Source organism: Blennius ocellaris (assembly GCF_963422515.1).
Source record: "Blennius ocellaris genome assembly, chromosome: 5".
Lineage (NCBI taxonomy): Eukaryota > Metazoa > Chordata > Actinopteri > Blenniiformes > Blenniidae > Blennius > Blennius ocellaris.
The window spans coordinates 2,789,425-2,933,603 of record NC_137654.1 but is presented as its reverse complement, the minus strand read 5'-3'; the positions used below and the strand labels follow the sequence as shown (position 1 = coordinate 2,933,603).

General features: G+C 47.0%; 2 protein-coding genes across 2 annotated transcripts; one reads left to right on the top strand and one right to left on the bottom strand.

The window, feature by feature from the left end:
* Positions 1-26,822: 26,822 nt before the first annotated feature.
* LOC308130437 (voltage-gated potassium channel subunit beta-2-like) lies at positions 26,823-94,253 on the bottom strand (the record flags this gene model as incomplete). Its single annotated transcript, XM_080496838.1, has 15 exons — positions 26,823-26,912; positions 44,369-44,457; positions 44,558-44,678; positions 52,186-52,280; positions 53,106-53,226; positions 55,121-55,206; positions 58,114-58,200; positions 60,190-60,233; positions 60,790-60,834; positions 75,270-75,314; positions 79,384-79,463; positions 91,084-91,121; positions 92,775-92,818; positions 92,993-93,330; positions 94,203-94,253. 15 exons carry the CDS (start codon positions 94,251-94,253, stop codon positions 26,823-26,825), a joined length of 1,374 nt encoding a protein of 457 aa, XP_080352964.1.
* Positions 94,254-103,452: 9,199 nt separating this feature from the next.
* LOC308129867 (solute carrier family 2, facilitated glucose transporter member 1-like) lies at positions 103,453-141,789 on the top strand (the record flags this gene model as incomplete). Its single annotated transcript, XM_080495976.1, has 9 exons — positions 103,453-103,548; positions 130,620-130,780; positions 130,864-131,104; positions 131,654-131,816; positions 134,542-134,729; positions 134,827-134,931; positions 135,439-135,540; positions 135,638-135,841; positions 141,589-141,789. Exons 1-9 carry the CDS (start codon positions 103,471-103,473, stop codon positions 141,787-141,789), a joined length of 1,443 nt encoding a protein of 480 aa, XP_080352102.1. The 5' UTR covers positions 103,453-103,470.
* Positions 141,790-144,179: the final 2,390 nt, after the last annotated feature.

Here is a 144,179-nt window from a genome sequence, read left to right as displayed (position 1 = left end):
TACCGCTCCAAACCACTCCATACCACTCCATACCACTGCGTACCACTCCATACCGCTCCAAACCACTCCATACCACTGCGTACCACTCCTTACCGCTCCATACCACTCCATACCACGGCGTACCACTGCGTACCGCTCCATACTACTCCATACCGCTCCATACCACTCCGTACCACTGCGTTCCGCTGCGTAGCGCTCCATACCTCTCCATACCGCTGCGTACCGCTCCGTACCGCTCCGTACCGCTCCATACCACTCCATACCACTGCGTACCACTCCATACCGCTCCATACCACTGCGTACCACTCCATACCACTGCGTACCACTCAATACCACTCCATACCACTGCGTACCACTCCATACCAATCCATACCACTCCATACCACGCCGTACCACTGCGTACCGCTGCGTACCACTCCATACCGCTCCGTACCACTCCATACCACTGCGTACCGCTGCGTACCGCTCCATACCGCTCCGTACCACTCCATACCACTGCGTACCGCTGCGTACCGCTCCATACCGCTCCATACCACTCCATACCAGTCCATACCGCTCCAAACCACTCCATACCACTGCGTACAACTCCATACCACTCCAAACCACTCCATACCACTCCATACCATTGCGTACCACTCCATACCGCTCCAAACCACTCCATACCACTGCGTACAACTCCATACCGCTCCAAACCACTCCATACCTATCCATACCACTGCGTACCACTCCATACCGCTCCAAACCACTCCATACCACTGCTTACCACTTCATACCGCTCCAAACCACTACATACCGCTCCAAACCACTACATACCACTCCGTACCACTGCGTACCGCTGCGTACCGCTCCATACTACTCCATACCGCTCCATACCACTCCGTACCACTGCGTACAACTCCATACCACTCCATACTGCTCCAAACCACTCCATGCGACTGCGTACAACTCCATACCGCTCCAAACCACTCCATACCACTCCATACCACTCCATACCACTGCGTACCACTCCATACCGCTCCAAACCACTCCATACCACTGCGTACCGCTCCATACCACTGCGTACCGCTCCATACCACTGCGTACCACTCCATACCACTCCAAACCACTCCATACCACTGCGTACCACTCCTTACCGCTCCATACCACTCCATCCCACGGTGTTCCGCTGTGTGCCACTGCGTAGCGCTCCATACCTCTCCACACCGCTGCGTACCACTGCGTACCGCTCCGTACCGCTCCATACCACTCCATACCACGCCGTACCACTCCGTACTACTGCGTACCCCTCTTCCTCTGGTTGTTACCTCCTGTTGTGAAACAGGCTGGAGTTACCCCTCTTCCTCTGGTTGTTACCTCCTGTTGTGAAACAGGCTGGAGTTACCCCTCTTCCTCTGGTTGTTACCTCCTGTTCTGAAACAGGCTGGAGTTACCCCTCTTCCTCTGGTTGTTACCTCCTGTTGTGAAACAGGCTGGAGTTACCCCTCTTCCTCTGGTTGGAGTTACCTCCTGTTGTGAAACAGACTGGAGTTACCCCTCTTCCTCTGGTTGTTACCTCCTGTTGTGAAACAGGCTGGAGTTACCCCTCTTCCTCTGGTTGTTACCTCCTGTTGTGAAACAGGTTGGAGTTACCCCTCTTCCTCTGGTTGTTACCTCCTGTTGTGAAACAGGCTGGAGTTACCCCTCTTCCTCTGGTTGTTACCTCCTGTTGTGAAACAGGCTGGAGTTACCCCTCTTCCTCTGGTTGTTACCTCCCGTTGTGAAACAGGCTGGAGTTACCCCTCTTCCTCTGGTTGTTACCTCCTGTTGTGAAACAGGCTGGAGTTGCCCCTCTTCCTCTGGTTGTTACCTCCTGTTGTGAAACAGGCTGGAGTTACCCCTCTTCCTCTGGTTTTTACCTCCTGTTGTGAAACAGGCTGGAGTTACCCCTCTTCCTCTGGTTGGAGTTACCTCCTGTTGTGAAACAGGCTGGAGTTACCCCTCTTCCTCTGGTTGGAGTTACCTCCTGTTGTGAAACAGACTGGAGTTACCCCTCTTCATCTGGTTGTTACCTCCTGTTGTGAAACAGGTTGGAGTTACCCCTCTTCCTCTGGTTGGAGATACCTCCTGTTGTGAAACAGGTTGGAGTTACCCCTCTTCCTCTGGTTGTTACCTCCTGTTGTGAAACAGGCTGGAGTTACCCCTCTTCCTCTGGTTGTTACCTCCTGTTGTGAAACAGGCTGGAGTTACCCCTCTTCATCTGGTTGTTACCTCCTGTTGTGAAACAGGCTGGAGTTACCCCTCTTCCTCTGGTTGGAGTTACCTCCTGTTGTGAAACAGGCTGGAGTTACCCCTCTTCCTCTGGTTGGAGATACCTCCTGTTGTGAAACAGGTTGGAGTTACCCCTCTTCCTCTGGTTGTTACCTCCTGTTGTGAAACAGGCTGGAGTTACCCCTCTTCCTCTGGTTGTTACCTCCTGTTGTGAAACAGACTGGAGTTACCCCTCTTCCTCTGGTTGTTACCTCCTGTTGTGAAACAGACTGGAGTTACCCCTCTTCCTCTGGTTGTTACCTCCTGTTGTGAAACAGGCTGGAGTTACCCCTCTTCCTCTGGTGGTTACCTCCTGTTGTGAAACAGGCTGGAGTTACCCCTCTTCCTCTGGTTGGAGTTACCTCCCGTTATGAAACAGGCTGGAGTTACCCCTCTTCCTCTGGTTTTTACCTCCTGTTGTGAAACAGGCTGGAGTTACCCCTCTTCCTCTGGTTGTTACCTCCTGTTGTGAAACAGGTTGGAGTTACCCCTCTTCCTCTGGTTGGAGTTACCTCCTGTTGTGAAACAGGCTGGAGTTACCCCTCTTCCTCTGGTTGTTACCTCCTGTTGTGAAACAGACTGGAGTTACCCCTATCCTCTGGTTGTTACCTCCTGTTGTGAAACAGGCTGGAGTTACCCCTCTTCCTCTGGTTGGAGTTACCTCCTGTTGTGAAACAGGCTGGAGTTACCCCTCTTCCTCTGGTTGGATATACCTCCTGTTGTGAAACAGACTGGAGTTACCCCTCTTCCTCTGGTTGTTATCTCCTGTTGTGAAACAGACTGGAGTTACCCCTCTTCCTCTGGTTGTTACCTCCTGTTGTGAAACAGGCTGGAGTTACCCCTCTTCCTCTGGTTGGAGTTACCTCCTGTTGTGAAACAGGCTGGAGTTACCCCTCTTCCTCTGGTTGGATATACCTCCTGTTGTGAAACAGGCTGGAGTTACCCCTCTTCCTCTGGTTGTTATCTCCTGTTGTGAAACAGACTGGAGTTACCCCTCTTCCTCTGGTTGTTACCTCCTGTTGTGAAACAGGCTGGAGTTACCCCTCTTCCTCTGGTTGTTATCTCCTGTTGTGAAACAGGGTGGAGTTACCCCTCTTCCTCTGGTTGTTACCTCCTGTTGTGAAACAGGTTGGAGTTACCCCTCTTCCTCTGGTTGGAGTTACCTCCTGTTGTGAAACAGGGTGGAGATACCCCTCTTCCTCTGGTTGGAGATACCTCCTGTTGTGAAACAGGGTGGAGTTACCCCTCTTCCTCTGGTTGGAGTTACCTCCTGTTGTGAAACAGGGTGGAGATACCCCTCTTCCTCTGGTTGGAGTTAACTCCTGTTGTGAAACAGGGTGGAGTTACCCCTCTTCCTCTGGTTGTTACCTCCTGTTGTGAAACAGGCTGGAGTTACCCCTCTTCCTCTGGTTGGACTTACCTCCTGTTGTGAAACAGACTGGAGTTACCCCTCTTCCTCTGGTTGTTACCTCCTGTTGTGAAACAGACTGGAGTTACCCCTCTTCCTCTGGTTGTTACCTCCTGTTGTGAAACAGGTTGGAGTTACCCCTCTTCCTCTGGTTGTTACCTCCTGTTGTGAAACAGGTTGGAGTTACCCCTCTTCCTCTGGTTGTTACCTCCTGTTGTGAAACAGACTGGAGTTACCCCTCTTCCTCTGGTTGTTACCTCCTGTTGTGAAACAGGTTGGAGTTACCCCTCTTCCTCTGGTTGGAGTTATCTCCTGTTGTGAAACAGGTTGGAGTTACCCCTCTTCCTCTGGTTGTTACCTCCTGTTGTGAAACAGACTGGAGTTACCCCTCTTCCTCTGGTTGTTACCTCCTGTTGTGAAACAGGCTGGAGTTACCCCTCTTCCTCTGGTTGTTACCTCCTGTTGTGAAACAGACTGGAGTTACCCCTCTTCCTCTGGTTGTTACCTCCTGTTGTGAAACAGGTTGGAGTTACCCCTCTTCGTCTGGTTGGAGTTACCTCCTGTTGTGAAACAGGTTGGAGTTACCCCTCTTCCTCTGGTTGTTACCTCCTGTTGTGAAACAGACTGGAGTTACCCCTCTTCCTCTGGCTGTTACCTCCTGTTGTGAAACAGACTGGAGTTACCCCTCTTCCTCTGGTTGTTACCTCCTGTTGTGAAACAGACTGGAGTTACACCTCTTCCTCTGGTTGTTGCCTCCTGTTGTGAAACAGGTTGGAGTTACCCCTCTTCCTCTGGTTGTTACCTCCTGTTGTGAAACAGGCTGGAGTTACCCCTCTTCCTCTGGTTGTTACCTCCTGTTGTGAAACAGGTTGGAGTTACCCCTCTTCCTCTGGTTGTTACCTCCTGTTGTGAAAAAGACTGGAGATACCCCTCTTCCTCTGGTTGTTGCCTCCTGTTGTGAAACAGGGTGGAGTTTCCCCTCTTCCTCTGGTTGTTACCTCCTGTTGTGAAACAGGTTGGAGTTACCCCTCTTCCTCTGGTTGTTACCTCCTGTTGTGAAACAGGCTGGAGTTACCCCTCTTCCTCTGGTTGTTACCTCCTGTTGTGAAACAGGTTGGAGTTACCCCTCTTCCTCTGGTTGTTACCTCCTGTTGTGAAAAAGACTGGAGATACCCCTCTTCCTCTGGTTGTTGCCTCCTGTTGTGAAACAGGGTGGAGTTACCCCTCTTCCTCTGGTTGTTACCTCCTGTTGTGAAACAGGTTGGAGTTACCCCTCTTCCTCTGGTTGTTACCTCCTGTTGTGAAACAGGCTGGAGTTACCCCTCTTACTCTGGTTGTTACCTCCTGTTGTGAAACAGGCTGGAGTTACCCCTCTTCCTCTGGTTGTTACCTCCCGTTGTGAAACAGGCTGGAGTTACCCCTCTTCCTCTGGTTGTTACCTCCTGTTGTGAAACAGGCTGGAGTTGCCCCTCTTCCTCTGGTTGTTACCTCCTGTTGTGAAACAGGCTGGAGTTACCCCTCTTCCTCTGGTTTTTACCTCCTGTTGTGAAACAGGCTGGAGTTACCCCTCTTCCTCTGGTTGGAGTTACCTCCTGTTGTGAAACAGGCTGGAGTTACCCCTCTTCCTCTGGTTGGAGTTACCTCCTGTTGTGAAACAGACTGGAGTTACCCCTCTTCATCTGTTTGTTACCTCCTGTTGTGAAACAGGTTGGAGTTACCCCTCTTCCTCTGGTTGGAGATACCTCCTGTTGTGAAACAGGTTGGAGTTACCCCTCTTCCTCTGGTTGTTACCTCCTGTTGTGAAACAGGCTGGAGTTACCCCTCTTCATCTGGTTGTTACCTCCTGTTGTGAAACAGGCTGGAGTTACCCCTCTTCCTCTGGTTGGAGTTACCTCCTGTTGTGAAACAGGCTGGAGTTACCCCTCTTCCTCTGGTTGGAGATACCTCCTGTTGTGAAACAGGTTGGAGTTACCCCTCTTCCTCTGGTTGTTACCTCCTGTTGTGAAACAGGCTGGAGTTACCCCTCTTCCTCTGGTTGTTACCTCCTGTTGTGAAACAGACTGGAGTTACCCCTCTTCCTCTGGTTGTTACCTCCTGTTGTGAAACAGACTGGAGTTACCCCTCTTCCTCTGGTTGTTACCTCCTGTTGTGAAACAGGCTGGAGTTACCCCTCTTCCTCTGGTGGTTACCTCCTGTTGTGAAACAGGCTGGAGTTACCCCTCTTCCTCTGGTTGGAGTTACCTCCCGTTATGAAACAGGCTGGAGTTACCCCTCTTCCTCTGGTTGGAGTTACCTCCTGTTGTGAAACAGGCTGGAGTTACCCCTCTTCCTCTGGTTTTTACCTCCTGTTGTGAAACAGGCTGGAGTTACCCCTCTTCCTCTGGTTGTTACCTCCTGTTGTGAAACAGGTTGGAGTTACCCCTCTTCCTCTGGTTGGAGTTACCTCCTGTTGTGAAACAGGCTGGAGTTACCCCTCTTCCTCTGGTTGTTACCTCCTGTTGTGAAACAGACTGGAGTTACCCCTATCCTCTGGTTGTTACCTCCTGTTGTGAAACAGGCTGGAGTTACCCCTCTTCCTCTGGTTGGAGTTACCTCCTGTTGTGAAACAGGCTGGAGTTACCCCTCTTCCTCTGGTTGGATATACCTCCTGTTGTGAAACAGACTGGAGTTACCCCTCTTCCTCTGGTTGTTATCTCCTGTTGTGAAACAGACTGGAGTTACCCCTCTTCCTCTGGTTGTTACCTCCTGTTGTGAAACAGGCTGGAGTTACCCCTCTTCCTCTGGTTGTTATCTCCTGTTGTGAAACAGGGTGGAGTTACCCCTCTTCCTCTGGTTGTTACCTCCTGTTGTGAAACAGGTTGGAGTTACCCCTCTTCCTCTGGTTGGAGTTACCTCCTGTTGTGAAACAGGGTGGAGATACCCCTCTTCCTCTGGTTGGAGATACCTCCTGTTGTGAAACAGGGTGGAGTTACCCCTCTTCCTCTGGTTGGAGTTACCTCCTGTTGTGAAACAGGGTGGAGATACCCCTCTTCCTCTGGTTGGAGTTAACTCCTGTTGTGAAACAGGGTGGAGTTACCCCTCTTCCTCTGGTTGTTACCTCCTGTTGTTAAACAGGCTGGAGTTACCCCTCTTCCTCTGGTTGTTACCTCCTGTTGTGAAACAGGCTGGAGTTACCCCTCTTCCTCTGGTTGTTACCTCCTGTTGTGAAACAGGCTGGAGTTACCCCTCTTCCTCTGGTTGTTACCTCCTGTTGTGAAACAGGCTGGAGTTACCCCTCTTACTCTGGTTGTTACCTCCTGTTGTGAAACAGGCTGGAGTTACCCCTCTTCCTCTGGTTGGACTTACCTCCTGTTGTGAAACAGACTGGAGTTACCCCTCTTCCTCTGGTTGTTACCTCCTGTTGTGAAACAGGTTGGAGTTACCCCTCTTCCTCTGGTTGTTACCTCCTGTTGTGAAACAGGTTGGAGTTACCCCTCTTCCTCTGGTTGTTACCTCCTGTTGTGAAACAGACTGGAGTTACCCCTCTTCCTCTGGTTGTTACCTCCTGTTGTGAAACAGGTTGGAGTTACCCCTCTTCCTCTGGTTGGAGTTATCTCCTGTTGTGAAACAGGTTGGAGTTACCCCTCTTCCTCTGGTTGTTACCTCCTGTTGTGAAACAGACTGGAGTTACCCCTCTTCCTCTGGTTGTTACCTCCTGTTGTGAAACAGGCTGGAGTTACCCCTCTTCCTCTGGTTGTTACCTCCTGTTGTGAAACAGACTGGAGTTACCCCTCTTCCTCTGGTTGTTACCTCCTGTTGTGAAACAGGTTGGAGTTACCCCTCTTCGTCTGGTTGGAGTTACCTCCTGTTGTGAAACAGGTTGGAGTTACCCCTCTTCCTCTGGTTGTTACCTCCTGTTGTGAAACAGACTGGAGTTACCCCTCTTCCTCTGGCTGTTACCTCCTGTTGTGAAACAGACTGGAGTTACCCCTCTTCCTCTGGTTGTTACCTCCTGTTGTGAAACAGACTGGAGTTACACCTCTTCCTCTGGTTGTTGCCTCCTGTTGTGAAACAGGTTGGAGTTACCCCTCTTCCTCTGGTTGTTACCTCCTGTTGTGAAAAAGACTGGAGATACCCCTCTTCCTCTGGTTGTTGCCTCCTGTTGTGAAACAGGGTGGAGTTACCCCTCTTCCTCTGGTTGTTACCTCCTGTTGTGAAACAGGTTGGAGTTACCCCTCTTCCTCTGGTTGTTACCTCCTGTTGTGAAACAGACTGGAGTTACCCCTCTTCCTCTGGTTGGAGTTACCTCCTGTTGTGAAACAGGTTGGAGTTACCCCTCTTCCTCTGGCTGTTGCCTCCTGTTGTGAAACAGGCTGGAGTTACCTCCTGTTGTGAAACAGGCTGGAGTTACCTCCTGTTGTGAAACAGGTTGGAGTTACCCCTCTTCCTCTGGTTGTTAACTCCTGTTGTGAAACAGGTTGGAGTTACCCCTCTTCCTCTGGTTGTTACCTCCTGTTGTGAAACAGGCTGGAGTTACCCCTCTTCCTCTGGTTGTTACCTCCTGTTGTGAAACAGGTTGGAGTTACCCCTCTTCCTCTGGTTGTTACCTCCTGTTGTGAAACAGGCTGGAGTTACCCCTCTTCCTCTGGTTGTTACCTCCTGTTGTGAAACAGGTTGGAGTTACCCCTCTTCCTCTGGTTGTTACCTCCTGTTGTGAAACAGACTGGAGTTACCCCTCTTCCTCTGGTTGTTACCTCCTGTTGTGAAACAGACTGGAGTTACCCCTCTTCCTCTGGTTGTTACCTCCTGTTGTGAAACAGGTTGGAGTTACCCCTCTTCCTCTGGTTGTTACCTCCTGTTGTGAAACAGGCTGGAGTTACCCCTCTTCCTCTGGTTGGAGTTACCTCCCATTGTGAAACAGGCTGGAGTTACCCCTCTTCCTCTGGTTGGAGTTACCTCCCGTTGTGAAACAGGCTGGAGTTACCCCTCTTCCTCTGGTTGTTACCTCCTGTTGTGAAACAGGCTGGAGTTACCCCTCTTCCTCTGGTTGTTACCTCCTGTTGTGAAACAGACTGGAGTTACCCCTCTTCCTCTGGTTGTTACCTCCTGTTGTGAAACAGGCTGGAGTTACCCCTCTTCCTCTGGTTGTTACCTCCTGTTGTGAAACAGGCTGGAGTTACCCCTCTTCCTCTGGTTGTTACCTCCTGTTGTGAAACAGACTGGAGTTACCCCTCTTCCTCTGGTTGTTACCTCCTGTTGTGAAACAGGCTGGAGTTACCCCTCTTCCTCTGGTTGGAGTTACCTCCTGTTGTGAAACAGGCTGGAGTTACCCCTCTTCCTCATGTTGGAGTTACCTCCTGTTGTGAAACAGGCTGGAGTTACCCCTCTTCCTCTGGTTGTTACCTCCTGTTGTGAAACAGGTTGGAGTTACCCCTCTTCCTCTGGTTGTTACCTCCCGTTGTGAAACAGGCTGGAGTTACCCCTCTTCCTCTGGTTGTTACCTCCTGTTGTGAAACAGGTTGGAGTTACCCCTCTTCCTCTGGTTGGAATTACCTCCTGTTGTGAAACAGGCTGGAGTTACCCCTCTTCCTCTGGTTGGAGTTACCTCCCGTTGTGAAACAGGCTGGAGTTACCCCTCTTCCTCTGGTTGGAGTTACCTCCCGTTGTGAAACAGGCTGGAGTTACCCCTCTTCCTCTGGTTGTTACCTCCTGTTGTGAAACAGGCTGGAGTTACCCCTCTTCCTCTGGTTGGAGTTACCTCCCGTTGTGAAACAGACTGGAGTTACCCCTCTTCCTCTGGTTGTTACCTCCTGTTGTGAAACAGACTGGAGTTACCCCTATCCTCTGGTTGTTACCTCCTGTTGTGAAACAGACTGGAGTTACCCCTCTTCCTCTGGTTGTTACCTCCTGTTGTGAAACAGGTTGGAGTTACCCCTCTTCCTCTGGTTGGATATACCTCCTGTTGTGAAACAGGCTGGAGTTACCCCTCTTCCTCTGGTTGTTACCTCCCGTTGTGAAACAGGCTGGAGTTACCCCTCTTCCTCTGGTTGTTACCTCCTGTTGTGAAACAGGTTGGAGTTACCCCTCTTCCTCTGGTTGGAGTTACCTCCTGTTGTGAAACAGGCTGGAGTTACCCCTCTTCCTCTGGTTGGAGTTACCTCCCGTTGTGAAACAGGCTGGAGTTACCCCTCTTCCTCTGGTTGGAATTACCTCCTGTTGTGAAACAGGCTGGAGTTACCCCTCTTCCTCTGGTTGGAGTTACCTCCTGTTGTGAAACAGGCTGGAGTTACCCCTCTTCCTCTGGTTGGAGTTACCTCCCGTTGTGAAACAGGCTGGAGTTACCCCTCTTCCTCTGGTTGTTACCTCCTGTTGTGAAACAGGCTGGAGTTACCCCTCTTCCTCTGGTTGTTACCTCCTGTTGTGAAACAGACTGGAGTTACCCCTATCCTCTGGTTGTTACCTCCTGTTGTGAAACAGACTGGAGTTACCCCTATCCTCTGGTTGTTATCTCCTGTTGTGAAACAGACTGGAGTTACCCCTCTTCCTCTGGTTGTTACCTCCTGTTGTGAAACAGGCTGGAGTTACCCCTATCCTCTGGTTGTTATCTCCTGTTGTGAAACAGACTGGAGTTACCCCTCTTCCTCTGGTTGTTACCTCCTGTTGTGAAACAGGCTGGAGTTACCCCTCTTCCTCTGGTTGTTATCTCCTGTTGTGAAACAGACTGGAGTTACCCCTCTTCCTCTGGTTGGATATACCTCCTGTTGTGAAACAGACTGGAGTTACCCCTCTTCCTCTGGTTGTTACCTCCTGTTGTGAAACAGGTTGGAGTTACCCCTCTTCCTCTGGTTGGAATTACCTCCTGTTGTGAAACAGGCTGGAGTTACCCCTCTTCCTCTGGTTGGAGTTACCTCCCGTTGTGAAACAGGCTGGAGTTACCCCTCTTCCTCTGGTTGGAGTTACCTCCCGTTGTGAAACAGGCTGGAGTTACCCCTCTTCCTCTGGTTGTTACCTCCTGTTGTGAAACAGGCTGGAGTTACCCCTCTTCCTCTGGTTGGAGTTACCTCCCGTTGTGAAACAGACTGGAGTTACCCCTCTTCCTCTGGTTGTTACCTCCTGTTGTGAAACAGACTGGAGTTACCCCTATCCTCTGGTTGTTACCTCCTGTTGTGAAACAGACTGGAGTTACCCCTCTTCCTCTGGTTGGAGTTACCTCCTGTTGTGAAACAGGCTGGAGTTACCCCTCTTCCTCTGGTTGGATATACCTCCTGTTGTGAAACAGACTGGAGTTACCCCTCTTCCTCTGGTTGTTATCTCCTGTTGTGAAACAGACTGGAGTTACCCCTCTTCCTCTGGTTGTTACCTCCTGTTGTGAAACAGACTGGAGTTACCCCTCTTCCTCTGGTTGTTACCTCCTGTTGTGAAACAGGCTGGAGTTACCCCTCTTCCTCTGGTTGTTACCTCCTGTTGTGAAACAGGCTGGAGTTACCCCTCTTCCTCTGGTTGTTACCTCCTGTTGTGAAACAGACTGGAGTTACCCCTCTTCCTCTGGTTGTTACCTCCTGTTGTGAAACAGACTGGAGTTACCCCTCTTCCTCTGGTTGGATATACCTCCTGTTGTGAAACAGGCTGGAGTTACCCCTCTTCCTCTGGTTGTTACCTCCCGTTGTGAAACAGGCTGGAGTTACCCCTCTTCCTCTGGTTGTTACCTCCTGTTGTGAAACAGGTTGGAGTTACCCCTCTTCCTCTGGTTGGAATTACCTCCTGTTGTGAAACAGGCTGGAGTTACCCCTCTTCCTCTGGTTGGAGTTACCTCCTGTTGTGAAACAGGCTGGAGTTACCCCTCTTCCTCTGGTTGGAGTTACCTCCCGTTGTGAAACAGGCTGGAGTTACCCCTCTTCCTCTGGTTGTTACCTCCTGTTGTGAAACAGGCTGGAGTTACCCCTCTTCCTCTGGTTGTTACCTCCTGTTGTGAAACAGACTGGAGTTACCCCTATCCTCTGGTTGTTACCTCCTGTTGTGAAACAGACTGGAGTTACCCCTCTTCCTCTGGTTGGAGTTACCTCCTGTTGTGAAACAGACTGGAGTTACCCCTCTTCCTCTGGTTGTTATCTCCTGTTGTGAAACAGACTGGAGTTACCCCTCTTCCTCTGGTTGTTACCTCCTGTTGTGAAACAGGCTGGAGTTACCCCTATCCTCTGGTTGTTATCTCCTGTTGTGAAACAGACTGGAGTTACCCCTCTTCCTCTGGTTGTTACCTCCTGTTGTGAAACAGGCTGGAGTTACCCCTCTTCCTCTGGTTGTTATCTCCTGTTGTGAAACAGACTGGAGTTACCCCTCTTCCTCTGGTTGGATATACCTCCTGTTGTGAAACAGACTGGAGTTACCCCTCTTCCTCTGGTTGTTACCTCCTGTTGTGAAACAGGCTGGAGTTACCCCTCTTCCTCTGGTTGTTACCTCCTGTTGTGAAACAGACTGGAGTTACCCCTCTTCCTCTGGTTGTTACCTCCTGTTGTGAAACAGGCTGGAGTTACCCCTCTTCCTCTGGTTGTTACCTCCTGTTGTGAAACAGGCTGGAGTTGCCCCTCTTCCTCTGGTTGTTACCTCCTGTTGTGAAACTGGCTGGAGTTACCCCTCTTCCTCTGGTTGTTACCTCCTGTTGTGAAACAGGTTGGAGTTACCCCTCTTCCTCTGGTTGTTACCTCCTGTTGTGAAACAGACTGGAGTTACCCCTCTTCCTCTGGTTGTTACCTCCTGTTGTGAAACAGACTGGAGTTACCCCTCTTCCTCTGGTTGTTACCTCCTGTTGTGAAACAGGTTGGAGTTACCCCTCTTCCTCTGGTTGTTACCTCCTGTTGTGAAACAGACTGGAGTTACCCCTCTTACTCTGGTTGTTACCTCCTGTTGTGAAACAGGCTGGAGTTACCCCTCTTCCTCTGGTTGTTACCTCCTGTTGTGAAACAGGCTGGAGTTACCCCTCTTCCTCTGGTTGTTACCTCCTGTTGTGAAACAGGTTGGAGTTACCCCTCTTCCTCTGGTTGGAGTTACCTCCCATTGTGAAACAGGCTGGAGTTACCCCTCTTCCTCTGGTTGGAGTTACCTCCCGTTGTGAAACAGGCTGGAGTTACCCCTCTTCCTCTGGTTGTTACCTCCTGTTGTGAAACAGGCTGGAGTTACCCCTCTTCCTCTGGTTGTTACCTCCTGTTGTGAAACAGACTGGAGTTACCCCTCTTCCTCTGGTTGTTACCTCCTGTTGTGAAACAGGCTGGAGTTACCCCTCTTCCTCTGGTTGTTACCTCCTGTTGTGAAACAGGCTGGAGTTACCCCTCTTCCTCTGGTTGTTACCTCCTGTTGTGAAACAGGCTGGAGTTACCCCTCTTCCTCTGGTTGTTACCTCCTGTTGTGAAACAGACTGGAGTTACCCCTCTTCCTCTGGTTGTTACCTCCTGTTGTGAAACAGGCTGGAGTTACCCCTCTTCCTCTGGTTGGAGTTACCTCCTGTTGTGAAACAGGCTGGAGTTACCCCTCTTCCTCATGTTGGAGTTACCTCCTGTTGTGAAACAGGCTGGAGTTACCCCTCTTCCTCTGGTTGTTACCTCCTGTTGTGAAACAGACTGGAGTTACCCCTCTTCCTCTGGTTGTTTCCTCCTGTTGTGAAACAGACTGGAGTTACCCCTATCCTCTGGTTGTTATCTCCTGTTGTGAAACAGACTGGAGTTACCCCTCTTCCTCTGGTTGTTACCTCCTGTTGTGAAACAGGCTGGAGTTACCCCTATCCTCTGGTTGTTATCTCCTGTTGTGAAACAGACTGGAGTTACCCCTCTTCCTCTGGTTGTTACCTCCTGTTGTGAAACAGGCTGGAGTTACCCCTCTTCCTCTGGTTGTTATCTCCTGTTGTGAAACAGACTGGAGTTACCCCTCTTCCTCTGGTTGGATATACCTCCTGTTGTGAAACAGACTGGAGTTACCCCTCTTCCTCTGGTTGTTACCTCCTGTTGTGAAACAGACTGGAGTTACCCCTCTTCCTCTGGTTGTTACCTCCTGTTGTGAAACAGGTTGGAGTTACCCCTCTTCCTCTGGTTGGAATTACCTCCTGTTGTGAAACAGGCTGGAGTTACCCCTCTTCCTCTGGTTGGAGTTACCTCCCGTTGTGAAACAGGCTGGAGTTACCCCTCTTCCTCTGGTTGGAGTTACCTCCCGTTGTGAAACAGGCTGGAGTTACCCCTCTTCCTCTGGTTGTTACCTCCTGTTGTGAAACAGGCTGGAGTTACCCCTCTTCCTCTGGTTGGAGTTACCTCCCGTTGTGAAACAGACTGGAGTTACCCCTCTTCCTCTGGTTGTTACCTCCTGTTGTGAAACAGACTGGAGTTACCCCTATCCTCTGGTTGTTACCTCCTGTTGTGAAACAGACTGGAGTTACCCCTCTTCCTCTGGTTGGAGTTACCTCCTGTTGTGAAACAGGCTGGAGTTACCCCTCTTCCTCTGGTTGGATATACCTCCTGTTGTGAAACAGACTGGAGTTACCCCTCTTCCTCTGGTTGTTATCTCCTGTTGTGAAACAGACTGGAGTTACCCCTCTTCCTCTGGTTGTTACCTCCTGTTGTGAAACAGACTGGAGTTACCCCTCTTCCTCTGGTTGTTACCTCCTGTTGTGAAACAGGCTGGAGTTACCCCTCTTCCTCTGGTTGTTACCTCCTGTTGTGAAACAGGCTGGAGTTACCCCTCTTCCTCTGGTTGTTACCTCCTGTTGTGAAACAGACTGGAGTTACCCCTCTTCCTCTGGTTGTTACCTCCTGTTGTGAAACAGACTGGAGTTACCCCTCTTCCTCTGGTTGGATATACCTCCTGTTGTGAAACAGGCTGGAGTTACCCCTCTTCCTCTGGTTGTTACCTCCCGTTGTGAAACAGGCTGGAGTTACCCCTCTTCCTCTGGTTGTTACCTCCTGTTGTGAAACAGGTTGGAGTTACCCCTCTTCCTCTGGTTGGAATTACCTCCTGTTGTGAAACAGGCTGGAGTTACCCCTCTTCCTCTGGTTGGAGTTACCTCCTGTTGTGAAACAGGCTGGAGTTACCCCTCTTCCTCTGGTTGGAGTTACCTCCCGTTGTGAAACAGGCTGGAGTTACCCCTCTTCCTCTGGTTGTTACCTCCTGTTGTGAAACAGGCTGGAGTTACCCCTCTTCCTCTGGTTGTTACCTCCTGTTGTGAAACAGACTGGAGTTACCCCTATCCTCTGGTTGTTACCTCCTGTTGTGAAACAGACTGGAGTTACCCCTCTTCCTCTGGTTGGAGTTACCTCCTGTTGTGAAACAGGCTGGAGTTACCCCTATCCTCTGGTTGTTATCTCCTGTTGTGAAACAGACTCGAGTTACCCCTCTTCCTCTGGTTGTTACCTCCTGTTGTGAAACAGGCTGGAGTTACCCCTCTTCCTCTGGTTGTTATCTCCTGTTGTGAAACAGACTGGAGTTACCCCTCTTCCTCTGGTTGGATATACCTCCTGTTGTGAAACAGACTGGAGTTACCCCTCTTCCTCTGGTTGTTACCTCCTGTTGTGAAACAGGCTGGAGTTACCCCTCTTCCTCTGGTTGTTACCTCCTGTTGTGAAACAGACTGGAGTTACCCCTCTTCCTCTGGTTGTTACCTCCTGTTGTGAAACAGGCTGGAGTTACCCCTCTTCCTCTGGTTGTTACCTCCTGTTGTGAAACAGGCTGGAGTTGCCCCTCTTCCTCTGGTTGTTACCTCCTGTTGTGAAACTGGCTGGAGTTACCCCTCTTCCTCTGGTTGTTACCTCCTGTTGTGAAACAGGTTGGAGTTACCCCTCTTCCTCTGGTTGTTACCTCCTGTTGTGAAACAGACTGGAGTTACCCCTCTTCCTCTGGTTGTTACCTCCTGTTGTGAAACAGACTGGAGTTACCCCTCTTCCTCTGGTTGTTACCTCCTGTTGTGAAACAGGTTGGAGTTACCCCTCTTCCTCTGGTTGTTACCTCCTGTTGTGAAACAGACTGGAGTTACCCCTCTTACTCTGGTTGTTACCTCCTGTTGTGAAACAGGCTGGAGTTACCCCTCTTCCTCTGGTTGTTACCTCCTGTTGTGAAACAGGCTGGAGTTACCCCTCTTCCTCTGGTTGTTACCTCCTGTTGTGAAACAGGTTGGAGTTACCCCTCTTCCTCTGGTTGGAGTTACCTCCCATTGTGAAACAGGCTGGAGTTACCCCTCTTCCTCTGGTTGGAGTTACCTCCCGTTGTGAAACAGGCTGGAGTTACCCCTCTTCCTCTGGTTGTTACCTCCTGTTGTGAAACAGGCTGGAGTTACCCCTCTTCCTCTGGTTGTTACCTCCTGTTGTGAAACAGACTGGAGTTACCCCTCTTCCTCTGGTTGTTACCTCCTGTTGTGAAACAGGCTGGAGTTACCCCTCTTCCTCTGGTTGTTACCTCCTGTTGTGAAACAGGCTGGAGTTACCCCTCTTCCTCTGGTTGTTACCTCCTGTTGTGAAACAGGCTGGAGTTACCCCTCTTCCTCTGGTTGTTACCTCCTGTTGTGAAACAGACTGGAGTTACCCCTCTTCCTCTGGTTGTTACCTCCTGTTGTGAAACAGGCTGGAGTTACCCCTCTTCCTCTGGTTGGAGTTACCTCCTGTTGTGAAACAGGCTGGAGTTACCCCTCTTCCTCATGTTGGAGTTACCTCCTGTTGTGAAACAGGCTGGAGTTACCCCTCTTCCTCTGGTTGTTACCTCCTGTTGTGAAACAGACTGGAGTTACCCCTCTTCCTCTGGTTGTTACCTCCCGTTGTGAAACAGACTGGAGTTACCCCTCTTCCTCTGGTTGTTACCTCCTGTTGTGAAACAGACTGGAGTTACCCCTATCCTCTGGTTGTTACCTCCTGTTGTGAAACAGACTGGAGTTACCCCTCTTCCTCTGGTTGGATATACCTCCTGTTGTGAAACAGACTGGAGTTACCCCTCTTCCTCTGGTTGTTATCTCCTGTTGTGAAACAGACTGGAGTTACCCCTCTTCCTCTGGTTGTTACCTCCTGTTGTGAAACAGACTGGAGTTACCCCTCTTCCTCTGGTTGTTACCTCCTGTTGTGAAACAGGCTGGAGTTACCCCTCTTCCTCTGGTTGTTACCTCCTGTTGTGAAACAGGCTGGAGTTACCCCTCTTCCTCTGGTTGTTACCTCCTGTTGTGAAACAGACTGGAGTTACCCCTCTTCCTCTGGTTGTTACCTCCTGTTGTGAAACAGACTGGAGTTACCCCTCTTCCTCTGGTTGGATATACCTCCTGTTGTGAAACAGGCTGGAGTTACCCCTCTTCCTCTGGTTGTTACCTCCCGTTGTGAAACAGGCTGGAGTTACCCCTCTTCCTCTGGTTGTTACCTCCTGTTGTGAAACAGGTTGGAGTTACCCCTCTTCCTCTGGTTGGAATTACCTCCTGTTGTGAAACAGGCTGGAGTTACCCCTCTTCCTCTGGTTGGAGTTACCTCCTGTTGTGAAACAGGCTGGAGTTACCCCTCTTCCTCTGGTTGGAGTTACCTCCCGTTGTGACACAGGCTGGAGTTACCCCTCTTCCTCTGGTTGTTACCTCCTGTTGTGAAACAGGCTGGAGTTACCCCTCTTCCTCTGGTTGTTACCTCCTGTTGTGAAACAGACTGGAGTTACCCCTATCCTCTGGTTGTTACCTCCTGTTGTGAAACAGACTGGAGTTACCCCTCTTCCTCTGGTTGGAGTTACCTCCTGTTGTGAAACAGACTGGAGTTACCCCTCTTCCTCTGGTTGTTATCTCCTGTTGTGAAACAGACTGGAGTTACCCCTCTTCCTCTGGTTGTTACCTCCTGTTGTGAAACAGGCTGGAGTTACCCCTCTTCCTCTGGTTGTTACCTCCTGTTGTGAAACAGACTGGAGTTACCCCTCTTCCTCTGGTTGTTATCTCCTGTTGTGAAACAGACTGGAGTTACCCCTATCCTCTGGTTGTTATCTCCTGTTGTGAAACAGACTGGAGTTACCCCTCTTCCTCTGGTTGTTACCTCCTGTTGTGAAACAGGCTGGAGTTACCCCTCTTCCTCTGGTTGGAGTTACCTCCTGTTGTGAAACAGGCTGGAGTTACCCCTCTTCCTCTGGTTGTTATCTCCTGTTGTGAAACAGACTGGAGTTACCCCTCTTCCTCTGGTTGGATATACCTCCTGTTGTGAAACAGACTGGAGTTACCCCTCTTCCTCTGGTTGTTACCTCCTGTTGTGAAACAGACTGGAGTTACCCCTCTTCCTCTGGTTGTTACCTCCTGTTGTGAAACAGACTGGAGTTACCCCTCTTACTCTGGTTGTTACCTCCTGTTGTGAAACAGACTGGAGTTACCCCTCTTCCTCTGGTTGTTACCTCCTGTTGTGAAACAGACTGGAGTTACCCCTCTTCCTATGGTTGGATATACCTCCTGTTGTGAAACAGGCTGGAGTTACCCCTCTTCCTCTGGTTGTTACCTCCCGTTGTGAAACAGGCTGGAGTTACCCCTCTTCCTCTGGTTGTTACCTCCTGTTGTGAAACAGGTTGGAGTTACCCCTCTTCCTCTGGTTGGAATTACCTCCTGTTGTGAAACAGGCTGGAGTTACCCCTCTTCCTCTGGTTGGAGTTACCTCCTGTTGTGAAACAGGCTGGAGTTACCCCTCTTCCTCTGGTTGGAGTTACCTCCCGTTGTGAAACAGGCTGGAGTTACCCCTCTTCCTCTGGTTGTTACCTCCTGTTGTGAAACAGGCTGGAGTTACCCCTCTTCCTCTGGTTGTTACCTCCTGTTGTGAAACAGACTGGAGTTACCCCTATCCTCTGGTTGTTACCTCCTGTTGTGAAACAGACTGGAGTTACCCCTCTTCCTCTGGTTGGAGTTACCTCCTGTTGTGAAACAGACTGGAGTTACCCCTCTTCCTCTGGTTGTTATCTCCTGTTGTGAAACAGACTGGAGTTACCCCTCTTCCTCTGGTTGTTACCTCCTGTTGTGAAACAGGCTGGAGTTACCCCTATCCTCTGGTTGTTATCTCCTGTTGTGAAACAGACTGGAGTTACCCCTCTTCCTCTGGTTGTTACCTCCTGTTGTGAAACAGGCTGGAGTTACCCCTCTTCCTCTGGTTGTTATCTCCTGTTGTGAAACAGACTGGAGTTACCCCTCTTCCTCTGGTTGTTACCTCCTGTTGTGAAACAGGCTGGAGTTACCCCTATCCTCTGGTTGTTATCTCCTGTTGTGAAACAGACTGGAGTTACCCCTCTTCCTCTGGTTGTTATCTCCTGTTGTGAAACAGGTTGGAGTTACCCCTCTTCCTCTGGTTGTTACCTCCTGTTGTGAAACAGACTGGAGTTACCCCTCTTCCTCTGGTTGTTACCTCCTGTTGTGAAACAGACTGGAGTTACCCCTCTTACTCTGGTTGTTACCTCCTGTTGTGAAACGGAGAACCCCACATTTCCCTCAACTCGGTGTTAATTAACCTGGCATTGTCGATAAACCTGCTTTGTGAAACGGACCTCTGGACTCTCAGCCAATCACAAGTTGGCTCAGGCTTGCCATACCCAGACTGTTTACCCATGGTGTATGTCGTCTGTATGGACCTGATTCGGCATTACGACTGTTCGGTGTTTTTGTGTGCGTCTTACAAGCAAGGATGAGTAGCTGTTGGTTGTTAGAATCATAGTTGAGGCTGAATTAGTAGTGTTTTCATCCGCTTAGCATTGCTACGTATTAGCTCGGGCTTTTCCTGCCGAGCTAGGTCTCGTGCAGTGATTTTCCTTTCTGTAAAGTTTGTATGTTGCCATTAGGATGTTTTCCTTCGGGTTTCCCTCGTCGGCTGTCCGTTACAGGCCCTCTGTTTGTAGCCGTCGCGGTGATCTCGGCGGTCAGTCTAGCTGATTGGCTACGGTGCACGGACCTCCCGCATGTCCACTTGTCACGTGACCTCCCGGCACAGCTGGCTGTAGTTGTCTGTGTTACCAGTAGGGGGAGCTATTGTATTGGAAATGGTTCATCTTTCCCCATTTTCATGTTTAGAAGCTGTTAAGGCTCACAGAGCAGTCATGTTCGTTGTTTATGCCAGTTTCTGCCATGTTTATAGATTACTGCAACTATCAGTTATATCAGACATTCTGCTAACTGTTTTCATTTCTGTTTCCCTGTTGCAGAACCACACACACACACACACACACACACACACACACACACACACACACACACACACACACACACACACACACACACACACACACACACACACACACACACACATACCCATGCCTACCCACGCACGCATCTACGTCATCCTCCCATAACTCCCGTAATGAGACACACCCCATCCTACGGTTGAGTGTCAATAAAACATCATCCACCGAGGGACTCTTGAGTGACTCTGACCGATCACCCGCTGTGGGCTCTACATAACGATCCAACACATTGTCATATCAAGGAAGCCCGTCTCCTTCCTTACAGGTGTATTACCTGGTGGCTCAGCTGAGACCATATGTATTATAGTGCAGGGTGGAAAGATGTGGAGGGTACAGTGGTGAGGGGAATACCAGTTGGGGCCCTAATAGCTGACAGAAAACTGCAGGAGGAGCTGAAAACCTCTGAAAACCCTCTACTTGAGGTTTCTCTTAAATCATGGCAGGAAATGGTCAAAATCTGTAGATTAGGAGACTTGACTAAATGAATGAGGTGGTGTGCCTACGTTTCGGACTTCAAACCAAACAAAATTGACAGTAGATTTACAAATTGGGCCGTAAAAGGATTGACTACATATTATTCATTCATCAATAATGGGACATTTTCGAGCTTTGAAATACTGGAAAAGAAATTTGGAATGAAGAAAGATGACTTTTATAGATACCTGCAAGTTGGGCATTATTTTAATCAGAACCTGAAAACAGTTTTGAAAGGAGGGGAGTTGGGCCCTGTAGAAGTATTTTGGACAATATGTGAATCCACAGCATGTAATAAAATAATCTCAAAACTTTACAACAGTATCCAAACATCTAAACACGACGGTATAGATTATATTAGGAGGAAATGGGAAAATGAAGGTAATAATTTGATTTCGGTGGAGAGTTGGGAGGCAATCTGTCAGCTACCATGTATTACGACGGGGTCCGGCATGTGGCGGGAATTTTGTTGGAAAAACCTGGTGAGATTCTTCCTCACACCTGCTCAGAATCGTCACTGGGGAGGTGGCGATGCATGTTGGAGACTCTGCGGGGTAAATGGGGCAAATCACTACCACATCTTTTGGAGTTGTCAGGTAATCAGGAGCTACTGGGAAGAGTTACATATGCATATAAATAATATATTCAGATCAAACATCCCCCTTACATGTGAAACCCTGTATCTGGGTGATATCGTTTTCTGTAATTGGTCAAGAAATGATACAAAGCTAATGGCCACATTACTGCCGCAGGTAAAAAAGCCATTACCAGAAAATGGTTGAAAGTGGAATCACCGACCATCGAAGAATGGATCGATATTATTCATGGATTTATATAATGGAAAAACTATCGTTTTCCCTCAGGGTGCAAAAAGACACATTTTATAAACTTTGGTCTAAATGGACAGGAGATGTAAAAACAGTGAGATCAGATTTCAATTGATATCCTATTAGGTGTGCCAACATTTTAAAAAGAAATGTGTGTGGATGTTTGTCTCAGGTGACAAAAACATAATGAGGAGATGAGCCTCCCCCCCTTTTTCTTTCCTTTTTTTCTTTTTCTTTTAATTATCATCGAGAAAATGGAGAACTCGGGAGGACGATGTGGACTGAGATACTTGGACTCTTCTTCGTTATTGGTCACCAAGTGAAATGGTGTCTACCCATGTGTTTTCCAAATAAAAAGTTAATTACAAAAAAAAGAGACGAATGTGCCGACATTGAACTGCACCAGTAGTCACATTATATGGTAATAATGGATGTATACAACAAACTTCCTGTTGTGTTTTTATCCCAGATAGATGCTGTATATATATATATATATATATATCCTCGGTCACTAAAATGTGACTAATAATTAATTTATTATAACAAGGCATCTTAATAGGAAGCATCTATCTGGGATGAAACTTTTTATCAGTGCATTCACATGAAAACTTATTAAAGGTTATGAGAGAGATTTTGAATAAAATATATAACATAATGCAATGAATCATTTAGATGTTTGTCAATAAAGTTAAATGTTTATGTCTGTGCCACACATACAGAAAACTGAAATTGCATTTCTCTTCACAACTGCATTTAAAAAAGAATTTCACACACTAACAATAGAAATAATTGACATATATACAGGCTATGAATATAATAAGTTAAGAGAAGTATAAGTAGATAAATAATGTAAACACTGCAGTGAAATCTTTATATTAGGTCACTACTTTCATTAAGGTTTAATCATCAACAGTAGTTTGATGATCACATTGTCAAAGTAAAATATCAACTGATTCTGCATCTTGTCTTCAGTTGGTGATTAATATTGTTTAAATCACAGAAACAATGATTCCAGACAGTTTTGACTTTAATCAAAGTGGAACTTTTCTTGTCATTGGTTTCCACAAGGTGTTTTTCTCTGCAGGATCATTGAGGCTGTTGAAGGAGGAGGAGGATCCTCACTGTGTTTTCTAGGAGGAGGAGGATCCTCACTGTGTTTTCTAGGAGGAGGAGGATCCTCACTGTGTTTTCTAGGAGGAGGAGGATCCGCACTGTGTTTTCCAGAGAGCAGATCAAACTGTGCTGTTAGTGATCCTAATATCTGTTCTCTCTTCTCTCTTTGCTCTTTGGCTTCAGAGCTTCATGATGACCTCATGGACTGGAGGGTCGTTCAGACAGAAAGAACCTCTGGAAGATGTCGTCTGCATCACCTGCCCTCCAGCAGCTCGTCATCATGAAGATGTTTCAGTGACCAGCAGGTCACAAAACATCTCTTCATCAAGTTTGAGAGTTTTTACGTTACATAAGCTTGATTTGTTTACTTTTATTCCTCTGTATTGTAACAGATGTTGGAGCTACTGGAAGAGATGGAGGAGGTGACAGGAACCAAGAAGACCTGAGACTCATCGTTATGTTTCTGATGTTCCAGAAGTAAGACGATCAGTCGAATGGGGGACATCATAGAAGTAGAGAGGTCAATATTTAGTGTCTTTAGAAACCATCTACATGCAGCTTGTCAGTGTTTTTCACATCATCATCAACATCCTGATGGGCTCAGGTCACACAAGGCTGGAGGCCCAGGTCCTCATAGCCAGTGGAGAACGTTCTAGCTCTCTCACTGGAGAACCAACCTCCATGATGAACAAGGCTGGAGGCCGAGGTCCTCATAGTCAGTGGAGAACGTTCTAACTCTCTCACTGGAGAACCAACCTCCATGATGAACAAGAGTCTGAATGCATCTGGTAGTAATCTTATTACTTCCTGTTTTCATCTGGTGATGGTGTAGTAATCTGATTACTTCCTGCTTTCACCTGGTGATGGTGTAGTAATCTGATTACTTCCTGTTTTCACCTGGTGATGGTGTAGTAATCTGATTACTTCCTGTTTTCATCTGGTGATGGTGTAGTAATCTGATTACTTCCTGTTTTCACTTGGTGATGGTGTAGTAATCTGATTACTTCCTGTTTTCACATGGTGTTGGTGTAGTAATCTGATTACTTCCTGTTTTCACCTGGGGATGGTGTAGTAATCTGATTACTTCCTGTTTTCACCTGGTGATGGTGTAGTAATCTGATTACTTCCTGTTTTCACCTGGTGATGGTGTAGTAATCTTATGACTTCCTGTTTTCACCTGGGGATGGTGTAGTAATCTGATTACTTCCTGTTTTCACCTGATTGTGGAGTGTAGTAATCTGATTACTTCCTGTTTTCACCTTGTGATGGTGTAGTAATCTGATTACTTCCTGTTTTCACATGGTGTTGGTGTAGTAATCTGATTACTTCCTGTTTTCACCTGGTGATGGTGTAGTAATCTGATTACTTCCTGTTTTCACCTGGGGATGGTGTAGTAATCTGATTACTTCCTGTTTTCACCTGGTGATGGTGTAGTAATCTGATTACTTCCTGTTTTCACCTGCTGATGGTGTAGTAATCTGATTACTTCCTGTTTTCACCTGGTGATGGTGTAGTAATCTGATTACTTCCTGTTTTCATCTGGTGAGGGTGTAGTAATCTGATTACTTCCTGTTGTCACCTGGTGATGGTGTAGTAATCTGATTACTTCCTGTTTTCACCTGGTGATGGTGTAGTAATCTGATTACTTCCTGTTTTCATCTGGTGAGGGTGTAGTAATCTGATTACTTCCTGTTTTCATCTGGTGATGGTGTAGTAATCTGATTACTTCCTGTCTTCATCTGATAGTGGAGTGTAGCTGCACTGCTGCCACTCATTACCGTCTCATCTATTGGAATCTTCAAAATGTGGTTCCATCCTCTTCTACATTTGTAAAGTTTTCTTTGTTTACGAGAATCAGATCATTTATGTAATTGAAAGGTGATTCAGTATTTTTTTACGAAGATGCATACAGGTTGATAAAGAAACTCAAAACCTCCTTCACTATATTTTTTGTTCAAAGCTTCTTCTCCATTCATCATGAGTGATTTTTTTCTTGGCTGTTTGTATAAATGTAATGTGGAATATGATGGGGGGGGGGGTGGGGGGTTCTCTCTCTCTCTCTCTCTCTCTCTCTCTCTCTCTTCAATCCTCTTGGCTCTGGACCTTTATCCACATTATATCTCCTGGATGTTCCTCCAGTGTTCTTGTGCTTCTTCAAACTGAACATGATCCATGAAACCGTGACGCAATGTTAAGCCAATGACGTCAGTTGTCCCTTTAAATATAGCAGAGGCCACATATACGTATGGCGGCGGCCAAAAACAAGTATGTCAGCGGCCGTACAGTGCCACTTTTATACCCACTGGGAGGTTTCAAGTCTGGAGGAGCTCGGCTGCATTGAGGATCATGTTCTCTTGCCTCCCACCGACAGCGACGCTGTGATTGTGCCTCAGAACAAAACAAGGCGGCGACCAGCAGGAAGCAGCCATATTCCACGTAGTACTGCCTCCCACCGACAGTGGCGCTGGGGTGGTGATTTGTTAAAAATGGCAAAACACAAATGGCGGCGATAATTATGGAAGCGCACATATTGTCGGCCATCTTGGATTTTCCAATGACGGCTTCTCAGAGCGTCTGTGGGCGCCGCAGTAACCCAAGGAAAACTGAGTTGCCATTTTGGTTCGTTGTAAACAACACTGGAGCCGCCATCTTGGATGAGGACCCGACTCACGCATCACCCAGTGGATGCTCGAAGTCATTACACCTCCTCACACTGACTCTCCAAGGTCCGACGCCACCTGGTGGACACTTGTGGTCATTACATCCACACTCAGACTCCCCAACATACACACACACACACACACACACACACACACACACACACACACACACACACACACACACACACACACAGATGTTAGATGATGTTTACTTGATTGTCTTGGTTTATGAAATTTAGGAATTATTTATGAATTAATGCATTTATGTAAATAAATGCCTGTTATCTGAATCAATCGATTCCTGGTAATTATTGTATATTTATTGTTGACATTAACTGGTTTGTAACAGTCTGAGCTCGAATCTCACACCTTCCCTGTTATATAAGATTGTTATATTCTGCACAGGAATATTAAGTTAGTGAAAGTTAAATAATCCTTTTTACAAACGAGACTGATATTTGGTATTAGCTATTTCCAGTTTAGCTGGTGGTGCCCCAATTTCATTATTGTTTGAAAAATAACCAATTTATTCAAATTAATATTTTTTCATTAATAAATTATTTTTGATAATGTATTAACTTTTAAGTAATTACTCAATTACTCTAGGTTTTGTTAATCAGTGAATGACAGTTTAGATCCATTAATAATTCCAATTTTTCATAAATTACTTCCAGTGATTCATTTTCAGTAATCTATTACTTACAGTAATTTTAACACTAATAACCAACCATAAATCTCAACAGGCCATTGCCATGCCCTCAAATGGCATTACGACCCTCTGATTACCACAACCACTCACTCGCTTACTGCATTCACCTAACGGACTAAAGAACTCTGCTGCCAACAACAATAATCCACATAATTATTGAGTTCACTCTTTATTAGTCAAGTGACCATATTTTGCTCACAATTCATCAATTCTTCCAAATTAACAACAGTGACTTCATTACAGACATAAAAACAAAATAGTTGTGGGACACATTGAAGTCTGCTCTGGTTGCTACAAGTCTTTAAAAAGCAACAATGACACTTTTGTTATAAACACGGACCTAGAGTTCACATTTCTCTCTGAAAATGCTCCCAGTTAGTGCACCTAATATGTAAAACCAGGTTGTGACAGAATATTTCATCTCTGTCCCCACAAAGGACAACGGGACATGTATAGATAAGTGAATGAAATGTGGTAACAGCCTTTTATAGCCCGAATCCTAAAGCGAAGACATTTGCATTTTCTTCACGGTAATAAATTGTTTTTTTTGTTTTTGTATTACTTTAAAATTTCTTTGTGGAAAAGTTGACTCATCGTCCACCTTCAAGTATTTTACTGAGTTTCTTTCATGGATTTAAAGAAACCGCAACTAAAACATTTTAAATAAGTATCATAATAAATACCAACTGAAAGAAAAATTAATTCATGAAATAAATTAATTGTGACTGCAGCTGATGAACGAATGAAAACAGTAAAATAACAAAGAGATTCAGCCTGCAGTTTAAAGAGTGGATCGTCCCCACCGGTTTTTGATGTGTGTGTGCGTGTGTGTGTGTGTGTGTGTGTGTGTGTGTGTGTGTGTGTGTGTGTGTGTGTGTGTGTGTGTGTGTGTGTGTGTGTGTGTCAATAGAAACAACAGTTTACACTGTGATATTTTCTGAAGCTCAGGTTTCCAGAAGAGGGGAAGGAAGTGGAGCAGGTTTCATGATTATTTCGATGAGTGTCAGAGGAAACGTTCCAGCTGCTCCGCATCACGACGTCCAGATGTTCTCCATGTTCTATCTCCATATCAAGGGACAAGATGTGAAAGAATGAGCCTCTTATTCACTCGTTGAGGCCATCTTCCCGGCAGACGTCTCCTCCAAAAGCAGGTCACGGTGAACGGCCCTTCAGGAGGACTTCTAGGACCTGAAGTCTTTTTTACTGTGGGGCTTGTTGCCAAGGATACCGTCCACTTCAGAGACAACGGAGAGAGACAACTTTGGCAGGACCTGTGGAGGGAGACCAGAGGAGACGTTCAAAACATCTGAGCAGACTCAGAACACCTTCTGCTCGCAGGGTTTGGTTCCCTAAGACGTTCTTCTGTTCCCTGGAGGCACTTCTACCACTACTAGTACGACTTCAACAACTCTGCCCTCAGTGCAGATGTTCATCTCTGCAGATGACACCATTATTTATACATCTAGTCCAGGGCTGGGAAAACTACAGGTGCAGGCCAAAAGTAGCCCACTGGCCTTTTTGATCTAGCCTGCCATGGATTGGTCCATTCATCATCCATCCATCCACCATTCATCATCCATCCATCCACCATTCATTATCCATCCATCCATCATTCATTATCCATCCATCCATCATTCATTATCCATCCATCCACCATCATCATCCATCCATCCACCATTCATCATCCATCCATCCACCATTCATCATCCATCCATCCACCATTCATTATCCATCCATCCATCATTCATTATCCATCCATCCACCATCATCATCCATCCATCCAACATTCATCATCCATCCATCCACCATTCATCATCCATCCATCCACCATTATTATCCATCCATCCACCATTCATCATCCATCCATCCATCATTCACTATCCATCCATCCATCCACCATTCATTATCCATCCATCCACCATTCATTTTCCATCCATCCACCATTCATTATCCATCCATCCATCCATCCATGCATCCATCCACCATTCATTATCCCTCCATCCATCCATGCATCCAACCATGAATCCATCCATCCATCCACCCATCCATCCATCCATCCATGCATCCATTCATGCATCCATCCACCATTCATTATCCATCCATCCATCCATCCACCATTCATTATCCCTCCATCCATCCATCCATGCATCTATCCACCATTCATTATCCCTCCATCCATGCATCCATCCACCATCCATCCATCCATCCATGCATCCATCCACCATCCATGCATCCATGCATCCATCCATCCATGCATCCATCCATCCATCCACCATTCATTATCCATCCATCCATGCATCCATCCACCATCCATCCATCCATCCATCCATCATTCATTATCCATACATCCATACATCCATGCATCCATCCACCATGCATCCATCCATCCATGCATCCATCCACCATCCATGCATCCATCCATCCATGCATCCATCCACCATCCATCCATCCATCCATCCATCCATCCATCCACCATTCATTATCCATCCATCCATCCACCATTCATTATCCATCCATCCATGCATCCATCCACCATTAATTATCCCTCCATCCATCCATACATGCATCCATCCATGCATCCATCCACCATCCATCCATCCATCCACCATTCATTATCCATCCATCCATCCTTCCATCCATGCATCCATCCATCCATCCATCCATGCATCCATCCACCATCCATCCATCCATCCATCCATCCATCCACCATTCATTATCCATCCATCCATCCTTCCATCCATGCATCCATCCACCATGCATCCATCCATCCATGCATCCATCCACCGTCCATGCATCCATCCATCCATCCATCCACCATCCATCCACCATCCATGCATCCATCCATCCATGCATCCATCCACCATCCATCCATCCATCCATCCATCCACCATTCATTATCCATCCATCCATCCACCATTCATTATCCATCCATCCATGCATCCATCCACCATTCATTATTCCTCCATCCATCCATCCATGCATCCATCCATGCATCCATCCATCCATCCATCCACCATCCATCCATCCATCCATGCATCCATCCACCATCCATCCATCCATCCATCCATCCATCCATCCACCATTCATTATCCATCCATCCATCCTTCCATCCATGCATCCATCCACCATGCATCCATCCATCCATGCATCCATCCACCGTCCATGCATCCATCCATCCATCCATCCACCATCCATCCATCCATCCATCCATCCATGACAGTATATAGAGCAGAGGAGTCCAGACTTCTCTGTCACCTCCATCTTCCTCCAGCTCTTCTGGGGTTAGAACCTGGAGACCCGTCCTCTCTGGCGTCCTGGACCGAGGCCTGCTCCCAGTGGGACGTATTCAGTAAACCTCTAAAGGGAGGCCACCAGGGGGCGTCCTAATCAGACTCGTCTCAGTGTGGAGGAGCAGCAGCTTGACTTGGATTCTCTTGTGAATGGCTGAGCTCCTCACTCTGTCACCAAGAGATTCATTTTAGCCGGTTTCTTTTAGGGTAGGGATGGAGACCAAATGGCAAACGGTAAACATCACAACAGTCCAGTACAGTGACTGAGTTGCTCCTCAATATTCACAACACAAATTGCAGTCTACGGTTTCATGGCCAAAGCCCTTCCCTCCTTTGGTCGCTTCATTCACTTCATTTCAGTTTTCTGCTGTAAATGAGAAGAATCATCTGCAACAAACCTTCCAATTGTCTACATCGACTCCACAAACACCATAAAACCAACATTGTAGGATCCCTGCACTTGCTTTAAGATGATATCAACGTGTTTCTTCTTATATATACACTGTATATATTTACACTATAAACACGGTTCTCCTCATTAATTCAGATGAAGTTGTCATGACCTCCACCTCTGGCTCTGCCAGTGGCAGCATGTGTTCCCTTCCCCCTCCCTCCTTCCCTCTTTCCTAGTGGGCGTGTCCTGGATGCTGTGAGGTGGAGCAGTGCAGTGCTGATTACCTGATGCTCTCACCTGCAGCAGGGTGTGGCTTCACCCTACAATGCACCTCGCTCTCTAGAAAGCTGGCATCAGATGAAGACTCGGCGTCGGACCATAAAACTACCTACTGTTAGTGGCACCCTGCTCTGCCTTGCCTCAGTCTGTATTGTCCTGCGAGAAGTTTGTCTCTCTTCTGCTGCAGCTCTGGACCCACCTGCTGCACCGAGCTCCTGCATGAGACTCTGCTCCTTGACCCGTTCCTCCAGCTGCAGCACAAGACTCCCTGACAACCGTCCTCCAGCTGCAGCACAACAAGACTCCCTGACCACCGTCCTCCAGCTGCAGCACAACAAGACTCCCTGACCACCGTCCTCCAGGCTGCAGCACAACAAGACTCCCTGACCACCGTCCTCCTGCTGCAGCACAACAAGACTCCCTGACCACCGTCCTCCTGCTGCAGCACAACAAGACTCCCTGACAACTGTCCTCCAGCTGCAGCAAAACAAGACTCCCTGACAACCGTCCTACAGCTTCAGCACAACAAGACTCCATGACAACCTTCCTTCAGGCTGCAGTACAACAAGACTCCATTACAACCGTCCTACAGGCTGCAGCACAACAAGACTCCATGACAACCGTCCTACAGCTTCAGCACAACAAGACTCCATGACAACCTTATTTCAGGCTGCAGTACAACAAGACTCCCTGACAACCTTCCTTCAGGCTGCAGCACAACAAGACTCCATGACAACCGTCCTACAGCTTCAGCACAACAAGACTCCCTGACCACCGTCCTCCAGGCTGCAGCACAACAAGACTCCCTGACAACCTTCCTCCAGGCTGCAGCACAATAAGACTCCATGACAACCGTCCTACAGCTTCAGCACAACAAGACTCCCTGACCACCGTCCTCCAGGCTGCAGCACAACAATACTCCATGACAACCGTCCTACAGCTTCAGCACAACAAGACTCCCTGACCACCGTCCTCAAGGCTGCAGCACAACAAGACTCCCTGACCACCGTCCTCCAGGCTTCAGCACAACAAAACTCCCTGACCACCGTCCTCCAGCTGCAGCACAACAAGACTCCATGACAACCGTCCTCCAGCTGCAGCACAACAAGGCTCCCTGACAACCGTCCTCCAGGCTGCAGCACAACAAGACTCCCTGACCACCGTCCATCAGGCTGCAGCAGAACAAGACTCCCTGACCACCGTCCTCCAGGCTGCAGCACAACAAGACTCCCTGACCACCGTCCTCCAGGCTGCAGCACAACAAGACTCCATGACAACCGTCCTACAGCTTCAGCACAGCAAGAGTCCCTGACCACCGTCCTCCAGGCTGCAGCACAACAAGACTCCCTGACCACCGTCCTCGAGGCTGCAACACAACAAGACTCCCTGACCACCGTCCTCCAGGCCTCAGCACAATAAGACTCCCTGACCACCGTCCTCCAGCTGCAGCACAACAAGACTCCATGACAACCGTCCTACAGCTTCAGCACAACAAGAATCCCTGACCACTGTCCTCCAGGCTGCAGCACAACAAGACTCCCTGACCACCGTCCTCGAGGCTGCAGCACAACAAGACTCCCTGACCACCGTCCTCCAGGCTTCAGCACAATAAGACTCCCTGACCACCGTCCTCCAGCTGCAGCACAACAAGACTCCCTGACCACCGTCCTCCAGCTGCAGCACAACAAGACTCCCTGACAACCGTCCTCCAGCTGCAGCACAACAAGACTCCCTGACAACCATCCCCAAGGCTACAGCACAACAAGACTCCCTGACAACCGTCCTACAGCTTCAGCACAACAAAACTCCCTGACCACCATCCTCCAGCTGCAGCACAACAAGACTCCATGACAACCGTCCTCCAGCTGCAGCACAACAAGGCTCCCTGACAACCGTCCTCCAGCTGCAGCAAAACAAGACTCCCTGACAACCGTCCTACAGCTTCAGCACAACAAGACTCCATGACAACCTTCCTTCAGGCTGCAGTACAACAAGACTCCCTGACAACCTTCCTTCAGGCTGCAGCACAACAAGACTCCCTGACCACCGTCCTCGAGGCTGCAGCACAACAAAACTCCCTGACCACCGTCCTCCAGCTGCAGCACAACAAGACTCCATGACAACCGTCCTCCAGCTGCAGCACAACAAGGCTCCATGACAACCGTCCTCCACCTGCAGCAAAACAAGACTCCCTGACAACCGTCCTACAGCTTCAGCACAACAAGACTCCATGACAACCTTCCTTCAGGTTGCCGTACAACAAGACTACCTGACCACCGTCCTCCAGGCTGCAGCGCAACAAGACTCCCTGACAACCGTCCTCCAGCTGCAGCACAACAAGGCTCCCTGACAACCGTCCTCCAGCTGCAGCAAAACAAGACTCCCTGACAACCGTCCTACAGCTTCAGCACAACAAGACTCCATGACAACCTTCCTTCAGGCTGCAGTACAACAAGACTCCCTGACAACCTTCCTTCAGGCTGCAGCACAACAAGACTCCATGACAACCGTCCTACAGCTTCAGCACAACAAGACTCCCTGACCACCGTCCTCCAGGCTGCAGCACAACAAGACTCCCTGACAACCTTCCTCCAGGCTGCAGCACAATAAGACTCCATGACAACCGTCCTACAGCTTCAGCACAACAAGACTCCCTGACCACCGTCCTCCAGGCTGCAGCACAACAAGACTCCCTGACCACCGTCCTCCAGGCTGCAGCACAACAAGACTCCCTGACCACCGTCCTCCAGGCTGCAGCACAACAAGACTCCATGACAACCATCCTACAGCTTCAGCACAGCAAGAGTCCCTGACCACCGTCCTCCAGGCTGCAGCACAACAAGACTCCCTGACCACTGTCCTCGAGGCTGCAACACAACAAGACTCCCTGACCACCGTCCTCCAGGCTTCAGCACAACAAAACTCCCTGACCACCGTCCTCCAGCTGCAGCACAACAAGACTCCCTGACCACCGTCCTCCAGCTGCAGCACAACAAGACTCCCTGACAACCGTCCTACAGCTTCAGCACAAGACTCCCTTACAACCATCCCCAAGGCTGCAGCACAACAAGACTCCCTGACAACCGTCCTACAGCTTCTTCACAACAAGACTCCCTGACAACCGTCCTCTAGGCTGCAGCACAACAAGACTCCCTGACAACCGTCCTACAACTTCAGCACAACAAGACTCTCTGACAACCGTCCTCCAGCTGCAGCACAACTAGACTCCCTGACCACTGTCCTCTAGCTGCAGCACAACAAGACTCCCTGACCACCGTCCTCCATCTGCAGCACAACAAGACTCCCTGACCACCGTCCTCCAGGCTTCAGCACAACAAGACTCCCTGACAACCGTCCTCCAGCTGCAGCACAACAAGACTCCCTGACCACCGTCCTCCAGGCTTCAGCACAACAAGACTCCATGACAACCGTCCTACAGCTTCAGCACAACAAGAGTCCCTGACCACCGTCCTCCAGGCTGCAGCACAACAAGACTCCCTGACCACCGTCCTCCAGGCTTCAGCACAACAAAACTCCCTGACCACCGTCCTCCAGCTGCAGCACAACAAGACTCCATGACAACCGTCCTCCAGCTGCAGCACAACAAGACTCCCTGACCACCGTCCTCCAGGCTGCAGCAGAACAAGACTCCCTGACCACCGTCCTCCAGGCTGCAGCACAACAAGACTCCCTGACCACCGTCCTCCAGGCTGCAGCACAACAAGACTCCCTGACCACCGTCCTCCAGGCTGCAGCACAACAAGACTCCCTGACCACCGTCCTCCTGCTGCAGCACAACAAGACTCCCTGACCACCGTCCTCCTGCTGCAGCACAACAAGACTCCCTGACAACTGTCCTCCAGCTGCAGCAAAACAAGACTCCCTGACAACCGTCCTACAGCTTCAGCACAACAAGACTCCATGACAACCTTCCTTCAGGCTGCAGTACAACAAGACTCCATTACAACCGTCCTACAGGCTGCAGCACAACAAGACTCCATGACAACCGTCCTACAGCTTCAGCACAACAAGACTCCATGACAACCTTATTTCAGGCTGCAGTACAACAAGACTCCCTGACAACCTTCCTTCAGGCTGCAGCACAACAAGACTCCATGACAACCGTCCTACAGCTTCAGCACAACAAGACTCCCTGACCACCGTCCTCCAGGCTGCAGCACAACAAGACTCCCTGACAACCTTCCTCCAGGCTGCAGCACAATAAGACTCCATGACAACCGTCCTACAGCTTCAGCACAACAAGACTCCCTGACCACCGTCCTCCAGGCTGCAGCACAACAATACTCCATGACAACCGTCCTACAGCTTCAGCACAACAAGACTCCCTGACCACCGTCCTCAAGGCTGCAGCACAACAAGACTCCCTGACCACCGTCCTCCAGGCTTCAGCACAACAAAACTCCCTGACCACCGTCCTCCAGCTGCAGCACAACAAGACTCCATGACAACCGTCCTCCAGCTGCAGCACAACAAGGCTCCCTGACAACCGTCCTCCAGGCTGCAGCACAACAAGACTCCCTGACCACCGTCCATCAGGCTGCAGCAGAACAAGACTCCCTGACCACCGTCCTCCAGGCTGCAGCACAACAAGACTCCCTGACCACCGTCCTCCAGGCTGCAGCACAACAAGACTCCATGACAACCGTCCTACAGCTTCAGCACAGCAAGAGTCCCTGACCACCGTCCTCCAGGCTGCAGCACAACAAGACTCCCTGACCACCGTCCTCGAGGCTGCAACACAACAAGACTCCCTGACCACCGTCCTCCAGGCCTCAGCACAATAAGACTCCCTGACCACCGTCCTCCAGCTGCAGCACAACAAGACTCCATGACAACCGTCCTACAGCTTCAGCACAACAAGAATCCCTGACCACTGTCCTCCAGGCTGCAGCACAACAAGACTCCCTGACCACCGTCCTCGAGGCTGCAGCACAACAAGACTCCCTGACCACCGTCCTCCAGGCTTCAGCACAATAAGACTCCCTGACCACCGTCCTCCAGCTGCAGCACAACAAGACTCCCTGACCACCGTCCTCCAGCTGCAGCACAACAAGACTCCCTGACAACCGTCCTCCAGCTGCAGCACAACAAGACTCCCTGACAACCATCCCCAAGGCTACAGCACAACAAGACTCCCTGACAACCGTCCTACAGCTTCAGCACAACAAAACTCCCTGACCACCATCCTCCAGCTGCAGCACAACAAGACTCCATGACAACCGTCCTCCAGCTGCAGCACAACAAGGCTCCCTGACAACCGTCCTCCAGCTGCAGCAAAACAAGACTCCCTGACAACCGTCCTACAGCTTCAGCACAACAAGACTCCATGACAACCTTCCTTCAGGCTGCAGTACAACAAGACTCCCTGACAACCTTCCTTCAGGCTGCAGCACAACAAGACTCCCTGACCACCGTCCTCGAGGCTGCAGCACAACAAAACTCCCTGACCACCGTCCTCCAGCTGCAGCACAACAAGACTCCATGACAACCGTCCTCCAGCTGCAGCACAACAAGGCTCCATGACAACCGTCCTCCACCTGCAGCAAAACAAGACTCCCTGACAACCGTCCTACAGCTTCAGCACAACAAGACTCCATGACAACCTTCCTTCAGGCTGCCGTACAACAAGACTACCTGACCACCGTCCTCCAGGCTGCAGCGCAACAAGACTCCCTGACAACCGTCCTCCAGCTGCAGCACAACAAGGCTCCCTGACAACCGTCCTCCAGCTGCAGCAAAACAAGACTCCCTGACAACCGTCCTACAGCTTCAGCACAACAAGACTCCATGACAACCTTCCTTCAGGCTGCAGTACAACAAGACTCCCTGACAACCTTCCTTCAGGCTGCAGCACAACAAGACTCCATGACAACCGTCCTACAGCTTCAGCACAACAAGACTCCCTGACCACCGTCCTCCAGGCTGCAGCACAACAAGACTCCCTGACAACCTTCCTCCAGGCTGCAGCACAATAAGACTCCATGACAACCGTCCTACAGCTTCAGCACAACAAGACTCCCTGACCACCGTCCTCCAGGCTGCAGCACAACAAGACTCCCTGACCACCGTCCTCCAGGCTGCAGCACAACAAGACTCCCTGACCACCGTCCTCCAGGCTGCAGCACAACAAGACTCCATGACAACCATCCTACAGCTTCAGCACAGCAAGAGTCCCTGACCACCGTCCTCCAGGCTGCAGCACAACAAGACTCCCTGACCACTGTCCTCGAGGCTGCAACACAACAAGACTCCCTGACCACCGTCCTCCAGGCTTCAGCACAACAAAACTCCCTGACCACCGTCCTCCAGCTGCAGCACAACAAGACTCCCTGACCACCGTCCTCCAGCTGCAGCACAACAAGACTCCCTGACAACCGTCCTACAGCTTCAGCACAAGACTCCCTTACAACCATCCCCAAGGCTGCAGCACAACAAGACTCCCTGACAACCGTCCTACAGCTTCTTCACAACAAGACTCCCTGACAACCGTCCTCTAGGCTGCAGCACAACAAGACTCCCTGACAACCGTCCTACAACTTCAGCACAACAAGACTCTCTGACAACCGTCCTCCAGCTGCAGCACAACTAGACTCCCTGACCACTGTCCTCTAGCTGCAGCACAACAAGACTCCCTGACCACCGTCCTCCATCTGCAGCACAACAAGACTCCCTGACCACCGTCCTCCAGGCTTCAGCACAACAAGACTCCCTGACCACCGTCCTCCAGGCTTCAGCACAACAAGACTCCATGACAACCGTCCTACAGCTTCAGCACAACAAGAGTCCCTGACCACCGTCCTCCAGGCTGCAGCACAACAAGACTCCCTGACCACCGTCCTCCAGGCTTCAGCACAACAAAACTCCCTGACCACCGTCCTCCAGCTGCAGCACAACAAGACTCCATGACAACCGTCCTCCAGCTGCAGCACAACAAGACTCCCTGACCACCGTCCTCCAGGCTGCAGCAGAACAAGACTCCCTGACCACCGTCCTCCAGGCTGCAGCACAACAAGACTCCCTGACCACCGTCCTCCAGGCTGCAGCACAACAAGACTCCCTGACCACCGTCCTCCAGGCTGCAGCAGAACAAGACTCCCTGACCACCGTCCTCCAGGCTGCAGCACAACAAGACTCCCTGACCACCGTCCTCCAGGCTGCAGCACAACAAGACTCCATGACAACCGTCCTACAGCTTCAGCACAGCAAGAGTCCCTGACCACCGTCCTCCAGGCTGCAGCACAACAAGACTCCCTGACCACCGTCCTCGAGGCTGCAACACAACAAGACTCCCTGACCACCGTCCTCGAGGCTTCAGCACAACAAAACTCCCTGACCACCGTCCTCCAGCTGCAGCACAACAAGACTCCATGACAACCGTCCTACAGCTTCAGCACAACAAGAATCCCTGACCACCGTCCTCCAGGCTGCAGCACAACAAGACTCCATGACAACCGTCCTACAGCTTCAGCACAGCAAGAGTCCCTGACCACCGTCCTCCAGGCTGCAGCACAACAAGACTCCCTGACCACCGTCCTCGAGGCTGCAACACAACAAGACTCCCTGACCACCGTCCTCCAGGCTTCAGCACAACAAAACTCCCTGACCACCGTCCTCCAGCTGCAGCACAACAAGACTCCATGACAACCGTCCTACAGCTTCAGCACAACAAGAATCCCTGACCACCGTCCTCCAGGCTGCAGCACAACAAGACTCCCTGACCACCGTCCTCGAGGCTGCAGCACAACAAGACTCCCTGTCCACCGTCCTCCAGGCTTCAGCACAATAAGACTCCCTGACCACCGTCCTCCAGCTGCAGCACAACAAGACTCCCTGACAACCGTCCTCCAGCTGCAGCACAACAAGACTCCCTGACAACCATCCCCAAGGCTGCAGCACAACAAGACTCCCTGACAACCGTCCTACAGCTTCTTCACAACAAGACTCCCTGACAACCGTCCTACAGCTTCAGCACAACAAAACTCCCTGACCACCATCCTCCAGCTGCAGCACAACAAGACTCCATGACAACCGTCCTCCAGCTGCAGCACAACAAGGCTCCCTGACAACCGTCCTCCAGCTGCAGCAAAACAAGACTCCCTGACAACCGTCCTACAGCTTCAGCACAACAAGACTCCATGACAACCTTCCTTCAGGCTGCAGTACAACAAGACTCCCTGACAACCTTCCTTCAGGCTGCAGCACAACAAGACTCCCTGACCACCGTCCTCGAGGCTGCAGCACAACAAGACTCCCGGACCACCGTCCTCCAGGCTTCAGCACAACAAAACTCCCTGACCACCGTCCTCCAGCTGCAGCACAACAAGACTCCATGACAACCGTCCTCCAGCTGCAGCACAACAAGGCTCCCTGACAACCGTCCTCCAGCTGCAGCAAAACAAGACTCCCTGACAACCGTCCTACAGCTTCAGCACAACAAGACTCCCTGACAACCTTCCTCCAGGCTGCAGCACAATAAGACTCCATGACAACCTTCCTACAGCTTCAGCACAACAAGACTCCCTGACCACCGTCCTCCAGGCTGCAGCACAACAAGACTCCATGACAACCGTCCTACAGCTTCAGCACAACAAGACTCCATGACAACCGTCCTACAGCTTCAGCACAGCAAGACTCCCTGACCACCGTCCTCCAGGCTGCAGCACAACAAGACTCCCTGACCACTGTCCTCGAGGCTGCAACACAACAAGACTCCCTGACCACCGTCCTCCAGGCTGCAGCACAACAAGACTCCATGACAACCGTCCTCCAGGCTGCAGCACAACAAGACTCCATGACAACCGTCCTACAGCTTCAGCACAGCAAGAGTCCCTGACCACCGTCCTCCAGGCTGCAGCACAACAAGACTCCCTGACCACTGTCCTCGAGGCTGCAACACAACAAGACTCCCTGACCACCGTCCTCCAGGCTTCAGCACAACAAAACTCCCTGACCACCGTCCTCCAGCTGCAGCACAAGACTCCCTGACCACCGTCCTCCAGCTGCAGCACAACAAGACTCCCTGACAACCGTCCTCCAGCTGCAGCACAACAAGACTCCCTGACAACCATCCCCAAGGCTGCAGCACAACAAGACTCCCTGACAACCGTCCTACAGCTTCTTCACAACAAGACTCCCTGACAACCGTCCTCTAGGCTGCAGCACAACAAGACTCCCTGACAACCGTCCTACAACTTCAGCACAACAAGACTCTCTGACAACCGTCCTCCAGCTGCAGCACAACTAGACTCCCTGACCACTGTCCTCTAGCTGCAGCACAACAAGACTCCCTGACCACCGTCCTCCAGCTGCAGCACAACAAGACTCCCTGACCACCGTCCTCCAGGCTTCAGCACAACAAGACTCCCTGACCACCGTCCTCCAGGCTTCAGCACAACAAGACTCCCTGACAACCGTCCTCCAGGCTTCAGCACAACAAGACTCCCTGACAACCGTCCTCCAGGCTGCAGCACAAATAGACTCCCTGACAACCGTCCACCAGGCTGCAGCACAACAAGACTCCCTGACAACCGTACACCAGGCTGCAGCACAACAAGACTCCCTGACAACCGTCCTACAGCTTCAGCACAACAAGACTCCATGACAACCTTCCTTCAGGCTGCAGCACAACAAGACTCCATGACAACCTTCCTTCAGGCTGCAGTACAACAAGACTCCCTGACAACCTTCCTTCAGGCTGCAGCACAACAAGACTCCATGACAACCGTCCTACAGCTTCAGCACAACAAGACTCCCTGACCACCGTCCTCCAGGCTGCAGCACAACAAGACTCCATGACAACCGTCCTACAGCTTTAGCACAACAAGACTCCCTGACCACCGTCCTCCAGGCTGCAGCACAACAAGACTCCATGACAACCGTCCTACAGCTTCAGCACAACAAGAGTCCCTGACAACCGTCCTCCAGGCTGCAGCACAACAAGACTCCCTGACCACCGTCCTCCAGGCTGCAGCACAACAAGACTCCCTGACCACCGTCCTCGAGGCTGCAGCACAACAAGACTCCCTGACCACCGTCCTCGAGGCTGCAGCACAACAAGACTCCCTGACCACCGTCCTCCAGGCTTCAGCACAACAAGACTCACTGACAACCGTCCTCCAGGCTGCAGCACAACAAGACTCCCTGACAACCGTCCTCTAGGCTGCAGCACAACAAGACTCCCTGACCACCGTCCTACAACTTCAGCACAACAAGACTCTCTGACAACCGTCCTCCAGGCTGCAGCAGAACAAGACTCCCTGACCACCGTCCTCCAGGCTGCAGCACAACAAGACTCCCTGACCACCGTCCTCCAGGCTGCAGCACAACAAAACTCCATGACAACCGTCCTACAGCTTCAGCACAGCAAGAGTCCCTGACCACCGTCCTCCAGGCTGCAGCACAACAAGACTCCCTGACCACCGTCCTCGAGGCTGCAACACAACAAGACTCCCTGACCACCGTCCTCCAGGCTTCACCACAACAAAACTCCCTGACCACCGTCCTCCAGCTGCAGCACAACAAGACTCCATGACAACCGTCCTACAGCTTCAGCACAACAAGAATCCCTGACCACCGTCCTCCAGGCTGCAGCACAACAAGACTCCATGACAACCGTCCTACAGCTTCAGCACAGCAAGAGTCCCTGACCACCGTCCTCCAGGCTGCAGCACAACAAGACTCCCTGACCACCGTCCTCGAGGCTGCAACACAACAAGACTCCCTGACCACCGTCCTCCAGGCTTCAGCACAACAAAACTCCCTGACCACCGTCCTCCAGCTGCAGCACAACAAGACTCCATGACAACCGTCCTACAGCTTCAGCACAACAAGAATCCCTGACCACCGTCCTCCAGGCTGCAGCACAACAAGACTCCCTGACCACCGTCCTCGAGGCTGCAGCACAACAAGACTCCCTGTCCACCGTCCTCCAGGCTTCAGCACAATAAGACTCCCTGACCACCGTCCTCCAGCTGCAGCACAACAAGACTCCCTGACAACCGTCCTCCAGCTGCAGCACAACAAGACTCCCTGACAACCATCCCCAAGGCTGCAGCACAACAAGACTCCCTGACAACCGTCCTACAGCTTCTTCACAACAAGACTCCCTGACAACCGTCCTACAGCTTCAGCACAACAAAACTCCCTGACCACCATCCTCCAGCTGCAGCACAACAAGACTCCATGACAACCGTCCTCCAGCTGCAGCACAACAAGGCTCCCTGACAACCGTCCTCCAGCTGCAGCAAAACAAGACTCCCTGACAACCGTCCTACAGCTTCAGCACAACAAGACTCCATGACAACCTTCCTTCAGGCTGCAGTACAACAAGACTCCCTGACAACCTTCCTTCAGGCTGCAGCACAACAAGACTCCCTGACCACCGTCCTCGAGGCTGCAGCACAACAAGACTCCCGGACCACCGTCCTCCAGGCTTCAGCACAACAAAACTCCCTGACCACCGTCCTCCAGCTGCAGCACAACAAGACTCCATGACAACCGTCCTCCAGCTGCAGCACAACAAGGCTCCCTGACAACCGTCCTCCAGCTGCAGCAAAACAAGACTCCCTGACAACCGTCCTACAGCTTCAGCACAACAAGACTCCATGACAACCTTCCTTCAGGCTGCAGTACAACAAGACTCCCTGACAACCTTCCTTCAGGCTGCAGCACAACAAGACTCCATGACAACCGTCCTACAGCTTCAGCACAACAAGACTCCCTGACCACCGTCCTCCAGGCTGCAGCACAACAAGACTCCCTGACAACCTTCCTCCAGGCTGCAGCACAATAAGACTCCATGACAACCTTCCTACAGCTTCAGCACAACAAGACTCCCTGACCACCGTCCTCCAGGCTGCAGCACAACAAGACTCCATGACAACCGTCCTACAGCTTCAGCACAACAAGACTCCATGACAACCGTCCTACAGCTTCAGCACAGCAAGAGTCCCTGACCACCGTCCTCCAGGCTGCAGCACAACAAGACTCCCTGACCACTGTCCTCGAGGCTGCAACACAACAAGACTCCCTGACCACCGTCCTCCAGGCTGCAGCACAACAAGACTCCATGACAACCGTCCTCCAGGCTGCAGCACAACAAGACTCCATGACAACCGTCCTACAGCTTCAGCACAGCAAGAGTCCCTGACCACCGTCCTCCAGGCTGCAGCACAACAAGACTCCCTGACCACTGTCCTCGAGGCTGCAACACAACAAGACTCCCTGACCACCGTCCTCCAGGCTTCAGCACAACAAAACTCCCTGACCACCGTCCTCCAGCTGCAGCACAAGACTCCCTGACCACCGTCCTCCAGCTGCAGCACAACAAGACTCCCTGACAACCGTCCTCCAGCTGCAGCACAACAAGACTCCCTGACAACCATCCCCAAGGCTGCAGCACAACAAGACTCCCTGACAACCGTCCTACAGCTTCTTCACAACAAGACTCCCTGACAACCGTCCTCTAGGCTGCAGCACAACAAGACTCCCTGACAACCGTCCTACAACTTCAGCACAACAAGACTCTCTGACAACCGTCCTCCAGCTGCAGCACAACTAGACTCCCTGACCACTGTCCTCTAGCTGCAGCACAACAAGACTCCCTGACCACCGTCCTCCAGCTGCAGCACAACAAGACTCCCTGACCACCGTCCTCCAGGCTTCAGCACAACAAGACTCCCTGACAACCGTCCTCCAGCTGCAGCACAACAAGACTCCCTGACCACCGTCCTCCAGGCTTCAGCACAACAAGACTCCCTGACAACCGTCCTCCAGGCTGCAGCACAAATAGACTCCCTGACAACCGTCCACCAGGCTGCAGCACAACAAGACTCCCTGACAACCGTACACCAGGCTGCAGCACAACAAGACTCCCTGACAACCGTCCTACAGCTTCAGCACAACAAGACTCCATGACAACCTTCCTTCAGGCTGCAGCACAACAAGACTCCATGACAACCTTCCTTCAGGCTGCAGTACAACAAGACTCCCTGACAACCTTCCTTCAGGCTGCAGCACAACAAGACTCCATGACAACCGTCCTACAGCTTCAGCACAACAAGACTCCCTGACCACCGTCCTCCAGGCTGCAGCACAACAAGACTCCATGACAACCGTCCTACAGCTTTAGCACAACAAGACTCCCTGACCACCGTCCTCCAGGCTGCAGCACAACAAGACTCCATGACAACCGTCCTACAGCTTCAGCACAACAAGAGTCCCTGACAACCGTCCTCCAGGCTGCAGCACAACAAGACTCCCTGACCACCGTCCTCCAGGCTGCAGCACAACAAGACTCCCTGACCACCGTCCTCGAGGCTGCAGCACAACAAGACTCCCTGACCACCGTCCTCGAGGCTGCAGCACAACAAGACTCCCTGACCACCGTCCTCCAGGCTTCAGCACAACAAGACTCACTGACAACCGTCCTCCAGGCTGCAGCACAACAAGACTCCCTGACAACCGTCCTCTAGGCTGCAGCACAACAAGACTCCCTGACCACCGTCCTACAACTTCAGCACAACAAGACTCTCTGACAACCGTCCTACAGCTTCAGCACAACAAGACTCCCTGACCACCGTTCTCCAGCCTGCAGCACAACAAGACTCCATGACAACCGTCCTGCAGGCTGCAGCACAACAAGACTCCCTGACCACCGTCCTCCAGGCTGCAGCACAACAAGACTCCCTGACCACCTTCCTCCAGGCTTCAACACAACAAGACTCCCTGACCACCGTCCTCCAGGCTGCAGCACAACAAGACTCCCTGACAACCGTCCTCCAGGCTTCAACACAACAAGACTCCCTGACAACCGTCCTCCAGGCTGCAGCACAATAAGACTCCCTGACCACCGTCCTCCAGGCTGCAGCACAACAAGACTCCCTGACAACCGTCCTACAGCTTCAGCACAACAAGACTCCCTGACCACCGTCCTCCAACTTCAGCACAACAAGACTCCCTGACAACCGTCCTCCAGCTGCAGCACAACTAGACTCCCTGACCACCGTCCTCTAGCTGCAGCACAACAAGACTCCCTAACCACCGTCGTCCAGCTGCAGCACAACAAGACTCCCTGACCACCGTCCTCCAGGCTTCAGCACAACAAGACTCCCTGACCACCGTCCTCCAGGCTTCAGCACAACAAAACTCCCTGACCACCGTCCTACAGCTTCAGCACAACAAGACTCCCTGACAACCGTCCTACAGCTTCAGCACAACAAGACTCCCTGACAAGCGTCCTACAGGTGCAGCACAACAAGACTCCCTGACCACCGTCCTCCAGGCTGCAGCAGACTCCACCTCCTGTGGTCTCAGCGTCGACCACGCCATTCATCCCGCTCCGCTTCGTACCAGGCAGTGTTCTCCTCAGTCTCCCGCTGGGTCCTGATAGTTTGTTTGGGCTGGTTCATTAGTCTGCATGGTGTATCTGTGTTTATTCTGGAGTTCTGTTGGGATGGTTTAGTTTGTTGTTTCTGGGTGAAGTCCGTCATTCTGTAGTTCTGGCTCTTGGAGTTCTGCTTGTTTGTGTTTCTGGTTTGTGTTCATTGCCACGTCGTTGAATAAAGTTCTCTAAGAGCATCCCTGCTTGCCATGTTTCTGTCCACACCTGAGTCTGAGTGTGAACCGTGACAGAAGGTCTCAGTGTGGTTAGGTTGAGATTCTTCCTGCTGCTGCTTCCTGTTTGAGGATAAATGGTACTGATGGCTTACTACTCTTTGGGTCCGAGTTGTCCAGATTCTCTGACCTGTATGGCTCGGATGTTCTCCATCAGCTGATCGGACCTGGAAGCTCCCAGCAGGACGGTGTTCACCCCGTCATTCCTCAAGCACCATGCTGTGGACACAGGAACAACCCGTAGGAATGTTCTTCAGCAGCAGCACACTTGTGATGAGGCTCAACATCTTCTGGACAAATGTTTGAGGTTTGTTCTCACCGATGGCCAGCTGAGGCAGCGTACATCCCAGCCGCTCGGCCACCACCTGAAGCTCCTTCACCTTCAGCTGCTGACGGCTCCCCTCCTCACTCAGGATCTTCTCCTTCAGCCACTGGTAGCCCTGATTCACACACAACACATCCAACAGCAACACTTCTCATATTTCACCCTGGACATTCACAGCTTCATTGAAACAGTTTCTGAAAATGAAGTACTGAGATGAATTTCCATGTTAAATTGAATCCAGGTGACTTCATGGCCTCATCTTGTTCACTTGACCAGGTCGGTTAGTCGAACTCACTATTCTGCAACCTCGATTACCAAGAGAGGCGTTTGTGCCACTAAATCTGTATAACCTTTAAAATTAATATAAGGTGAATGTAAAATTCTACAGTTCTGCCTGACTTGTATAACAAAAAACTATGGTTTTTAACTAACGTGCAACTGTTGACAGCTTCTTGAATGTTTTTTGCTTTAGCTTTGTAACAGTTTTTATTCACATTTTTTGGCTTGCTTTTTTTCAGCCCTTTTTAGTGGTTTAAACTATTTTATCTGTTTTACTAATTTCAAGCAATTGGAGCTCATGTTAAAGATTTTTATGGGTTTTAGGTCATTTGAGTTGTTTCAGTCTGTTCTTCCTGTTGACTTATGCTGCGATTTAATGATTTTAAACAAGTGTCAAATGCATTTAAGTTTAGGGGTCGCATTCAGCCCAGTCATCTTGAATTGGACAGACCAATAAATCGTGTCCTAAAACCTTCAAATTCAAACTTTAACGTTCTTTGTTTTGCGGAGTATATGAAGAGAAGATCACTAAACTGTGAAGTCGGCTCCTTTTCATCTGCTCGTGCCAACGGCGTTGCAGGAGCACCAATAAAAAAAAAAAGTTTAAATTACAACTTTCCGTGGAAAAGTCAAAGGAGTACTGCTGATTGGGGCAGTGTGGCTCGGTTGGTAGAGCGGTCGTCTCCCAATTGGAAGGTTGCAGGTTCAATCCCATCTCTGCCTGCCCACATGCTGAAGTGTCCTTGAATGCATAGTGAGTGGTTGGTGGTGGTCGAGGGGCCGATGGTGCAGAATGGCCGCCTCTCCTCCGTCAGTCTCTCCAGAGCAGCTGTGGCTACAGACGTAGTTCACCTCCACCCAGTATGGAGTGAATGAATAATGCAATGTAAAGCATCTTTGAGTGCCTAGAAAAGTGCTATATGAAACCAATGCATTATAATGAAAGCAAGTGAATGTCTAAATGTTGTGGCACTGGTGAAGTTGAATCCACAAACAATCTGGGACAGAGGAGGCACAGTGGAGGCACAGTGGAGGCACAGTGGGCCGGGACTGCCGGCACATTGAGATGGACAGCTTCACTTTCATGACGGGGATTAGCGTCAGGTCTGAACAAAGCTTGGACGTGGGACAACAAATAGTCAGGCTACCAAAAGACCAGTGGAAACATTCAGTTTTGACATTCCTGATTTTAGTCATGACATTGTACCCCTGGACAGCACTGTCAATCACCTGCATGAGGAGAATTCGTAAGGCATTCTGCACATGGACACTCGCTTCCAGGCAAAGGACTAAGACCTTTCCTAAGCTGTCTCAATTGTCCTGATGAAAAGCTTTCCTTGATTTTCAGCCGTTTGAATTGTCGATGCCTATCTTGTGGAGATAAGGAAGTGTCTTACTCTTGCACCACATGCCAATGTTTACATTGTGGTGTGCACCTGAGGGGGAGGTTCTCCCAAGCAGAATGGAGTGGGTGTGTCGGTCACGTGGTGTGGTGTTGTTAGTGGGCGGTGTTATAAGGGGTAGTGCGGTGACACTGGGGGTTGGTTATCTGACAGGTGAACTGTCAGACGGTTGGAGAAAATAAAGGAAGAGCAACTCGACTCCTTCGTCCGTCTCCTCATTCTCCACCTCCACATTGGTGACCCTGACGAACGAACATGTCGACCGAAGCCAGCAGCAGTGCAATCCCCGGCGGCGCGGCAGCCGGTGCGCCCGTGGTGTATGCCGCAGCGGTAAAATGACCGGAGTTTTGGCCACATCATCCGGAACCGTGGTTCCAGCACATCGAGGCGCAGTTCCACCTCCGGGGAGTCACGGCCGACGACACCAAGTATTACCACGTCGTGGCAGCTCTGGACTCTTCCACCACCCGCCGAGTGATGGGGCTGCTCCGGGACCCGCCGGCGCAAGGAAAGTACTCCGCCCTCAAGACTCTGCTCCTGCGGCTGTTCCAGATTCCCGACGCCGAGCGAGCCGAGCGTCTCCTGTCTCTCAACGGCTTGGGAGACAGTAAACCCACGGAGCTGATGGAGAACATGTTGGCGCTGCGGGGATCGGGGGACGCGGAGTTCCTGTTTATCCACCTGTTTCTGCGTCAACTCCCCGCTCCGGTCCGCACGGCACTGGCGAGTTCTCCACTCGTGCACACAAAGGACTATCGGGGGCTGGCGGAAGAGGCAGACAAGCTCCTGCTGGCGTCACGGCAGTACGGAGTGCATGCAGTCCTGCCGGAGCTACCGGAACACCGGCCGGAGGAGGAAGCGCAGTTTGCGGTCGGGACTATTACGGATCGGCGCAGGAATGACAACCAGCTGTGTTTTTTTCACCAGCGGTTCGGGAGCAGAGCCAAGCGCTGCACGGCGCCCTGCTCCTTCTCTGTGCAGGGAAACGCCAGACCCGGCACTCGTTAGCAGCCATGAGCGCCGGGGACATCGGAACGCTGCTCTTCATTAAAGACACTGTATCCAGGAGGCGCTTCCTCGTGGATACCGGGGCCCAGCGGAGCATCATCCCCGCCTCCTCCACCGACGTCGAGAGCGGCGGTAAAGGGCCGCCTCTGGATGCTGCGAACGGGACTTCCATCCGCACATTTGGCACCAGGATGGTGAACGTGTGTTTTAATGGCCGTCAGTTCGGATGGGATTTTGTGATGGCTGCTGTATCCGTGCCCATCCTGGGAGCAGATTTTTTGTGTGCGCATGGACTCTTAGTGGACATGGTGAATCGCCGCCTGGTGGACGCCGTCTCATTCTCCTCCTTCTCCTGTACTTTGGGGAAAGGAGAGGTGGTGTCCCTTGCTAATATCTTGGCTTCGGGGGATGTGTACCAGCGGCTCCTGGCAGAGTTTCCTGAACTGACAGTCCCCACGTTTTCAGCCGCCATAGTCAAACACGGAGTGGAACATTATATCCCCACGGCTGGGCCGCCGGTGTTTGCTCGCCCCCGCCGACTGGATGTGGCAAAGCTGGCGATTGCTAAGGAGGAGTTTGCCACTATGGAGATACTGGGTATCGTGCAGCGCTCTGACAGCCTGTGGGCATCACCATTGCATATGGTCCCAAAATCTGATGGGAGTTGGAGGCCTTGTGGGGATTTTCGACGCCTTAATACGGTCACGGCACATGATCGGTACCCTGTTCCACACATCCAAGACTTTTCTGTCCACCTGGCAGGAAAGGTAATATTTTCCAAGGTGGATCTGGTGAGAGGCTACCACCAGGTGCCAGTCCACCCGCAGGATGTAGCCAAAACTGCAGTGATCACACCTTTTGGACTATTTGAGTTTCTGCGGATGCCATTTGGTCTGAAAGGTGCAGCACAAACGTTCCAGCGCTTGATGGACTCCGTCTTAAGGGGCTTACCTTTCCTATTCATCTACCTGGATGACGTCCTGGTGGCCAGCGCCTCACCCGCGGAGCACCTTCTACACCTGCGTCAGCTGTTTGAAAGACTGCAGGAGCATGGACTGATCGTGAACCCAGCTAAGTGTTGTTTTGGAGTTTCTGGGCCACCATGTGTCAGCACTGGGAGTAGTGCCTTTACCGGCTAAGGTGAGAGCAATCACTGCTTTTCCGCGCCCAAAGACCATCAGGGCACTGCAGGAGTTCCTGGGCATGGTGAACTTTTACAACCGCTTCATCAGACATGCAGCTCAGCTGATGCGGCCTCTTTATGAAGCACTGAGGGGCGGAAAGGCCAAGCAGGACGTGAACTGGTCTGCAGAAAGGATCCTTGCTTTCGAAAAGGCCAAGGCTGCGCTCTCCAACACCGCCATGCTGGCCCACCCGTCTCCCACGGCACCGGTAGCGCTCACCACCGATGCCTCGGACTACGCAGTGGGGGCGGCACGTGAACAATGGGTGGCTGGAGCCTGGCAGCCTCTGGCATTTTTCAGTAAACAACTGCGTGACAACGAGAGGAAGTACAGCACATTTGACAGAGAACTTTTGGCTCTTTTTCTCGCCGTCCGCCATTTTAGGTTCCTGTTGGAAGGTCGGCGGTTTACTGCCTTTGTGGACCACAAGCCCCTCACCTTTGCCATGTCCAAGACCTCGGAGCCATGGTCTGGGCGGCAGCAGCGCCACCTTTCTGCCATTTCAGAGTTCACCACAGATATTCAGCACGTGGCTGGAAAAAGCAATGCTGTGGCCGACTGCCTCTCCCGGGCACACGTGGACTCTGGGCACCTTGGGGTGGACTACACTGCCATGGCCAGCGACCAGCAGGCAGACTCTGACATCCAGGCCTTCAGGACAGCCGCCACAGGTCTACAGCTGCAGGATTTGCTGTTCCACGACGATGGTGCCACACTCCTCTGCGATGTGTCTACAGGTCAGCCCCGCCCCATGGTACCTGCTGGCTGGAGACGGCAGGTTTTAGATGCTGTTCATGCCCTATCGCATCCAGGCGTGAGAGCATCGGTGAAGCTGGTGGGGGCAAAGTTTGTCTGGCCGGGCCTCAAGAAGGACGTCAGGAGCTGGGCAGGCTCCTGTGTGGCATGTCAGCGGGCCAAGGTACAGCGTCACACCAAAGCCCCCCTAGAGCCGTTCCTGGTCCCGGAACGGAGGTTTGACCATGTGCATCTGGACTTGGTGGGTCCGCTGCCTCCCTCCCAAGGCTTTACGCACCTCCTCACCATGGTGGACAGGACCACCAAGTGGCCAGAGGTGAGTAAAGCCTCCCTCCCAAGGCTTCACTCACCTCCTCACCATGGTGGACAGGACCACCAGGTGGCCAGAGGTGGTCCCGCTGGCTTCAACGACGTCGGCAGAGGTGGCTCGTGCTTTCATAGCCACCTGGGTGGCACGGTTCGGCACGCCATTGGACGTCACTTCGGACAGAGGCTCCCAGTTCCCCTCCGAGCTGTGGACAGAGGTGGCTAAAGGCCTGGGAGTGCAGCTGCATCGGACAACGGCATTCAACCCACAGGCCAGTGGACTGTGTGAGCGTTTCCATCGCACAATGAAGGCCGCGCTCCGAGCCACACTCACAGACAGCAACTGGGCTGACCGACTGCCGTGGGTCATGTTGGGCCTGCGTTCGGCTCCGAAGGAAGATCTCCAGTCATCGTCTGCAGAGCTGGTGTTGGGGCAGCCAGTACGGGTCCCCGGAGAGTTCCTGCCAGAGCCATTGGAACCCTGGGGGGGTCACAGCGGGACGACCAAAGTTCAACGGGGCAGTCCACACCTTCAACCCGGTCCCAGTTCATCACTGCCTTCCCCGGTCATACGTCCCAAAAAACCTGGTGGCAGCCAAATATGTCTTTATCAGGCATGACGCTCACCGTTCCCCACTTCAGCCGCCATACGACGGCCCCTTTCATGTCCTGGAGGCAGGGAGGAAGAACTTTGTGGTGGACATGGGGGGTAAACGGGTCCGGGTTTCACTGGACCGCCTGAAGCCGGCCCACACCATGCCGGAGCAGCCGGTGGAGGTGGCACAACCCCCAAGATGTGGGCGCCCCCCCAAGTCGTCAGCTGCCACAGCGCCTGCACCTGCAGTGACCCCGGTGCCGGTACCTGCACCTCCTCCTGTGGTGGTGCAACGCAGCCGATATGGTCGGCTGTGCAGACCACCCAAGTGGGACTAAAAAAAAAAAAAAAAAAAAAATACAAATTCTTGTAGTACCATTCTGATTGTTCGGGGGGGGGGGGGGGCTGTGTAGTATGCACCTGAGGGGGAGGTTCTCCCAAGCAGAATGGAGTGGGTGTGTCGGTCACGTGGTGTGGTGTTGTTAGTGGGCGGTGTTATAAGGGGAAGTGCGGTGACACTGGGGGTTGGTTATCTGACAGGTGAACTGTCAGACGGTTGGAGAAAATAAAGGAAGAGCAACTCGACTCCTTCGTCCGTCTCCTCATTCTCCACCTCCACAACATTAGATTTTTCGCTATGGCTTCAAGAAACTGTTTTTCAACCAAACCACTTTGAACCAGAATCTGACCAGAAGGAGAAGCTCCTGAAGAAGTCAGACTCTGCGGCTGCAGCAGAACGTTTCAGAATGTTCATGAACAATATTGTCTAATGTTCTTTTGCGAAGCCTCTTTCCATAAGCAGATGTTGCACAATCGCTAAACGTTGGGGAGTTTTGTTGGTAAATTTCTATCAACAATAAAACCAGTCCAGTGGCTCTTCAGAGGCTCAGACAAAGGGGATGTAAACGGACTTCTCTGCTCGTTGATACAGCCAACATCAGGGCAATTGCCGTGTTTTGCTCATGTCTTTGCCGTGTTTTAAAGTAGCCCGCTCGTAAATCACTGCGCAGAGCTCAGCTACCAGTGGAGGGTCAAAGGGAGACACGACCGGGACGGGATTGGTTAACTCCTTCGGTGACGTCACACATGGGAGATTTCTGATGCGCTCGTTGGAGCATACTAAAAGGTGTAGGGAGCAAGTGTCTACTGTGTACTGTGATATCTGTCCTATATATATATCCATGGACAGTGGGGTCCAAAGTTCTTAGAAGATTCGGCATACCTTAATTTCAGTTGGTATTTTTTTTATGTCTTTTAAAATACCTATGAAACTAATGACATGTGTACAAAGTCACCCTTCTGCTCAATGAACCATAGAATAGAGACGCCATGAGGACATTTAAGTCGTGAGCTTTTCAAAAGATGAGCAAGGACTATTTCCCTGTCATTGTCACAGTCATGGAGATTTATTGTAGAGAGGAAAGTTTTGGTCCAAGTTGCAGAAGGCTTGGAACAAATTAGTATCAGTCTTCACTGCTGCAGCATTTTGTAGTTTGCAGACTGGCTGTTCACAGAGAAGAATCGTATTTCTGCTGCTCCAAAGACAGACACTTTTGATGCTGTCTACCTCACACCAAAGGGAAAGAGGTGTCGTTTGTGTGATGACATTTTATTAAAGAGTTACTGATGCAGGAACTCAGAATCTGTGATTGTCTTTCCAACTGTTTACACATGAAACCCGTTGTGCTCACAAGACTTTTGCCGTTTTACCCTTTTTAGCTAAAAAACTTGGTCCTTATTAATCTTTTTTTGTCTCTTTTCTTTTATTTAACCCAACATAAACAGTTTTTTCTCTTTCAAATGGCTTATTTTGAAAAATCAGATTTCGATCTTCAGTAGTATCTGTGGACATTTCAATGCATGAGGTGAAAATGGACACGTGTGTCCCGGTGAATGAGACTCTTCCCCCAAAAAACAATTTAGCTTTATTTGTCTTTAAAACTAAATGGAAATTAGATAGAGCAAGTTGGATGCTATTTAAGCGGGTCTGTATTGAAGACAGTGTAGCTGTCAGGATGGACTAGATGTATAAATAATTATGTCATCAGCATATCAATGCACATGAGTCTCCTGCATCAAGGGAAATGTTACCCTCAGTGAAGCTCGAGAATGAGGAGGAATGCCCACGTTGTATTTCCCTGAAATGATGCCACAGGCCAGCGGAGACCACGTCATCGCTCCGATGCCTGTGGGACAGAACATAATAAATCACACTGTTCACTGATTATCTGACACACAAGAAGTCAAGCATACAGAATTAAATTAAGTTCAATTCAGAGACATAAACTAAATGATTAATTTACAGTAAATTATTTGTAACAGCTGATATTTCAAAAGTTGTACATTTTGCCATCATCTTAAAAAATCTTTATAATCCCAACACACGGAATGTAAACTATATAGATAGAAATAGTAGATAGACACACACACACACACACACACACACATACTTTCATCCATTAACCATAAAGGAATAATAATGCTATGATAATGAACCAATGCTGCTGTTAATCATTGAGTTGTATAACAATAAGGAATACTAAACTCATGTTTGATGTATTTGCGATCTGCAATTAAAATGAAAAAAAAAGTAAATTAAATGAGTGTCTGAGTATTTTTGATTTGATCTGACCAAAGTCAATGACAGTAGAAAAGTAAATCAATTTAAATGAGTGCATATTATGGGTGATTAGTGGGAATTTTTTATGTTTTAAATAATTAGTAATACAAATGAAACAATGTTGTTGTTAATCACTGAGATTTTCCAGAAATCTAAGTGCAAATATCAAAACTCTGATGAGCAAATGTTATTGAGCTAAACATCAGAACTTTTCTTATAGTAGGTTAACATTAAAACACATTGAGATATTTAACAGAAGTGATGATGAGCATTTCGTTGATTTGTTTCTGGCTCAGTTGATACAAATCTTTTGTTTTCAGTGGAATATTTTTTTCCCCTGCTGATTATTATGTAATATAAGATGTGGAGGCCTGCCGTCAGCTGGCTTTACCGATCTTGTGGAAGAGGTCAGGGAGCTGCACCTCCACCTTCTCCCTCTGGAACATGTGGTACTCAGCTTGCTCACAGATCGGGGGAATCTGGTTGAACTGGCGAGCCACCGAATAGGCCTCCTGCAGGGGAGCAGAACTCGCTATGAGGAACTGAGCCGTCCGAGAGGATCAACACCAACCAGAGGCCTCACATCCAGAAGAACAATTTACAACTGGGATGTTCTACAGTCAACTGGAGTTCAAATCCCTGCTACAAAGAACCAGATGAGATTGAATCAATGGTGATCGGAGTCATCAGAGCTTTTCCCATCTGTGCACAAGTATTAAGTAATCCCCCAATAGATCCTGTGTCTCCTGGTGTGGAGCAGACATGCATTTGGAGGAATTCATGTATTCATATCACAAAACATGGATTGTTACGATCATGCTTTATTGACAAAGTGAACGTCACTGTCCGGTGTTTCAGTTTAACTGGTGCCCCTGTTAATTGGTGACTTCTGCCAACAGCTGTAAGCAGCAGCTGATGTTAAAATAAGACAAATGCAATGATATTTTAATGGACATTCGGTTAAAGGAAGTTTGCCGAGACAGCTATTAATTTCAGTCGTCTTTTTAACATCAGCTGTTAAAAGGAGACGCTGGAGGAAGCCGGTTACTGGTAAACAGGAAACACTGTGGGCATCCGTGGCTCCGAGGCCTCCAGGTACTGGTAGCGTGTCACGCCGTCTCACTCCTGAATCCTCTGATCGCCACCCGACAAAGAAACGTCAGCAGTTCGTCGCTGCTCCACCGGTTGGTTTCTGAGCATCTCTCTGGTTGGGAACATTCTGGTTGTGCTCGGGTTTATGAAATGGCGGAGTGTACGAGACACTCTCCTGACACATCTGCGTCATGACGCGGCGGCCAGCCAGCGGCTGTCGTCGGCCTACATCACATTGTGGACTGGCCTCAGCTCACTGGGAACCTGGGCTGCACAGGGAGCATGAAAGGACCCGGTAGTGGCGACCAATGGAATGGAAAAGCGTACAAAGCAAAACAAGACGAAGTTAAGCGAGTCGAGCTGAGTAAAGGTGCTAAATATGATAAAAATGTGACTGACACAATCATTCGTGAGCTGGAACACGCATGCGCAGCACACGGCAGTGCCGAAGCTTCAGCAGAGCAGTACGGACACCACTTCGTCAGTTGTCACCACCGGACCAAATTTCTTTGGCCAGAGGAAGCTGGATTCTTGTTCTCATGGAGTAAGAATTGTCCTTTATGCTAAGTAGGTACAAGTAAGAATATGGCAATAGTTAAAACAGGTCATCATAAACATAAAACAAAACAAACCTAAAAGCTGGTGAAGTGCACAATGTCCAGTTAAAGGACTGATCCAATCTGCCAGTTTGAACAGGTGAGTTTTAAGTTGAATTTTGAATGATATTATGGAGTCTGACTGTCTCATGTTTAGAGGGACACAGTTCCGGAGTCTGGGTGCTGAGCAGCTGAAGGCTCAGACATCCATGGTGCTGAGGTGTAATATGGTGAGCAGCCATAGTGCCGAGGTGTAATATGGTGAGCAGCCATGGTGCCGAGGTGTGACGTAATGAGCAGCCATGGTGCTGAGGTGTGACGTAATGAGCAGCCATGGTGCCGAGGTGTGACGTAATGAGCAGCCATGGTGCCGAGGTGTGATGTAATGAGCAGCCATGGTGCTGAGGTGTGACGTAATGAGCAGCCATGGTGCTGAGGTGTGACGTGGTGACGGTGAGAGGTCCAGCAGACGGTGCAGGTTGGGAGGGAGTGTAATCATGGAGGTTGGAGAGATGGGGGCTCGATGGTGGAGAGCTTTGAAGGTGAGGACAAGGTTTAATGTTGGATGTGGAAATGAACAGGGAAGTGGAGTTGGATGAGAACAGGGGGGGATGGTCAGATGGTGGGGTGCAGGAAGTGGAGTTGGATGAGAACAGGGGGAGATGGTCAGATGGTGGGGTGCAGGATATGATCCAGGTAATAGGTGGTATAAAGTCACCATGATCTCCATGGAGGTCCAGCGTGAAGTTCCCCAGTACATGGCCATTCCCTGGTTGATCACATGCGTCATTGCCCTCACCGTCTCTACAAACACAACCACAAAGCAATGAGAGCTCTGTCCAGTGCACATCCAACACTCATCACCCCAAGAAAACATCCAGTGAGACACGGTGGAGGCAGCACCACCTCCACAGTGAGACACGGTGGAGGCAGCACCACCTCCACAGTGAGACACGGTGGAGGCAGCACCACCCCCACAGTGAGACACGGTGGAGGCAGCATCACCTCCACAGTGAGACAAGGTGGAGGCAGCACCACCTCCACAGTGAGACACGGTGGAGGCAGCACCACTTCCACAGTGAGACACGGTGGAGGCAGCACCACCTCCACAGTGAGACAAGGTGGAGGCAGCACCACCTCCACAGTGAGACACGGTGGAGGCAGCACCACCTCCACAGTGAGACACGGTGGAGGCAGCACCACCTCCACAGTGAGACACGGTGGAGGCAGCATCATGCTGACATCACCTCCACAGTGAGACACGGTGGAGGCAGCACCACCTCCACAGTGAGACACGGTGGAGGCAGCATCATGCTGTCATCACCTCCACAGTGAGACACGGTGGAGGCAGCACCACCTTCACAGTGAGACACGGTGGAGGCAGCATCATGCTGTCATCACCTCCACAGTGAGACACGGTGGAGGCAGCACCACCTTCACAGTGAGACACGGTGGAGGCAGCATCATGCTGTCATCACCTCCACAGTGAGACACGGTGGAGGCAGCACCACCCCCACAGTGAGACACGGTGGAGGCAGCACCACCTCCACAGTGAGACACGGTGGAGGCAGCATCATGCTGTCATCACCTCCACAGTGAGACACGGTGGAGGCAGCATCACCTCCACAGTGAGACAAGGTGGAGGCAGCACCACCTCCACAGTGAGACAAGGTGGAGGCAGCACCACCTCCACAGTGAGACAAGGTGGAGGCAGCATCACCTCCACAGTGAGACACGGTGGAGGCAGCACCACCTCCACAGTGAGACAAGGTGGAGGCAGCACCACCCCCACAGTGAGACAAGGTGGAGGCAGCACCACCTCCACAGTGAGACAAGGTGGAGGCAGCACCACCCCCACAGTGAGACAAGGTGGAGGCAGCATCCTGCTGGGGGGGATGTTTTTCAGTAGCAGGGAAACCGATCAGTTGAGTTAAATATGGATGGTGCCAATTCCGGCGATGTCCTTGAGCAGAACCCGAACCAGTCTGTAAGTGATTTGAGACTAAGACCTAAAGCTTCCTGCTGCAGCAACACTTGGTTGGTCTAAGGGGAAATGTAGACTGTTGGAATGACCTGGTCCAGCCCAGACATCAATCCAAGTGACAACCTGTGGTCAGGCTTAAAGATCGCTGTTCACAACCAGCTGGAGTAGTTGCTCCTTGATCAATGTGGCAACTCATCAGTGGTGGGCCTTCAAGGCCTTCAAGGCCTTCAAGGCTTCTCTGTAGGCCGAAGAAAAAGATCTGAATCACAGACTGATGTTGATTAAATTTTGTCCATGAACACTTCTTGAATAATTCCAAATGGTCAGTCTGCTTCTCCTCATCGGTTCTCCTCAGCTGCGCTGCTTCCAGAGGTGAACTTCCACATTAAAGCTTTAAACCAATCACATTTTAGCTGTCATCTGTTGATTGGCTGGTCAGAGAGTCACTCTCCAGCGAGCGGGCTGCATCTGTCGCGAGCTGCATGAACAAAACTAGAGTTGTGTTTATTTAATAGCGGTTTTGTCAACCGACAATGACTAAAGGAGAAGATAAAGACATTTGGTTGAAGATTTATTGTCAAAACAATTTTGAAGGTACTTTTCCCAGAGGTCATTGAACGCACCGCAGCACTCTGAGCACACCTCCCATGTCATTGACCAGCCTCACTACAAACTGCCGTCCGTCTCCTCCTCCACCTCCACAAGCTTCTGGTGAAGCAGACGCTGCAGCTGCAGCAGGAGAAGAGACGGGAACTTGGACTTGTTTCATTCGTAAAGTTATTTATTCTGGCTACACGAGTATCTGTATGTGATGCAAAGGCTTTTTTTACTGCATTTCTGCAGTAACATGGTTTTTGTAGCCAGAAAAGAGTTATTGAGCGGTGGATTGACTCCGACCAGCAGTGAAGGCCTGGGTGTGAAATGCACCGCCGCCACTGCAGCTCATACACACTTGTGAAAAATGACGTGCAGCTGTGATTGGTGGCTCGACAAAGTACTGACTTCAGGGGGGAATACTTATGCACATTAATATTTTCTGTGATTTTGTCCTATTTGTTGTTTGCTTCACAATAAAAATGAAAAAAGAAATCTTCAAAGTAGTAGGCATGTTCTGTAAGTTAAATGTCAGTTTTAAAAAAATCTGTTTTATTTGCAGGTTGTTGGGCAACAAAACCCCAAAAATGAGAATCCAGAACACCTCAGGTCCGTCCACATGAGAGCGCCGCTTCACATTAACACAATGTTTTTGGCCGATCATCCCCAGGGGTTAGCGTTTTAGGGTCCCAGAGTCGGGAACTGGAAAACAACCTCTTGGATTTGAGGTTTGGACGGTCAAAGATGCACTTCTGTCAGGCTGGCTCTTCATCATTATTTAGTTTCAGTCAATGTTAACTTAGTTTAAATACACTGTGTTTAGAAACCCTTCACAACAATCTGGCTTTTTGACATTGAGCGAGGCCCCCTAGTGGTGGAACATTGTACTTTCTTTAATCAGCGAGTGAACAGAGACACTAATTAAGACACTTTAATGAACATACTAGTAAACAAACACAAGCAGAAGCTTCATTAGTCCCTTTTAGAAAATCAGAGTGTTTGTTGCTGGTTTACTGGAAATGACAGTCTGAGTTTATTGAAATAAAAGGTACATCGGTATATTTTCAAACACCACATCAATTCATCTCTCAAAGACGTTTAGAATGTCTGATCTGCTGAGAGGAAACACTCACCTTCAATGGGAGTACTGGGATCCGGCCGGTTGGCAAACACAACGTCTACATACTCCAGCTGAAGCCTGTCCAGCGACGCTCTCAGACCTGTTTCAGAAAGAGGATTAAAGATGTGTCACATCACTTTATACTGGATATGAGCAACACTAACACTGACATCTTGTGCATTCAATTGTTACCCTGTATTTCTTTTGTTCAGATATTTATCAGCTCTCGTGGTTTAAGTCTTGACTTGAGATTGAGAAGTACAATCCAGCTCCAAATTCATGTGTGGCCCATTTTCATATACAATAAAACATCTGATGTCAGAGCGCCTTAAAATCCAAGGACAAGTGTCCCCTGAAGACAAGTGTCCTCTTCTAATGGACGAGTCATGAGGACAAATTGTAGGACCGATTGATGTTGAACAAACCAAATATCAAATATGTCATTATTATTTAAAATGATTATTTAAAAGTACAAAACTGAATCAATCCAAAGATGTATACAACATAAATACATATATACACATGTGTATCACACTATATCACACAATATTGCAGCAATGGTTTGTCATCACATCTAGGCATCAACACACACACACACACACACACACACACACACACACACACACACACACACACACACACACACACACACACACACACAGAAACTGATTCACATAGGGTGACGAGACCCCCATCGGAGGAGGTATTCCAAAGGGTAATAAACCAATAGAACCTGGAACATTAGACGAGCGACTCGAGGGAAGAAGAGCAAGGAGATACAGGGAATTGGGTTCTTCCTGACTTCAGCTCCAAGCAAGTGGATGCAGGAAAGAGCGCCACAACTCTGTAACTTCTCTGATCGAACACAGTAAAACAGTCACATTAGCGTTCAATTGAGAACCAGTCTAGTGTCAATATTTACACTGTATTTGGAGAAAAGGACCTGTCATCAAAAGATCTGTGAGGCTGCAGTGACTTCATGGAGAAACATGAGCCACAAAGGAAGAAGCCCCTTTACATGTATATAAGATGTATTCTAAATAATGATTAAATAAGATTAAATGTACTTCAGGGACCACATACAGTCCAGTTTCATCCTGAGTTACCAGACTGGTCAAATATTGCCTTAATAACCTTTAAATTTACACTTCAAAGTTTTTCGTGTTGTGGTCACAGTGGATGGAATGAGATCAAACAGTTAGTGCTGAAAATGATTACAATCTCAACATAAAGTCAATTTTAATGAATCATTCTGGTGCAAAATACAATGAATTGCCAAAAGAAAACCTTGTATAAATCCTCTAGAAGCTCCTTGCTTGTAGGGACCAGATCGGAGCCTCTTGGTGGGTTTTGGCCCCCGGGCCGTACGTTCTGTGTTGTTGAGGGTCAAAGTGTCGTGTGCACAGAGTATGTGACGTCAACATCATCATGCACCCTGTGCTAGGCTCCGCCCCTCTGAGGAGGAATCATCATGCACCCTGTGCTAGGCTCCGCCCCTCTGAGGAGGAATCATCATGCACCCTGTGCTAGGCTCCGCCCCTCTGAGGAGGAATCATCATTCACCCTGTGCTAGGCTCCACCCCTCTGAGGAGGAATCATCATTCACCCTGTGCTAGGCTCCGCCTCTCTGAGGAGGAATCATCATTCACCCTGTGCTAGGCTCCACCCCTCTGAGGAGGAATCATCAGTCACCCTGTGCTAGGCTCCGCCTCTCTGAGGAGGAATCATCATTCACCCTGTGCTAGGCTCCGCCCCTCTGAGGAGGAATCATCATTCACCCTGTGCTAGGCTCCGCCCCTCTGAGGAGGAATCATAATTCACCCTGTGCTAGGCTCCGCCCCTCTGAGGAGGAATCAACATTCACCCTGTGCTAGGCTCCGCCCCTCTGAGGTGGAAAGCGTGATCTGTGCCGCTGACTGGTCTGAACAATCACAGTTTAAAAGCAAATAAAGAGCCAGAGGCTCAGAACTCCTGCAGTGAAACAGAAAGGACTTTAGGAAAGGTGGAGAACGTTCTGGATGCTTTCATTCCATCCAGGATTCTCCAGCGACACGCTCAGGCCCACTGGTGTTATCTTTACTGGTCTCACCTTCAATGATGTGTTTTCTTGATAATCCTCTTTCCATTTCCGCTCTGAAATGAAAAGCAAACAGTCCAAACTGAAAAGTGAAGTGTTTCTGAACACAGACAACAAAGTCTTCCTCACAACGGGCTTTTAGAGCTCATGTCACAGCTGAAGTGAGAAGGAAATGCTTTGTGCTGCAGAGATGTTCTATAGAGGTTCTACAGTTTCTACTCTATTACAATGTTCTCATCTCAGAGCTTCTACATTTAGAACTGGATGTAAAGATCTTAACCATCACTGTCCTCACAAGGATGTTACTGTTTTTTGATGTGTCCAGTTTTACCTATAAATCTGTTCTGCAGTGGGTTTGGTGAGAGATTTAAAACAGATTGAATATTTTGTCTTTCATCAGGATTCTGTTCACAGAACGTGTCTCAAAGAGTTACCTGAATAAAAAAAGATCATATCAGAATCAGAAATGAAATCTGTTTAACATCATGCGTCGTCTTTCTCCAACATTATTTATGTTCATCTTTGTCTCAGAGTCCAGTTTATTCAATCTCTGCATGATTTTGTACCACAGAAAGAAGGATGGAGAGAAAAGTGAAGGAAGAGTAATCAAACCTTCCTCCCCAGAAGATTTTGGTGGTGATGACCAAACTGGAACGCCTGCAGGTCAAAACAGACAGAAGGTGAAAATCTACATGAAACCATCAAAAGCACCCAGCCGTGGTTTGATCAGATCTACCAGGACCAGTCGATGTGAGACTGACGGAGAAACCTGTGGAAGCTGGGAGGAAGTGTGTTCAGGCCTGAGAAGAGGACACGCCTCCAAAGACTGCAGAAACCAAACCCTGAGCTTCAGGACGGGTCATCAGTGTTTCATAGGACACACACACGGTCAGTTCAGCATTACCAATCACCATCACATGCATGTTTTTGGATTGTGGAGGAAACCAGAGACCCCAGAGGAAACCCACCCTCACACAAGCAAACTCCAAACTCAGGGCTGGATGTAAACACACAACCTTCTGTCTGTGAGGCCACGGCACTGAGCAATTATTTACTCAGGTTGGTACATAGTTGTAGTCATAAGATGAAAGGTTATCAAAGTGGTGAGTTTCTCCATGGAGACTTAAAAAGTTCAACATCTTGTGACCAAAACAAGAAAAGGTCATCAGTCAGACATTTAACTTCCCCTGCTGTCTCCTCTGGCCTGTCATGATCTACTTCCTCATTACTTTAATGACAAATCAATAATCATACTGGCAGCTGGACTTACAGTAACAGACAGCTTGACCTGTCTCTTTCAACTGATTCTGGCTGTCTTAGATGCCCATCACTTTGATGTCATGTGTCAACTCGTTCTGGCTGTCAAGTAGACATCCAGATCACAGCCTGGCTGGATGGACAGACATGTCTTGCACATCTCTAGACGTAGCTTGCTCAGTGGCAATGAGCAGGAATGTTTATATAGCCCTCATTTGATAACTCCTCCCTCCGTGGGACGTCGGTGTTCAGGCTTGTTCACGCCTCAACAACTTCAAGTGAAAACACAAAACTTTCAGTTTTGGGTTTCTGTTCAAACAACAACAGTCACCGGGAACACTGCTTTTTGGAAATGGCTCCCAAGGTGGAATTTTTTGGAAATGCTCCTACCTTGTCGTCATGGAAACAGGAGAAAACACACGTTTTTGAAACTCATCTGACTCTTTCTCCGTGGAAACAGGTAAATGCGACTTTTTCAAATGCTGCTAATGCACATGCTCATCACGTTGGTAGAAACGTTGGTAGAAACGTTGGTAGGAACGTTGGTAGAAACGTTGGTAGAAACGTTGGTAGAAACGTTGGTAGAAACGTTGGTAGTAACGTTGGTAGAAACGTTGGTAGAAACGTTGAGAGGAACGTTGGTAGTAACGTTGGTAGTAACGTTGGTAGAAACGTTGGTAGAAACGTTGGTAGAAACGTTGGTAGTAACGTTGGTAGAAACGTTGGTAGAAACGTTGGTAGAAACGTTGGTAGGAACGTTGGTAGGAACGTTGGTAGGAACGTTGGTAGAAACATTGGTAGGAACGTTGGTAGAAACGTTGGTAGAAACGTTGGTAGGAACGTTGGTAGGAACTTTGGTAGAAACTTTGGTAGAAACGTTGGTAGAAACGTTGGTAGAAACGTTGGTAGAAACGTTGGTAGGAACGTTGGTAGGAACGTTGGTAGAAACGTTGGTAGAAACGTTGGTAGGAACGTTGGTAGAAACGTTGGTAGAAACGTTGGTAGGAACGTTGGTAGGAACGTTGGTAGAAACGTTGGTTGAAACGTTGGTAGAAACGTTGGTTGAAACGTTGGTAGGAACGTTGGTAGGAACGTTGGTAGAAACGTTGGTAGAAACGTTGGTTGAAACGTTGGTAGGAACGTTGGTAGGAACGTTGGTAGAAACGTTGGTAGAAACGTTGGTAGGAACGTTGGTAGGAACGTTGGTAGAAACGTTGGTAGAAACGTTGGTAGGAACGTTGGTAGAAACGTTGGTAGAAACGTTGGTAGGAACGTTGGTAGGAACGTTGGTAGAAACGTTGGTTGAAACGTTGGTAGAAACGTTGGTTGAAACGTTGGTAGAAACGTTGGTTGAAACGTTGGTAGGAACGTTGGTAGAAACGTTGGTAGGAACGTTGGTAGAAACGTTGGTTGAAACGTTGGTAGGAACGTTGGTAGGAACGTTGGTAGAAACGTTGGTAGAAACGTTGGTAGGAACGTTGGTAGGAACGTTGGTAGGAACGTTGGTAGGAACGTTGGTAGAAACGTTGGTAGGAACATTGGTAGGAACGTTGGTAGAAACGTTGGTTGAAACGTTGGTAGGAACGTTGGTAGGAACGTTGGTAGAAACGTTGGTAGAAACGTTGGTAGGAACGTTGGTAGGAACGTTGGTAGAAACGTTGGTAGGAACGTTGGTAGGAACGTTGGTAGAAACATTGGTAGGAACGTTGGTAGGAACGTTGGTAGGAACGTTGGTAGGAACGTTGGTAGAAACGTTGGTAGGAACGTTGGTAGAAACGTTGGTAGAAACGTTGATAGGAATGTTGGTAGAAACGTTGGTAGAAACGTTGGTAGAAACGTTGGTAGAAACGGTAGAAACGTTGGTAGGAACGTTGGTAGAAACGTTGGTAGAAACGTTGGTAGAAACGTTGGTAGGAACGTTGGTAGGAACGTTGGTAGAAACGTTGGTAGAAACGTTGGTAGGAACGTTGGTAGGAACGTTGGTAGAAACGTTGGTAGAAACGTTGGTAGAAACGTTGGTAGAAACGGTAGAAACGTTGGTAGAAACGGTGTGAGTAACGTTGATAGAAACGGTAGTAACGGTAGAAACGTTGGTAGAAACGGTAGCAACGTTGGTAGTAACGTTGGTAGTAACGTTGGTAGTAACGTTGGTAGTAACGGTAGTAACGGTAGTAACGTTGGTAGAAACGTTGCTAGAAACGTTGGTAGTAACGGTAGAAACGTTGGTAGAAACGGTAGTAACGGTAGTAACGTTGCTAGAAACGTTGGTAGTAACGGTATAAACGTTGGTAGTAACGGTAGTAACGGTATAAACGTTGGTAGAAACGGTAGTAACGGTAGAAACGGTAGTAACGGTAGAAACATTGGTAGAAACGTTGGTAGAAACGGTAGTAACGGTAGAAACGGTAGTAACGGTAGAAACGTTGGTAGAAACGTTGGTAGTAATGGTAGAAACGTTGGTAGAAACGGTAGTAACGTTGGTAGTAACGTTGGTAGTAACGTTGGTAGTAACGGTAGTAACGGTAGTAACGTTGGTAGAAACGTTGCTAGAAACGTTGGTAGTAACGGTAGAAACGTTGGTAGAAACGGTAGTAACGGTAGTAACGTTGCTAGAAACGTTGGTAGTAACGGTAGAAACGTTGGTAGTAACGGTAGTAACGGTAGAAACGTTGGTAGAAACGGTAGTAACGGTAGAAACGGTAGTAACGGTAGAAACGTTGGTAGAAACGTTGGTAGAAACGGTAGTAACGGTAGAAACGGTAGTAACGGTAGAAACGTTGGTAGAAACGGTAGTAACGGTAGAAACGGTAGTAACGGTAGAAACGTTGGTAGAAACGTTGGTAGTAACGGTAGAAACGTTGGTAGAAACGGTAGTAACGTTGGTAGTAACGTTGGTAGTAACGTTGGTAGTAACGTTGGTAGTAACGGTAGTAACGGTAGTAACGTTGGTAGAAACGTTGCTAGAAACGTTGGTAGTAACGGTAGAAACGTTGGTAGAAACGGTAGTAACGGTAGTAACGTTGCTAGAAACGTTGGTAGTAACGGTAGAAACGTTGGTAGTAACGGTAGTAACGGTAGAAACGTTGGTAGAAACGGTAGTAACGGTAGAAACGGTAGTAACGGTAGAAACGTTGGTAGAAACGTTGGTAGAAACGGTAGTAACGGTAGAAACGGTAGTAACGGTAGAAACGTTGGTAGAAACGTTGGTAGTAACGGTAGAAACGGTAGTAACGGTAGAAACGTTGGTAGAAACGTTGGTAGTAACGGTAGAAACGTTGGTAGAAACGGTAGTAACGTTGGTAGTAACGTTGGTAGTAACGTTGGTAGTAACGTTGGTAGTAACGGTAGTAACGGTAGTAACGTTGGTAGAAACGTTGCTAGAAACGTTGGTAGTAACGGTAGAAACGTTGGTAGAAACGGTAGTAACGGTAGTAACGTTGCTAGAAACGTTGGTAGTAACGGTAGAAACGTTGGTAGTAACGGTAGTAACGGTAGAAACGTTGGTAGAAACGGTAGTAACGGTAGAAACGGTAGTAACGGTAGAAACGTTGGTAGAAACGTTGGTAGAAACGGTAGTAACGGTAGAAACGGTAGTAACGGTAGAAACGTTGGTAGAAACGGTAGTAACGGTAGAAACGGTAGTAACGGTAGAAACGTTGGTAGAAACGTTGGTAGTAACGGTAGAAACGTTGGTAGAAACGGTAGTAACGTTGGTAGTAACGTTGGTAGTAACGTTGGTAGGAACGTTGGTAGGAACGTTGGTAGAAACGTTGGTAGGAACGTTGGTAGAAACGTTGGTAGAAACGTTGATAGGAATGTTGGTAGAAACGTTGGTAGAAACGTTGGTAGAAACGTTGGTAGAAACGGTAGAAACGTTGGTAGGAACGTTGGTAGAAACGTTGGTAGAAACGTTGGTAGAAACGTTGGTAGGAACGTTGGTAGAAACGTTGGTAGAAACGTTGGTAGGAACGTTGGTAGGAACGTTGGTAGAAACGTTGGTAGAAACGTTGGTAGAAACGTTGGTAGAAACGGTAGAAACGTTGGTAGAAACGGTGTGAGTAACGTTGGTAGTAACGGTAGAAACGTTGGTAGAAACGGTAGCAACGTTGGTAGTAACGTTGGTAGTAACGTTGGTAGTAACGTTGGTAGTAACGGTAGTAACGGTAGTAACGTTGGTAGAAACGTTGCTAGAAACGTTGGTAGTAACGGTAGAAACGTTGGTAGAAACGGTAGTAACGGTAGTAACGTTGCTAGAAACGTTGGTAGTAACGGTATAAACGTTGGTAGTAACGGTAGTAACGGTATAAACGTTGGTAGAAACGGTAGTAACGGTAGAAACGGTAGTAACGGTAGAAACATTGGTAGAAACGTTGGTAGAAACGGTAGTAACGGTAGAAACGGTAGTAACGGTAGAAACGTTGGTAGAAACGTTGGTAGTAACGGTAGAAACGTTGGTAGAAACGGTAGTAACGTTGGTAGTAACGTTGGTAGTAACGTTGGTAGTAACGTTGGTAGTAACGGTAGTAACGTTGGTAGAAACGTTGCTAGAAACGTTGGTAGTAACGGTAGAAACGTTGGTAGAAACGGTAGTAACGGTAGTAACGTTGCTAGAAACGTTGGTAGTAACGGTAGAAACGTTGGTAGTAACGGTAGTAACGGTAGAAACGTTGGTAGAAACGGTAGTAACGGTAGAAACGGTAGTAACGGTAGAAACGTTGGTAGAAACGTTGGTAGAAACGGTAGTAACGGTAGAAACGGTAGTAACGGTAGAAACGTTGGTAGAAACGTTGGTAGTAACGGTACAAACGGTAGTAACGGTAGAAACGTTGGTAGAAACGTTGGTAGTAACGGTAGAAACGTTGGTAGAAACGGTAGTAACGTTGGTAGTAACGTTGGTAGTAACGTTGGTAGTAACGTTGGTAGTAACGGTAGTAACGGTAGTAACGTTGGTAGAAACGTTGGTAGGAACGTTGGTAGGAACGTTGGTAGGAACGTTGGTAGAAACGTTGGTTGAAACGTTGGTAGGAACGTTGGTAGGAACGTTGGTAGAAACGTTGGTTGAAACGTTGGTAGAAACGTTGGTTGAAACGTTGGTAGAAACGTTGGTTGAAACGTTGGTAGGAACGTTGGTAGGAACGTTGGTTGAAACGTTGGTAGGAACGTTGGTAGGAACGTTGGTAGAAACGTTGGTAGGAACGTTGGTAGGAACGTTGGTAGAAACGTTGGTAGAAACGTTGGTTGAAACGTTGGTAGGAACGTTGGTAGGAACGTTGGTAGAAACGTTGGTAGAAACGTTGGTAGGAACGTTGGTAGGAACGTTGGTAGAAACGTTGGTAGGAACGTTGGTAGGAACGTTGGTAGAAACATTGGTAGGAACGTTGGTAGGAACGTTGGTAGGAACGTTGGTAGGAACGTTGGTAGAAACGTTGGTAGGAACGTTGGTAGAAACGTTGGTAGAAACGTTGATAGGAATGTTGGTAGAAACGTTGGTAGAAACGTTGGTAGAAACGTTGGTAGAAACGGTAGAAACGTTGGTAGGAACGTTGGTAGAAACGTTGGTAGAAACGTTGGTAGAAACGTTGGTAGGAACGTTGGTAGGAACGTTGGTAGAAACGTTGGTAGAAACGTTGGTAGAAACGTTGGTAGGAACGTTGGTAGGAACGTTGGTAGAAACGTTGGTAGAAACGTTGGTAGAAACGTTGGTAGAAACGGTAGAAACGTTGGTAGAAACGGTGTGAGTAACGTTGGTAGAAACGGTAGTAACGGTAGAAACGTTGGTAGAAACGTTGGTAGTAACGGTAGAAACGTTGGTAGAAACGGTAGTAACGTTGGTAGTAACGTTGGTAGTAACGTTGGTAGTAACGTTGGTAGTAACGGTAGTAACGGTAGTAACGTTGGTAGAAACGTTGCTAGAAACGTTGGTAGTAACGGTAGAAACGTTGGTAGAAACGGTAGTAACGGTAGTAACGTTGCTAGAAACGTTGGTAGTAACGGTATAAACGTTGGTAGTAACGGTAGTAACGGTATAAACGTTGGTAGAAACGGTAGTAACGGTAGAAACGGTAGTAACGGTAGAAACATTGGTAGAAACGTTGGTAGAAACGGTAGTAACGGTAGAAACGGTAGTAACGGTAGAAACGTTGGTAGAAACGTTGGTAGTAACGGTAGAAACGGTAGTAACGGTAGAAACGTTGGTAGAAACGTTGGTAGTAACGGTAGAAACGTTGGTAGAAACGGTAGTAACGTTGGTAGTAACGTTGGTAGTAACGTTGGTAGTAACGGTAGTAACGGTAGTAACGTTGGTAGAAACGTTGCTAGAAACGTTGGTAGTAACGGTAGAAACGTTGGTAGAAACGGTAGTAACGGTAGTAACGTTGCTAGAAACGTTGGTAGTAACGGTAGAAACGTTGGTCGTAACGGTAGTAACGGTAGAAACGTTGGTAGAAACGGTAGTAACGGTAGAAACGGTAGTAACGGTAGAAACGTTGGTAGAAACGTTGGTAGAAACGGTAGTAACGGTAGAAACGGTAGTAACGGTAGAAACGTTGGTAGAAACGGTAGTAACGGTAGAAACGGTAGTAACGGTAGAAACGTTGGTAGAAACGTTGGTAGTAACGGTAGAAACGTTGGTAGAAACGGTAGTAACGTTGGTAGTAACGTTGGTAGTTACGTTGGTAGTAACGTTGGTAGTAACGGTAGTAACGGTAGTAACGTTGGTAGAAACGTTGCTAGAAACGTTGGTAGTAACGGTAGAAACGTTGGTAGAAACGGTAGTAACGGTAGTAACGTTGCTAGAAACGTTGGTAGTAATGGTACAAACGTTGGTAGTAACGGTAGTAACGGTAGAAACGTTGGTAGAAACGGTAGTAACGGTAGAAACGGTAGTAACGGTAGAAACGTTGGTAGAAACGTTGGTAGAAACGGTAGTAACGGTAGAAACGGTAGTAACGGTAGAAACGTTGGTAGAAACGTTGGTAGAAACGGTAGTAACGGTAGAAACGGTAGTAACGGTAGAAACGTTGGTAGAAACGTTGGTAGTAACGGTACAAACGGTAGTAACGGTAGAAACGTTGGTAGAAACGTTGGTAGTAACGGTAGAAACGTTGGTAGAAACGGTAGTAACGTTGGTAGTAACGTTGGTAGTAACGTTGGTAGTAACGTTGGTAGTAACGGTAGTAACGGTAGTAACGTTGGTAGTAACGTTGGTAGTAACGTTGGTAGTAACGGTAGTAACGTTGGTAGAAACGTTGCTAGAAACGTTGGTAGTAACGGTAGAAACGTTGGTAGAAACGGTAGTAACGGTAGTAACGTTGCTAGAAACGTTGGTAGTAACGGTAGAAACGTTGGTAGTAACGGTAGTAACGGTAGAAACGTTGGTAGAAACGGTAGTAACGGTAGAAACGGTAGTAACGGTAGAAACGTTGGTAGAAACGTTGGTAGAAACGGTAGTAACGGTAGAAACGGTAGTAACGGTAGAAACGTTGGTAGAAACGTTGGTAGTAACGGTACAAACGGTAGTAACGGTAGAAACGTTGGTAGAAACGTTGGTAGTAACGGTAGAAACGTTGGTAGAAACGGTAGTAACGTTGGTAGTAACGTTGGTAGTAACGTTGGTAGTAACGTTGGTAGTAACGGTAGTAACGGTAGTAACGTTGGTAGAAACGTTGGTAGGAACGTTGGTAGGAACGTTGGTAGGAACGTTGGTAGGAACGTTGGTTGAAACGTTGGTTGAAACGTTGGTAGAAACGGTAGAAACGTTGGTAGGAACGTTGGTAGGAACGTTGGTAGAAACGTTGGTAGAAACGTTGGTAGGAACGTTGGTAGGAACGTTGGTAGAAACGTTGGTAGAAACGTTGGTAGGAACGTTGGTAGGAACGTTGGTAGAAACGTTGGTAGAAACGTTGGTAGAAACGTTGGTAGAAACGTTGGTAGAAACGGTAGAAACGTTGGTAGAAACGGTGTGAGTAACGTTGGTAGAAACGGTAGTAACGGTAGAAACGTTGGTAGAAACGTTGGTAGTAACGGTAGAAACGTTGGTAGAAACGGTAGTAACGTTGGTAGTAACGTTGGTAGTAACGTTGGTAGTAACGTTGGTAGTAACGGTAGTAACGGTAGTAACGTTGGTAGAAACGTTGCTAGAAACGTTGGTAGTAACGGTAGAAACGTTGGTAGAAACGGTAGTAACGGTAGTAACGTTGCTAGAAACGTTGGTAGTAACGGTATAAACGTTGGTAGTAACGGTAGTAACGGTATAAACGTTGGTAGAAACGGTAGTAACGGTAGAAACGGTAGTAACGGTAGAAACATTGGTAGAAACGTTGGTAGAAACGGTAGTAACGGTAGAAACGGTAGTAACGGTAGAAACGTTGGTAGAAACGTTGGTAGTAACGGTAGAAACGGTAGTAACGGTAGAAACGTTGGTAGAAACGTTGGTAGTAACGGTAGAAACGTTGGTAGAAACGGTAGTAACGTTGGTAGTAACGTTGGTAGTAACGTTGGTAGTAACGGTAGTAACGGTAGTAACGTTGGTAGAAACGTTGCTAGAAACGTTGGTAGTAACGGTAGAAACGTTGGTAGAAACGGTAGTAACGGTAGTAACGTTGCTAGAAACGTTGGTAGTAACGGTAGAAACGTTGGTCGTAACGGTAGTAACGGTAGAAACGTTGGTAGAAACGGTAGTAACGGTAGAAACGGTAGTAACGGTAGAAACGTTGGTAGAAACGTTGGTAGAAACGGTAGTAACGGTAGAAACGGTAGTAACGGTAGAAACGTTGGTAGAAACGGTAGTAACGGTAGAAACGGTAGTAACGGTAGAAACGTTGGTAGAAACGTTGGTAGTAACGGTAGAAACGTTGGTAGAAACGGTAGTAACGTTGGTAGTAACGTTGGTAGTAACGTTGGTAGTAACGTTGGTAGTAACGGTAGTAACGGTAGTAACGTTGGTAGAAACGTTGCTAGAAACGTTGGTAGTAACGGTAGAAACGTTGGTAGAAACGGTAGTAACGGTAGTAACGTTGCTAGAAACGTTGGTAGTAATGGTACAAACGTTGGTAGTAACGGTAGTAACGGTAGAAACGTTGGTAGAAACGGTAGTAACGGTAGAAACGGTAGTAACGGTAGAAACGTTGGTAGAAACGTTGGTAGAAACGGTAGTAACGGTAGAAACGGTAGTAACGGTAGAAACGTTGGTAGAAACGTTGGTAGAAACGGTAGTAACGGTAGAAACGGTAGTAACGGTAGAAACGTTGGTAGAAACGTTGGTAGTAACGGTACAAACGGTAGTAACGGTAGAAACGTTGGTAGAAACGTTGGTAGTAACGGTAGAAACGTTGGTAGAAACGGTAGTAACGTTGGTAGTAACGTTGGTAGTAACGTTGGTAGTAACGTTGGTAGTAACGGTAGTAACGGTAGTAACGTTGGTAGTAACGTTGGTAGTAACGTTGGTAGTAACGGTAGTAACGTTGGTAGAAACGTTGCTAGAAACGTTGGTAGTAACGGTAGAAACGTTGGTAGAAACGGTAGTAACGGTAGCAACGTTGCTAGAAACGTTGGTAGTAACGGTAGAAACGTTGGTAGTAACGGTAGTAACGGTAGAAACGTTGGTAGAAACGGTAGTAACGGTAGAAACGGTAGTAACGGTAGAAACGTTGGTAGAAACGTTGGTAGAAACGGTAGTAACGGTAGAAACGGTAGTAACGGTAGAAACGTTGGTAGAAACGTTGGTAGTAACGGTACAAACGGTAGTAACGGTAGAAACGTTGGTAGAAACGTTGGTAGTAACGGTAGAAACGTTGGTAGAAACGGTAGTAACGTTGGTAGTAACGTTGGTAGTAACGTTGGTAGTAACGTTGGTAGTAACGGTAGTAACGGTAGTAACGTTGGTAGAAACGTTGGTAGGAACGTTGGTAGGAACGTTGGTAGGAACGTTGGTTGAAACGTTGGTTGAAACGTTGGTAGAAACGGTAGAAACGTTGGTAGGAACGTTGGTAGGAACGTTGGTAGAAACGTTGGTAGAAACGTTGGTAGGAACGTTGGTAGGAACGTTGGTAGAAACGTTGGTAGAAACGTTGGTAGGAACGTTGGTAGGAACGTTGGTAGAAACGTTGGTAGAAACGTTGGTAGAAACGTTGGTAGAAACGTTGGTAGAAACGGTAGAAACGTTGGTAGAAACGGTGTGAGTAACGTTGGTAGAAACGGTAGTAACGGTAGAAACGTTGGTAGAAACGTTGGTAGTAACGGTAGAAACGTTGGTAGAAACGGTAGTAACGTTGGTAGTAACGTTGGTAGTAACGTTGGTAGTAACGTTGGTAGTAACGGTAGTAACGGTAGTAACGTTGGTAGAAACGTTGCTAGAAACGTTGGTAGTAACGGTAGAAACGTTGGTAGAAACGGTAGTAACGGTAGTAACGTTGCTAGAAACGTTGGTAGTAACGGTATAAACGTTGGTAGTAACGGTAGTAACGGTATAAACGTTGGTAGAAACGGTAGTAACGGTAGAAACGGTAGTAACGGTAGAAACATTGGTAGAAACGTTGGTAGAAACGGTAGTAACGGTAGAAACGGTAGTAACGGTAGAAACGTTGGTAGAAACGTTGGTAGTAACGGTAGAAACGGTAGTAACGGTAGAAACGTTGGTAGAAACGTTGGTAGTAACGGTAGAAACGTTGGTAGAAACGGTAGTAACGTTGGTAGTAACGTTGGTAGTAACGTTGGTAGTAACGGTAGTAACGGTAGTAACGTTGGTAGAAACGTTGCTAGAAACGTTGGTAGTAACGGTAGAAACGTTGGTAGAAACGGTAGTAACGGTAGTAACGTTGCTAGAAACGTTGGTAGTAACGGTAGAAACGTTGGTCGTAACGGTAGTAACGGTAGAAACGTTGGTAGAAACGGTAGTAACGGTAGAAACGGTAGTAACGGTAGAAACGTTGGTAGAAACGTTGGTAGAAACGGTAGTAACGGTAGAAACGGTAGTAACGGTAGAAACGTTGGTAGAAACGGTAGTAACGGTAGAAACGGTAGTAACGGTAGAAACGTTGGTAGAAACGTTGGTAGTAACGGTAGAAACGTTGGTAGAAACGGTAGTAACGTTGGTAGTAACGTTGGTAGTAACGTTGGTAGTAACGTTGGTAGTAACGGTAGTAACGGTAGTAACGTTGGTAGAAACGTTGCTATAAACGTTGGTAGTAACGGTAGAAACGTTGGTAGAAACGGTAGTAACGGTAGTAACGTTGCTAGAAACGTTGGTAGTAATGGTACAAACGTTGGTAGTAACGGTAGTAACGGTAGAAACGTTGGTAGAAACGGTAGTAACGGTAGAAACGGTAGTAACGGTAGAAACGTTGGTAGAAACGTTGGTAGAAACGGTAGTAACGGTAGAAACGGTAGTAACGGTAGAAACGTTGGTAGAAACGTTGGTAGTAACGGTAGAAACGGTAGTAACGGTAGAAACGTTGGTAGAAACGTTGGTAGTAACGGTAGAAACGTTGGTAGAAACGGTAGTAACGTTGGTAGTAACGTTGGTAGTAACGTTGGTAGTAACGTTGGTAGTAACGGTAGTAACGGTAGTAACGTTGGTAGAAACGTTGCTAGAAACGTTGGTAGTAACGGTAGAAACGTTGGTAGAAACGGTAGTAACGGTAGTAACGTTGCTAGAAACGTTGGTAGTAACGGTAGAAACGTTGGTAGTAACGGTAGAAACGTTGGTAGAAACGGTAGTAACGGTAGAAACGGTAGTAACGGTAGAAACGTTGGTAGAAACGTTGGTAGAAACGGTAGTAACGGTAGAAACGGTAGTAACGGTAGAAACGTTGGTAGAAACGTTGGTAGTAACGGTAGAAACGGTAGTAACGGTAGAAACGTTGGTAGAAACGTTGGTAGTAACGGTAGAAACGTTGGTAGAAACGGTAGTAACGTTGGTAGTAACGTTGGTAGTAACGTTGGTAGTAACGTTGGTAGTAACGGTAGTAACGGTAGTAACGTTGGTAGAAACGTTGCTAGAAACGTTGGTAGTAACGGTAGAAACGTTGGTAGAAACGGTAGTAACGGTAGTAACGTTGCTAGAAACGTTGGTAGTAACGGTAGAAACGTTGGTAGTAACGGTAGTAACGGTAGAAACGTTTGTAGAAACGGTAGTAACGGTAGAAACGGTAGTAACGGTAGAAACGTTGGTAGAAACGTTGGTAGAAACGGTAGTAACGGTAGAAACGGTAGTAACGGTAGAAACGTTGGTAGAAACGGTAGTAACGGTAGAAACGGTAGTAACGGTAGAAACGTTGGTAGAAACGGTAGTAACGTTGGTAGTAACGTTGGTAGTAACGTTGGTAGTAACGGTAGAAACGGTAGTAACGTTGGTAGTAACGTTGGTAACGGTAGAAACGTTGGTAGAAACGGTGTGAGTTTGCAGGGAATGAGTGACGATCCATTCATTGTAAGAAATTCCCACCAAGCTGTCAGAGATTGTTTATGTTGATGCTTTTAAAGCAGTTGTGTTTTTTGATGACAGGACTGAAGAAAGGAAGGTCTCTGATGTGGAGATCTTCACTGAAGGTTTGTTCAATGTCCAGCCAGCCTTCATCTAAGTTTCTGATTAATCCATTTTATAACATAAAGTCATTTATTGGCCAGATAATAATTATAAAAGTTGGAAGTTCTAAGCCACCTTGGTCCTTGGTGTTCTGCAGTGTTTTTAAACTCGTTTATGGTTTTGGTTTGTTTTTCCATAAGAATTTTGAGATATGGAAATCCAAAGTATTAAAGCATGTTTTTGGTGGTTTTGTTGGGATCATTGAAAAGATGTAGTTAATTTTAGGCAGGACCATCGTTTTAATTGTTGCTCCTCTCCCCATAAGTGATATAGGAAGTGTCCTCCACCGAGTGAGGTCCTCTTCTATGGTTTCAATTAGGGGGTTAATGTAAAAAATACGTTTCACAACGTTGCCATTTAAACATGAAACTTTTATGAAATGAAAAAAACAAAATGCTTTTCACTTGAAACGTCTTCCTTTAAACGGATTCCTGATTCTCAAATACAACCTGAGCAGACTGAAGGTGGTACTGGAGACAGGAAGTCAGAGCCACTGTTCTATGTGACGCTCATACTGGAACACTAGTTGCATGTCGATGTACAGTGTGTGTGTGTGTGTGTGTGTGTGTGTGTGTTGTGTCGTGGTTCCAAAGTGGATCCAATCTGCATTACAGTGAGTCAAGTAATACGTTAAAAAATCATATTCTGGAAGAGTCTTTACAGGCAGAACCAAATTGCATCTATTGGCTGAGCTGTACGGAGCTCGATTTGTTCATTCCAAAATAAAATGTGATTGAAAATAAAGATTTTGAAATTGAATGTTATAGGTTTGATGTTCACTTTTGAAAAATTAAAACCACTCTATTCAAACTATTAAAATCACGCCCCACGCTACAACAGGGCCAAAAGTTTGAACCTGGAAAAATACGATCTGAAAGTGAAAGGAAGTTTTGAAAGTGAAAAAATGTGAAACTCAAAATTTGAAATCCAAACTTGAAAAGGATTTGAATGGGAACAAAATAAGATCCTAATGTGAAAACATTAAACCTGCAACTGAAAAAATAACACCTACATTTAAAAAATATATATTTAAGAGTGAAAAATGAAAATAAAAGACTTTATCAAAAGAATTCCAGAGCTGAACCAAAATTATATGTAACGTGAAAAAACATTTCATCCACTTAATTTTCTTTTTGAATACAGTGTTTTTAATGTTTCACAATTGAAGATCAAACCTTGAAAATTTACTTTCAAAAAAATACTTTCGAGTTGATTTAAGGATTTAAAGCTCAAAAGACCTTTACTACTTTACCTCCATCCTTTCTTCTTGATGATGCCTCCCAACACCAGTTCAGCCCTGGAAAGGTTGGAGTTTATCAGGTCGGCTTTCTTTCAGTCTATCGACTGACAGTGAACACACAGTCTTTACAGAGTCTTTCAGTCTGTCGACTGACAGTGAACACAGAGTCTTTCAGTCTGTCGACTGACAGTGAACACAGAGTCTTTCAGTCTGTCGACTGACAGTGAACACAGAGTATTTCAGTGTGACTGACAGTGAACACAGAGTCTTTCAGTCTGTCGACTGACAGTGAACACAGAGTCTTTCAGTCTGTCGACTGACAGTGAACACAGAGTCTTTCAGTCTGTCGACTGACAGTGAACACAGAGTCTTTCAGTGTGACTGACAGTGAACACAGTATCTTTCAGTGTGACTGACAGTGAACACAGAGTCTTTCAGTCTGTCGACTGACAGTGAACACAGAGTCTTTCAGTCTGTCGACTGACAGTGAACACAGAGTCTTTCAGTGTGACTGACAGTGAACACAGAGTCTTTCAGTCTGTCGACTGACAGTGAACACAGAGTCTTTACAGAGTCTTTCAGTCTGTCGACTGACAGTGAACACAGAGTCTTTCAGTCTGTCGACTGACAGTGAACACAGAGTCTTTCAGTGTGACTGACAGTGAACACAGTATCTTTCAGTGTGACTGACAGTGAACACAGAGTCTTTCAGTCTGTCGACTGACAGTGAACACAGAGTCTTTCAGTGTGACTGACAGTGAACACAGAGTCTTTCAGTCTGTCGACTGACAGTGAACACAGAGTCTTTCAGTCTGTCGACTGACAGTGAACACAGAGTCTTTCAGTCTGTCGACTGACAGTGAACACAGAGTCTTTCAGTCTGTCGACTGACAGTGAACACAGAGTCTTTACAGAGTCTTTCAGTCTGTCGACTGACAGTGAACACAGAGTCTTTCAGTCTGTCGACTGACAGTGAACACAGAGTATTTCAGTGTGACTGACAGTGAACACAGAGTCTTTCAGTCTGTCGACTGACAGTGAACACAGAGTCTTTCAGTCTGTCGACTGACAGTGAACACAGAGTCTTTCAGTGTGACTGACAGTGAACACAGAGTCTTTCAGTGTGACTGACAGTGAACACAGTGTCTTTCAGTGTGACTGACAGTGAACACAGAGTCTTTCAGTCTGTCGACTGACAGTGAACACAGAGTCTTTCAGTCTGTCGACTGACAGTGAACACAGAGTCTTTCAGTGTGACTGACAGTGAACACAGAGTCTTTCAGTCTGTCGACTGACAGTGAACACAGAGTCTTTCAGTGTGACTGACAGTGAACACAGTATCTTTCAGTGTGACTGACAGTGAACACAGAGTCTTTCAGTCTGTCGACTGACAGTGAACACAGAGTCTTTCAGTGTGACTGACAGTGAACACAGAGTCTTTCAGTCTGTCGACTGACAGTGAACACAGAGTCTTTCAGTCTGTCGACTGACAGTGAACACAGAGTCTTTCAGTGTGACTGACAGTGAACACAGAGTCTTTCAGTCTGTCGACTGACAGTGAACACAGAGTCTTTCAGTCTGTCGACTGACAGTGAACACAGAGTCTTTCAGTGTGACTGACAGTGAGCACAGAGTCTTTCAGTGTGACTGACAGTGAACACAGAGTCTTTCAGTGTGACTGACAGTGAGCACAGAGTCTTTCAGTGTGACTGACAGTGAACACAGTCTTTCAGTGTGACTGACAGTGAACACAGAGTCTTTACAGAGTCTTTCAGTCTGTCGACTGACAGTGAACACAGAGTCTTTCAGTGTGACTGACAGTGAACACAGAGTCTTTCAGTGTGACTGAACACATCAGAGCCACTGAAGAAAAAACTCATTTGGAGGCTAAAAAAACAACAACAAACTTCATGCACTCCAGGAAAAGTTGAAAATCAAAGTGGAGATTATTTGTGCAGGCAGAGACGTCCGTCCCTCATCATTGGCCGGGAACGTGAAATCACACTAAATCACTTGATTCTGACTGTACAGGGTTTCTTACTGCTGAAGGACGTCTGATTGAACAGGAGATTTCCTTCATTAACATGAACACGTTTTGTTAGCATCGATTCATTTGTCTCACTTACGCAACGCAACTCAACTCAACGCAACGCAACGCAACTCAACACAATGCACCGCAACGCAACGCAACGCAATGCAACTGAACTCAACTGATCGCAACGCAACGCAACGCAAAGCAACTGAACTCACTCGTCTCAATTCTGCGACGGAACAGTGCTGCAGCTGCACTGTGTCTTATAGTCCTGTCCTGATGACTGTGTCTTATAGTCCTGTCCTGATGACTGTGTCTTATAGTCCTGTACTGATGACTGTGTCTTATAGTCCTGTCCTGATGACTGTGTCTTATAGTCCTGTACTGATGACTGTGTCTTATAGTCCTGTCCTGATGACTGTGTCTTATAGTCCTGTCCTGATGACTGACTGTGTCTTATAGTCCTGTCCTGATGACTGTCTTATAGTCCTGTCCTGATGACTGTGTCTTATAGTCCTGTCCTGATGACTGACTGTGTCTTATAGTCCTGTCCTGATGACTGTGTCTTATAGTCCTGTCCTGATGACTGTCTGTGTCTTATAGTCCTGTCCTGATGACTGTGTCTTATAGTCCTGTCCTGGTGACTGACTGTGTCTTATAGTCCTGTCCTGATGACTGTGTCTTATAGTCCTGTCCTGATGACTGTGTCTTATAGTCATGTCCTGACGACTGACTGTGTCTTATAGTCCTGTACTGATGACTGTGTCTTATTGTCCTGTACTGATGACTGTGTCTTATAGTCCTGTACTGATGATTGTGTCTTATAGTCCTGTACTGATGACTGTGTCTTATAGTCCTGTACTGATGACTGACTGTGTCTTATAGTCCTGTCCTGATGACTGACTGTGTCTTATAGTCCTGTCCTGATGACTGACTGTGTCTTATAGTCCTGTCCTGATGACTGTGTCTTATAGTCCTGTCCTGATGACTGACTGTGTCTTATAGTCCTGTCCTGATGACTGACTGTGTCTTATAGTCCTGTCCTGATGACTGTGTCTTATAGTCCTGTCCTGATGACTGACTGTGTCTTATAGTCCTGTCCTGATGACTGTGTCTTATAGTCATGTCCTGACGACTGACTGTGTCTTATAGTCCTGTACTGATGACTGTGTCTTATAGTCCTGTACTGATGATTGTGTCTTATAGTCCTGTCCTGATGACTGTGTCTTATAGTCATGTCCTGACGACTGACTGTGTCTTATAGTCCTGTCCTGATGACTGTGTCTTATAGTCATGTCCTGACGACTGACTGTGTCTTATTGTCCTGTACTGATGACTGTGTCTTATAGTCCTGTCCTGATGACTGTGTCTTATAGTCCTGTCCTGATGACTGACTGTGTCTTATAGTCCTGTACTGATGACTGTGTCTTATAGTCCTGTACTGATGATTGTGTCTTATAGTCCTGTCCTGATGACTGTGTCTTATAGTCATGTCCTGACGACTGACTGTGTCTTATTGTCCTGTACTGATGACTGTGTCTTATAGTCATGTCCTGACGACTGACTGTGTCTTATTGTCCTGTACTGATGACTGTGTCTTATAGTCCTGTCCTGATGACTGTGTCTTATAGTCCTGTACTGATGATTGTGTCTTATAGTCCTGTCCTGATGACTGACTGTGTCTTATAGTCCTGTACTGATGACTGTGTCTTATAGTCCTGTACTGATGATTGTGTCTTATAGTCCTGTCCTGATGACTGTGTCTTATAGTCATGTCCTGACGACTGACTGTGTTTATCAGGTAAATCCTGTTCAGAATCTTTTCACCACTTCATTAAACCGCCTGTGATGCATTTGGAAGCAGTCACACACTCTGGCATGTGAATGGATGGACTTTGTAAAAAAAAGAAGAAAAAAAAGAAATCTGTGAAAAAAAATTGGTGGAAAAAAACACTTGACTTTGATTTTCGACTTTTTCTGAATTGCAGGAAGTTTTTTTTTTTTTTTTTAAGCCTCGGAATTATTTTTCCCTTCAATGGCCCGAATACTCCTCCGTAGATTGAAGGGGGTTTGAAGAGTGTAAATGTTACTGACTTGCCGGCACTGTAGACTTCCGCTGTGTCAAACAGGTTGATCCCGTTCTCATAAGCCAGAGTCAGCAGCTCCTCGGCCACCTGCACACAGACCAACGCACCTCCTTATGCAACAAGACAATCAACGGTCACCTCCTTATGGAATCCTGCCAAATGTTATCATTGAATATTTGTCATTGTAGCCGTTATTACAAAATGTCGGCGTTCCAAAGTTTTGTTTGGTTTTTCAGAAAATGTCATAATTTGGTACATTAAGTTACAAACCGTTGAAATTCACACCTTAATAAGAAAAAACATCATGATATCAGAACATTAAGCATTACAGATTAGTTAGAATTCAGTGTGGAATGTTTCATTGGTTAAAACTAAATTTAATGTAACTTTACTCTTATTATATAGAATGTTCTCACATGCTGGAGACAAAAGTTACACTAATTAAATATTACTAACAGGAAAATTACCAGTTCACTGAAATTTTGGAAGACATGAACATGCAATCTGAGACCTGGCTGGACCATTAGGCGAGATAGGCTAACTCTAATGTTGCTGCGGCCTCCAGGGGGCGCCACTAAATCGGGGAAAGAAAAAAAACTCACCTTCAATATAATTGTGATAAAAATGGTTATTACTGTTACAGGTGCATCAAAAAAAATTGAATATCCTGAAAATGTTCAATATTTTTGTCACTCATTTCAGAAAGTCAAACCCATATATGATATAGGCTCATGACTCAAGCCTTCAATTCTAGAAATGTTGATGATTATGGCTTCCAGATAATGAAAACCCAAAAATTCAATGTCTCGGAAAATTTGAATATTGTGGAAAAGTTCAGTAATGGAAAGCCATGGTGTCACACCATAAACAGCTAATTAACTCAAAACACCTGCAAATGTTTCCTGAGCCTTTTAATGGTCTCTCAGTCTGGTTCAGCAAGGGGGGGGGGGGGGACTGCTGGCTGGACAGATGTCCAGGGGACAGACATTGACACCCTCCATAAGAGGGTAAGCCAGAAAGGTCATTGCTCAAGAAGCTGCTTGTTCACAGAGTGCTGGGTCCAAGCATGTTAGAAGGTTGAGTGGCAGGAACAAGTGTGTAGGACAAGATGCTGCAGCAGAAGGAAGAGATGCTGCAGCAGAAGGAAGAGATGCTGCAGCAGAAGGAAGAGATGCTGCAGCAGAAGGAAGAGATGCTGCAGCAGAAGGAGAAGATGCTGCAGCAGAAGGAAGAGATGCTGCAGCAGAAGGAAGATATGCTGCAGCAGAAGGAAGAGATGCTGCAGCAGAAGGAGAAGATGCTGCAGCAGAAGGAGAAGATGCTGCAGCAGAAGGAGAAGATGCTGCAGCAGAAGGAAGAGATGCTGCAGCAGAAGGAAGAGATGCTGCAGCAGAAGGAGAAGATGCTGCAGCAGAAGGAGAAGATGCTGCAACAGAAGGAGAAGATGCTGCAGCAGAAGGAAGATATGCTGCAGCAGAAGGAGAAGATGCTGCAGCAGAAGGAAGATATGCTGCAGCAGAAGGAAAAGATGCTGCAGCAGAAGGAAGAGATGCTGCAGCAGAAGGAAGAGATGCTGCAGCAGAAGGAGAAGATGCTGCAACAGAAGGAAGAGATGCTGCAGCAGAAGGAGAAGATGCTGCAACAGAAGGAAAAGATGCTGCAGCAGAAGGAAGAGATGCTGCAGCAGAAGGAAGAGATGCTGCAGCAGAAGGAGAAGATGCTGCAGCAGAAGGAAGAGATGCTGCAGCAGAAGGAAGAGATGCTGCAGCAGAAGGAGAAGATGCTGCAGCAGAAGGAAGAGATGCTGCAGCAGAAGGAAGAGATGCTGCAGCAGAAGGAAGAGATGCTGCAGCAGAAGGAGAAGATGCTGCAGCAGAAGGAAGAGATGCTGCAGCAGAAGGAAGAGATGCTGCAGCAGAAGGAAGAGATGCTGCAGCAGAAGGAAGAGATGCTGCAGCAGAAGGAAGAGATGCTGCAGCAGAAGGAAGAGATGCTGCAGCAGAAGGAGAAGATGCTGCAGCAGAAGGAGAAGATGCTGCAACAGAAGGAACGACCGCAGCCTTGAGGATTGTCCAGCAAAATGCATTCAAGAATGTGTTGGGAGCTTCACAAGGACTGAGGCTGGAGTCAGCGCATCAAGATCCGCTGACCAGTCCTAGACCTGGGGGACAATGTTGCTGACCAGTCCTAGACCTGGGGACAATGTGGCTGACCAGTCCTAGACCTGGGGGACACTGTGGCTGACCAGTCCTAGACCTGGGGAACAATGTGGCTGACCAGTCCTAGACCTGGGGGACAATGTGGCTGACCAGTCCTAGACCTGGGGGACAATGTTGCTGACCAGTCCTAGACCTGGGGACAATGTGGCTGACCAGTCCTAGACCTGGGGGACACTGTGGCTGACCAGTCCTAGACCTGGGGAACAATGTGGCTGACCAGTCCTAGACCTGGGGGACAATGTGGCTGACCAGTCCTAGACCTGGGGACACTGTGGCTGACCAGTCCTAGACCTGGGGGACAATGTGGCTGACCAGTCCTAGACCTGGGGACAATGTGGCTGACCAGTCCTAGACCTGGGGGACCAATGTTGCTGACCAGTCCTAGACCTGGGGGACAATGTTGCTGACCAGTCCTAGACCTGGGGACAATGTGGCTGACCAGTCCTAGACCTGGGGAACAATGTGGCTGACCAGTCCTAGACCTGGGGGACAATGTGGCTGACCAGTCCTAGACCTGGGGGACAATGTGGCTGACCAGTCCTAGACCTGGGGGACCAATGTGGCTGACCAGTCCTAGACCTGGGGACAATGTGGCTGACCAGTCCTAGACCTGGGGGACAACATTAAATTACCACCACTCCACTGGTCCAAGCAGCCACAAAGTACTTCTTAGTGCAGTAGTGGATTTATTTACAATGTGCTCTAGTGTACCACAAACAAATCAAGAATCCTTAAAGTAATCCAAGAGTGAGCTGTACTATATAAAACAACAAACCAAAAATCACCCTATTCTGTCAGACTGTTTATATTGTAATGATGTGTGAACCTGGTGATGTTTACTAGAATCACCAGGTTCACACATCATTACAATATAAACAGTCTGACAGACCACATACACACATATAGCGTAACACACCAAGTAGCCTATATTAATATGTTTATTGTATATGGCTGTTCATAAACATAAACATTACAAATTAAGCTCTATATACTGCATATAGCATACCGTGATTTTATATAGAAAATATTGAATCTCAATTCTGAGGCTGTTCTGTAAATAGTTTTCAAATAAACAATAAATAAAGCAACTTCTGATCAATCCATATCAATTTGAGACTTAAAACAATGTACGGATTTAAGCCCCACCTAGTTTCAAATGAGCCACGTCCACGTCTGGTTTAGGCCCCGCCCACTCCGAGTACGGCTACGGATACAGATCATTTATATAGATGGTTGAACAGATACAGATAGTGATGTACTTGCTCATCCCGAGTCACAACCCGCTGTACTTGCAAGTGCAAGTCTATCTGCCAAAACGTGGCGGAAATTGGGGGATCCGTCGGAGGCGAGTACCGCCACCGTACGGTTTGGAGTACGCCGACACGCCATAACACTTTTCAACTTTTGGTGCATGAGTAACTTTGGCTGTGTTCTGGCTACGGATTCACCTCCTGTACAGGCGACGCGCTGCCTTCTACAGCCAATGAACACACAACGCACTCACTCCCTGAGTCTTTCACATTTTAAACTTTGTTTAAAATTGCAGCCAGGAAGTAAATAATAAATAAGAAAAGAAAATAAAGCATGTTTTTAAGTGAATTATATGCAACATTTCAGCGGCCTAGAATGAATGGTAAACATTAGCAGTTGTATTTCTGAAAGCAAATAAACCGTAAAGGTAAAATGTAAAGCTTGGCGTGATGTGTTCAGGTGCTCCTTAAACTGTCGGTAAGCCCACAACCCGGTTTGCAGGGCTCAGAGTGACTTTACATGTTTTTTTCAGAATTATTGATTTGAAGGATTGGATTTCAAGGTATCGCCTTAAAGGTGTAAAGACATGATTTAAATATGACCGATACAATCGGCCAGGTGGAGCGTGGGAACGGGGTCGTCCTGTGCTCAAAGAACACCATTTTTCATGAGAAACAAAGCCACATGGTAAATATATATATCAATTAGAAATAAAATGTAAAACTACATTGTACAGTATGTTGGGATCTGCAGGACCACAGAAAGTTTGTTCATTTTTTGGTTAGAGACAATATTCATTTGTCATGAGACGCAGTCATGACATGAATTCTGACCCAGGAATGTTATGACCTTTCACACCTAGAGTGGGGAAGGGGGGGACATTCTCCAGGACCTTCCTCCCCCCCTTTCTGCTCACAAGACTCTCCCCCCATGCAATCAGCCAGTCACTGATTGGTTGAAGCTCTCAGGCTTCGACACCTCTGAAATCACACGTGGACAAAAGGCTTCACCCAGCCTCCATTCAGGGACTCTTGCAAAGCAAACTCCAAGGAGGTGAGTTGCTGCAGAGCAGCTCATCCAGTGTTAGCACACAGCTAACACGAGAGGCCGGCAACCAGAGGCCTCCACTCCTTAACTCATCCGCTGACCCGACCACGAGGGTCAGACCTTCCCCTGATCCAGAGACCAGCACCCAGAGTCTGCTCTCCAGGGAAACCAACCGGTTCCTCCAGGACGGGACCAGGGACCCTCACAAAGCTTCTTTGTGTTTTTCCTGAACAAGCAGGAAAACCATCACAGACCTGAGCGACCAGCTCCTCAGTCTGGACAAAAGGAACAACCAGGAGCTGCAAAGAAGGACTCCTGAAACATCAACTCCATCTTCTTCTCCTCAGCCTGCAGAACCAGCAACCACAGTTAGCAGGAGGTGCTAACCAGCTTCCCTCCAGCAGGACAACAACTGAACTCCTTCAAGGAAGTGGTAACAACTGGGCTTTACCTGAGATTAGTTAAACCTGATGCTATGATAGAACTGTTTAACTTTCATGAAGATGTGTTGATTCTGTTACAGTGATTGAGTTCTATAGATAATGATATTAGGAGCAGTTATCAACCTGTAAACCACTGTTAGCTCTGCCACAGACACAGGGTCTGCATGCTAATCTGCTTTACTAACTAGTTAACTCACAATCCTACACATATCACATCAAAGACAACATCACACAGTAACTGAACACCATCTGACGACTCCTGACGTTTTACAAGACAAATCGCAGTCACATCAATTCATTCTAGAAATGATCCTTTAGCAGAGACACACAGAAGCAGATGCTACGGCTAGCTTCTATTGTTCCATTGCTATCAGCACATGGCCGAGCTGTAAAGGACAGACCTCCGGTTCTCTGACAACCTCCATTTGGAATGTAGTTTCTTGTGATCCGCCATCTTGTTTTGTAGTTCCATCACACGTCACACACACACACACACACTCCCTCCAACTCTCTCTCTCTCTTTCTCTCTCCACACACACACACACCTACACACACCCAGCTGTATATAGGTAGTTAGAATCTGTTTTATTTGTTTTCATTGTTAATAAATATAATGTTTGGAATCATACTTGCTGTGTTATTAATGAGCACAAAGGTGAATGAAATGTCGACCTCTTCTGTGTTAAGAACTCCAAAATCCTTCAAGCTTTACTGTTAATTCTGGTAATTGTAATTAATTGAACTATTAATTCACATTCCTGATTAACTGTTTAGTATATCTTATGAGACTGATATAACTGAATTGACTATCATTTCCTGTTACGACAGGTGGTGCTCCGAGGTTCTGATACAGATCAGATTAAATTTCAACAACATTATTAATAACTTATTAATAAATTATTATATAATAAATTATTATATAATAAATAATTAATTAATCATTATCGATAGCCAATCAAAACATAAATAGTGATCCATATGACGTAGTAAATACCTACATAATGGTCCCAACATAATGGTGCCCCGTGTGAAAGTCGACTTTCATTCATATTTGTGCAATATTAATATCAGCGTACTTTGGTACAAACCAAAAAATCTCTGATTCCGGTGTGAAATCTCCCAAAGCTTTCACATCCACCATTGTCTTCCTGCTACCGCAGTAGACATCCTGCCGTACTTACAAAAGTACGATGTGGTGAAAATTGTTTTATTCACAACTGAATCAAAATTGAGAGACAGTGTGTGAGTAAATAAGTCCTTTGAGTTACACTGGAGTTGCTGCTCCAGCTGGCCTCTCCAAGTCACTGCCCTGCAGTGAAACATTAGCATTCGAATGACACCCATTCAATGCAACAAGAAGCAAAGTTGGTGATTCCGTTGTCCTGAAACTTATCACATCAGTGCCACCGGCCATGTGATACTTGAAGAGTGAGTGAGAATCAGCTGATACTGCCAACGCATATCAGCATAAGAGCATTTTAGCCACAGTGACCAAAAGCACTGTGAAGTTTTTACCTTGCTGTTATTCCCAAATTCCAGCTTGAGTTAAAGTTAAAACTTTTCCTGACTGACACTGCCATGCATTGTAGTTAGTGTATGTTTTAACCCTGGTATGCATTTGCAATCGTAAATTCCTACCTGATCTTATCTGTGTGTGTGAAGCCCTCTCTCCACAGGGAGTCCCCCTCACCACACAGAGAAGAACAATCCTTTGATCAGGCTAACCACAGGAACATTTTATGGTGTCTGCTAGACAACTCCATAAACACACATTTAAGTTTTCAAACGATAACTTAATCTTAGCCTCATCAACAGCATCCCTTTTGAAACAATGGAAATCAATCATTTGGACGAGTTGATCGCTTCAATTGCAAAAAGCTTGAAACCTGGTTTCACGGAACTCATTGGCAGATGGAGTCTGGTTGAATGCAATGAAGAGATAATCTCTCTAATTAGTGGTTCTGGTAATGCACAGACTGCATCCCATGGTTCATTGTTGAGATGTTTGCTTCTAATCTTTCATAGGCAAACCACCCTCGCCTGTAAAATTAAAGCAGACTTAGAAAAGGAAGTAGAACTTTTAAAAGTGCAAAATGCTTCTCTCCTCCATGAAGCTGGAACGGCGAGTAGGAAAGCATTACACTACTTAAAAGATCTACATGCAGCAGAGTCAGAACTCTGCTCACAAAGAGAAGAACTGTTCAGGCTTAGATCAGAGAATCTAACCCCAGTCAGATCTTCCAGCCAATGTGACTCTGGTTTTTCAGATTCATCCTCTGTGGAAGAGGAGCAGGGATCCCCACAGACGGTGCAATCTGTCCCAACCGAGTCAATGTCTTTGGGACTCCAGTCATTTGCAACCTGTCTGTTAACAGACAGAGACAACAATGACTTGACTTCCCAGTTTTCGGACTCAGATTTTGAGGAGACAGTAAGATTATCTTCCAGATTCTCTGATCCAAGTCCCTCTCATCCATCTTGTGACTCCCAGGTCAACAGGAGAAGGGGGGTCAGCTGCTTCACAGCTCCCCCCGACACACCTCCCAGACCTGAGGTATGCGAGTCAAGCCATACCTTTTCAAATGCTAATTTAGTCCTGTCTTTATCAGAGAGGAAATCCAAGTTTCATCGGTTTTGAAGAGTTGACATTTTTATCAGAAGACATGCCAATATTTGATCCAGACAACTCTGATCAACATATTGAGGATTATTTGAGAGAGTTAGACACTCATCTAGTTGATCTTCCACACACCAGTGACAGGGAATGGATTCTCTTTTTGCAGAAAACCAGCTCACGAGCGGTCCATAAGTTTATCCAAACACAACCTCCCAGTGTGCAAGACAACTACACTCAGCTTCGCCAAGCCATGACTGAAGAATTTTCTTCTGCCGTTGACGAAACTGACTGTATAGTTGCAGCTCTCCAAATTAAACATTCACGTCTTGAAAATCCCAGGGATTTTTATCAACGTTTGAGACACACGTACTTTCAGGGTAGAAACGCACCGGGCTTGGAAGAGAACCCAAAGCTCAAATCCATGTTCTTCCGTAACCTGCACCCTTCCATACGTGTTCACGTTGCACTCACGACACTTAAAGGTATTCCATCCATGCATGAGCTCAGGAAGATCACACAAGCAGTCTGGGAAACTGCTGTCACTTCCAAAATCATTGCAAAACCATCTGAACCTGCCAGTTCCAATCCTACAGTGTCAAACAGATGTTCTCCCCCACACCCCTCTCACAACAGGTCGGGGGGGGGGGGGGGGGGGAGACAGCAGGGAACCCAGAAGAGTAACCGCTGCATCCCACAGCTGTCTAGAGATGGTCATGCTCAGAACAGAAGCTGCAGAAGACCATACTGGGAGATTCTGACTTAAAACCAAGACGTGCACAGTGACCGGTCTGACAGCGACGCCCACTCTGACAGTTCTGACAGTTCCAGGCACAGTCAGGACTTCTCAGACAGGGACAACGCCTCCGACCGTCTCTCTGTCTCCCACAACCAGGAGCGTTACCGCCCGGAGCCCCGAGCAAACCACAGATGCTCCAGGGCTCCTCATAGTCCATCCCTGCACTGACATCAACACCAATGCTAATCCAATGTAGCCACCTTGCTTCCTGCAGTTAGGCAGACTTGAGTTGTCAGCAGCAGCAGAAACTCCGTCCCTAAACAGTAATAGCAAGACACCCTGCTATTAACTTGGTAAGCCTAACTTCTGATTGGACTCAAAACACCACTGTCCACTTAACAAGTACACTGGATTATATTTTGTGCACAACCTTGTCAGACACACAGCTAGTTTGAAACACTAGTTAGGACTCATTGTGACTTACACATAGTCATATACATGCATTTCCATGCAGCTCTCATCAAGGTGACACCTCTCCTCCTTCTCACCTTAACCCATTCTAACTAACAACCCTGTGTCTCACTAACACCTAGTGGGAAACAAGTTAGTTATTTCACATCATGCCAGTGTTATTGTGGTTTATCTGAATTGTGTTCCATAACCTGAAGGATTGTTTTGTACTACTCTTGCATAGCAGAGATAGATAGTACCAACAATGCCCAGTTGGTTACCACATGTCCAGATGTTACCACATGAATGAACTGATTAATGAACTGATGAACTGATGAACTGATGAATGAACTTTCTTATCTGTGGACTGAACGTGTGTGCCCTCAGAATCACACATGGAGTCTGCTTCTGAAGACACAGGGGGGAGGTTGGGATCTGCAGGACCACAGAAAGTTTGTTCATTTTTTGGTTAGAGACAATATTCATTTGTCATGAGACGCAGTCATGACATGAATTCTGACCCAGGAATGTTATGACCTTTCACACCTAGAGTGGGGAAGGGGGGACATTCTCCAGGACCTTCCTCCCCCCCTTTCTGCTCACAAGACTCTCCCCCCATGCAATCAGCCAGTCACTGATTGGTTGAAGCTCTCAGGCTTCGACACCTCTGAAGTCACACGTGGACAAAAGGCTTCAGCCAGCCTTCACTCTCTCTCTTGCAAAGCAAACTCCAAGGAGGTGGGTTGCTGCAGAGCAGCTCATCCAGTGTTAGCACACAGCTAACACGAGAGGCCGGCAACCAGAGGCCTCCACTCCTCAACTCATCTGCTGACCCGACCACGAGGGTCAGACCTTCCCCTGATCCAGAGACCAGCACCCAGAGTCTGCTCTCCAGGGAAACCAACCGGCTCCTTCAGGACGGGACCAGGGACCCTCACAGAGCTTCTTTGTGTTTTTCCTGAACAAGCAGGAAAACCATCACAGACCTGAGCGACCAGCTCCTCAGTCTGAACAAAGGGACAACCAGGAGCTGCAAAGAAGGACTCCTGAAACATCAACTCCATCTTCTTCTCCTCAGCCTGCAGAACCAGCAAACCACAGTTAGCAGGAGGTGCTAACTACAGGAGAAGACACCAGCTTCCCTCCAGCACGACAACTGAACTCCTTCAAGGAAGTGGTAACAACTGGGCATTACTTGAGATTAGTTAAACCTGATACTATGCATAGAACTGTTTAACTTTCATGAAGATGTGTTGATTCTGTTACAGTGATCGCGTTCTGATGATAATGATATTAGGAGCCGCTATCAACTTGTAAACCAACGTTAGCTCTGCCACAGACACAGGGTCTGCATGCTAATCTGCTTTACTAACTAGTTAACTCACAATCCTACACATATCACATCAAAGACAACATCACACAGTAACCGAACACCATCTGACGACTCCTGACGTTTTACAAGACAAATCGCAGTCACATCAACTCATTCTAGAAATGGTCCTTTAGCAGAGACACACAGAAGCAGATGCTACGGCTAGCTTCTATTGTTCCATTGCTATCAGCACATGGCCGAGCTGTAAAGGACAGACCTCCTGTTCTCTGATAACCTCCATTTGAATGTAGTTTCTTGTGATCCGCCATCTTGTTTTGTAGTTCCATCACACGTCACACACACACTCCCTCCAACTCTCTCTCTCTCTTTCTCTCTCCACACACACACACACACACACACACCTACACACACCCAGCTGTATATAGGTAGTTAGAATCTGTTTTGTTTGTTTTCATTGTAAATAAATATAATGTTTGGAATCATACTTGCTGTTTTATTAATGAGCACAAAGGAGAATGAAATGTCGACTCTTCTGTGTCAAGAACTCCAAAATCCTTCAACCTTTACTGTTAATTCTGGTAATTGTAATTAATTTAACTATTAATTCACATTCCTGATGAACTGTTTAGTATATCTTATGAGACTGATAGAACTGAATTGGCTATCATTTCCTGTTAAGACAGGTGGAGCTCCGAGGTTCTGATACAGATCAGATTAAATTTCAACATTATTAATAACTATCTTTGATAATTATTAATCATTATCGATAGCCAACCAAAACATAAATAGTGATCCATATGACGTAGTAAATACCTACATAATGGTCCCAACAAGTATTTATTTCCTCCCCCAAACATCTGAACTGTAAGGTTGCTCTGAGCCCTGCACACCCGGGATGTCGGATGTCCCACAGTTTAACGAGTAATTAAATGTTACATGTAATTCACTTAACAACATGTTTTTTGGGGGTTTTTTTTTTACTTCCCTGCTGCAATTTTAAACAAAGTTTAAAATGTAAAAGACTCGCAGAGTCAGTGTGTTTATGTGCTTTGGCTGTAGAAGGCGGGCGACTCTGTCGCCCGAATGCAGCAAACGTTTGTCATGCACCAATATTGCTACGGCGTGTCTCCAAACGCGTACGGAGGCTGTACCCACCTCCTACGGACCCCCCGGATGTGTGGAGGACACAGCTGTCACCAGTTTCTGTGATTGGTGGAGCTCTTCTAAAAAGAGATTTGATTTGGCTGAATGAAGAAAATAAGAAATGGAACGGAAAGGAAAGAAAGAAGTAGAAAGCCCAGCTGGACAGAAGAGCGATGCAGTGAGCTGGACAACCAACATTATTCCTGTAGTGACTCATTAGACAATCAGAGAACATCGTTACTTTGCCTTTGTCTTTCCCTCACTGCGTTTAGTGGTTTTCCACCTGAGGAGTTGTCTGAGGGTTGAAGATGCTTTGTGAATTACTTATATCTTAGTAAGGACAAATTCTCAGAATAATCTTAAAATTCAAGGAATTCTTAGATGTTTTTAAAGAGTGACATCACTAAGAGCTACTTTTAGCCTCAGGATGCTTTGTGAAGACGAGACCTGTAGTTTAGGTTTTCTTACCTGATTGGAGATCTGGCCTCCGAAGGTAATCCATGTGCCTGCAAACAAATCAAACCAAACAGAGGAACTTTACAAATGTGCTCTATGGGTGAGGGTGGGTGACGGCGGGTCACGGCGGGTGAAGGTGGGTGACGGCGGGTCACGGTGGGTGAGGGTGGGTGAGGGTGGGTGAGGGTGGGTGAGGGTGGGTGAGGGTGGGTGACGGCGGGTCACGGTGGGTCACGGTGGGTGAGGGTGGGTGACTGTGGGTGACGGCGGGTCACGGTGGGTGAGGGTGGGTCACGGCGGGTCACGGCGGGTGAAGGTGGGTGACGGCGGGTCACGGCGGGTGAGGGTGGGTCACGGCGGGTCACGGCGGGTGAAGGTGGGTGACGGCGGGTCACGGTGGGTGAGGGTGGGTGACGGCGGGTCACGGTGGGTCACGGTGGGTGAGGGTGGGTAACTGTGGGTGACGGCGGGTCACGGCGGGTCACGGTGGGTGAGGGTGGGTAACTGTGGGTGACGGCGGGTCACGGCGGGTCACGGTGGGTGAGGGTGGGTGACTGTGGGTGACGGCGGGTCACGGTGGGTGACTGTGGGTGACGGCGGGTCACGGTGGGTCATGGTGGGTCACGGTGGGTGAGGGTGGGTGAGGGTGGGTGACGGCGGGTCACGGTGGGTGAGGGTGAGTGATGGTGGGTGAGGGTGGTTGATGGTGGGTGAAGGTGGGTGATGGTGGGTGACTGTGGGTGAGGGTGGGTGAGGGTGGGTGACTGTGGGTGACGGCGGGTCACGGTGGGTCACGGTGGGTGACGGCGGGTGAGGGTGGGTGACAGCGGGTCACGGTGGGTGAGGGTGAGTGATGGTGGGTGAGGGTGGGTGAGGGTGGTTGATGGTGGTTGATGGTGGGTGAGGGTGGGTGATGGTGGGTGACGGTGGGTGAGGGTGGGTGACTGTGGGTGAGGGTGGGTGACGGCAGGTGAGGGTGGGTGAGGGTGGTTGACGGCGGGCCACGGTGGGTCACGGTGGGTGAGGGTGAGTGATGGTGGGTGAGGGTGGTTGATGGTGGGTGAGGGTGGGTGAGGGTGGGTGATGGTGAGTGAGGGTGGTTGAGTGGGAGGTTGATAGTGGATGATTGAAGGGGGGTGAGGGTGGGTGAGGGTGGGTGACTGGGAGGTTGATAGTGGGTGACTGGGTGGTTGAAGGGGGGTGAAGGTGGGTGATGGTGGGTGAGGGTGGGTGAGTGGGAGGTTGAAGGTGGGTGAGGGAGTTTTTACTTTCCACCATCTCCTCTGATTTCTGGTGTGGAATTGTTGGTTATTGTCGGTAAACGAGCCTTGAAATAACTGTAGAAGTTGTAGTTTTACAAATACTACTAATTGCCGAGGAGTGGGCACGTTGGCATGGGCCACAAAAATCCACCCTCACTTACACTTTTTACCACAAGGAAGCATCATGCTTATTATTTCATGAAAGGATCTTTCATCTTGTTATTATCCTGCAAAATACAGTATTTACAAATATCTTGAGGCACAAATGTGATTTAAAAACACCTGATATGAAATCAGTGACATTGATTTGGAGGAGCTGTCCAGCGGGATGAACTATTCTGCACTTGTGTGAATCACACCCTGGTGACTCTTTGAGAAGTGTAGTGGAGTTCATGCTGGAGCCGTCAGAGTGGATGTGTGTGCTGTTTAAGCCACACCTACCTAGTCCAAGACAGGAAACCCTCAATCCAGATTTGCCCAGATTTCTGTTGATGACAGAAAGTGATAAGTCAGTGAGTTTGCTGACTAAAGCAGCCGCAGCGCCCCGAGTGACGGCTGCGGCTGCTTTCACACGTCCAGCCGGTGGATCCAGCGTTGTTGCCCTGCGGCCTCCTGCGGGGTTCTTGGATCCGCTCTCGGCTGGTTCTGTTCTGGCCTACCTGTAAGTCATGCCGGTGGCAGAAGACATGGTGTCCTTGAGTGAGACGCGGTTCATCTTGAGGAAGTCCTCCAGGTTTTTGAGCTGAGCGGCAGCTCGTACCTCCCTGAGCCGCTGCAGCTCTGCGAGCTGGCGGCTGCGCTGCTGCCGCTCCTCCTGCTCCAGAGCTTGTTCTGACAGGAAGCAGCTGAGGCCGCTCTGCACGCTCTCACTCATGGAGGCCAGAGACAGGATCCGGCCTCCAGACCCGCCGCTCCCACTGCTCACACTGCCGCTGCGATAGATAGCCCCGCCCTCCCGAGCCGGAGGCGCCCCGCCGCTGCCCCCGGGTTTGGCCATCTGCAAGATGATGAGGAAATGATGTGGCGTCAGCAGCAAACTCACTGTCGTCCTCTCTGGTCTTCTGCTTCTGGAGCTCAGACACTTCTGATCTAATTCCAGCTGTGGTTTCTCTGCAGCGTGCATTATTGAAGTACACACTGAATCATTTACAGCTGGGAGGCATGTTGTCTGACAATCAGCTTGATCACGTGCAGGAGGAGTCTGTTTGTCACTGCAGGATCAATCCTCCCAGAGCAGCTGGACGTCCAGAGCGCCGTGGAAGCGCCGACTCAGCCTTCTAGTTCGATCAGTAAAGAATGTGACCGGAGGACAAACAGATGCTTTCAGCACAGCGGACTGGTGTGGAGCTCGCTCAGGCCACTGGTAGATTTATAAACACGTCATCATTAAGTGTTCTCTGAGCATCAGAGTTGTTTCTGAAGCCTGCAAAATCTGATGATCTGGTGTTTTTCTATGTGTAACATGTTTCTTTGCCACCTGCTCTTTGTGTAATGTCTTGCTTCTTATTTCTTATACTTTGATGTTTTCGCATTTTGGATTATGTTTAATACATTGTAAATGTGGTCAGTTTCTTCTCTCCTCTGAGTAAATGATCTACCTTTTCTGTCTTCACTTCAGCAGTCAGCTGGATCAGAAACAGCCCAAAACCCTGATCTTTAAATAATGGATGATGTTCTTTCTACAACCGGGTGATGAAAGATGTAAATCTATTTTCCTCAAGGCTGGAGGACGAGAGTCTCCCACCAAACTAGAAACTCCACAAAGCATGAGAGAATTAGAAGGTCTCTGATCAGGACTTCTCTATACTCTCAACATTGAGACACACATGCAACACTGGTCTGTTCTGGTCTTCATCATTGGTGACTCACCCGGGTGCTCAGCGTCCGGCCGATGTACGGGTTCTGGACCACACTACTCATGGTGAAGGATGAAGTGTTCAGGGTCTCCCTCTGCTCTGGAAGTCGCTGGTAAAAGAGTTTGTGCCTGTGCTCCCTCCTCCTCGGTCACACGGTGCACAAAGAGTCCTATCAGCATCCCTGTCTGCACTGCAGAGGGCAAAAATAATCTCCAGTAAATAATTCACTGAAACCAGCATCTCCACTGAAAGCTTGTGGTTGTGTGGACGTCGGTCGCGCTGCTTCTCCCAACAATGACGCAGGCGCTTCAAGAGGAATCCTTCATGTAAAGGCCATTACTGCTGCTGCTGCTGTGCCACATCTGGACCAACTGGCAGGAGAAGCACACAGTACAGTGTACCGACAGCTGAGAGCGAGGTTCCCAAGTTCGAATCCCGCAGCTGACAGGTCACTTCTCTGGGTCCTTGAGCGTGACCCTTGACCCCCGCAATCATAGCCGAAGCTCGTAGGAATCTTAATCACTTGAGATTAAGATTTGATGACTATAAATCTCTCACACACTCGTCCTTTTCATTGGTTCGATTTCACTCTGCACTCTTCTCATGGTGGTATTTGGATTCCCCATGAATATTACGTCTTTTTGTCAGAGAACCACACATCTAACGCTGTTTCAGGTATCTTCACAAACAATGTACTCACTCTATGCATCCAGTATCCAAATACGTTTCTGCATGAGTGGATGAAGTGCGTCACTGCATCGCTTCAATAATGAATCCATGATTCATTTCAAGGAGCCACTTTCTACTCAGTCACCGTTCCAAATGTGAGCTGAAGGGATTAAAAACAGCATAACAAGGAAAATGTTTAAGGCAGGAGCTTTATTAATGTGACCTTGTGATATTTAAAGCACAAGACCCAGAATAAACGGGAACCAGCGACTGCTTTGAAAGGCTAAAGACAAACCATCTGTCTCCATCCAAGCCAATACAACAAAGGGTTAAAATGTCCGATGAGGGATGGGCAGAGGAGTGCCATTAGTAAAACATGCTGGAACAATTCAAAGAAATAAGACTGGGGCGAGACTGCTCTATAAAATGAAACGTCTAGATCAATTATGAGTTTGGGGAAAACTGGTTGGCTCTTCTAATACTGTCTTTACTTAGCACATAAATATATAAAAGAAAACTTTGCAAAATGAAGACCATTTTACAAAAACCATGTAAAACAATGTACCAAAAATAATATAGCTTGCCAGACTGGAGCGTTCTCCCCCAGGTGGAGACGTGCAGATACCTGGGATCTGAATCAAGATTCTAACAATTGTAGGGATTTCTTACCTCATAATGATCACTATTTATGTTTTGGTTGGCTATCGATAATGATTAATAATTATCAAAGATAGTTATTAATAATGTTGTTGAAATTTAATCTGATCTGTATCAGTAACCTTGGAGCTCCACCTGTCTTAACAGGAAATGATAGCCAATTCAGTTCTATCAGTCTCATAAGATATACTAAACAGTTAATCAGGAGTTTGAATTAATAGTTAAATTAATTACAATTACCAGAATTAACAGTCAAGCTTGAAGGATTTTGGAGTTCTTGACACAGAAGAGGTCGACATTTCATTCTCCTTTGTGCTCATTAATAAAACAGCAAGTATGATTCCAAAAATTATATTTATTTACAATGAAAACAAATAAAACACAGATTCTAACTACCTATATACAGCTTGGTGTGTGTAGGTGTGTGTGTGTGTGTGGAGAGAGAAAGAGAGAGAGAGGTGGAGGGAGTGTGTGTGTGTGAGACGTGTGATGAACTACAAAACAAGATGGTGGATCACAAGAAACTACATTCAAATGGAGGTTATCAGAGAACAGGAAGTCTGTCCTGGGTCTCCACCATGTGCTGGAGAACAATGGAACATGGAAGCTAGTCTTTAGCGTCTGCTTCCTGTGTGTCTCTGCTAAAGGACCATTTCTAGAATGACTTGATGTGAATGAGACTTGCTTTGTACAACGTCAGGAGTCGTCAGATGGTGTTCAGTTACTGTGTGATGTTGTCTTTGATGTGATATGTGTAGGATTGTGAGTTAACTAGTTAGTAAAGCAAAGATTAGCCTGCAGACCCTGTGTCTGTGGCAGAGCTAACGTTGGTTTACAAGTTGATAACTAATCTCAGGTAAAGCCCAGTTGTTCCCAGTTCCTTGAAGGAGTTCAGTTGTTGTCCTGCTGGAGGGAAGCTGGTGTCTTCTCCTGTAGTTAGCACCTCCTGCTAACTGTGGTTGCTGGTTCTGCAGGCTGAGGAGAAGAAGATGAAGTTGATGTTTCAGGAGTCCTTCTTTGCAGCTCCTGGTTGTTCCTTTTGTCCAGACTGAGGAGCTGGTCGCTCAGGTCTGTGATGGTTTTCCTGCTGGTTGAGGAAAACACAAAGAAGTTCTGTGAAGGGTCCCTGGTCCCGTCCTGGAGGAACCGGTTGGTTCCCCTGGAGATCAGACTCTGGGTGCTGGTCTCTGGATCGTGGTCGGGTCAGCAGAGGAGTTGAGGAGTGGAGGCCTCTGGTTGCAAGAGCGTCTGGTGTTAGCTGTGTGCTAATGCTGGGTGAGTTGAGCTGCTGGGAGCAGATCTTCAGAAACCCACCTCCTTGGAGTTTTCTTTGCAAGAGAGAGAGAAATGGAGGCTGGCTGAAAGCCTTTTGTCCACGTGTGATTTCAGAGGTGTCAAAGCCTGAGAGCTTCAACCAATCAGTGACTGGCTGATTGCATGGGGGAAGAGTCTTGTGAGCAGAAAGGGGGGGAGGAAGGTCCGACAGAAGGCCCTCCACCCCCACTGGGTGTGATGGTCAATCACATTCCTGGGTCAGAATTCATGTCATGACTGCGTCTCATGACAAATGAATATTGTCTCTAACCAAAAAATGAACAAACTTTCTGTGGTCCGTTGAGATCCCAACACAATTGTTACATTTTGAAGATTATTTATCAAATCTAAAAACTGAGCTAAAATAAATACTTAAGATTCACTTTCAGATCATACATTTTAAAATCATGCTTTTAGCAGAATTGCCACAGTTACCTAGAAAAAGTAATCCGATTATTGATAGTGACAAGTTACTCCTTTAAAAGTAATTAAGCTACTTTGCTGATTACTTGTTTTTAAAAGTAACTAAGTTAGATTACAAGTTACTATGTTAGTGACTTTCAACAGCTGCCGACACCCCCATTGTCTCAACATGGAAATAACAACTGGTTTTACCTCCTGCTGGTTCATATTTAACCTTTGACCTCCTGCTGGTACATGTTTAACCTTTGACCTCCTGATGGTCCATATTTAACCTATGACCTCCCACTGGTTCATATTAACCTTTGACCCCCTGCTGGTTCATATTTAACCTTTGACCTCCTGCTGGTTCATATTTAGCCTTTGACCTCCCGCTGGTCCATATTTAACCTTTGACCTCCTGCTGGTCCATATTTAACCTTTGACCTCCTGCTGGTTCATATTTAACCTTTGACCTCCTGCTGGTTCATATTTAACTTTTGACCTCCTCCTGGTTCATATTTAACCTTTGACCTCCTGCTGGTCCATATTTAACCTTTGACCTTCATTCTTTGTTGTATTTATATCTGACTCACTGTGAAATACCACTGGTATTTATTAGTACGTAGTTGCAGGCTGTTGCATTATTTATCTGTTTATTTATTTGCACTATCTGCTCTATGCCACTGTAATTTCCCCACTGGGACAAATAAAGTCTTTCATTGATTGATTGATTGAAAACAAAAAAGGGTGGGGCTCCCTGCCAATATATTGTTTTAATCAATTACAAAATGACAGTTACAAAAATAGCGTGACATCTCTGCAGTCGAGTTCTTGTTGCAATGTTAAGGTTTAGGGCCCCTGCAGACGCCCTTTTTGAAGCCATCAGAACAAGAATAAAGTTCAGCAGCGACGTCAACAAGCTGCCAAAAAAAACCTTTGTTCAGCAGGACTGTTCATACTCCACAACACGGTGCCAAGCTCTCAGGCCACGCCCCCTTGTGGCATGTACCCATCTTGACGAGTCAAACATTTGGGCGAGACGGCGATAAGGTGCGACAATGGCGAAGAGTCGTTTTCCAGTTGATGAGAGAGGAACAGGATGAAGGACAGACGTTCAAAGCTGCGGAGGAAGAATTGTTATTAAGATACGCTCTAGTGGAGGAAATGAAGAAAAGGCGACTGCAAGACGCTGCCAAACTCGCAGGCCACGCCCCCTCACAGCAGGCCACGCCCCCTCACAGCAGCCACACGTCTATGAAGCGGCGTTGTCACTTTTCAACTCCACAGTTTATTTCTCACCTCCTGTGCTGTCAGAAATGCATTTCACTGAACTGTTTCATTAATGAAAGAGAGTTTTTATACGAGCGCCATGTTTGGTTTTAACTGCAGGAGCTGAGCGCTTTGAGTGATGCGTTCAGGTGCATCATGGCATTAACAAGCTGCGGTGCTCAGACAGTGGTGAGGTTAGAAGCTAAATGTGACTGATAGTGATTAGAGAGCTGCAACACCATGAGCAGCACACGTCAGTGCTGAAGTTCTGGTGTTGCAGCTCCCACACAGTTCGGCCGCCACGGCTGAAACTAATGTGTTCGGCCAGAAGGAGCCCGCTGGCGGAAGTGACGTCATTTTGTTCGGCAGCCCATGTCACTGCCGAACTTTTGTCTGGTTTTTATGGAGGATGAATTGGCCTTTAGTGTTGATGTTTGCTGGTTCCGATTCTGTTGTGTCACCTGAACGCACAGTTAGAGCGTGTTGGCTTGTGATTGGCTGAGAGTGGATAAGGGGGCGTGTCAGGTGGCCGTGCAGAGACTGCATGCATTGTGTGTGTGTGTGTGTGTGTGTGTGTGTGTGTGTGTGTGTGTGTGTGTGTGTGTGTGTGTGTGTCTTGCAGTTTTGTCATGATTGAGGTTAACAGCTTGATTTGGTTTTGACTCCAGTGTGTTACGAGGTGAAGACAGGGAGGAGGACACAGGAAGGACAAGTGACAGAGACGCAGACAGACGGAGGATTGCAGAACAAAACAGGAAATGAACACGGAGTAGAGATGCTGACTTGACACACAAGACAGACACAGACCTTTACAGTACCCCCCCCAATGGCCGGCACCTGACGGCCCAGGAAGGTCAGGGTGCCGTCGATGAAAGTCGGCGATGAGTTGGGGGTCGAGGATGTCGCGAGGAGTTTCCCAGGACCAGTCATCGGCGCCGTACCAAGTACTGGTCCCTCACCCCCTATGGCTGGAGAACACGGGCTTGAGACGTGGAAGATGGGGTGTCTCCTCAGGGAGCGAGAGACTTGAGTCTCATAGAAGCAGAGTTAATCACCGCTTTAATGGGGGAGGGACCAATAAACCGGGTTGTTCACTTACGGGGGGGTAGATCTTAGCTGGAGGTCTTGTGTGGAGAGCCAGACCTGCTGCCCCACCTGGTGAGGTGGCGCCTGGTAAGGCTTGTCAGCCGCCCGCTTGTAGTCCCAACCCGTGTGCAGCAGCATCCGGCGAGCGCGTTCCCAGATCCGTCTGCTGCGGCGCAACAATGGACCCCCACCAGGCGGGACCCCCACCTCGGCCTCCCCAGGTCTCCCCAGGTCTCCCCACCTCGGTCTCCCCAGGTCTCCCCACCTCGGTCTCCCCACCTCGGTCTCCCCAGGTCTCTTCACCTCGGTCTCCCCAGGTCTCTTCACCTCGGTCTCCCCAGGTCTCCCCACCTCGGTCTCCCCACCTCGGTCTCCCCAGGTCTCTTCACCACGGTCTCCCCAGGTCTCTTCACCTCGGTCTCCCCAGGTCTCTTCACCTCGGTCTTTCCACCTCGGTCTCCCCATCTCGGCCTCCCCACCTCGGCCTTCCCACCTCGGTCTCCCCAGGTCTCCCCAGGTCTCCCCACCTCGGCCTCCCCACCTTGGCCTCCCCACCTCGGTCTCCCCAGGTCTCCCTAGGCCTCCCCACCTCGGCCTCCCCACCTCGGCCTCCCCACCTTGGCCTCCCCACCTCGGCCTCCCCACCTCGGTCTCCCCAGGTCTCCCTAGGCCTCCCCACCTCGGCCTCCAGGGCACGAAACAGGGGAGGCTGGTACCATAAAACACACTCGAAGGGGGAGAGTCCCGTAGAGACACAGGGAAGAGAGTTCTGGGTGAACTCCACCCAGCCCGGTGTTTGGCCCGGAGGAGGGGCTCTGGGAGGCCAGGATCCGGAGGCCGTCTCCAGTTCCTGGTTGAGTCTGCCCGCCTGGCCGTTGGATTGGGGATGGTCGCTAGGGGGGGGCTCACCCGGCCCCCAGCAGTCACAACATGCCTCCAGACTGGGAGACGACCTGGGGTCCTGGATCCGACACACAGGGTTGGGTAGAAACGGATTACTTGTAACGGCGTTATGTAATTATGCTCTCATCACAATGTTTTAAAGTGGGAGGAGCCTCTTACCCTCTCTGTACAATGCTAATGACGCCTCCCAGCAGTGAAAGTGTTGTGAACGTCTCACCTGAAGAAACATCTGGTAGATAAAACCTGCCGACTTTACTGAAACACACCTGGTCAACTAGTTTTATTAGCTCATAACCTGCCAATACCAACTAGTTTTATTAGCTCATAACCTGCCAGTAACCTGCCAATACCAACTAGTTTTATTAGCTCCTAACCTGCCAATACCAACTAGTTTTATTAGCTCATAACCTGCCAGTAACCTGCCAATACCAACTAGTTTTATTAGCTCATAACCTGCCAGTAACCTGCCAATACCAACTAGTTTTATTAGCTCATAACCTGCCAGTAACCTGCCAATACCAACTAGTTTTATTAGCTCATAACCTGCCAGTAACCTGCCAATACCAACTAGTTTTATTAGCTCCTAACCTGCCAATACCAACTAGTTTTATTAGCTCATAACCTGCCAGTAACCTGCCAATACCAACTAGTTTTATTAGCTCCTAACCTGCCAATACCAACTAGTTTTATTAGCTCATAACCTGCCAGTAACCTGCCAATACCAACTAGTTGTATTAGCTCATAACCTGTCAGTAACCTGCCAATACCAACTAGTTTTCTTAGCTCATAACCTGCTAAGAGTTACTCTTCGACACTTCCTGAGTCACTTTTAAGCTAAGAATTCCTTGCAAAGGAACTTTCAGGCTGAGTTAGGAGCTCCCGAGGAGGGTTCTGTTCTGTTCTGTTCTGTTCTGTTCTGTTCTGTTCTGTTCTGTTCTGTTCTATTGTATTCTTGAAGTCAAACAGCACTCTCTCTACCAGCTGAGTGCAGATCTCAGAGTCGTCCTCTCATGAACCCAACTCACACTGGACAGGACGCCAGCGTCATTTCTTATTTGTTTGCTTCATGTTTGAGACATTCATAGAATATCCAAGATGATTTATTGGGGGAAATCTGCTAATCTGACATGGCATGATCTTCACACACAACACATTATTAAAACATTTTTATTGTTTGTTTGTTTTTCCCTGTAGAGACTAACAAGCACACAAACAGCAGGTGAGCTGTGGGATCAATTGATTCCTCTGAGTGGACGTATAAATAGTCTGCCTTCAGAGGATTACAGAGAAAGCAATAGCCTCTCACCTGGATCAACACGAGTGACTCCAAACATGCACGCACACACACACACACACACACACACACACACACACACACACACACACACACACACACTTTTACTGGGGATCATTGGCTTCAGCTGTTCTAAATCAATTGATAACAATCATAATATGGTGTTGAGCTCTATCCTGTATTTCACTCGCGTCAGTGTTTCAATATGTATTTGGTGTGTGAGAACTGTTGAGTTACTTTGAAGAATTTCACACATGCAAAGCTTTCTGAAACTGTGTGTGTGTGTGTGTGTGTGTGTGTGTGTGTGTGTGTGTGTGTGTGTGTGTGTGTGTGTGTGTGTGTGTGTGTGTGTGTGTGTGTGTGTGTGTGTGTGTGAAGGGGTGATTAGCAGTATAATTGCTGTGTTTTCTGGGGCATCAGCATTGTGACTGAGGGCCTCTTCTGGACTCTTCTGGACCCTTCTGGACTCTTGTGGACTCTTGTGGACTCTTGTCTTGTGGACTCTTGTGGACTCTTGTGGACTCTTCTGGACTCTTGTGGACTCTTGTGGACTCTTCTAGACTCTTCTGGACTCTTCTGGACTCTTCTGGACCCTTCTGGACTCTTGTGGACTCTTGTGGACTCTTGTGGACTCAGGCCGCCTGCTGAGATCCACTTAGTGCTGACGTCACTAAGCGGCTTACTGCGGCCGGTGAGTGGCCAGATGACTTGGTCTTACTGCGGCCGGTGAGTGGCCAGAGGACTTGGTCTTACCGCGGCCGGTGAGTGGCCAGAGGACTTGGTCTTACCGCGGCCGGTGAGTGGCCAGAGGACTTGGTAGGGTGTTTACACTCCGTCAACATGCAGACAGCATCATGACGACATGTGTTTGTTGAGGAAATCTGACCTGATCATCACAAGACATCAGTTCTTCATTGTTCCGGGGACGAGTGGACACTGAGAGCCTGATGGAGTCCAGAAAGGTCAGTCCTTCCTGATTCATGAGAGAAGTGTCCCATGTGGAAGTAAAGCTAAGTTTGTTGTGATGTTGACATAATGTGGATGGATGAAAACACTGAACACAGGACTGACGGCTGTGTTTGGCTAACGTTCACCACCACGAGCATTTTCAGTGCAGAGGTTTCTCTTCTCTTTGTTTTATGTTATCATTTGTGCTTTTTTGATCGTTATAGCTCAAAAGACTGTAACCCGTCACTCTAGAGCCACATATGGCTCTTCAGCACCACTGTAGTCAATCCCTGAAGGTTTTACACATTTCTATGTAAATAAACATTTCTATCTAATTAAGGCCCAAATAACGAAATTGCAAGGACCCCATTGTGTCTGAAGGAGTTATAATTATGATTGTTGTATGGGCCGGGATGAACGGCCTTTTCGGGGCCCGAACACATTTGGAAACACAGCAAATATAGCAGTAAAACCAGGCCTGGCAAAAATGTTCATATTTCATCAGATGCAGACATGGGTGGGGCAAATATGGTCCATGTTCAAATGTACTAAATCAGTGTCTTGTCCAAGGATGATGAAACTTGGTAGGCATGTCCAACATGTCACGACAAGCAGATTTGCATTGTCTGACATTTTTGTCAGATCAACAGGAAAGCCGCTACTTTGAGTTGAATTTCCTTTTGAGTGAATCCTGACGGAGTCCCTGTGGTCCCTGTGCTCCCAGGTCACCCCCCAGCTGATGCTGGCTGTGGGGACGGCTGTGATCGGATCGCTTCAGTTTGGGTACAACACTGGTGTCATCAATGCTCCTCAAACTGTGAGTCTTTCATTCACTTTCTATATATCAATGTGAGACAACTACAAGAAAAAGATGAATCCGGCTCAAGGTGGACCTGGTCATCAGAGGCTGGCAGGTTTGACCCCCCACTGTGGGCATGTGACCACTGTGGATCCCTGAGCAAAATCCTCATCAGCTGCTGGAGCGCCGGGATGTGGCTGCACATCAGCACCCTAGAAACAGGACTGGTCATGTAGAAAAGGAATTTCCCCAAAGAGATTAATAAAGTATGATTAGTATTAGTATTAGTATTCTATAGGGTTTGGTGACAGTGATAATCATGTGTAAGACGAGTGCAACGTTTCTGTAAACATCTCATAAATTGTGTTGTGTGACTATGAAGGAATAGAAAATCCCACGCGTGAGAGAGGCTGTGGTCGATTCTCATTAAATTAGTGATATGTTAATTATAATAATGGTTGACATACCATCACCTTGCCTTTGCCCACTGCCAACTAGGATTGACCCCTGTGCCCAGTATGGATGGATGTATGTATGGATGTATGTATGGATGGATGTATGGATGGATGTATGGATGGATGTATGGATGTATGGATGTATGTATGTATGTATGTATGTATGTATGTATGTATGTATGTATGTATGTATGTATGTATGTATGTATGTATGGATGGATGGATGGATGGATGGATGGATGGATGGATGGATGGATGGATGGATGGATGGATGGATGGATGGATGGATGGATGGAACCGATGTTCCAGAAGTTGGTGAGAGAGTGGTGCCTGGCTGAGGTTGAGTGATGTGGTCGTGGTCTGGAGGGTCACATCACAACCACAGAAGACAAGACAGAGACCAACTTGTGGAACAGTTGCTCTGGAGAACCTGATTCATCAAACCAGGATCTCCCGCTGCGGTTCTCCGGCACTCCCTCCATCTCCGGGGCTTCAGTCGGGTCCTACCGAGCAGTCCTCGCATTTCATCATTTGGGTCCTCCACCTTCCTTGATGACGTTACTGTCAAACTTGCCTTGCTTCCTCGGCTCCACCTGAATCTCCATGACTACAAACTGAGAAGTGCTACGGATGTCAGGTGATGATCCGAGCCAAAGGGACCCCCCGTGGCTCAAGTCCTTGGACTAGATCTTTTCAAACCACTTTCACCGTTTAGTGAAGAAACTCTCACACAGCACCTCAATTTTTCCATAAAAGTTAAACATGTCTGTGCAGAGCAACATCTCATGTAACGCCCAGTTGTTACCAGATCGTTCACGTCTTTGAAGGAGCTGCTTGTTGTCCCGTCCTGGGAAGCCGGTGGCCTCAGTGGCAGTGAGCAGCTCCGGACAAACCCTGGTGGCTGAACGCTGAACGCTGGGAACAAGACAGAGCTGAAGTTGGTGATTCAGGAGTGTTTGCAGCATCATGGTTGTTCCCTTGTCCAGACCAGAGCAGCAGCTGGTCGGTCGGTGATGGCTTTTCCTGCTTCTTGAGGGAAAAGCACCAAAAGGTTCTGTGAGGTCTCATCCTGGGGAAACCAGTACGTCTTCCCTGGTTGATGAGAGACCAGACGCCGGTTCCAGGGAAGCTCCGACCCTCGTGGTCGGTCAGAAGAGCAGTGGAGGAATTGAGGCTTTCATCTGCAGGCCTCTGGTGCTAGCAGGATGCTAACAGCCGTGCTGCTGGGATCAGGGTTGCTGCAGTTACCTTGGAAAAGGAATCAGATTATTGATTAAGAGTTACCCTTTTAAAAAGTAACTTAGTTATTTTACTGATTACTTGTTTTTAAAAGTAACTAAGTGAGATCCCAAGTAAGTAAAAAGTTACTTTCAGCAGCTGCCACAACACGACACCCCCCACAGTCTCGCTATAAAAATGTTTTTTACTAAAAACTCAGTTCTGATCACTGTCTGGCCTCATGCACTCTGCTTATTCATATTATAACCTTTGACCTTCATTCTTTGTTGTATTGATATTTGAATCATGGTTTTATTATTAGATTTTTACTATTAGTGGTATTTATTTACCCACTAATGTAGTTGTTGTCTGTTGTTTCACTATTTATCTATGCATTTATTTGAACCACCGGCTTTTTGCGACCTTTTAATCTCCTCCCCCAGTGACAAATACAGTCTTTCATTGATTGATTGTTGATTGATTGATTGAAAATGCGTGTCTTCCTGCCAATATATCTTTTTAATCAGGAACATTACAAAAATAGTGCAGCAACTCAGTTACAAGCAGTTGTGTTCTTGTTGCAATGAGCAGGTTTGTTGATGATGTTGGTTCTGACTCTTTTGTGTTACCTGAACACACTGTTCCAGCAGGTCTGCCTGTGATTGGCTGAGAGTGCTGAAAGGGGCGGGTCAGATGAGTGTGCAGTGACTGCATGAACTGTGTGTGTCTGTTTGGAGGAGAATGAAGCAACGCCCAATTTTCGAGGGGAGGGGGGGAGAGGGGAGGGGAGAGGGAAGGGGAGAGAGCACCGCAGTAACCTAATCCAGCAGGCTCTGCAGGATTAGCAGCCAGGAAAGAAAGTGTCCACCTTGGGAGCCGGATTACAACTTATTAGATCCAGAGCATCTGCACACTGGTGCCGTGTAAACAAACCCCCCCAACACTGAACACAGTTTTGCAGATCCAAAGGCTTTTGATAAGGTGGGGGCATTGCAAGGTGTGGAATCCTGGGGGCTCAGCTGGTCCATGACCGGCTGAGCATGTGGGCAGTCAGTGTCTGCAGGATGAAGGGGGAGGGGGGAGGGATTTGCATGAGACTGCAGTGTCTCATGGCCCACCTGCAGTAGATGCTCAGGTGAAACCCTGAGTCAGGCTCAACATGTCAGGTGTCCCGCACTGGGGGCTCAGGACCTGACACATGACACACAGAAAAGGATTTCGTTTTAGTCTATATATTTATATATTACACATTTGGAGTCGATGTATATTATATATTCTTTCGTTGCTATTAATAATCAGATATAGGCAATAAACAACAATAAAATACAATTAGAAAACACAGACAATATTTTCTTATTTCAGAACTCAGAGGTCAAAATTCAGTTCAAAGTGTGGTTCCTTGGTTTGTCTGAGTTCGGTTTGTTTGATGTCGCAGAGTTGGAATGCCAATGGTTCCACAAAGTTCTATCGGGTCTAATCCAAATGTTAGGTCCGAGTGTCCGAGGAACAAAGGATCAAATATCCCTACAGCAACGCAGCTGTGGTTGGGTAGTGGCTCGCCATCTAGTGGTTGAGAGTGGCAGGTGATCCAGAACTAACCAACATATCCTGACCGATGAGTGGGGACATGTTGGGGTTGTAGATGAAGATATCCTTTTGGTTATGCTCTATGAATGGCTCGTTTAAATGACTATTGTTAATCAGAAAGCCCATCATCTTGCAAAAATATGGACCATTTCATCCCATACACTGTGACACAACAAACACAAACGGTCAAGTGAAGATTTAAAGATTTAAAGGTTTTTATAGCAATGGGGTCCTGGTCCTCTACCAGAGGCCTGGGAGCTTGAGGGTCCCGGTCCTCTACCAGAGGCCTGGGAGCTCGAGGGTCCTGGTCCTCGACCAGAGGCCTGGGGGCTTGGGGGTCCTGGTCCTCTACCAGAGGCCTGGGAGCTTGAGGGTCCTGGTCCTCTACCAGAGGCCTGGGAGCTCGAGGGTCCTGGTCCTCTACCAGAGGTTGTTCCAGGGATCTGCTGTAGCCACTACTCCAGTTTGGGGGTCACTGCCCCGAGGGCACTACTGTCACCTTCACCTTCACCTTCCAGGCCTCTCCAGCTCCTCTCTGAGCCCCTGGTACTCCTTCTTTCTGATGTTCCATCACTTGGTACTGCTACATTCACCACCACGGCTTTCCTCTGCCCTTTATCAACCACCACGATGTCTGGTTGGTTCTCCATTACCATCCTGTCTGTCTGTATCTGGAAGTCCATCAGGATCTTCGCTCAGTCATTCTCCACCACCTTTGGGGGGTCTCCCACTGTGACCTTGGGGTTTCCAGACCATACTCTGCACAGATGTTTCGGTACACTATGCCAGCCACTTGGTTATGGCGTTCCATGTATGCTTTCCCAGCCAGCATCTTGCACCCTGCAGTTATGTGCTGGATGGTCTCAGGTGCCTCTTTGCACAGTCTACACCTTGGGTCTTGTCTGGTGTGGTAGATCTGGGCTTCTATGGCTCTGGTGCTCAGAGCCTGCTCCTGTGCAGCCAGGATGAGGGCCTCTGTGCTGTCCTGTAGGCCAGCCCTCTCTAGCCATTGGTAGGACTTCTTGAGATCAGCCACTTCAGTTAAGTTCCGGTGGTACATCCCATGTAGGGGCTTGTCCTCCCATGATGGTCCCTCTTCCAGCACCTCTTCATCTCACCATTGTCTGAGACTTTCGTTGAGTATGTCATCCGTTGGAGCCCTGTCCTTGATGTACGTATGGAGCTTGGATGTTTCATCCTGGATAGTGTCTCTCACGCTCACTAGTCCTCGGCCTCCTTCCTTACGGCTAGCATACAGTCTCAAGGTGCTGGATTTGGGATGGAACCCACCATGCATGGTGAGGAGTTTTCGTGTCTGTATCTCTTCCTTATATTTATATATATTTATATATATATACATTTTATGTTTGGTTCATTCAATTTCAACTGGTCCTACAATTTGTCCTTGTGACCCGTCCCTCCGAAGAGAGGACACGTGTCTTCAGGGGACACTTGCCCTTGGATTTTAGGACGTCCCTACATCAGAGGTTTTACTGTATACATGAATTAACACATAACTATTCTTAATGTGCTTCACTGTTCACAAGTTTTTAAAAAAGCCTCTTGTTTTATAATTATTCTATATAATTTGTATATCTATTCTTTCCAGATTCTGCATGTCCCACCACTGTGGCTGACTCTGGAAACCACAGAGCTGAGACAGTTAGGAATTAACACAATCATTTCTTGAACAAAGTCATTCTCACCACATGATCACAGGGTCGATCTTAACGTCGTCCACCAGTCCGAGACCTGTACATACTTCTACAGACTAGTACATGGCTAGTCTGTGGGACTAGTGCAATGTTTGAGGACGAAAACGTCATATTTTACCAGCATTTGAACCAAGAACCACTTCACGGCCGGAGCGTGGGCCCCGCCATTTTGAATCTCGCAAAACACCGTCAAATCATGAGATTGCGACGTGACCGAATTCGAGACACCTGGCCTCACATATCACTAGATTTGGTGAGTATTATTGTAGATTAGTTCAACTTTTGAATGAAACATTGAATAATGAATATATTGTAGTGAACAGGCATTAGAAGAAAACAGGAGGAAAGTGCAGGGTTTTGACTGATCACATAGTGAGAAGGTACTTTTGGATCATTTCTGTGGATAAACTATATTCTGCGAGTATATCATCATGTATTGTTGTACATAAAATTGGAAACTTAAGACTAAAAAGTAATGAAGATATTGAAATGAAATGATTGAGATCAGTATTAAAGTTTCATTTAAACATGGCAGGTGCAGCACAAGAAAATACTGAAGTCACTCACTCAAATGAATATTTGTCTTCTTCCAGTTCATTTCTGACAGTTTCATTTTCATTTAAACATACCGGCCTCATGACTGGTAATTCCATTTCTTCATTATAGCATGTCATGTGGCGTTTCATGGAGGGGGTCAGTAACCCCAAGAACAGAAGAGCAGCGGAAGAGCAACAGCAGAGTAAACAGCAAAAAGACAAGCAGTGTGATCAGATGAAGAGCTTTGTGAACTCAGGAAAAAAGATTTGGTCTAGAAAGCATTACATCAGGGTTTTGAATAAGCTGTAAACATTTCAGCAACAATTTTGTTTAATTTCATGAATATATAAAGAAATTCAGACGCATGAAAAACTTTAAATGGACCAAACAATGCAGGGATATCATGATTTTGGCCAGTGCCTTTTGTCTTCTTGTGCATATCAAATTAAAATGGCACAACTGTCTCTCTGTGTGCCCAGTGCCCACGGACACATTGCAAGGATTGTTCATATCACAATGTTTATTATAGAAACACACTTTCCAAAAGGGCACATAAAATCTGCATTTAATCATCATGTATGAGATTTCAACCTTAAATTGGATGCACACATAATGATTTTAAGTTAACAAATATTTCTTTTAATTTTGAGAGCCAGTTTAGTCATTTATTTTGAATTCACCCAGCTGCAGGACACACCGGGCCTGTTGGGAAAAAGATTTCCCATGGGTGAACCTCAAAGATGGGAAACGTTCTGCAGTGTGCATCAAACTCCCGTCTGATACTGGCAGTGCTGAACCAACGTCTTCAGAGAAGCTTCTAGCAACTTCACAGTGGAAGCCTGAGAGTGCCACCAAACCATTGAGGCTCATCGCCGGGCAGCAGGGGGAAACAGGGGCAACAGGGGCAGCAGGGGGAAGCAGGGGCAGCAGGGGGACGCAGGGGGCATCAGGTGCTGCAGGGGCAGCAGGGGCAGTAGGGGCTGGGATGCAGGGGGCAGCAGGGGGAAGCAGGGGCAGCAGTGCTGCAGGGGCTGCAGGGGCTGCAGGGGCAGCAGCACAGCCTGGAACCACACAGGCAGAACAGATGATTCACACAATCAACAGAAATGAAATTGAAAGAGTTGAGAAGATGTTCACATACTCTAACCCAGAGTTTTTCACCCACTGCTCCGCGGCTCACTGGTGTTCCAGAGATCTCGTCAGGTGAGCCGTGGGAAATTATCCAATTTCACATTTTTTTCTAAAAATCATTTGCTCTCACAGCCGCTGTCAGCTGTGAGAGCAGTGTGGTGAAGACTAATCATGTATAAATACCATGTGCTGCCAATAGAGGGCAGCACATACATTTGCTAGTAAAATCGAAACTTAACAGACATCAGTGTGGTTCATCTCCACCTCCTGCTACCATCTTGTATCAAAGTACTGTGTCAGTGACAGTGATGGAGAAGTTTTTGAAAAGGAAGAATGTGAACCAGGATCTCAGCTCTTCATCCATCAGGTCCAGGTTTCACACTGAGGGAGTACAAATAAAAAAAAAAGAAATTGGGAAATACTTTTTTTCTGTATTTATTTAATTCCTGTTGATAAAACTTTGATGAGAATGACTTTATATTGTTAACAGAGGCTACAGAGTTTCACATTTTAACATTTTCGGGTGGTGGTGTGCCTCCAGATTTTTCCAAAGAAAAAAGTGTGTCTTGGCTCAAAAAGGTTGAAAAACACTGATCTAATGTGCTGTTATTGCATTACAAGACTTTATTGTGTCATTATTGCATGAATATAGTGATCTTTGTATTGGTGTTCAGTAGTGAGAAGGTAACTATTGAGTGACATCAGTAGTGCCGAGGCGACTCCAGGTGGGGAACCAGTGGTTCTCCCTGCAGGGCTTGGAATGCTTGGCGGTGGTCCTACACTTACTTCTGTCCAAAGGAGAATTGTGGTAGAATAAGTACATGTCCTGTAAGAAAGATGAAGACTAGAGGAATGGTAAATAAAAATGATGTTTCAATGATCAACACTTGATTAAAAGCTCTTAATGGCTTTTAGTTCCAGAAACGCTCCTTTATAAAACAAGACCATTCACCGGCTTCCCCTGGATGAGTGACTTGGGTGAAGCCAAAGGACTCGACATTGGCTCGACGTACCGGAATGATAAAGCAGCACAACATTTTCTCCACATCATCGCTGATGTTGAGCAAAAGAAATGAAGGCAAAGTCTTAAGGATGGTGATTCCATCTCCATTATATCATTGTGAGGTTTGCTTCTGAGGGGAGGCGTCTCGCCACTTTGCAGCGCTGCAGCGTGTTTCCCAGGCTGATGCACCCTCCATCTTCCAGGCCAGATGGAATGCCATGGATGATGTCACAGAGGATGAGTCTCACAATGAGTTGGATTCGGCAGTGATGCTTGGAAAACACAATGTTGTGGCCGCTCTGCTCGAGGAACTGCAGCTGTGTGAGAAAGCCGTTCATTGCTTTGCACACCGGTTAGAACTGGTCGACAAAGATGGGCTGAAAAATGTCCGTTTGTACACAACATTATCTACGCTGCTACTGAACATTTATGTATTCTATCACAATTCACCTTTGAACCGTACCGATCTGATGGCTGCGTTTGCTGTGTTTGGAAAACCTCCAAGAACATCAACACATGTAGGGGACACAAGGTGGCTGCCCCCCCTGGAGCTGCACTGCAGACATTGCTGAATGGCCCTCCTGCCATTACGGAACACCTACACCAGGTTACTGCATTATTTACATTTTCTTCACCAGAATTAAATAATAACAAAGTATTGTCAATGACAAGGAAGTCTTCAAGACTTGTATAATTTACAAATTGAGCATGAACAAACATGGTAATATAATAAATGTGTATCACACCATGTACATGGTAAAAGACTTTTACTTTAACAATGTTTCCACTCATTTTATTTGCTTCTTGTAGAGCGACAGAATACATTGATTACCTTGGTCTCACTGCTCCAAAAATCATGTTTTCTGCAGCAGCTGCATCAATTCTGTGGCAAACCTAAAAGTCAATATTTATGTGCAGTCACTAAGTTGTATCAGAATATTGATTTTTTTAAAGTTCTATATTAAATTGATACATTTTTAATTTCAGATGCAAGTCAAAAGCAAAGGTCTTTGTTAAGCTGCAGGAGAAGAACACTGGTTGGCTTTGCCCACTTCAGGCTGGATGTTGTGATGTTTTGAAGAAGCTGTCATTGGAAGCACAGAGAAGACCTTTAACTGTAGCCGGTGTCACTGCACACTGCAAAAGTTCACTCTACTCTGTCCAAGTGCCCCAACAGGTTGGTTTACATCTGAAAGAAGCTATTGACATAACACTAGTACCCTCGTGTACACTAGTTTTCAGAAAGGCTTCAGTGGGAAAGTGACATACAGTTACTTGTAATTAAAGTCAGCAATTACATCAAATAATACATTAAATCCAGTATTTTACATTTTAAGTTTCAACAACTTTTAACACCTCTTCACTTTTGAATATCATCATTAATGATGAGTATATTGTTATTTTTGTGTTTTATTTATAACAAGTCCAAAAGAATCAAACCTGCCTCAGACAATAAAAGAATTGTTTTATAGGTGTGATCAGGGATCAGCTCTACCAGAAAGCCCGCGACCCAGAGCCTGACACAAGCCAGGAACAATCACTTCTGTGATCTTGGTGTCATTCAGGCTGCCAGTATAGTTTCCTTCTCACTGTGGCCCCCAAGGGATGAAATGATGAAATGGATGGTATGGAATTTAATTCACAATTGTTTTTTCCCTCTGTAAGTGGAAATGCTATTTATTGGCCTTATAACTGCATTATATTGGACGGTCATCCATTGACTGTAAATTGAAGTGGCCAGGCACATAGTACTTAAGCAGATGTAAACATTTGGTCAATAGACAGTTTTGTTTGATCTTTGTTCAATAGTTGAAACTTGACAGTTGGTTTAACCTTTGAATATTTATTTAGAATTGTTTTTCAGTTACTGTGTTGAGTCTCAGTCTGTAGTAACTTTATACTTGTGTTTTATGCTATGGAGATTTATTTCTTCAGAGTATGGGGATGAAGAGATCAGAGTCTGGCTAATCATTACAAGCCCCTGTTGGAAGGAACTGGCGTTAAGTGTGACGAGATTCAGACTGATTGGAGTCTAATGAAGGATGATCTGTACAGCAGGTATAATACATTTCTAAGACGTAGTAGACATTCACAAAGCAACTTATCTGTGATCATCTCGTCCTGTGACACATTTTGGTCTAAATTCAATTATTGAAAGTATATAGAATATAATATATATTCAGACAAGTGATCTAAATGCAAGGAAATATACATTTTGGAAAAAAGAGTATTCTACCTTTATAATTTTTCTCACCATCACCCTTGTAACGATAAACGTCTATTTCAGAGCTAGGACTGTGCAGCGGTTGACATGGCAACATGTCAACCCTGACTCCACCACAAAGGCTAAGAACATTCCTGTACTTAGCCTCATGGACCTCATCATGACCCGGCCAGCTCGCTGTGCGCACGCAGAAAGAAGATTCAGCTCACACTGATCAAGACAAATCTCACAAACTGAGGGCTGACAGACCTGATGACCATTCAGCTGCACATACCCGAGGTTAAAGATTCCAACCTGAAGGAGGCGGTGGAGCTGTGGGCTGGTCAAGATTCCAACCTGAAGAAGGCGGTGGAGCTGTGGGCCTGGTCAAGATTCCAACCTGAAGGAGGCGGTGGAGCTGTGGGCCTGGTCAAGATTCCAACCCGAAGGAGGCGGTGGAGCTGTGGGCTGGTCAAGATTCCAGTCTGAAGGAGGCGGTGGAGCTGTGGGCCAGGTCAAGATTCCAGTCTGAAGGAGGCGGTGGAGCTGTATTTTCAATATTTCAATGTTCACTGTTGTGAATGAAATGTGTGTACATACCTGACATTTTACTAAAAACAGTGCAAGCATATTTGTGCAAACTCGGCAAGAACAACAACTAACAAAAGTGCAAAAGCCAATTTAACCACACAGCAGCAGGCAGGTGATGCGGGAGGCAGGGTTAGCCCTGACCCTAACCCTTACACAGGACCGCCCAACCAGGACCGACACTGGGCTAAGAAAGAAACACAAACACAACGAGACCCCGAGGGGGAAAAAAAAGCGAAAACGGTACGGCCGGTACAGACATGCCAAAACACTGTGCCCTCGGCCAGCCAGCCGGCTGCGGGGAATGTGTGGTCCTCAAACTGCACCTGCAGAAATTGGGAACACGCTCGGAACGCTGCGCCTCCCAGGAAACGGCAAGGAGTAATGAACGAAGGAGCCCCTGGGAGCGAAGCCCAGTCTATTTATAGACGGAGCGGTGGTAATTAATTCCCCCCCAAAAATCTGAATGTGCTCGCCTCCATCTATAGTTCTGATCTATTAATAAATAATTGACTTAAGAAAATAATGGGGACACCAGCCTGTAAGAGGAACTGAAAAACAAGGGGGCATGTGAGGCATGTGAGGCTCTGTCGTTGGCCTTTGCGGCCTACCGTTAGCTACAGACCAGAGGCTAAGAACCGCTGCCTTATATGATTATGTATCTTTTCAAAGTCACCATTCTCAGTGATCCAATAAAATAGTCTGCCAAAGGGTGGTCATCAGCTAGCTCATTGAGTTTAACCAAAACAGATTCTCTGGCTGGACATGGGCTCAGCTCAAAAGCTCTGAAGTGTTCTCTGTACCACCCAGAAAGCCTTCCTGCACAGTCTCTCCTGTATAATAAAAATCTGAAGACTCTCTCCAAAATCTCTGTAAAATCAGCTTGTAGCACCATAAACCACAATCCTTCCATTTCTGAATGTTACACCCCTGGTGGACAGACATCAGTTGTGCTGGGACAGTTCCGTTCAATAATCTGTGCTATTCCTTGTTTCAAAACATCCACAGGAACTGTTGAGACATTTGTCATCTCAAGTCCAGTTTTTTCGAAACTGGATGAACTGAGATAATATGACATCATTAGTTGAAGCGTCATGGCCAGTGAGAGGGGCGTGTTTTTAAAGCGGTTGCTATCAAATGAGCTGCTTGAAAAAAACGATGCTTTGCCTCAAACCGCAAGGTCGTGTCCCACAAGAGGACCACAAGGTCTGACCAGTTTGGGTTAGTGCTTCAAATAATTATGTTTTGGTAGCAGTGTCACATCACGAAAGAGTTCATGATATTTGTGTCTGTGCTCTGGAACTTTGTCTTCAAGATGTGCAATGGACTCATCTGTGTGTGTCGGAGCAACCACAAGTTCAATGATGTCTTTAAAGTTCAACAATGTTTGCCATGCCATGTGACCATCAGGCAACAAATGCCCAACTATGAATGGGAGTAGTCGCGATAGGGCCCAATTCTCATTACCCAGAGATGGGAAACTCGGACTCGAGTCCTGATTTTATGACTTTTTGACTCGCCTTGATGAAATCAATAAAAGACTCGGACTTGCTTGGACTCTAGGCTCAGTGATTCTAGACTTGGACTTGACTCGACCCCTTTGACTTGACGAGTCATATCAAGTCATGCCATAATGACAAGTGTGATATATAAATCTAATTCATTCTTACCACTTCGTTTCCTCGTGTCACAGTGAAACCCGCTGTCAGCCACGTTCAGGGCGGCTGCAGCCGCTACGTGATAAACAACGTGATGTGACTCATACCCCCTCCAGCGTAGGAAGGACTGACGGCGGCAGCATGAGCCAACCAAGAATTATTTCCTTTGCTTACAACAATTACAAAGTCAAACAACGGATTACTGAATGCAGGTTCAGTGATGTGAAGATCACTGATGGTCACGAAACAACTTCCAACTTCAACCGGTACTTGAAGAAACACAAGGATAAGTACGTGCTCCCTGTTGTTTAGCATTTTACTAAAGTGAGCTAATCCTGCATCTGTCTTATAAAAAATATTGGCTAACTTTTACATACTGCGGACGACTTGTGCGCTACTGATGTTTTCAGCATAGGATCGAAAAGCTAGCTAGTTGTCAGTTAGCTGCTACTATCGAATCATGAGTGTGAAAATTAGACACTAACGGGTCATTTAGTTCCATTTGTACTCTCTCAATGTAGTTTGGGTTACCACAGTCAACTTTTGAAAATAAAAGTGAATCATAAAAATAACAATTTTTGGGTTGCCATCTACAAAATATATTTCTGTAGTATATACGGTATGTCTTAAATTTGTATTTACACTAAGGTTTTGCATTACAATAACTCAAACCATGTTAATTTTACTGAGTGTACAAATTGAGCCAAAAGAGCCATCAGTGTTTCTGGTTCCACAATCAAAATGATGCTCTAGTGGCTGAATGGTACTAAAAAGTTTATAATCAAAGTTATTATAAACATTTGGACCAAGTATATGAGCTCAGTTAACCAATTAAAGGTTGAAAACAAAATGGACAATTGAATTGAATACACCAAATATAGAGTGTCTTAAACATTTCTGGTTGTCAGTACCCCCCTTCCCAGAGTAAGATACAACATGGTACTCAGTAACCTGGAACAATAATAAACCCTAGCTAGTATATTAAATGAATAATTAAATTAGGTTTTGGTTTTGTATTCTACTGTGATAACAGATCTACAAGCTGTTAATGGAGTCTGAGTTTGTAGCTCTATCTGGGCCTACAGTGGTTAAATACTATTATTGTGTCTTTTAACCTAACATTACAGATGTACTGAGTTGAAAATTCTAATGAAATAAGTTGAAAATAAATAGTAGTGTTATTTAGTCTACTACTAGGAAAGCTGTAGTACATTTCCTGACATGTTCTATTTTAATTTTACAGATATGACGAATATATGGGGAGCAAAAGCATTCCGAATGAACCAGATCCTCAACAGCCTTCAGTCTTACAGTTCCTGGACATCCGTGTGGGGCAGTACTCCACGAATCATCCACAGCAGAAAGCTATTACCAATGGAATTTTGGAAAAATTAGTGATTGGGTGCAACATGCCCCTGTCAGTGGTGGAACACAGGAGTTTTCGGGATTTTCCGAAAATAGTTGATCCTAAATACAACCTGGTGTGTCGCAAAACACTGACCTGAAAAACAAGACAGTTGCTGGAGAAAGGCGTGACCATTTGAAAACTCAGCTGAGCAAAGCAGATAGCACTTCAGTCACTGTTGATATTTGGACTGACTGAAGGATGAGGGGGGTTCTTGGAGTCACCGTACACTACATGAAGATAGACCAAGACAACATACAGCTGAAGTCCAACCTCCTGGCCAGTGGTCGCTTCAAAGGCTCACACACAGGAGAAAGGATCTGTGAACAATTTGAGGCCATATGCAATGAGTAAGACATTAAAAGTAAGCTGGACTATGTTATTACTGAGAATGCAGCACATATGCAGAAGGCGTTCACAGTATGTTTCCCCAATGAAGAAGATGAGGTCCATGGTGACGATCACTTGATGACCCAGAGCTATGGCATGACCTCAGGTCAGACAATCAGGAGGTACTCCATGCTGTTCTGGCACGGAAACGGCGCCTGCAATCTTTTGCACACGATCTCGTCACACTTAACGACTGAAAGACAAAGGTGACAACATCTACTCTGTCAAAGTGAAAACTCAGCTCACTTCTTCACACAAGCAGAACATTCAAAGAGGAGTTTGAAGCTGTGTATGGGAAAGAAACGGCATTCCTGCTACTGTCAACACCAGATGGAATTCAACACTGAGGCAGGTGAAGGCAGCTCTTCAGTGCGATCCTCTAAAGTCTCCACTGTCCTGGAAAAGGTGGGACACAGGGAGTTGATCTTCACAGCACGGCAGTGGAGTCTGTCGAAGGAGCTGGTGGACATCCTGAAGCCATTTGCAGAAGCAACAGGTTTGGCACAGGGGAGAAGGTGGTTCCCATCAGTTCTGTTGGTCCACCATTCAGGCTCTCAATCACCACCTTGAGAAGATGATGCCACAAGCCTGTTTCCTAGTCACTTTGGTTAGAACTCTCCAGGAATCCCTGAAAAAAAGATTTCTTGGAATCTTTCTGAATGTAAAAATGGCCACTGCCCAGCGTGGAACCACTGTCCCGTGTTCTGACCCAGTTTACCTCAAAGCAGCGGCCCTGGACCCACGTGTGCTTTACATTGGGTGGAGCGCCATGTGCAGGCCTGTCCTGAAATCCAGGCAGAGGTGGCCAAAGAAATGAAAGGTACATTTTGAGTTTAACTATATATAGAAACAACGAACTTTGCTATTTTTGCTGCAATAGTTTAGATTTTTTTTATATTTCCACCCACACTGTATTTGCATTCTTATTATTGTATTTCTTCTTAAATAACAGACTACCACAAACATACTATTGAGTTCAACCCATTGTATAACCAACATGAACAGTAAGGGCTGTTTTATTTTTGCATGTTTTTCTAGAACTGATCCTGCGAGATGCAGTGGAAGCGAACCAACCTGTGTCTCTCAAGGAGGAAGATGAGAACCTTGAAGAAGGAGGTCTGTTTGCCGCAAACCGCAAGAGACAATGGAAGGATGTTCACGTCACTCGAGTGTGCTGTGGTTGTGGGCAATGCATATGAAGGCTGTTCCGTCACTATTTTCAGTTGCAATCAAGAGTCTTGGCAGCTCCTGCTACCAGTGGAGTGAGTTTTCAGCCATGGTGGCATCATAATGTGGCCCCATGGGGCCCAAATGACTGACAGACTTTTGGCCAATATAATCTTTTGCAAATGCAATGCTCGTCTGTAGAACGAAACAGTGACGTGTGTGCATCCACCATGGGACAGCATGGCTCAGTTTACAAGGCTTTACAGTTTAACAGTCTTTGGGCACATTTATACCTTGAAGGGCCACTTCGCCTTTAAGATAACTTGTTCTATCAGTAACACTCCCCACAATGACTTGACGACAAGGAAAATTTAGGTTTTTGTCACATTCCTTGAAAGTGATTCAGGAAATCCAGAATCAATGGAAATGGCAGGGACTGTTTTTGCCCAGCAGGGGGAGCAGATCGCATTCCCTTCAATAAAAGCCATTCATTCTGGATTTCTTGAAGGAATGTGACAAAAACCTAAGTTATCCTTGTATTGAACTCCTTCTGGGGAGTGTCACTGATAGAACAAGTCATCTTAAAGGTGAAGTGGTCCTTCAAAGATACAGTTTTCCATTTAAAAACTAAACATTATGTATGGGTTATTTATAGGGCAATCTTGTATGAATAAGTCCAAAGACTGCTATAGGCAACAGATAAACTTGTGTGTTGTGTTTATTTTTGTTAATATTCAGTGGCACTTTTTTTGGAAAAGCACATTGAAAGAAATAAAGTTTTTGTAACATTTTCCGAACATGTTTTTATTGTTTATTCACTGAAGTTAATATATGTCTATTATCTTTTGCTCATAATGACAGAAGCAGAGAGTTTCAGGATCAATCACAAATTCCATCCTTTTTCTCCACTGCTTATCGTATTCAGGGTCGAGGGGCGCTCGAGCCGATCCTAGCAGGCTCTGGGTGAGGGCAGGATACACCCTGGAGAGGTCGCCAGCCTGTCACAGGCTTTCTTGATCCTTAATGTATACATTCATTTTATTTAATTTTATTCAATTCCAGGTGTGGATGTTTCTTCAAATGTCTGGGGTTGTAGGAGTGGAGCATTTCTTACACTGCATTGTGTTTGACAGACAAATACTGTGAATATAACTAAAAGCTTACGTCTCACAACATCTCACAAGCGCATGGAAATCTCTGCCAAATACGTATGTCTTTATCGGGGCCTCAGCAGGAAATGTTTTAATGACTTGTTTAGGACTTGAGGGAAAAGGTTTTGGACTCGGACTCGACTTGAGACTTGAGTGTCTAGACTTGGCACCCGACTCGAGACTCGACTGTCTAGACTTGGGACCCGAATCGAGACTCGACTGTGTAGACTTGGGACCCGACTCGAGACTCGACTGTGTAGACTTGGAACCCGACTCGAGACTCGACTGTCTAGACTTGGAACCCGACTCGAGACTCAACTGTCTAGACTTGGGACCCGACTCGAGACTCGACTGTGTAGACTTGGAACCCGACTCGAGACTCAACTGTCTAGACTTGGGACCCGACTCGAGACTCGACTGTGTAGACTTGGGACCCGACTCGAGACTCGACTGTGTAGACTTGGGACCCGACTCGAGACTCGACTGTGTAGACTTGGAACCCGACTCGGAACCCGACTCGAGACTCAACTGTCTAGACTTGGGACCCGACTCGAGACTCGACTGTGTAGACTTGGAACCCGACTCGGAACCCGACTTGAGACTCGACTGTCTAGACTTGGGACCTGACTCGAGACTCGACTGTGTAGACTTGGGACTTGACCACAAAGACTTGTGACTTGACTTTGACTTGCATAACAAGGACTTGGTCGCACCTCTGGCATTCCCACCTATTGTTTTTCTTGTTGAAAATGTGTGTGGGATTGCATGAGGCTTGTTTGAATTTTGGTGCAGAAGCATGGTGCGCATTACGGTGGAAGCTAAGATGGCGCCGGTGTGTCTGGTACGCCGCTTGGCTCTGCTCAGTTTTATTTGTTGTATTTATTTTATGCTGATTTTAACTTCTGTCACAAGGACCATCGACTCACTGCTGGTGTATAATCGTCAAGAACTGCTAAAAATAAAACAAACGGTGCAATCGTGTACAATTCGTGACGCAAACAACAAGTGGAATGCTTTCTACCTGGCCGACCTGCCTGAGCACCTCCTCCGGGTGAGTGCGATCCGGTCGGCTGGTGAAGCTGAAAGCCTGGCTGGCTCTTTCTCCTGGCGCGGTGTGGTCCTCGGATCTTCCACGGGACTACAGAGACTGCTTTCGCTGCTATGTCTCGCGACGGACTCTCGCTCGTCTTTTTCTTCATTTGAACTGAGCTGCGCCAGACTGACCCAGTACTGTGCGCTGTCGCCTACAGACCACCGGAGCACAACAAGGATTTTATGAGAGACTTTTATGACTTTATTGCTTGTGTGCTCACGCGTTATGACTGGGTTTTAATTGTCGGAGATTTTAATGTGCACGTATGTTGTCCCTCTAAGCCAATGGCCAGCGAGTTTTTGGACTTGGTGGAAGCTTTTAATTTGACACAACACGTCACTGACCCAACACAAGTGCACGGACACACGCTGGACCTTGTGTTGTCTTGTGGTTTTACTGTTGACCATGTCCTTGTCGGAGATGCCGTGTTCTCTGACCACAGCCCTGTCACGTTGGATTTTATTTTGGACTTGGAGGTGAAGCTGTCTCCCGTGCGTCACAGTCGTGTTATCAAGCCGGACACGGCTGTTGCTTTTTCTCCTCTTTTCACTGCATCGGCACTGGATCCTCTAAACTCCGCTGCATTTATGGACACGGAGCAATTGATGAACTCTTTTATTTCCACCTGCTCTGAAGTCCTGGACAGTGTTGCTCCACTTAAAGCCATTTGTCCCAAGCCAAAGCAGGAACCGTGGCTCAATGGCACTACGCACGCAGCTCGGCGTGAGTGTCGGAGGGCGGAGCGGAGGTGGAAGGAGGATCGTTTGGAGGTTTCGCACCAGATTCTTAGAGAGTGCTGGAGAAATTATCAGAGTGCTGTTAAAACTGAAAAAACGAAATATTTCTCAGACTTGATTTTGAATAATGTCAGTCAGCCTCGAGATCTTTTTAAAACTATTGGTTCTGTTTTTAATCCGAGTCCGTCCACTTCATTGGAGATGTCAAAGAAAACTTGTGAACAATTCCTCTCCTTTTTTAATGAGAAGGTTGCTGCTATTAGGGCCAACATGTCTCCCTCTTCATTGTGGTGTTCTGTGCCACTCAGTGCTCAGTTGCTTTCTGTCAGTTTGAGTCTGTGCCACTGTCTGTGCTCACAGGTATAGTTTCTAAACTAAAACCTTCCTCCTGTCCCACAGACCCAGTCCCTCCTCAGGTATAGTTTCTAAACTAAAACCTCCTGTCTCACAGACCCAGTCCCTCCTCGCTCTTTTAAAGAGGTTTGGGGCACCATTGGCTCTTCTGTTAGGGAGATCATCAACAGCAGCTTTTGTAAGAAAGCAGTTGTAGAGCCTTTGATTAAAAAACCTGGCCTTGACCCTGCAGTTTTAGCAAACTACCGTCCAATCTCTAAATTACCTTTAGTGTCTAAAATTTTAGAGAAATGCGTTTTTGCACAGTTACAACCTTTTTTGGATGCAAATGGCACCTTCGACCCGTTTCAGTCAGGTTACAAAGCTTTGCACAGTCCTGAATCTGCACTTTTAAAGGTTTTTAATGACTGATTCTGGAGGCTCTGCCATTTTAGTGCTTCTAGACCTCACGGCTGCTTTTGACACAGTCGACCACACAATTCTTTTAAACCGCCTAAGAGATTGCGTGGGTGTCAGGGGGACCGCGTTGGAGTGGTTTAAGTCCTACCTGTCGGGGAGGACCTTCTCCGTCAGGCTGGGGGACTCCACCTCTTCTTCTGCCCCGCTTCACTGTGGAGTCCCCCAGGGATCTATCCTGGGACCCATTCTTTTTGCCTTGTATCTCCTCCCACTTGGAGAGATTTTTAAGAAGCATGGCATGTCCTACCATTTTTATGCAGATGACTGCCAAATTTACATGCCCATTGCCAAGAATGAGCACAGCCCCCTGACACCCCTGCTCCACTGTCTAGGTGACATTAAGGCTTGGTTAGCCCAGAGTTTTTTAAAACTGAATGAGGGAAAAACTGAATTGATGGTATTTGGATCAGCCCTCGCGGACTTGGGATCACTCGGAAATTATTTGCATCCCAAAGTCACCAGCCTTGGCGTCACCATAGACAGAGATTTTAGATTTGATAAACAGATCCACGGCGTTTTAAAATCGGGCTTTTATCATCTTCGACTTTTATCCAAAGTTAAGCCGTTTTTATATTTTAATCTTTTTGAGCAAGTCGTGCACGCTTTTATTTCTTCTCGTCTGGACTACTGCAAAGCACTTTATTCTGGCGTTAACCACAAAGCACTTTATTCGGGCGTTAGCCACAAAGCACTTTATTCTGGCGTTAGCCACAAAGCACTTTATTCTGGCGTTAGCCACAAAGCACTTTATTCGGGCGTTAGCCACAAAGCACTTTATTCGGGCGTTAGCCACAAAGCACTTTATTCTGGCGTTAGCCACAAAGCACTTTATTCTGGCGTTAGCCACAAAGCACTTTATTCTGGCGTTAGCCACAACGCACTTTATTCGGGCGTTAGCCACAAAGCACTTTATTCTGGCGTTAGCCACAAAGCACTTTATTCTGGCGTTAGCCACAAAGCACTTTATTCTGGCGTTAGCCACAAAGCACTTTATTCTGGCGTTAGCCACAAAGCACTTTATTCTGGCGTTAGCCACAAAGCACTTTATTCGGGCGTTAGCCACAAAGCACTTTATTCTGGCGTTAGCCACAAAGCACTTTATTCTGGCGTTAGCCACAAAGATCTTTATTCTGGTGTTAGCCACAAAGCACTTTATTCTGGCGTTAGCCACAAAGCACTTTATTCTGGCGTTAGCCACAAAGCACTTTATTCGGGCGTTAGCCACAAAGCACTTTATTCGGGCGTTAGCCACAAAGCACTTTATTCTGGCGTTAGCCACAAAGCACTTTATTCTGGCGTTAGCCACAAAGCACTTTATTCTGGCGTTAGCCACAAAGCACTTTATTCTGGCGTTAGCCACAAAGCACTTTATTCTGGCGTTAGCCACAAAGCACTTTATTCGGGCGTTAGCCACAAAGCACTTTCCCGCTTGACGTTAGTCCAGAACGCTGCGGCACGACTTTTAACAGGGACCAAAAAACGAGAACACATCACCCTTATCCTTGCATCTTTGCACTGGCTCCCTGTTCATTTTACAATTGATTTTAAAATTTTGTTGTTTGTTTTTAAAGCTTTGAATGGACTGGCCCCTCACTACATTACAGACCTCATTCAAACGTACCAGCGTTTAAGCGTTTTTATATTTCTATTTATTCTTTTAAATTATTTTATTCTTATTTGTAGTTTTTTAATGTGTTTGTAGTTTTTAATCTGTTTTTATTTGTATTTATGGTTTTATACTTATTTAGAGTTGGAACTAATTTACATTGTTTTAGTTTTATTGTTTGTATGTGCAGTCTCATGTGCAGCACTTTGGAAACGCTTTGTTGTTTAAATGTGCTCTATAAATAAAGTGGATTGGATTGTTTGTCCCCACTTGTAGGGATGATGGATTTGTTGGATATCAGCAGTAACAAACAATGCTGCAAGCTCTACTAGCACTATGCTTTCAAAAACATCATGCATGACATCTGGAGGAAGTCCTGCAAGGAAATTGAAGTGGACAAGCGTCTTACTGATGGCACAATGACGTTTCACCCCAAAGCAGCTTGTGCCATTGGTCTGAGCTGACTGCACATGAGAATCATGAAGTTCTTTTGTCCTGAGACTGAACAACCCTGACCTCACCTCTTTTGTCTGGACATCTGCTTTTGTTCCTGAGCAAAATCGTCAGATATACCAAGAGAGCTTTGACCACCAGAACAGCTCTCAATAAAACCAGCTATCTCGTGAACACCCAAGTTATCAACAACCTGAATCGTTCCCTTTGCTACATCTGCCAAGCAGTGGAATGAAAACTCCATCTTGCATTGTTTGAACATCTTGGAGAAGAGGATACAAGATCCTGTCACAACCGTGTTTGTTCATATTTTTAGTTTTACACAAGATTGCCAAGTTCATTGACAAAAGTGATGAACGTGAGCCTTGAGGCAAATTACCCAAAGTCCAGTAAATCCCAGAAAGTTTGTGTTTCCTGGGAGAACATTTTTTTGAAACTGAATGTTCTCGGTTTGATCTTTAATTTTGAGAAATAAAAACACTGTATCCAATATTTAAAAAACAAATTGCCTGAAAAGTTTTTTCAAATTAAATATTATTTTGATTCAGCTGTAGAATATATTTCCATTTTTCCCTTTTTATCTTTCCAATTTTTTTTGGTCTTTACTTATTTGATGACCTCAGAGGAAAATCCTGGGACCCTCATTGTGACATCTGGTGTCCCTCTCAAGGGTCCTGAACCCTAGTTTAGGAAACAGTATTTCTGCTGCTGCAGCTCCAATTAGCTCTTGTGGGACTTCTTCAAATATGAAGTAACTGTGGCAAAATATTAATTAATAACGTGAATGAAGCACAAATTAACTGCAGCATTTGATTTTCTGGGTAATTTTCAATGAGAAAACACTGAGCTCGGCTCATACGCCAACAAACGTCTCTCTGGCGCTCACAGTTAGATAAAAAGGAGGACATGAGCTGTCGGGCAGGGTTCAGTGGGCCTCAGGGTCTTCACGGAACCCAGCAACCTGCAGCCAGTCGAAGCTGTCGAGGACATGGCGGGGCTGTGGCACAACGTTCCGCTCAGCTCATCAATCAGCGCAGCTCTTTGTAGCCCTGAACAACTAAGTGATGAATTAAACTAGTTTACCAAGTAACCTTGTTAAGTAGTAAAACTTGCTGATTACGACATTAGGTGACATCACAGCCACGCAAATACCGGATGGCCGCCATATGAGGCGGGATGCAGATGGCGCAATGGACTCCCAGAGGATCCGGAACACGCTCTCAGATGGGAATTTGGTGTCGAACCAGATCTGCTCATCAGAAACACCAGCCTGGGAGACAAATCCACTTTCTGCAGCCTGGCTTCCAACTCCTTGATATACTCAAGCACTTGTTCTAGTGCGCCTGTGGAACAAAAAAATGTAGTTATATCATACAATAAAATATATTAGTATATTAATAAGGTCTAACTAAAAAATTATTAAGTCACAGAGACACCATATTAATTTGTATGTAATATTACTTTATTTTTCAATTGTAAAATTAAATTAAAACAGGCTTGTTGATTTTCATTTTCACTGGTTCGCAAGATTGTTTTAATTATTGAACAACTGTGACATTACTTCCTTGTGAATCAACACAGTGTGTGAGTCCAGGTGCAAGTATATATGTCCACGTCATTGATTTAAACTCTCCACTAGATGGTGCTATACAACTATACAGTGGTGCTGCAACACATCCTGCAATTGTAGTAATAGTTATATTTGATCTTATATGACACATTTATACAACTTACCAGCTTCGATATCTACCTGTGGGTGGATGTTCCACAGTAGCAGCTTCAGCCTGGCTGCTTGCTGCGGGAGGACATGCTGCCGTTTCTCTGGCTGCTTGCTGCGGGAGGACATGCTGCCGTTTCTCTGGCTGCTTGCTGTGGGAGGACATGCTGCCGTTTCTCTGGCTGCTTGCTGCGGGAGGACATGCTGCCGTTTCTCTGGCTGCTTGCTGTGGGAGGACATGCTGCCGTTTCTGAGCCTTTCCGAGGCCGATGGTGCAATAAAGTCAATCCAGGGAAAGAGAGATGGAACAGCTCCACTTTTAAGGCAACTGATAGTGGATCCACTGACGGAATCCTCCTGGATGAAGTGCTGGCAGCATACAAAAGTGCTCCCTGGCCTTATGCAGATTTTTAGACCCTTATGCCTTCTGGCAGCTTGGATCCACTGCCTCCTTTAACCCGGGTCCGTAAGAAAAGCGTGGTAAGAGCGGTATGGTTGTTTTCTTGCCCTACAAGAACAACCAGGAAGACATCCAAAACAAGGAAGGACGGGGGAGAGGGGGAGCCAAGGAGGACGGTGAGATGAGGCTGAGACGTTCACCTCTGTACAGACCAGTCCTGCATCTGATGACGCCAGGCAGCCTTGAATAGTTCTGATTCAGAAAACAAGGTTCCAGGTGGAGCAGGGTGAGAAGCTAGGAGGAGGGACGGAGTGTCCTTCTACCCAAGCAACGAGGAGAACGTTGATAAACAAAGCAGCCAAGGCTGTCTGGGGAGTCCATTGTGAGAGTAGTTGTTTTGATCAGACCAAGCACAAAGTCCTCGGTCCTCTGCAGTCAATCCAATGTGTCCGAATGTGGCGACCCTGAGCTTCCAGCCGAGTTACCATCCTTCCAGCTGAGCTGTCAACTTCTACAAGTTGGATTCCATCCCGTGTAGATGTTCAAAAGTCACATCTTGCGTACTTTTGACTTCATTTATCACAGGAGTCTCGTGTTAAAAGCTCTGCAGCCCCTCGTCACTGTCAGCCTCAGCCCAATGTGGTCAATTGCATTGAGAGAAATGCACCAATCCACTAAGAGAATTCCATCATTTTGCTTTCGATAGAGGTGAAAAGAGGCTCCTCCTAGATTCTGACAATACAAGACAAGACAGGAGCAGCAGGCGAGGGAGAAAAGAAGCGTCCGCCTTCGTTGCAAGCAAGAAGAATATTGCTTGTAGTATTTGTATTATTGCTGTATACAGCAAAAACTAACTTGATGATGATGAATATAAAAGATGTGAAATATATATAGTTTATTAATTCATTCATTCATTCATTTTTCTATTTATTCTTCACAATATCACAGTTTCCAGATACATTACGATACATTTATATTTTCTAAGTGATCATTTAGACATTTTTGCAATTTGTCTATATTTCTGTCTGATATAAAGATATTTGTATTGTCTGCGAACAGTATTTTGTGAAATTCGCTAGAACCAAAAACAGTCATTTCTATAAATGATGAATAAGAGTGGTCCATTTATGGACCTTTGCACGATGCCAGTTTCTATGGTTTTTGTCCTTCCACATTCACATGTTGTTCTCTTTCACAGGTATAACTTCTGAACCATTAGTTTACCAAGTAAAATCTCATGATCGACGGTGTCGAATGCCTTCGACAGGTCAAGAAAGACACCAATACCAAATTCTCCCTTTTCAAATGCATCATTTATTTTCTTTACGAAGACTGGAGTACACAACGCTTTCAAGTACTTTCCGAAGAGTTGGCAGTATAGATATTGTACTGTAGTTTTGAGTATTGTTTATATCCCCAGACTTGCATATGGGTATTATCTTGGCAATGTTTGCCATTTGAGGATCAATGGCTTTGTACAAGGAAAGATTAAGAATGTAGGCAGAGGGCTCAGCGATTTGCTATGGCTTCAATGATTCTGCTTCAGATATTATCAGCACCAGCTGTGTAGGATGATTTTTAGGTTGTGTATGATGTTAGTCACTTCTACTTTACAGGTGAGCTTGAGAAATCATGAATTTGGGTCATTTCAATGTAGATAGTGTTTGTAATTGGTGCCCCCTGGTGGATCAATGTTTCTTACCAACAGAGAAAGTAATGATTGAAAACATTAGATCAATTATTATCATTTGGTTGATTTTGCACTTGACTGTCAGGGATGACTGATGTTTTGTTGTTGCGGTCGAGTATCTCATTTAGTACCTTTCAGGATTTCTTTTGATCTCCAGAAGTATTATTGAACTTACCAGTGAAGTAATACCGTTTGCTTGCGTTTTTAGTTTTGCTAGCATATTATTATATTTGTTATATAATCATTTGTTTTGAGTGTTATGATTGTTGCATACTGTGCATATAATTCATTTTTCTTCGTTATAGACTTTAGAATACCTTTAGTTATTCATTTATTCAAGTAATTAATTTGTCTTTTTAATTCTATTTCATTCAGGTTGAGTCTTGAAGACTGGTGACACAAGCACAAAATTGTCAACAACATAAAGGTTGCCTTTTTTTCCAAATAAAAAGTTCAATAACAAAAAAACAGATCAACTTTCCTTTTCCGACATTAGTATTTGGCATTCCAAATCACCCAACGGACTGATTCTGTCTCCAACATAGACATAATAAATGTCTACATGAGTGGAAGAACTCTGCTTCCAACATAGAAACGACTGATCACTACATGAGTGGAGGAAGTGCTTCAATGCATCACTTCAAAACTGAATCCATCATTCATTTCAAGGAGCAATTTATAGCTCAACCATTGTTCAAATGAAGGTTGATGAAGGGATTAAAAACAGCATGACAAGGAGACTAAACGAGGTAAAAGCTTTATTAAGATAAAGGTTATAAAATCAGCAAAGTCCATTGTTTATTTGAACACCTGTATGAATGATAATGATTTAGGTCGTGATTTAAAAGAAAACACTGTGTCATCAGATGTGTCCATTACAGATGAGCCGGATCATTTTTGAGTGGCTTAATATGAGTAAAACTCCTCAATATCCAGTTCGTGTTGAAGGAAAGTCCTCATTTGTTACCTGACTGTCTTCAGGCTCTGTGATTGGCCAGTCACACACAGAGCCCGCCCCTCCACACACACTGCAGCAGCTCGGACACACACACACGCACACTTGCACGCGCACGCACACGCACACACACACACACACCCACACACACGCACACACACACACACACACACAGTGACTGAACTCTGTGCTTGACTCTCGCTCAAGTTGTTTTCTTCAGCTCTCCTCTATTTCAGTTTGTATGATATTAAAGTTCCGAGGTGAACTTGTTTCCTAACGTAACGGTGTAGTAGACAAGACAGAGCTGAAAACGACTCGTGTCTCGTCGTCAGCTGCCTTCACTACGGTGCATTCTATTTGTATTACCGTCCTCTTGCTCTCAGTGTGGCTGGAGGTGTAAAGTCAGTTGGAAACCTTGCTCCTACTGAACGTGGTGCTGTTGAGAAGAACACAGTGAACAAGGTGACATGTTGTTTCCTGTTTGTCTCCACTGGATGTTTACTAGAATCACCAGGTTCACACATCATTACAATATAAACACTCTGACAGACCACATAGACACATATAGCTGAACACACAGAGTAGCCTATATTAATATGTTTATTGTATGTGGCTGTTCATAAACATACACATATTATAAATATTACAAATTAAGCTTTATATACTGTATATAGTATATAGTTTTTTATATAGAAAACATTGAATCTCAATTCTGAGGCTGTTCTGTAAATAGTTTTCAAATAAACAATAAATAAAGCAACTCCTCATCAATCCATATCAATCCATCTTTTCCATCAACTTTGCTGGAAAAGTCCCACATTTTCGAGGATGTTAAGTTCCGTAGCACTGTTGTCTTCTGGATTATCCCAAGGAATATTAAAATCCCCCATTAAAACAACAGAGTCCTAATAAACACAGACAGCAGTTTGCTAAAGTCATGAAAGAAGTTTGTTTGGGTGGTCTGGAGAAGGTTCCTAATATTGTTCACCTGACGTGCACAAGAGGCAAACTTTCCATACGACAGCTGTTTGCATTGATACGTATCATTATACAAAGAAGCTCCTCCACCTCCTTTCTTCAACACTCTGCCCTCACTGATCAAAGTGAAGGGTGGAGGAGCTCCTGAGGGTGGATGAGCTGATTCAACCAGAGCTGCTGCACGGTTGTTTTCTGTTCAAAACATGTTGGTGTTTTGTCCTCAGTATTAAGATCATAGATCAAAAGTGACTTGCCGACAGGGACCGGACATTAAGGAAACCAAATGATAGTGTGTGATGAATCCCACTGAGGCTGACACACAACTGTTGTTGGATTCAATAGTAAGTGTATGTTTGTTCTTCCTGAGAGGCTTTTGGCCACGCTGCCGCTACTTCAGTCCTGCTTCCTGTTGAGTCTGTGTTGTGGGTTTATGTTTCAGACCATTGAGAGCTTTTACAACGAGACGTGGAGCAGCAGGTTCTCAGAGTCCATCTCCCAGCCCACCCTGACGGCTCTGTGGTCTCTGTCCGTGGCCATCTTCTCTGTGGGGGGCATGTTCGGCTCTTTCTCTGTCGCCCTCTTTGTGAACCGCTTCGGCCGGTACGGTTCCTCCAACTGCACGATTCCTCCAACATTTTCCATACAGAAAGAAAACGAATGCTTCTGCTTCATTCTCACAAAAGGAAGAATTCCATGCTCATGGCCAACGTCCTCGCCTTCATCGCCGCGGCGTTCATGAGCTTCTCCAAGCTGGCCGGCTCCTTCGAGATGCTCATCATTGGACGCTTCGTCATCGGCCTGTACTCTGGGCTGTCCACTGGCTTTGTGCCCATGTATGTGGAGGAGATCTCCCCGACCTCTCTCCGCGGAGCGCTAGGCACGCTACATCAGCTGGGTGTGGTTGTTGGTATCCTCATGGCACAGGTGAGATCCTCAGCCTTCATCAGCTTCACCTCACGTTTTAAATCATCTTCACCCCAACAGGCTTCCAGCAAACAGTGAGATGGAGCTGAACCGTTCATCATTAATCACAACACTTACTCAGTGACTTTTTGTTCATGTCTAAATATTACATAATGGTTTGACCATTTTATCCTGTATTGATTCACTACAAATATTAATATGCTCCAGTCACATCCTGATTCGATTCCACAATGCTTCTGCAGACTGTATTTTTTCAGGTAGGGTAAATATAAAACGTATTCTTAAACCGCTGAGATGTGACACTTTTGTGAACAGCAGTTTAAAGATGTGCAGGGTTTGCTTGAGAGTCAGCGGTTTTATTTGTACTTTTTGAAAATTTCAGTTTGCAGTTGGACTTTTTAAATCTGCTATGTTAATAACGTTCAGCCTCCCTCCTGTGTTCATAGATCCATCCCAAAAAAGCTGATTTTGAAGCACAGCTGCTTTTTTAGACCACTACTGCTCCTGCGGTATTCATGCCTGTAAGAATGTGTTTTCTGTGCTGTGCAGATCTTTGGGATGGACTCCATCCTGGGAAATGCCTCTCTGTGGCCTCTCCTGTTGGGTTTCACCTTGTTACCAGCCGTCCTGCAGTGTGTTCTGCTCCCCGTCTGCCCTGAGAGCCCCCGGTACCTTCTCATCAACTGCAACGAGGAAACCAAGGCTCGCAATGGTGACACACATGGGGCCACAGGCGGATGAGCAGACACAATCACATTGCATCAAAAACATTCAAAGAGCACATATGAACAGAAAGTGGGAAATAAGATGACATGGGAGAGAAATTTCATCCATTCCATCCACCTCATGCATGTTTATGCACTATTTGAATAAACCAGATTTCCTTGACGAACATCCATGGATGCATGAGGAGAAGATGTCAACAGAAAACACAGTAATGACTTTGACACCTTGTTATTATGAGGCAAAATCTGATCTGACCTGACTGACCTCACATGACATGACAAGACATGATGATATGACATGACAAGACATGACGACATGACATGACATGACATGATGATATGACATGACAAGACATGATGACATGACATGACAAGACATGATGACATGACATGACGACATGACATGACATGACATGACATGACATGACATGATGACATGCATGATGACATGACATGACATGACATGACATGATGACATGACATGACGACATGACAAGACATGACATGATGACATGACATGACATGACGACATGGCATGGTGACATGACATGACGTGATGACATGACATGACGACATGACATGATGACATGGCATGGTGACATGACATGACGACATGACATGACATGACATGACATGACATGATGACATGACATGACATGATGACATGACATGACGACATGACAGGACGACATGACATGATGACATGACATGACATGACGACATGATGACATGACAACATGACATGACATGACATGATGACATAACATGATGACATGACGACATTACATGACATGGCGACATGACATGACATGACGACATGACATGATGACATGACATGACGACATGGCATGGTGACATGACATGACGACATGACATGACGACATGACATGACGACATGGCATGGTGACATGACATGACGACATGACATGACGACATGACATGACGACATGACATGACGACATGACATGGTGACATGACGACATGACGTGATGACATGACATGACATGACGACATGACATGATGACATGGCATGGTGACATGACATGACGACATGACGACATGACATGACGACATGACATGACGACATGGCATGGCGACATGACATGACGACATGACATGACGACATGACATGACATGACGACATGACAGGACGACATGACAGGACGACATGACATGACGACATGACATGACGACATGACATGATGACATGACATGACATGACGACATGGCATGGTGACATGACATGACGACATGACATGACGACATGACATGGTGACATGACATGACGACATGACATGACGACATGACAGGACGACATGACATGATGACATGACATGACAACATGGCATGGTGACATGACATGATGACATGACATGACGACATGGCATGGTGACATGACGTGACGACATGACATAACCTGACGACATGACATGATGACATGGCATGGTGACATGACATGACGACATGGCGACATGACATGATGACTTGACATGACGACATGACATGGCGACATGACATGACGACATGACATGACGACATGACATGGTGACATGACATGATGACATGACATGATGTCATGACATGATGACATGACATGACGACATGACAGGACGACATGACATGATGACATGACATGATGACATGACATGATGACATGACATGTCGACATGGCATGGTGACATGACATGACGACAAAAGGGAGGGTCTTCCTTCCAATATATGTTTTCACTCAAGAAAATTACAAAAATAGCGTAAAAGCTCTGCAGTTGTGTTCTTGTTGCAATGACAAGGTTTATTGTTTGTTAGTACCCGTTCTTTTGCGTTACCTGAACACACTGTGGAGTAAGTTGGCTTGTGATTGGCTGAGAGTGAAGAAGGGGGCGGGTCAGGTGACCATGTGAAGCACTGATTGAAAACTCTGCTTCTGTTTAATAATAGAGGCTTTACAGGCAAGAAATCATCTTGCAGGATGCTGCAGTTGTTAGTCACGGTGACTTGGAGAAGTAACTTTAATCTGATTACTGATTTAGAAATGGTAACACGTTAGATTACTAGTTACTGAAAAAAGTGGTCATTTGAGAGAAACATCACAAACTCAGTAACATAAGGCATCACTGCTTGTACGTGCATGAAGGATCTTCCTGGAGGAACTGCTGACCCCTCACACCTGGACATGCTCACTTCACTCCAACAACTCCACCTTCCTCCACCCCACAACTCAGTCTTGTGATGGAGGCTTCTGCTGTGCAGCATCTCGCCTCCAGCCTCCCAACTTGTCTATTTGCCTCTATCTCTTTTTCTCTTCTTATGGATTTTTACCAACCTTTTTCAACCCTGCTTTTACCTGATTTTACTTTCTTATTGTTGTTTTTACACTCCTCACTTGTAGTATTTTGAGATTTTCTTTGATGTAAACTACATGACAAATAAAATGTCTTCTTCTTCTTCTTCTTCTTCTTCTTCTTCTTCTTCTTCTTCTTCTTCTTCTTCTTCTTCTTCTTCTTCTTCTTCTTCTTCTTCTTCTTCTTCTTCTTCTTCTTCTTCTTCTTCTTCTTCTTCTTCTTCTTCTCCTAGTTGTTGTTGTTGTTGTTGTTGTTGTTGTTGTTGTTGTTGTTGTTGTTGTTGTTGTTGTATAACACAGATAAACCAAAACACTGTGTGCCTGAGGTCTTCCTGTCTATGTGTGTGTGTGTGTGTCCTGGCGGTGTGCAGTGTTGGTGAAGCTGCGGGGCAGTGACGATGTGAGCGAGGACATGGAGGAGATGAGGGAGGAGAGCCAGATGATGATGCGGGAGAAGAAGGTGACCATCCCCGACTTGTTCAGGTCCCCCGCCTACCGCCAGCCCATCTTCATCGCCATCATGCTGCAGCTGTCCCAGCAGCTGTCTGGAATCAACGCTGTGAGTGCTGGTGGGCCCCGTGGTCTTCCTCCTCCTGGAGGTGGAGGAGGATTAAGACCCTCCAGAGGAGCCGGCATGACCTTCCTGTCCTCTGCAGGTGTTCTACTATTCCACTCGGATCTTTGAGCGCGCAGGCGTGTCCCAGCCTGTCTATGCCACCATTGGAGCCGGAGTGGTCAACACTGCCTTCACTGTGGTTTCTGTACGTGCACACACACACACACACACACACACACACACACACACACAGACACACACACACACACAGACACACACACACACACACACACACACACACACACACACACACACACACACACACACACACACACACACACACACACACTCACACACACACACAGACACACACTCAAACACACAGACACACACACTCACACACACACACAGACACACACTCAAACACACAGACACACACACACACACACTCACACACACACACACACACACACACACACACACACACACACACACACACACACACACACACACACACTCACACACACTCACACACACACACACACTCACACACACTCACACACACACACACACTCACACACACACACACACACACACACACACACACACACACACACACACACACACACACACACACACACACACACACACACACTCAAACAAGTATTTAGCGGTTCACACCTGTAACTCTTGACTCACTTGTGTTGTCCAGCTGTTTGTGGTGGAGCGTGTTGGCCGCAGACCTCTGCACCTCACCGGTTTAATGGGAATGGCCGTTTCAGCTATTTGTTTAACTGTTGCCATGGCATTGTTGGTGAGTTTATACAGTGAAATCACATCAGACTGGCTCAGATGAACAATCTGAGCCCTGCGATGTCAAGTACTGCTTGGTGATGTGTCTCCCTCCTCAGGACCAGCACAGCTGGATGTCCTACGTCAGCATTGTGGCCATCTTCAGCTTTGTGGCCTTTTTTGAAATCGGCCCCGGTCCCATCCCCTGGTTCATTGTGGCTGAGCTCTTCAGTCAGGGGCCGCGACCGGCTGCCATCGCTGTGGCTGGTTTCTCCAACTGGTCGGCCAACTTTTTAGTGGGGATGTGCTTCCAGTATGTCGAGGTAAGGCAGGTTGAATTCAGCTTTACTTTGGAAACATCTAACCCTTGTTACAAAACTCAATCTGGGGAATTTTGTGAATTTTGTAAAACATCAGTGGGAGGGATTATTAACCTGTTAGAAACCTTTATCGTTCCTAGTTCAGTCTCTGAATATTACAGTGCACAATAATTCAATTCAACATAAAAGCACCGAGCTCAAAATAAGCAGAAAGAGTTGAACTTTTCCGAATCTATTTACTAAATACATTTTGGCGCAGCTGTGGTTCAGTTGGTTGGGTGGCTGTGTCTCAATCGGAGGGTTGCAGGTTTGAGTCCCCATCTTGCCACGAATTGAAGTGTCCTTGAGCAGAACACTGAACCTCGAACTGCTTTGAATTGATGGACATGATTTTTGAGACCTTGCATGTGTGAATGTGACTAACAGTGTGAAACACTTTGAGGACGGCTCAAGCAGTGGAAAAATGTTATCTAAGTGAACTACATTTACCAATGGATACATAAATAAAAAAATACCTATTGTATTTATATGCTCTACATTTTGAATGCATTCAATAGCCAAAATGGATTATTACACTGAGGCCAGAGTCACAAGATGTAATCATCAGTACTAATGATTTTTTTTATTTATAAACAGACAGTTGTGAATAAATCCATCAGCAATATTCACAAAGTTATTGTCAGAATATTAAAATCTCTGTTGTTTGGGCTCCATTAAACACCTGTAGTTTTATAGAGCAAAGACAGATGAAGTTAAGAGACAGAAGCGTCTTCAGACGTTGATTCTGATGCCAACAAAAGTCACTGACACATGATACTGATACTGCTGGAACCCCGATACCGAAGTATAAAAGCCAGTGTCCGTATTCACAAAGCATCCTGAGGCTAAAAGTAGCTCTACTGACATCACTCTTAAAAAAATCTTAGAATCTTAGAATTCCATGAATTTTAAGCATTTTCTTAGAATTTTCCCTTACTAAGATCAGTAATTCACCTTAAGCCCTAAGAGAGCTCTAAGGTAGTGAGGAGGACTCTTAAGAAGCCTAAGAGTTTCTTAAGCAGACAAGATGACGGAAAGACAAAGAGAAAGGAAAGACGTTCTTCGTTTGTTTGACGACAACGATTGAATGACCGGCTTGATCGTGCTGGAATAAGGTTTGTGGTTGACCTCATCATGGAGGATCTTCCTTCTCCCACAGTGAAGCAACATAATAACGCTGGGATGAAGGTGATCACAACACGGTGACACCTGTCTACAGGTGAACTGCAGTAGAACACTGTGACACCTGTCTACAGGTGAGCTGCAGTAAAACACTGTGACACCTGTCTACAGGTGAGCTGCAGTAAAACACTGTGACACCTGTCTACAGGTGAGCTGCAGTAAAACACTGTGACACCTGTCTACAGGTGAACTGCAGTAAAACACTGTGACACCTGTCTACAGGTGAGCTGCAGTAGAACACTGTGACTCCTGTCTACAGGTGAACTGCAGTAGAACACTGTGACACCTGTCTACAGGTGAGCTGCAGTAAAACACTGTGACACCTGTCTACAGGTGAGCTGCAGTAAAACACTGTGACACCTGTCTACAGGTGAGCTGCAGTAAAACACTGTGACACCTGTCTACAGGTGAACTGCAGTAAAACACTGTGACACCTGTCTACAGGTGAGCTGCAGTAAAACACTGTGACTCCTGTCTACAGGTGAACTGCAGTAAAACACTGTGACACCTGTCTACAGGTGAACTGCAGCAAAACACTGTGACACCTGTCTACAGGTGAGCTGCAGTAAAACACTGTGACACCTGTCTACAGGTGAACTGCAGTAGAACACTGTGACACCTGTCTACAGGTGAACTGCAGTAGAACACTGTGACACCTGTCTACAGGTGAACTGCAGTAGAACACTGTGACACCTGTCTACAGGTGAACTGCAGCAAAACACTGTGACACCTGTCTACAGGTGAGCTGCAGTAAAACACTGTGACACCTGTCTACAGGTGAACTGCAGTAGAACACTGTGACACCTGTCTACAGGTGAACTGCAGTAGAACACTGTGACACCTGTCTACAGGTGAGCTGCAGTAAAACACTGTGACACCTGTCTACAGGTGAACTGCAGTAGAACACTGTGACACCTGTCTACAGGTGAGCTGCAGTAAAACACTGAGACACCTGTCTACAGGTGAACTGCAGTAAAACACTGTGACACCTGTCTACAGGTGAACTGCAGTAGAACACTGTGACACCTGTCTACAGGTGAACTTCAGCAAAACACTGTGACACCTGTCTACAGGTGAGCTGCAGCAAAACACTGTGACACCTGTCTACAGGTGAACTGCAGTAGAACACTGTGACACCTGTCTACAGGTGAGCTGCAGTAGAACACTGTGACACCTGTCTACAGGTGAGCTGCAGTAAAACACTGTGACACCTGTCTACAGGTGAGCTGCAGTAAAACACTGTGACACCTGTCTACAGGTGAGCTGCAGCAAAACACTGTGACACCTGTCTACAGGTAAACTGCAGCAAAACACTGTGACACCTGTCTACAGGTGAGCTGCAGCAAAACACTGTGACACCTGTCTACAGGTGAACTGCAGCAAAACACTGTGACACCTGTCTACAGGTGAACTGCAGTAAAACACTGTGACTCCTGTCTACAGGTGAGCTGCAGTAGAACACTGTGACACCTGTCTACAGGTGAGCTGCAGTAGAACACTGTGACACCTGTCTACAGGTGAGCTGCAGCAAAACACTGTGACACCTGTCTACAGGTGAGCTGCAGCAAAACACTGTGACACCTGTCTACAGGTGAACTGCAGCAAAACACTGTGACACCTGTCTACAGGTGAGCTGCAGCAAAACACTGTGACACCTGTCTACAGGTGAACTGCAGCAAAACACTGTGACACCTGTCTACAGGTGAACTGCAGTAAAACACTGTGACTCCTGTCTACAGGTGAGCTGCAGTAGAACACTGTGACACCTGTCTACAGGTGAGCTGCAGTAAAACACTGTGACACCTGTCTACAGGTGAGCTGCAGTAGAACACTGTGACACCTGTCTACAGGTGAGCTGCAGCAAAACACTGTGACACCTGTCTACAGGTGAGCTGCAGCAAAACACTGTGACACCTGTCTACAGGTGAACTGCAGCAAAACACTGTGACACCTGTCTACAGGTGAGCTGCAGCAAAACAGTGTGACACCTGTCTACAGGTGAACTGCAGCAAAACACTGTGACACCTGTCTACAGGTGAACTGCAGTAAAACACTGTGACTCCTGTCTACAGGTGAGCTGCAGTAGAACACTGTGACACCTGTCTACAGGTGAGCTGCAGCAAAACACTGTGACACCTGTCTACAGGTGAGCTGCAGCAAAACACTGTGACACCTGTCTACAGGTGAGCTGCAGCAAAACACTGTGACACCTGTCTACAGGTGAACTGCAGCAAAACACTGTGACACCTGTCTACAGGTGAGCTGCAGCAAAACACTGTGACACCTGTCTACAGGTGAACTGCAGCAAAACACTGTGACACCTGTCTACAGGTGAACTGCAGTAAAACACTGTGACTCCTGTCTACAGGTGAGCTGCAGTAGAACACTGTGACACCTGTCTACAGGTGAGCTGCAGTAAAACACTGTGACACCTGTCTACAGGTGAGCTGCAGTAGAACACTGTGACACCTGTCTACAGGTGAGCTGCAGCAAAACACTGTGACACCTGTCTACAGGTGAGCTGCAGCAAAACACTGTGACACCTGTCTACAGGTGAACTGCAGCAAAACACTGTGACACCTGTCTACAGGTGAGCTGCAGTAGAACACTGTGACACCTGTCTACAGGTGAGCTGCAGCAAAACACTGTGACACCTGTCTACAGGTGAACTGCAGTAGAACACTGTGACACCTGTCTACAGGTGAACTGCAGTAGAACACTGTGACACCTGTCTACAGGTGAGCTGCAGCAAAACACTGTGACACCTGTCTACAGGTGAACTGCAGTAGAACACTGTGACACCTGTCTACAGGTGAGCTGCAGTAAAACACTGTGACACCTGTCTACAGGTGAGCTGCAGTAGAACACTGTGACACCTGTCTACAGGTGAGCTGCAGTAAAACACTGTGACACCTGTCTACAGGTGAGCTGCAGTAGAACACTGTGACACCTGTCTACAGGTGAGCTACAGTAAAACACTGTGACACCTGTCTACAGGTGAACTGCAGCAAAACACTGTGACACCTGTCTACAGGTGAGCTGCAGTAAAACACTGTGACACCTGTCTACAGGTGAGCTGCAGTAGAACACTGTGACTCCTGTCTACAGGTGAGCTACAGTAAAACACTGTGACACCTGTCTACAGGTGAACTGCAGCAAAACACTGTGACACCTGTCTACAGGTGAGCTGCAGTAAAACACTGTGACACCTGTCTACAGGTGAGCTGCAGTAAAACACTGTGACACCTGTCTACAGGTGAGCTACAGTAGAGGTGATGATGGTCTATCAAGCCTCCGTCAGCAGAGTGTTGCACCGTCACGATGTTTCACGGCCCCACGGTAGTGGTGAATCACCGGGATTGATGACGCTGCGTCTCGTCCTCCATTAAGATCATTATAATACATGAAGTGGTCAAAATTACCGGCGTGGACAGAAAAGATAAGAATAATTAAATCAATAAAATAACCGACACGTGAACGAGGTAAGATCAATCATTTTTAAGCTGTGAACAAATATAAATAATTATTCTAAGTTTCCTCCATGACATAAAATAATTGTCATGATTACACATTTTTAATACAGCCCAAGATATTTGATGGTTAATTTTACTCTCCATTCATAACTCGGAGCACAAAGCACTTTTTTCTGTCTTTCTCTAACAACCAATCAGCTCTCAGCAGACTGCATCATACAGAGCATCTTCCTCCCTCTAACAACCAATCAGCTCTCAGCAGACTGCATCATACAGAGCATCTTCCTCTCTAACAACCAATCAGCTCCCAGCAGACTGCATCACACAGAGCATCTTCCTCCCTCTAACAACCAATCAGCTCCCAGCAGACTGCATCACACAGAGCATCTTCCTCTCTAACAACCAATCAGCTCCCAGCAGACTGCATCACACAGAGCATCTTCCTCTCTAACAACCAATCAGCTCCCAGCAGACTGCATCACACAGAGCAACAGGGTCGACCACTCCTCCTCGCTCAGATAAAAGTTGCTGTCTGAAACCTTCTGAAACACTTTTACGTGAAGATTCCTTGTTAGGAATTCTTCGGCGAGAGGAGGAGCCTGAGAGACTCTGAGACGCTTCGCGAATGTGGACACTGAGCTTAAAGGAGCTTATTAATTAAAATTACAGCTATTACAAAGAAGCAGTTTCATCATGCTGGGATAATAAATATACAAGAAAACAAATATTCCAACGTCAAAGTAAATTGTATTTTGCTCAAGTGAAAAATATCAAATCAGAAGAAATAATTCCCCACTGGGTGTGTGTAGGCCTTCAGGTATGTTTGTTACTTTAACATATGTGTAAAATATACGTTAATGAAACCAACTTATCAACATCCTGGAATTGAATAATCTAATCATCATCATCATCATCATCATCATCATACATTATGTGGATAAAAGCACCAGACGCTGTTTCTGATACCAACGATTCAACTTCTATTCAAATATAGACACTTTCTAAATTCAGCAGCTTTGCTTAAAGAGTGAATAAAACCTGAACCTTGTCCTTCAGCAACTGTGTGGGCCATACGTCTTCATCATCTTCACCATCCTCCTGCTGGGCTTCTTCACCTTCACCTACTTCAAGGTGCCGGAGACCCGGGGCCGCACCTTCGACCAGATCTCCGCCAGCTTCCGCCAGTCGGCTGGTGCAGACAAGTACTCCGCCCCCGAAGAGTTCAACACGCTGAGGGGCCACGACCCTGACCTGTGAGAGCTGCTGCTCACACCCCACCCAGCCCCACCCACCTCCACCCAGCCCCACCCAGCCCCACCCAGCCTGTGAGAGCTGCTGCTCACACACCACCCAGCCCCACCCACCTCCACCCAGCCCCACCCCACCCATCCCCACCCACCCCCACCCAGCCCCTCCCAGCCTGTGAGAGCTGCTGCTCACACCCCACCCAGCCCCACCCACCTCCACCCAGCCCCACCCAGCCCCACCCAGCCTGTGAGAGCTGCTGCTCACACACCACCCAGCCCCACCCACCTCCACCCAGCCTCACCCCACCCATCCCCACCCACCCCCACCCAGCCCCTCCCAGCCTGTGAGAGCTGCTGCTCACACCCCACCCAGCCCCACCCACCTCCACCCAGCCCCACCCAGCCCCACCCAGCCTGTGAGAGCTGCTGCTCACACCCCCACCCACCCCCAGCCCCACCCAGCCCGCCCCACCCCCACCCAGCCCCATCCCCACCCAGCCCCACCCACCCCCACCCCACCCATCTCCACCCAGCCCCACTCAGCCCCACCCCCACCCAGCCCCACCCAGCCCCACCCATCACTCCCGTCCCTCCGGTCCCTCCCATCCCTCCGGTCCCTCCCATCACTCCCGTCCCTCCCTCCCGTCCCTCCCACCCACCCCCACCCCTCCCGGCCAATGCAAACATTTCTGCACAAAAACCCCTCATGTTTGCGTGTGCTGCCACTCAGTTGTGTTTTTGGATGATCTCCTTAAAATGCACCCAAACCCAAAGCACAACGTTTATGTGAGTGTTGTTGGGATTTAGGGTTGGTTATTAGCATTAGATTACTGTATGTAATAGATTACTGAAAGTAATAAATCACTGGATGTACTTTTATGAAAAGTCATTAATGGAAGTAAACTGTCATTTATTCAGTAACAACTCCTAAAGTACTTGATTAATTACTTAAAGTTAATAAAATTATCAAAAATGTGGAAATAGCTAAAACCAAAATATCAGTCTCGTTTGGAAAAAGGTTTATTTAAGTTAGTTACGTTTTCTGTCTAAAATATAACAATTTTATGGAAGCGTATTGCATTGACGTGAAAAAATGTACTTTGTTTTTATGAATTAATGACAAATTACCTCATAACGATGAGAAAAATCATTCTAAAAAATGTGGCTCTGTTTTTCTGAATTTATGAGATAATTATCTCATAATTATGAGAAAAAATAAATTATTCAAAAAATGTCTGTTTTCCTGAATTTGAGATATTGTTTTCTGAAAAAAATAAAAAGTGGGCCGTGTTGCTCTGCATTCCTGGGCCAGTGTGAGTTTGTTCCCAAGACGTCCTGAACAGGCCTTCAGTCACACTGCGCCGGCCCTCAACTCTCATCAGGCTTTAGTTCCCTTTGGTCTGAGGCATTGGGAGATACTGGTGATGGTATTGTTTTTATTTATTTTGTCAACTTTGCTCAGTGTTTCCTGGGCTGGTGTACGACTGCAGGAGACCCAGTTCACTGCTGAAGCTCACTTCCTCACGTCTGCTGCTAACAAGCTTCAGTCAGGTGTTTCTGAGTGGACGGAGACGGTCCATGAACACTGGTCTTCCTCTTTCTCTTCTGACTGAACACTGATCTCAGCACGCACACACAGGCTAAAGGAGGCTCTAAAGGAAGCAACAAGCCTCCTTCACTTTGCTCCTTGAGGATCCAGACAGTCGTTATCATGGCCTCTACATAAAACCCTCCAGGTTCAGGAGAAGTGATAGATCAGGAGACAGGAGGGACATTTGGGACGGACCTGGGGGCTTTTCCACTGGAAAGAACCAGGTTCTAGTTCTGGTCCAGGTCCAGAGTAACACCAGTTCTTTGCCTTTCCACTGCCCAAACCGGTTCTTAACAGGAGCTAAACCGGTTCTACCTGGCTCCACTTCTTTCCTGGACAAGAGAGGAACCAGACAGGGGCCAGACAGGTCAGCAAGGGGGGACCGAGTGACCTCTGGCGTTATCTCTGGAGTTACCTCTGGAGTTATCTCTGGAGTTATCTCTGGAGTTATCTCTGGAGTTACCTCTGGAGTTATCTCTGGAGTTACCTCTGGAGTTACCTCTGGAGTTATCTCTGGAGTTACCTCTGGAGTTGCCTCTGGCGTTATCTCTGGAGTTACCTCTGGAGTTATCTCTGGAGTTACCTCTGGAGTTACCTCTGGAGTTATCTCTGGAGTTATCTCTGGAGTTATCTCTGGAGTTACCTCTGGAGTTATCTCTGGAGTTACCTCTGGAGTTACCTCTGGAGTTGCCTCTGGAGTTACCTCTGGAGTTATCTCTGGAGTTACCTCTGGAGTTATCTCTGGAGTTATCTCTGGAGTTACCTCTGGAGTTATCTCTGGAGTTACCTCTGGAGTTACCTCTGGAGTT